At 36.7% G+C, this 144,179-nt stretch overlaps 1 protein-coding gene, 1 long non-coding RNA gene and 1 pseudogene across 2 annotated transcripts in view; 1 reads left to right on the top strand and 2 right to left on the bottom strand.

Annotated features, from left to right (window-relative positions):
• The window catches only part of LOC121489727, an 11,137-nt gene extending 2,370 nt beyond the window's left edge, over positions 1-8,767 (top strand). The window contains exons 2-3 of the long non-coding RNA XR_005987408.1: positions 3,375-3,520; positions 8,635-8,767. This is a non-coding gene — a long non-coding RNA (uncharacterized LOC121489727). The remainder of the gene's footprint in view (positions 1-3,374; positions 3,521-8,634) is intronic.
• A 15,914-nt stretch (positions 8,768-24,681) lies between these two features.
• On the bottom strand, positions 24,682-108,007 carry MROH9 (maestro heat like repeat family member 9). The gene is made up of 21 exons (XM_041749617.1): positions 107,934-108,007; positions 94,478-94,613; positions 93,810-93,896; positions 91,751-91,855; positions 71,981-72,116; positions 66,622-66,740; positions 63,240-63,389; positions 60,286-60,440; positions 58,012-58,177; positions 56,720-56,862; positions 55,556-55,693; positions 53,934-54,054; positions 46,081-46,222; positions 43,489-43,661; positions 38,726-38,878; positions 38,508-38,624; positions 37,810-37,912; positions 32,526-32,588; positions 30,707-30,973; positions 30,432-30,554; positions 24,682-24,848 (listed from the first exon to the last, which is right to left on the bottom strand). The coding sequence occupies exons 1-21, from the start codon at positions 107,954-107,956 to the stop codon at positions 24,682-24,684; spliced, it is 2,787 nt and encodes a 928-aa protein (XP_041605551.1). The 5' UTR covers positions 107,957-108,007.
• On the bottom strand, positions 40,728-41,932 carry LOC121471912 (annotated as a pseudogene).
• Positions 108,008-144,179: the final 36,172 nt, after the last annotated feature.

Here is a 144,179-nt window from a genome sequence, read left to right as displayed (position 1 = left end):
TTGGGTCAGATTACAGACATTGGTGGTAGTTGGTAGCATTGTGGTGATGGTGGGGGCAGCCACCAGGAATGAAAGTATGAGGAGGCAGGGGAGTCTGCACCTTTAGCAGAATCCAGAAAGTGAGAGTAGGAGATGAAGTCCCAGTAGCATTTGGGGTAAGGAGCTGAGCCTGCTGGGGTTCAGCTCCCTAAACTCTCTCTTTCAGAGTCAGCCTGGCTGCAGGAAGAGCACAATCTTTGCTCCTCCATGCAGAAGAATGGACTAAATGACAAATCTACGATACTTCTATTGCTATAAATGAAACTGATATAATTTCACTGTAAAAAGGAGAGTCCCTAGTCAAGTATATTATAATCTATTATTATTAAATTCTTCATTTGTCTTCCTTTAAATTGAATATGTGTCAACAGACCTAAGTGCTTAGCATATGTGTGGAAGTCTTTCATGAATTTGCCTATTAGCTATCTAATTAGGATAATCTTTGTAATGGGGATATCACTAGAGGTCATCATCTCCTTAGATGACCTTACTACAGATTTTTTATCTGTGGCCCTCTGTTTCTACCTTTGGTATGACTCTTCTGTGGGAAGTAATGAAAATATTAGACAGTTTGTGTTGATTTCTGGGAAACAAGTGCTAGAGAAACTGAAAGCATTAGATAAGTATACAATAAATCTTGGTTGGTTCTATTTTTACTTTCTGATCTTCCTTGGTCCACAGATCCTTGGTCCTAACCCATTTCTGGCTGTATCACATAACTAAAGGCAGAGTGGCTGCAGTACTTAATACACTTCTGTTTCTGCTAGAGCTGCTCTAGAAAGCAGAGGATATCAAAGTAAAACTGCTCTCCAGCTCATAATTGTTGACTGTCTAGATTACAAAAAAAAAAAAAAAAAAATGTGATAGACTTTTTCTAGATATTCTAGTGGTGTTTAGAGTCCAGGACTGTGCCTCTTTATCAGTTAATAGCCTAACAGGCAAAGATAATCACCACAATGAATATAATAATTACAATAAAGTTCAAGTTGGAGGCATATTAATTAATAGATTTAAATATCCCCACTAGTTGTGTACCAGATCATGCACCAGTCCTTTAGATTCTCTAGACATCAGAGTCCTCATTCATTTCAATGTATCTCACGCTGTTGTCATAAAGTGAAATATTACGCATAAGGCCCCTGGACACAGAGGGGCACTAGGGATGGTGCAGTGGTATTAACATGAGGAGTCTGTGCATGGAGTTCTGGGATCTTTCCATGACCAGATGTGGAAGAACCATCTGTGCCATTACTTTTTATAGGAATGTGGCCTTAAACATGGCCTTGAGCATAAATACATATTGTGAAATGAGTAGATGGAAAGAACTTTGCAAATGAAAAAAAGTCAGTAAAAATGTGAACATGTGAGAGATATTGAAGTTGACCTTAGAAAACACTGCCAGATTTTTCATTTTTAGTGATACATAGATCTGCAATAACTCATGGTGAGTATTTAGAAATGAATCCTTATTCTTGGTTGAGAAGATAAATTTTGTACTGTAAAAAATATGAGTGAGTCATAAAATATCGCATGTGTAATCTAAAAACTCCAAGTTTGCAGCTAAGCTTCTTTTGTGATTTTTCCCCTACTTTGAATGTAACAATTGAGTTAAATCATTTCATGTCTACAGCTTGAAGTTGATGGCCCTACAAGAGATTAAAAGTGATTCATATGTGATCACCTCAGAAAACTGAGTACAAGGAGCTATTACATATAAGCATGGAAGATTTTTTTATGAGTTTAAGACAAAGTGAAGAGTTGGGAAAAAACTGAAAAGGAAGGCGAGGCCTGATGGGATATGCCAGGGACACCTGCAATCCTCATTCAAATCTTACACATTGGTACTTGGTTTAATAGGCTTCCACCTTGGAACCAAAAATAGCTTGAAGGCAGTTGCCCACCAGATATCTGCTTCATTTACATACTGGGTACACATACAACCACTGCTCAACAACCTGGGGTAACCTTTAGTTTTTGAGTTTGACCTGTAATTTCATAAGGTCTTATGATATCCTCTCAAGAAAGAAGAAATCTACATATTTTTTCCTTTGTCCCTGATGATTTCATTTTTAAAAAAGTTTATTAAGTTTTAAATTTTAATCCCAGTGTAGCTAACATTACAGTGTTAGTTTCAGATGAACAATATAGTGTAGAAACCTACATATTTTAATAGAGCTTAGTAGGATATAATTTTATATTAAAGTTTCTAAAACAAATAAATAAATGCAAAATTTTGCATTAAAGATGAACACAAATTTTGTTTTATTTTTATGCTTGGCTATAGATTAGAAATAACCATCTTGCTTACACCTTATTTTTCCTACCCTCCTGCCACCTCTGCTATCCCCTCCCTCTGATAGAAACAGAACACATAAATTTTTTGAATCAAATAGAATACAAATCAAATAGATTGGGGGTAAGAAAGGGAATAGAAGCAAATGTTTTGGGTCAGGAGCATGGAGTTGGGCAGTTTCTTGGATGATTGCTTCTATTCTTTCTATGATATAAGGAGCAAAGTCATCTGCTGAGAATGAGTGGGCAAGTGGTATAGGAAGAAACTTTGGGAAAGTGTTAAGAGTAGGAACTAGCCACATAGCTTGCCTGGGGCCCTGGGACTAGTTGGGTTTGAGGAGCATGAATTTCTAACAGAACATACCTTGTTTATGTGCAGTAGCACCTTCTGAGTGCTAGAGTGATTTTTCTCCAGGAGCAATGTCAATTCAGGAGCAGGGAAGGGAGATACAACTGAAACTGTGCCTAACAGTGTTAATGAGGTTAAAATTGTCACCAGCAAGATTCCCACTGGTTCCTGCTTCTTCTTCACAGGAATGTCAATTTTATCTTTTAAAGGTAAACAACAGGGAGAGCTCCAGTGGCCTAGATCAGTTTGAGATTGACCACAGCCTCACACCTGCACAGGTGGATTATGGAGAGCTCAAGGGTTAAATCTATCCTATTATAATGTTAAAATTTCTGCCCAAAGAGGAACACAAATGTCCTTGTTAATGCATAACATACGATGCATGTATAGGCATGTTTCCTAAGTATAGATACATGACTTTATACCTGCCTTAACATGTGATGACAAAACTCCCCTTTATGAATATTTATCCTAACCCTAAATGAAAGAAACCCACTTACCAGCCCTTGGGGAGTCATTGCTTTGGAAGTTATTACCATGATTCCTTATTTGCATCTAATAAAGCTTCCTTTGGTGACAGTTCCACTTGGCATAGCCTGTATCTATATCTCACCAAAGAGTGAATTCACATCAGTTCAGTTACACAACAGATGAGTTGATTCAAGATTTGTGTTTTCTTACATGGATCCAACAGAAGATGGGTGGTGGAATTGTGTCTTTTGTTAGGAGGGCTGCTGAAGTGAAAGACAAGTGTTCTAGGCCATGAGAAGAAAGGAATGAAGTTCTGAGAAGTTGAACTCAAGAGTCTGAATGTCCCAATAAAATGGAAGACCTTGTGAGGTAGGAATGAAAGTTATGGGATGAATTGCGCCCCCCCCACCAATTCCTTTGTTAAAATCCTAACCCCCAGTACATCGGAATGTGACTATATTTAAAGATAGGGTCTTTAAGGAGGTAATTAAAGTTAAATGAGGTCATGGGATGGGCTCTAATCTAATATGACTGGTGTCCTTTTCTTGTCCTTACAAGAAAAGAAGCTATGGCACAGACATACAGAAAGACCATGTGACGACAGAGAAAAAGTTAACTTTAAGTGTCAGCTTGCCTGGAATAAGTGATGCCCAGATAGCTGGTAAAACATGACTTCTGGGTGTTTCTGACAGAGTTTCTGATTAGTTTTCAACCTGTAAAGTGAATAAAGATCCCCCTCACCAAGGAGGGCAGCCATCATCCAATCCACTGAGGGCCTGAATAGAACAAGAATCTGGAGGAAGGGTAAATCTACTCTCTTTCTTTTTCAGCTAGGACATCCAACTCCTCCTGCCTTCGAACATTGGAGCTTTTGGGTCACAGTCCAGGTTCCCCAGCTTGCAGATAGCAAATAATGGGACTCCTTGGCTTCCATAATTACAGGAGCCAATTCATATAATAAATCTCCTGTTATATATTCTCTCTGGAGAACCCTGACTAAGCCAGCAGAGACAGGCCTCAGAAAAAAATCAAACCTGCCTCATCTTTATCTGGGACTCCTCAGCCTGTGAGGAAATAAATAAAGTCACTCTCTGTAGTACTTTGTTATGGCATCCCCAAGAAAGTAATAAAAAAATTCAGGGTTCTGGAAATATAAGAGGTGGAGGTCCCAAAACAGGATTTAACATATGAGTGTTGGAATAATTCCTGGTGATGACAAGAGTCCAGCGTGTAGCTATGAGATTGAGGGGGTTGAAGGGAAGAAGGTCACTAGCTACAAGGAAAGTGAAGCACACAATATAAAGGGAACTAACTTAAGACTAATTTCATGATGTAGTAAGAAACTGAAATTTAATATGTTGAAGGTAATTGGGGGATCAGTATACAAGTGCTTTATAAATGTCCCTTATAAAAAAAACGCTCATGAGATAATAAATGTGAAAGTGGCTTTTTATTTCAAACCATAAAATAAAATCTCTGAAGCTTGGTGTGCATGGATATAGACCTACTAAAAAATAAATGTTCTCTGAAGCATGATCTGATTTATCTGCCCTACAAAATGCTATTGTCCTTTGACTTTTCCTCCTCCATAAACGCAGTTTGATATGGCAATGAAATATGGCAATTATATGGGTGGAGAGTTCCCAGGCAAAGAGCCTGGCATACAACCTGGTGTGTTTGTTGAACTGGTAAGTGACTCTGCAAAGGGAGAGCTGTTCAATTCTTCCTCCTAGTGGTGTGCTTGCCAAATGCCTGGACCTCGTAAGATAAACAACCTTAGCAATAACAGGGTATTCCCCAACCCATGTAGGGGAAGCCTCCCACCTGGAACTTCCATAGTCCCCCATGTCACTGTTTTTCTCAAAGCAAGTAGGCTCAAGTCCTTCATATAAGCAATGCCAAGAAAAGTAACTCTGTTAGCCATGATCTCCAGTGATAGGGAAGAGATTCATTCAGCAGTGAGATGGCCTTTTCTGATTGTGCATCCTGGACATGTGCAGAGTAGGAGAGGCTGCATGGAACAGCTCTCTCTCATCCACATTTCTCTCCCTCTCCTACTTTATGGTTTCCCACCAGAACTTCCCATGATCTATCCTTTGTTTATTTTTTTGTTTATTGTCTATTCCCTCTTACTTTCTGCTGGATATACGCTTCATAAAGGCAAAGATTCTTTTTGATTTTATTTCCTGCTGTGTCTCTAGTACTATTCTAAGCCTGACACACAGCAAGACATTTAGTAGTAATGTGAGCCAAAACCCCAGTAAAATGTATCCTCTTTGCCCTAACTGTGCCCAAGAGTCCAGTTTTGACTCATTCACCAGGAGGTTGATTCAGGAGCTGGTTTTTTAATTTCTCTAGGGCCCAGGGAAGAGTTAAGGCAAGTGGCCTTTTTGAAGTTTTTAGAGGACTAATAGTTACTAGACTGTGCTTGCATTGAGGCCACAAGGCTACTGGAAGCTCTTTTCACTTATGTGGCAATATGTGTCCTACAGTTACCTGTGCACATGTCAGAGAAATAGGGAGAAAGTACACGTGTTGTGGGAGTGGACAGGTCACTTTACCTTGAATCTTGCTTTCCTCCAGGGAAAACTAATGATAATAATACTTACATCACAGCAATGTGCTGCAGATTCAATGAGGTATATGTAACATTGCCTGGTACGCTGCCAGTTGGCCCTAGTGCCACCCTAAACACTACTAAACCACAGCTAGCTTAACATTTAACATGGATCACAAGCTGAGGCAAAATATGCATGATGATCTCTCTGTGTCTCCCTCCTGTAATTTGGAGGTTCTCAGAATAGTAGTTCTTCATCCCCCACTCCCACTGCTACCCTCAGTACAGCATGTACTGTATTGAAGAATTTTTCTTCAGTTTGGGTTTGAAGAATTTTTCTCTGTTGCTTGGTAACTGGTGTCAGGGTTCCAGAAAAATTCTAGAATGTCCTATAGAACAAGCAGAGAATGAATCTTATTTTAGTAGAGACTTAGTATCATTTTGGCAGCTGTTTATTCTTTCTTTATTTATGTTTGTCTTCCTCTACCATATTGTGAGGACCATCAAATCCAGACGATGCCCCAGTTTCTAGAGCAGTGCCTCATGCTAGTAGGTATATACTAAATTGAATAAAAATAAAATGAGTAAATAATGAAGAATGGAGTTTCCAACTGTATATAGTTCCATAGTCCTAAATTTGTGTTCCATATTTGCCTTTAATGCTGGTAAGAGTAGAGATTGTAGCGTCATTTTAATGGGCTCATACACAACATTTTCTTTTGGAAGTGACACAGTGGTTTGTTCTCTCCAGTAATTACAGGAATCAATTGCCCTATGTTCAGTAATGGATTTCTGCCAAATGTTAGAAGAGCATGACAAGCTTAATAGTCAGAGCAGCAAACATATTGCATTTACTATGTGCACTGTTCTCACATGACCTGTTCTGATATTAGTGATCTCATTCAATGCCCAAAATAATGCTTTGAGGGAGGTACTATGATCATTTCTATGGCACAAATGAAGAAATTGAGGCACTAAAAATAGATACCTAGGGTCATGTATCTAGCAATTAGTGGAGCTGGGATTTGACCTCAAGTCATTAGGCTCCAGAGTCCAAGTGCTTAATTACTACTCTACAAAGCCTCTATACATCAGTGAATTCACAGCAAATATGAACAATGATAATAACTATATAGTGGGACAGTATTTTGATATATTAAATAATTTTGTTTTTCTTAGCATTTCCCGAACTTTATGATCCTTTCCCTCTTCAAATCTTAGCAATTTAATGTCCTCAGGGGGAACAGAACTCAGAAAACAAAAGGATTCATTGAAAGCTTTGGGCATAAGCAAAAGATTTGAAAGAATACCATTTTTTCTCAACCCCTGGGCCAGGTGGGCTTGTCTCCTTACTGGGGGAGAAAGAACTGGAAAGGGTGATTCTGGCCACCCTTCCCTTAAATTCTTTTGATGGGAGAGAGGGATGATGCACTCCAGGGATCTGCAGATCCGGGGTAGAGAGGACCTGAGCCTTCTGCCCATCCTTATAGACCTAGGGAAGTGCCAGGAAGCTGATAAGACCCCAGAGCTTTCTTGGTTTGCCATGAAGTGGGGACAATGGAATATAAAAGGCACAGTGCCTTAGGCAGCCTCATCTAATTTTCCACAGTTCGTGTTTAGAAAAAGGAACAGGCTTTCTCATGTGTCAGGGAGGCCTGAGTGGCTGAGACAGCTGAGTGTCATGGGGTCTTGAGGTGGGAGTGAACAGGGCCCATGGATGACCTAATGGTTGAATGACAGAACATCTGACAGACATGAGATAGTGTCAGAAGACGTCATTGTGTGATGTTGAACGAGGACCAGCTGCATCCACTTTCCTGTCCCCTTTCCTCCCCTCCCCTCCCTACTATCAGCCCCTGATAGCATGGTGCTACCCAAGCACTTTAGCCATCCTGCCTGCAGGGTGGAGTAGAGGCAACAACGACTGAGAAGGTTTCTCTTCCTGGGCAGAAAAGGGGCTTGCAACAAAAATTAAGTTATTATAGAAAAAGACAGTTGATCCTAGTTCTAGAAATGTTATACAGAGAAATCACAGGGCAGTACCTGAGGGTCTGTAGGTTGCACACTTTGGTACCAGATAACTTTTTTTTTTTTTCTTTATAAGAAAGACTGAGTACTCCACACTGCACAATAATTCCTCCCAGGGTTTTAACTTTATTTTCAAAACCAGGTCCAATGAGCTTTCTGAACAGCTGGTGTAGCTACAGAGAAACCAGCTTCCTTCAGAGAGCAGTGCTTTTGGTGGGGAGGAGGAAATCCCTTCATACTTGAACATTTACTAATTGCTTATTTATTGTATTCTGGGGTATGGCGTAAGTACAGAGAAGCCATCACCTCAGATGGCAGCTTTTAAAAGATTTTTTTTTTCCTCAACACCATGATTCCATTAATAACATGTTCCCAGTATTCCCAGGTAGGCCAAGGTGTCCTACAGAAAAACCTTGGGTTAGACCTACAGGGGGTCTGGCTGGTGTTAACAGAAGGGAGGGCAGAGGTGGTGCGGCTGGCCATGGAGAAAGCTGACTTGGCTGGTGTGGTACAGAGAAGCCAGCTTGTTTACATGCTTATTCCATGACTGCTTGCCCTAAGCAGAAAGTGCCTTTCAGGATCTATTTTTGGAGGTTTATTAAGTATGTCTGGTTCTCAATTCCAACCGTTTAATGAAGATCTAAATAAAATGTTAGGTTCTAACTTAAAAAAAAAAAAGACAGTTGATAAAGGAAAACTAAATGTCTTGCATATTAGAATTTGTGCTTGTGAATAATCTTCAATACAGTAGGTAACATTTAGTGCTAAATATATGCCAAGAATTCTGCCAAGTACTTCACATCAGTTCCTCAGGCTTTATCTCCTTGGAGTTGAAATAAAATAACAGAAATTTGGGACTAATCTTTATCATCTTGTTCTTCTTATCATTTATATCCAGTGTTCAAGACCTATGGTGTTGCGCCCAAGATTGCGAATCCGAGAAATCACCAAGGAGCCGACACCGATGCAAGCACACGAGAGGGTTATTTGCAAGCTGGAGCTTGGGTCCAAGTATACCCGACACAGCGGAGCAGGGACTTGGACCCTGAAGTGGGTTACAGCTGGGTTTTTTATGGGCTGGTCTAGGGGATTTTCAGAAGGGGTGGAGGAATTTCTCAAGTTCTGTTTACATTCTGATATGGGGCTTTCAAGGGCATTGAGCTTTGTTCTCATTCTAATATGGAATTTTCTACCACGGGGGCGTGGACTCTGTTGCCTTTTTGATATGGGATTCCCTGCCGAGGACATTCTGCAGGTTTTCCTGTAAAGTTCAGCTCTTATTTACAGGGTCCTAAGATGGCTGTACTTGTGCTAATGCTAAACTTGAGGTGGAATGGCCTTAAATTTTCTCAGCCTCCACAATGGCATCTACTTCCAAAATATACATTAACTCCATCCACTTTTTTTTTTTTTTTTTGGCCTGGCACCACCACAGTCAAAGTGACTTTCAGAGCTTCCAGGTATAAAGACCAGAAGGAAACAGGTAGATCACAGAAAGCTGAGAGAGCACTGCCCTATCAAACTTTGATAGTGATCAGAGAAGGACAATCATCATATGGTTTCACTCATATGAGAATATAAGAAATAGTGAAGGGGACCATAAAAGAAAGGAGGGAAACTGAGTGGGGAGAAATCAGAGAGGAAGACAAACCCTGAGACACTCCTAACTCTGGGAAACAAAGGGTTGTGGAAGGGGAGGACGGTGTGTGGTGACTAGGTAATTGGCACTAAGGAAAGCACTTGATGGGATGAGCACTGGGTGTTATACTATATGTTGGCAAATTGAATTTAAATAAAAAATGTTAAAAAACCTTTGATAGTGTCTTAAAAGGGGATACTGGGGAAAGATACACATTCTGGGAACTGGGGTTATCAAAGGGAAGTTTTAAGACAGGAAGAAAACAAGCAAAGTTTTGGTCAGAATTTGTGAACCTGGCAGGAGATGCTGGTCTTGGAATCTGGTCTTGAACAAATATTCAACTGAGTAAATTTAAGATCCAATTGGCTTTATTCAATAGTTCATGAATTGGACATCATCGCTTCTAGTAAATGGAGGGGACACTCAGAGGAGCTGTACAAAATGGAAGGATTTTGTAGGCAGAAATGGAGCGGGACAATGAGATTATTAGCAAACAAAAAGAAAGGATTGTTTCAGGCAAGGTTACCTTCACTTAAGGGAGGGAAGGCAAGAGGGCAGGGAAGGGGGATACCTTACCATGCAGATTACCTAACTAGTGCTGGTCAGAAAAATTCCAGACTGATTGATTTAAAATTCCACTCCGGGGAGAGGCTGAAATTGCTGTTAGGTATCCAATCTCTTGGAACACATGGGTCTGATGAAATGATGGTTTGTGCTGCACATCATGGTTTGGTATGGTCTGTCTTGATACAATTCACTACTGCTTCTTTCTTGGGCTTGTGCAACAACCCAACAGGTCTCCCTGCTTCTACACTTTTCTACCACTAATCCTTTCTTTACAGAGCAGCCAAAATGATCTTTTTTTGAAACCTCAAATTAGATATCATTTTCCTGCTAAAACTCTTTATTGGCTTCCCATGGGACTTGAACTAAACCCCCAAAATCTTGACACAGCCTGCACCCTTGTCAACATATCAGTATCATCCTGTGCAACAATCCCTCAGATTCAACCCCATCCCCCACTTTGTTCCATTGACCCTGGCTGTCTTTAATGACAACTCCTTACTGCCCCTGTGCCTTCACACATGATGTCCCCTCTGCATGAATGACCTCAACCCTTCCACTGCTACATTCCTATATAACCCCACATCTCAGCAGAAAGAAGCCTCCCAGATCTCCACTTTATATTAGGTCTTTTTACAACATGGTCCCAGAGCCTATTATATTTCCTTTCATAGCATATATAACAATTTATAATTGCACACTAATTGATACATTTATATGTTTAATATTGCCTTGACAGTAAACTCCAAGAGCTTGCTACCATATCCCTAGCACTGCTTGGCAGACAGATAGCACTTGATAAGTATTAATGATGAAGGATAATTGATAGAAAGACAGGCAGGAACAAGAGGCCCCCACTCTAAAAAGAAACTACCTTTAAAAGAATTTTACTCCACCCTGGAAGGAGTCCTCTACCCTTTCCCACATGAAAACAAAACAACAACAAAAAAAACCCACAAAAAAACCAACTGATTGGATGACAGCCACATGGAGGGTTAATCAGATTAAAACAGCCAGCCAAAAAACCCATAAAAACCTCTAAACTTAGAAATTCTGGTGGCAGGTCCCCTCCATCTTCACTTTAATTTGTTCAATAAACTTTGCTTTGTGGCCCACCACTGTTCATCTGGTCTACCTCTTCACTCTTTGAAGCAGCATGACCAAGAACCTTGGCACAAAAAGAAACCCTGTAACATTAACTTAATGACAAATGAAAGAATTGCAGGGACTATATTTGGACTTGGCTTTGGAAAAGAAGCTGGGTGTCTTTCCGATGCCTCAGGCTCACACTTCTGCATATATCTAAAGCTAGCTCAGTCTGTGACCAGGTCTTGATTAAAGTAGGTACTAAACCTGATTTCTGAAAATTTTAAATAGAGATATATTTTTCCTACAACAAATAAAGTTGTTGTGAAGGTAATGGATGTATGGAGGTTTGTAATAATCAGGATCTTTTTGTGGTATATTTTTTTTTATTGGAGTTCAATTTGCCAACATATAGTATAACATCAGTGCTCATCCTGTCAAGTGCCCCCCTCAGTGCCCGTCAGCCAGTTACCCCATCCCCCTGCCCACCTCCCCTTCTACTTACTACCCCTTGTTTGTTTACCAGAGTTAGGAGTCTCGTGTTTTGTCACCATCTCTGATTTTTCCCACTCATTTTCTTTTCTTTCCCCTATAATCCCTTTCACTATTTTTTATATTCCCTGTATGAGTGAAACCATATAATGATTGTCCTTCTCTCATTGACTTACCTCACTCAGCATAGTACCCTCCAGTTCCATCCACGTCGAAGCAAATGATGGGTGTTCGTCATTTCTAATGGCTGATCTTTTCATGAATGTAAGCTACTGTAACCAAAACGTGATGCCCTCATGTTATGAGCCTAAAAAGACTAGAAGTAGCAGAACTTAATCAACAGTTGGATAGGTGAGAGTCAGAAAATTTGGATTTGACTCCTTGAACTTCACTTACTAGTTATGTGTCCTTGGGAAAATTACTGTCTCTGTGCCTTGGTTTCTTTATAAGAAAGGAATGAAAAATCCCTCACCTTCAGAGGGTTGTTATATAGATGAAATAATATGACACATACAAAATACTTGGCTCTTAGGAAGTGTTAAAAAATTCAAATTCAACCAGTAAATTTGAAGATCTAGTTGGCTTTCTTAAGCAATTCATGAATTAAGTAGCTTGCCATCCAGCAGGCAGAGATGCTCCAAGGAACCATATAAAATAAGTTTTTTATAGGAAAGAAAGAGGGTGGGACAAGGAAGTTATTAGCAAAGGAAAAGAAAGGATTATTGAATTATTACATCTTTTTGCAGGGAAGGGAAAGTCAGGTTTCTTGTTTTTTTTGTTTTTGTTTTTTTTGTTTTTTTTTAATTGGAGAACGGTTGACACAGAATATTACATTAGTTTCAGGTGTACAACATAGTGTTTCAACAAGCCTATGCAATATATAATGTCTGTTACTCTTGCCACAAGTGTACTACCTGTCACCATACAACCCTATTACAATCACATAGCTATATCCCCTATGCTGTACCTTTCATCCCTGTGATTTATTTATTCCATAACTGGAAGACTGTACCTCCTACTCTCACTCATTTTGCCCATCCTCCACCCACTCCCCTCTGGCAACCACAAGTTCTCTGTATTTATGTGTCTGTTTCTGCTTTGTTTGTTCATTATTTGTTTTTTAGATTCCACATATAAATGAAATCATATGGTATTTGTCTTTTTCTGTCTGACTTGTTTCACTTGGCGTTATATCCTCTAGGCCCATCCATGTTGTAGCAAATGGCAATATATCATTCTTTTTACAACTGAGTAATATTCCATTCTATATATGTATATACTACATCTTATATCAATTCATCTGTCAATGGACACTGGGGTTGCTTCTATAGCTTGGCCACTGTAAATAATGCTGTAAACATAGGGAAGCACATATCTTTTTGAATTAGTGGTGTTTTTTTTTTTGTTGTTTGTTTTCTTCAGATAAATATTCAGAAGTAGAATTACTAGATAAGATGGTATTTCTATCTTTAACTTTCTGAGGAACTTCCTTTTTTTTTTTTAATTTTTATTTATTTATGATAGTCACAGAGAGAGAGAGAGAGAGGCAGAGACACAGGCAGAGGGAGAAGCAGGCTCCATGCACCGGGAGCCCGACGTGGGATTCGATCCCGGGTCTCCAGGATCGCGCCCTGGGCCAAAGGCAGGCGCCAAACCGCTGCGCCACCCAGGGATCCCTTTCTGAGGAACTTCCATACTATTTTCCACAGTATGACTGCAGCAGATTGCATTCCCACCAGCAGTGCATGACAGTTCCTTTTTTTCCCATTAGCAACACTTGCTATTTCTTGTCTTTTTGATGTAAGCCATTCTGACAGGTGTAAGGTAATATATCATTGTGGTTTTGACAGACTTTTTTATCATGCAGATTACTTCACTAGCACTCATCTAGAAATTTCATATAGACTGTAAAAAGATCACATTCCTTTCGTTGCTTGTTTCTTTTGCTGTGCAAAAGCTTTTTGGGTTGATGAAGTTCCAATAGTTCATTATTGCTTTTGTTTCCCTTGCCTTTATAGATGTATCTGGCAAGAAGTTGCTGTGGCTGAGTTAACAAAGGTGATCTTTCAACCATTTTTGAGTTTATCTTTGTTTATGGTGTAAGAGAATGGTTCAGTTTCATTCTTCTGCTTGTAGCTGTCCAATTTTCCCAGCACCATTTATTGAAGAGACTTTTTTCCAGTGGATATTCTTTCCTGCTTTGTCGGAGATGAATTGACCATAGAGCTGAGGGTCCATTTCTGGGCTCTCTATTCTGTTGTATTGATCTATGTATCTGCTTTTGTACCAGTACCACACTATCTTGACGATCACATCTTTGTAATACAACTTGAAGTCAGGTTTTGTGATGCCACCAACTTTGGTTTTCTTTTCCAGCATTCCTCTGGGTATTCAGGGTCTTTTCTGGTTCCATACAAATCTTAGGATTATGTTTTCCAACTCAGTGAAGAAAGTCCATGGTATTTTGATAGGGATTGCTTTGAATTTGTAAATTGCCCTGGGTAGCATAGACATTTTCACAATATTTATTCTTCCAATCCATGAGCATGGAATGTTTCCCATCTCTTTGTGTCTTCGCAAAGTGCTCTATAGTTATTAGAGTACAGATATTTACCTCTTTGGTTAGGTTTATTCCTAGGTGTTTTATGATTTTTGGTCCAAACGTAAATGGGATCAATTCCTTAATTTATCTTTTTTTCAGTTTCATTGTTCTGTGCATTGATTTTGTGTCCTGCCACATTGCTGAATTGTTAACAGACATTTCTCCAAAGAATACCTACACATGGCCAGCAAGCTCATGAAAAAATGCTCCACATCACTTGTCATCAGGGAAATACACATCAAAATCACCATGAGATACCACTTCACACTGGTGATAATGGCTAAAATTAACAAGACAGGAAACAACAAATGTTGGCAACGATGTGGATAAAGAGGAGCCTTCTTGCACTGTTGGTGGGAATGCAAGCTGGCACAGCCACTCTGGGAAACAGTGTGGAGGCTCCTCAAGAAGTTAAAAATAGAGCTACCCTATGACCCAGCAATTGCACTACTAGGTATTTACCCCAAAGATACAGATGTAGTGAAATGATGGGACACCTGCACTCCAGTGTTCATAGTAGCAATGTCCACAATAGCCAAACTGTGGAAGGAGCAGAGATGTCCTTTGACAGATGAATGGATAAAGAAGATCATATATAGATATAGATATAGATATAGATATAGATATAGATATAGATAGATATACATATCAGTAATATATAATATTTCTCAGCCATCAGAGAAGATGAATACCTACCATATACATTGATGTGGATGGAATTGGAGGGTATTATGCCAAGTGAAATAAGTCAATTGGAGAAAGACAATTATCATATGGTTTTGCTCATATATAGAATAAAAGAAACAGTTAAAGGGACTGTAAGTGAAGGAGGGGAAACTGAGTGGGAAACTGAGTGGGAAAAAAATGATAGAGGAAGACAAAGCACAAGAGATTCCTAACTCTGGGAAACAAACAATCAGTTGGAGAAGGAGAAGTGGATGGGGGAATAGGGTAATTGAGTGACAGGCATTAAGAAGGGAATGTGGTGAGATGAGCATTGGGTGTTATACTATATGTTGGCAAATTGAATTTAAATTAAAAAAAAAAAAGATCACATTCCTGAAATGAGTTGAAACTGTGGTTTTTGGTTTGCTGTCCTGGGGGCAACTTACTCCATTTGGGGGCTTGTTGTTCCTTTTTTTTTTACAGAAGAGCCCCATGAAAGTTTACTGTGATCATTTTAGGCACAGAAGCATACTCTGGGGAGGAAGTATGGGAAACAAATGGAAACTGCAGAGCCAAGCAAGTGTCTGTTACTTTGTATTGTGGCTTAACAAATTAAAAAACTACAAGGAACTTTTAGAAGTTGATGTTTTTATTATCAGAAAATAGTGTTTTTTAAAACTATTCTATTTAGTAAGGACTTAAGTGTTTGAGATACCTGTAATATCCTCTGAATGCAAGATTGTGCTTATTTTAAACTTTTCTGAACTTTTTTAGAAAATATTTCATTGCTGGAATTAGTTTATGTTTCTTTTTAGTAAACACATCTGTAAAGTGATGGACATTTTATAAGCAAGGAATGACCTAAAATACTCCCAGATTTCAATACATTATACAATGACTTCTGCAAATAATATTGCATGTATATTAGGCCTCATTGCCATATAGACTCTGTATCTTCTAAAAGAACATTGTGAAGCAGTCTTTCCTAGCTTATTTATTGTGATGTGCATCATGTTTGTTAACCACAGTTGGTCCAGATAACTCCTATTACTAGGGTTTTTCTTCCATTTGTCCACTCTATTTTTTGCTACTCTTGGCTACAATGATAACCCCTTAATGGAACACTTTTCTCTGTAGCTGACAGTTGGTGAAGGAATCTATTCTCGAACATATTCATATCTGTAGGTGGTGAAAGAGAGAATAAAAGGGAGGAAGGCATGAACTGAAATCAAGTTGTAAAGAAATAAGACTCCTGAATATCAGGAATTAAATTCCCTGACATTAAAAAAAAAAAAAAAAAAAAATTCCCTGACATTGTAGGATAGCTGAGTGCTTCTATCCTCAAAAACATATTTCTAAGAGGTAGTCCAATTCCAAACAATATATAATTATAAAATTGTGGTTCCCATGTTCTTTGACAAAGGACCTCTAGAAAGAATATTTCTTACCATTCTCCTCCTATAGCTACAAAAGCTATAGTTTTGTAGTTGTAGATTTATTTTTCTATGTCATGGTGAGGTGGAGGGAGAAGAGGGCCAGAGAGGTTTTCTTAAAAAGGAATCAGCAGAGTCTAGTGAAGCCAAAGGACTAGAAAAAAACTGCTGAATCCTACTGCAGCTCTGCAGCTGAGCATTGGGCAGCTGAAGGAAGCTAGCTGAACTTTTTGAGGGTGTACTTTGTGCATTTTACCCTAGTCTCACTGGGTTGGGAGAATAAAGAGGGATATCGCTTTTTGTAGTAAGTTTAATATTGTATTTTGAAATATTCAAAGTGCAAGGAAAATGTAAAGGTCCACTTCTCTTTCCCAGGTCAGGTTAGATAGAAGCCCACATGACCTCAACTGTGGTACGCTGTGTCAGTGAGGCTCATCTTCCTTACTACAACCACCCGCCTCCCATCTCCTGCATATTGCCACCAAACCAATGTTTTCCCTGATAGTTTGATTAAATCATGCCACTGCTCCATATCACTACTTCATCTTCAACATAACGAGCTTAAATGCCTCTGCATAACATTTTTAAATTCCTAAAATATTTATCTAGTTCCTATTATGGACCAAGCATTGCACAAAGTGCTGGGGATTTGATGACAAAAGGACACAACGCCTATCAAGCTTGTAGACTAATGATAAGAGAGCAGATGATTTCTGTCTCAGTCTGTTCAGGTTGCTATAACAAAGTAGCACAAACTGGGTGGCTTAAAGGCAACAGACATTTATTTCTCACAGTTTCAGATTTTTGAGGTCTGGCGTCAGGATGCCAGGACGGTCATGAGCTACCTCTTCCAGGTAGCAGACTTTGTATTGTGTCTTTACGTGGCTGCAGGGGCTGGGGAATTCTGTGGAGTCTTCTGTAAGGGCTCAACTCTCATGACCTTCAAAGGCTCCACCTCCTAATACCCTCACACTAGAAGTTAGGATTTAATATATGGGGGTTAGGATTTAATTTATGAATTTCACTAACATACATACCATAGCAATTTCTTTATTTCCTTTTTAGTGACACTGATTTATTTTTAAAAAATCATTTATCTGGGGCTCCTGGGTGGCTTAGTTGGTTAAGTGTCTGTCTTTGGTTCAGGTCATGATCCAATATTCCTGGGATCCAGCCCCAAGTAGAACTCCCTGCTCAGCAGGGGAGTCTGCTTGTTCCTCCCCCTCTTCCTCTCTCCTAGCTCATGCTTTCTCTCTCTCTCTTTCAAATAAGTAAATAAAATCTTAAAAAAATTTCATCTGATAAAAATATTTTTGAGTGCCTGTTAACCAATAGGCACAGATTTGGAGCAACAGAGGTGGGTAAAGTTAAATGTTCACCCTCATAGTGCTCTCCTTCTGGCTTATATTACTCATAAAAATAATACATGCTCAGAACTATAGAAAGTAAAATGCAAAAATAAACTTTCTTACCATATACCCTTTATTTCTACTCCCCAGAGATCATCACCATTAGTGCCTTTTTGTATCTTTCCTAAATGTGTTATGTTTATGACAATATGTTTGATTATTTTATTTTTAAGCAAATGGTTTAAACTCTAACTCTACATAATGTGTTTAATTGGGTCATACTTAACATCATTGTGATGGGTATGTGTCTTACAATCAATATCATCTTACAGTTCTGTTTGGTAGAATATTTTCTTCTTTTGTTTTGGCACATAAAATGAGGGCTAGCCTTAGGATTGCACCAATAAATATTGATTATGACTTGATTACTAGACTAGAATACAATCCTGTACCAGTCAGGATTGCATTAGACCAGTCTAATTATAATAGATTGCAAGTAACAGAGATTAAAAACGATAGCTAAAAAAGGAATGCAAATTTTCCTTATCTAATAAGAAGTTCGGGAGTTGAGAATGCAGAGTTAATGCATGGCTTTAATGATCTACCAGGGCTCAGGCTCCTTTTGTCTTTTTGCTTTTCATGGCAGTCACACTTGGTGGCTCTTTTCTTTCCAATAGAGTGACCACATTCCAGGAAGGCAGAAAGGTCATCTGCCTCTAACCATTCAATATACAACAGTGAAGAGGGAACAGGTAAATGTAATAAGAAACTATCAGTCAAAAAAAAGGAAGGATGGGAAACGTGGTGGTCATTTGTACATAGCTATCATTAAATTTGGCCTGGTGGATATGATGAGGACTCCGGGCCCTAGCACAGGTAAGTTCATTGGTTAGACAATCCCTAACAAATGCAAACTCCCAATTCAATTCTGCTTTCTGGGAGAATTGCCCTTGCCCATTGTCCTCTGTGAACCTGGATCTTTCCACTCCAAGGCAAGAATTATGATGGATGTACTTCTAGGAGTTTGTCCAGCTTTGAAGTCCACTTATTTTCATGAGAGTTTGAGTGCACTGAGATCATTGTAGCACTAAAAAGCTTTTACAGGCCAGGCTTGGGCCTCCTTTAACCAATTTCTTCTATCTAAATTTTCAGGCCTACTGTCTGTTTGCTTCTAGTCATTTCCACACATAAGAAAACAATAGCCAAAGATCTTATGAAGACAATGTATCTTACATGTGAAAATTCTGATCTTTTTCCTACAAGTTTCCATTCTATCTTTTTAGATGGCTCCTACTGTGAGGAAATTTTAGAAAAGGGCAAATTCTATCTGCAACAGAAGCTTTCTGCTTATATATAATAGTAGCACTGATTTTATCTCCTAAGCCTCTGTTTGTAATGCCTTCCATTTGAAGTACAGTAGCAGTCAGCTTTCTTAACTCTGCAAGGCTATAAACTGTGAGATGGTAGCAGATAATGTTTTCCCTGAATGATGCAACATTATTCCCAATCCTCCATGCTCTTCTTACAGTCTTACAATCTTACGTACATTTCCCTGAATGATGCAACATTATTCCAATCCTCCATGCTCTTCTTACAATCTAACAAAACGCCCCTCCTACTGAATGATAGGTTCTAAGTTCCTTCCCCAAGCATCTGGGTTGCTTATGGTTACAGCAAAAGTAGCATTTTGTGACTTCCAAGATAAGACATAAAAGAGTGGTATAGCTTCCTCCTATTATCTCAGGAGTCTCATTTCTGGAGCTGTGAAAAACCTCAGGTGACACTGAGAATCCATGGGTAGCTGTCTGGACAACAGATCCAGCTGAGGTTCTAGCAACAGCCTGCATCAACCTCCATTCATATGAATGCTTGGGAGTATTCAATCAAATGAAATAAAAATAAAAATAAAAATGGTCATTTTCAGATAATACTGAAAATAGACATAGAGGTGTGGCATGTCCAGTGATAAACACTAGTCTAGAAGATGATTAAATAAAATTGTTTTAATTATGGATTGATAAACTAAACACATAAATCATTGTGATCTGCGAGAACCGCTGAAGAGCTAACGTTGCAGGACTATTATCTACTCTGAAAAACACTGAAGTGTTTTTTTGTTTGTTTGTTTGTTTTGCCCATAGAAAGAATTTTATTAAAATGACAAGTAACTGCATGCCTGGGTGGCTCAGCGCCTGGGTGGTTGTCTTCGGCTCAGGGCGTGATCCCAGGGTCTGGGATCGAGTCCTGCATCAGGCTCCTTGTGGGTAGACTGCTTCTCCCTCTGCCTATCTTTCTCTCTCTTTCTCCCTCTCTCTCTCTCTGTGTGTCTCTCAAGAATAAGTAAATAAAATCTTTAAAACAATAAGTAATTTTTTAAAAGTTTGAGAATTCTCACTTTGTATACTTGTTGAAAGACAGTGATGATTTATTAAAGGGAATGTAATATTCAAAATGGTAAATGGATATTTTGAAACACATAAGACTTTAAGGAAATACCAAAATGTGTATACTGAGGGTATAACACAAAGATAGGGAAATATGAAAATTGTACATAAAAAAGTTTGTTATGAAGACCCTATGTCTCAAGTAATATATTGCTTGATTTGTAAGAAGTTATTATATGTGAACATTTGCTCATACATCGAAATTACACAGGAGATGCTGAGTTAGTCAACATAATTAGGGTATACTTTGGGAATATACAAACTTGGAAATCCAATGGTTTATTTAAAAGTATATTTTTCACATAATGTGGGTTAGATGCCTTGTCTGGGAAGTTGTCCTCCTAATAGTGACTTAAGGATCCAAGGACCTTTCATATTGCCATTATCTTTATCAAGTGACTTTTGATGTAGAAAAGGAAAAGCAAGCATATGTAATGGTTTAACCACCTAGACACAGAAGTGAGTGACAGTCATCACTGTCGTTAGTATTTGTTTTTTTTTTAATTAATTTTTTATTGGTGTTCAATTTACCAACATACAGAATAACACCCAGTGCTCATCCCATCAAGTGTCCCCCTCAGTGCCCGTCACCCATTCACCCCCACCCCCCGCCCTCCTCCCCCTCCACCACCCCTAGTCATTAGTATTTGACTGGCACTTGATAACCTAACTACAAAGGGGACTGGGAAATCTCCTTTTTACTATGTACCAGAAAGGGTAAAGGAATTGTTACGGATCAAGTCACTGCTACAAATTCTATTATTAAACTGATTATACCAATAAAATCCAAACTTTGGAGATCCCTAGGTGGTTCAGCGGTTTAGTGCCTGCCTTCAGTCCAGGGCTGATTCTGGAGTCCTGGGATCAAGTCCCACGTCGGGCTCCTTGCATGGAGCCTGGTTCTCCCTCTGCCTGTGTCTCTACCTCTCTCTCTCTGTGTCTCTCATGAATAAATAAATAAAATCTTTTTAAAAAATTAAAATAAAATCCAAGATTTTATAGAATTGTCCATTTTCAACACGATACAAAAAAACTGGATCAGATCCACTCTTGTCAGTGCAATGCAAGAATTGTGCCATTGTATATTGGACCAGACTATGGGAATCTGTGCCTAAGGAGCAGCTGTGTTACCCAGAGGTCACAGAATTGGAGCTGGGGGCAATAACTGGATGAGACTTTTGTCTTCCTCATGGAAGGGGTTTGTTCTGGGTGGAATGGAAGACATGTTCTTTATTCTCCTCCAGAAAGGAGCCCTTAAACTCATTTATTTGAAGATACAATTGATGAGTAGTATTTCATTACAATAATCCTTAAGGTACAGCACTGACATTTTAACAGAGACGTTAAAGATTTGAAAGTATAATTTCAGGCTGTGGGAATTGGGTGTTTGGAGTGTGCCTTTGTTAATTAGAGTGAAAACTAAGTCACTGCAATAAAGAGATTTGTAAATGCAAAGACTAAAATAGATAGTTGCTAATTCTGTGTAATGTAAAAGTCCAGGATGGGAAGGTCTACTCTGAATAGCCATCCAGGTACCCAGGCTGGCGGGGACCTCTGCCATACTCCAAAGAACATATAACTGTCTGCAAGGTTGAGGGTGAGTTCCACCACCGCATTCAGCCAGCAGGAAGGGATAGAGTAGATGACTAGGGGACAGGATTTCCTCTTAAGCAAGTGATGCAAAAGCTGTACAGTTTCTTTCTGTTCACCTTCCATTGGTGAGAACTTAGGCCACCTCTGGTCTCAAAGGGACCTGTCTCTGGCTGAGAAACCATGTGCCTAAGTGGGGGCATTCTCCACCATAGAGTGCTTTCCTTTGCTTTGAAATAATTTCCCAAGATCTTCCTCACATACTTCACCACCCTATAACTCTATATTCAGAAGTTATGCTTTGTTTCCTGTCTTTGAAAAAGAAAGAAGGTATCTCAGTTGCCATGATAGGTACAGCTTGAATAGGGAAACAATTCCCTGCAGTGTGTCCACAACCATAGAAAGTAGCTTGTCTGGGCTTTGAGACCTCACTTGCAGACTGACACCATTCACCAAATACATTCACTGGTTGATCTGCAGGCCTCATAAGGACACACTGAGGCCATGATTATAGCTGCTTGCAGCCTAGGCTAAGTTCACCTAAGGTCGCATAGCAGGAGGGAGATTTGGGAGAGATTCCTCCTAGGCCATGCCATCACAGATAGGGTGGGAGTCATGGACATGGTAGCAGAGGCCAAAAGCGTCACTGTGTGCAGATTATAATTCAGAGAGGGTAGTAGTCTTGGTCAGGATATCAGGTCAGTGTTTCCAGTGCTCAGGGAGGGTAGGGCTATTTTCTATCACTCTTTAAAAAAAAATAAACTGAGGTAAAATTCACACAACCTAAAGTTATTTAAAATTGTACAATTCAGTGGCATTTAGGACATTCATAATTTTTCATAATTTTGTGTAACCATCTGTCTAGTTCTAGAAAATGTTCATCACTCCAAAAGGAAAGCCTATGTCCATTAAGCCATTACTCCCTATTTCTCCCCGCTCCCTGCCCCTGGACACCATGAATCTGTATTGTCTCTGTGGATTTATCTGTTCCAATATTTCATATAATTGGAATTGTACAATATGTGGTCTTTGTGTCTGGCTTCTTTCACTTAGTATAATATTTTTAAGATTCATCCATGTTATAACATGTATCAATACTCCATTTTTTAAATGGCTGGATAATATTCCATTGTGTGGATAAACCATATTTTGTTTGTTCATTTACCTGTTGATGGGCATTTGGTTTGTTTCCCCCTTTTTTCTTTTACTTTTATAGACACACTGTTATGAAATTTTTTTCCCCTAAGAATCCCAGTGTTCAATTACCATTGACTTGTTAACTAACATACCGGCTACTTTTGCATTTTAGGCCCAGGAACAATATGTCACATCTGCTAGAGGAGGAGGCCAGAGAGCCTGCAGCCATGTTCTGGGAGAAGCCAGCTCTGTGGAATCCTGCAGAGCTCTGTGTGAATCCTGCACTGGCTGGCACTATTTCTCTGACCCTAGTCAAATCTTAGATACTTTCTTCATCTGCAAGCTTGAGATAATAAAGTTTGCCTTAAATTGTTATTGCAAGGATTGCAGGAGTTAAAATTTATATGAATTAACTTGTCTGTGGACTAGTACACTTTGCATTTGTCAGTTCCACTTCAAATGTGTAAGGCTTTGAATATGTTTTATTTTTTAAAATGTTATTTAAATTCAACTAGTCACCTACAATGTATTATTGGTTTCAGAGGTAAAGGCCAGTGATTCATCGGTCTTATATAATACCCAGTGCTCACTACATCATGTGCCCTCTTTAATACCCATCAGCCTGTCCCCCCACCCCACTCCCCTCTAGCAACCCTCAGTTTGTCTCCTATGATTAAGAGTCTTACGGTTTGTCTCCCTCTCTGATTTTGTCTTGTTTAATTTCTTCCTCTCTTGACTATATTTCAGAGAAGACTGGCTGCCAAGACAGAAGATGAGTTGGGATTAGCTGACATGCCTTCTTGACTCCAGGTGGCAGGTGTAGGCCCTAGGACCTAGCTCAGGGGCATCAGACCAAAGGGAATTGCTGCTGTCAAGTGAGCTAAAGCTTCCTTGTCATTTCAAGATGGCACTGGGTACTCACAAATTCCTATTACTTTGGCAGAACTCTCTCCTCAGGCCTAAGTGTTGTCTCATTGCTTTATTCTACACTCACTCTTTCATTGAGCCAGACACTATACCATGTACACAGAAATGAGTAAAAACAGATTTCTTTTCTCAAGGGACTCTTATCTAGTGGACAAAACATTTGAATGCAGCAGTAAAAATCTGCTGTAATATTGTGCCTCTGTCTAGATGCACAAAAGGACACTTCATCTAGTCTTAGGAAGCCAAGGTAGGAAGAGGTGAAGAATTAGCTGAATCCTCAAATGAAGTGGGAATTAGTGAAATAAAACCATGATTCAGATGAAGCAGGCTGAAATCACTTGATTTTTCTGAGCCTTCATTTTTACATCTGTAAAGTCACGGTAATATGAGAGTTGTAATAATAAGTAAAATATAAAAATACTATGCTTAAAATTCCTGGGGGCAGTACTTGAAATCAGTAGGCTTGTGATAAATGGAAGCTCTTGATGCTGTTATTATAGGAGGAAAGAGGAAGAAGAAGATTATAAGGGCAGGGACAATAATAAAATTAGTAATGTTTATGAATGATTAACTACTAGTGCACCGAAGTGGTCTATACTTATTATCTCAGGGTAAGTTAATGTCCTCAAACTTTAAGAGCTAGGTACAATAATTGTCCCCATTTTATAGAGGAGGAAGCTGAGACACAAAGGTGTCACCCACACAACTAGCAAGTGGTGGAGTCCAGGTTGCCTGATTCTAAAGTCTTCGCTCCTGATCACCGTGTTGGGACAACATGGAAGTGGTTGGAAGTGGTTCCTTATGACAGCAGCATACCTAAGCAGAGGAGGTTGGGACCTAATAAGGTTTGAGAAGTAAGCAGGGCTGGGAGAGGGAAGGTTTGCCAAGTTTAGGAGTTAGAATTTTATGCTGAGAACAACAGGGACTCACTGAAAACTTATTAGGAAAATGAGGTGTGTGGGTTTTCCCTGGCAAATCCTATAAGCAGAACAAGATTTCTAGTGATGAACCCCAAATCAATTAGATGCCAACTGAGGGCTTACAATATGGAGATGACTTCTGCTGTAGTAGGTCATCCAGCTGTTGATTCTCTTAGTGTCCACAGCCTGAAGAGGGGTTGGGGTGGTGGTAGGGGTGGACTGAAGAGAACATCTTTCCCAGATGAGAGACTTCCAGGAATAACCTATAAACTCAGAAATCCAAATTAGGGGTAATAGAGACATGGCCTTTACTGACCAATGATTTATATTTATACACAATATTTTATAAGGTGGCCATATATAATTAAAGCTTCATAATAATCCTGAGTTTGCTTAGAGAATATTAACCTATTTCACAGAAAGAGAATCTGAAATGAATTACTTACAGCATGGAGTTAGTAAGCAGAGAAGACAAGACTCAACCCCATGTCTCCTCAATTCAAGTGTAGGTTCTACTATTTTTCCAAGAGAAAGACATTGTGGTAGTGGTTCTCATTGATTGCTGAAAGGTTTTAGGACCACCATGATACTTCTTTGCCAAAAAATCTGTTCTTTACCAAATGTGCCTTCCTATCTACCCAATGACTATTGCAAGGTGTCACTGTCTCAAGACCTGGGTAGCTCAGTGGTTTAGCACCTGCCTTCCCCCCAGGGCATGATCCTGGAGTCCCCAGATCAAGTCCCACATCAGGCTTCCTGCATGGAACCTGCTTCTCCCTCTGCCTATGTCTCTGCCTCTCTCTGTGTCTTTCATGAATAAATAAATAAAATCTAAAAAAAAAGACTATGGACTTGATTCACAATTTATTAACTTTGCATCAATGTCTATTTGGATATTGCAAAGAAAGAAAAATACATTGGAAAGTAAACAAATTAATGTAAGTATATCAAACTTCTAATGTTTACTTTGTCAGATGTTTAGAATCCTGACTATGATGGTCTAAACAGTAACTATTGAGAATTTAGATGCTTTTTCTTTTTACAGGGAAATAGACTCTCTTCCCCTGCTACTCACCCTATTGTGGAAGGATAGGGCAATGGCAATATCTTATTAGAATCATGTATCTGGAAATGCTTAATTTATATCCTCATTCCCCAGTACAATGCTTGCTTGCACTAGACATTTAATGCTTATTTATAAATGATTGGTTCCTGTCTAACTAGTTTCTACTGTGCAATAAATTATAGATAAATTTTATGAGGTTTTTCTCCACGTGTCAGATACAGTGCTGGATGCTGGGATACAGAAATGTCTACATCCAATCTCCAGGATGAACTGTTACATTGGTTTATAGGACTATCTTCCCTCTAAATCCACCTGGATTCTTAAAAAACACTGGTGTCCAGGCCTCAGGCACAAGAATTCTGATGTAAATGGTCTACATTGAAGTCTTCTTGTTGTTATTTAAAAAAAATAATAAACAAAACAAAACAGTCCAAATGATTCTAGTAAAGAACCAGGGTTTATAATCAGTGGGAAAAATAGACAGAACATGAGAGACTCCTAACTCTGGGAAACGAACAAGGGGGTGGTGGAAAGGGAGGTGGGCAGGGAGTGGGGGTGACTGGGTGACGGACACTTGATGGGATGAGGGGGCACTTGATGGGATGAGCACTGGGTGTTATGCTATATGTTGGCAAATTGAACTCCAATAAGAAAAAACAGATCCATAAAAGGCAAATACAATGGTGTAATGATTAAGAACCCTGGGTCTGGAGTCCCTGAGGTCAAATACACTACCTACCTCTCTCCTAAGGTGGTGATGATTTACATAACATTTCTGAGACTCAGATTCCTTATGGGTAAAATGGAAGCAGTAATAATAGCCAACCATTAAGATATTTGGAAGAATAAATTTGGATTGTGCAAGTAAAGCACTTTGTACAGTGTCTGGCATATAGCAGTCAGTCAATTTTATAATCTATTATTATTACTTTGTTTGAAGAAAGTAGGCAGAGTGTGCTATGGGAACACATTGAGAGTTAGAGAAGAGATCTCAGTAGGAGGATATTTTCTTCCCTGACCAGGCACCACCATTATTTTGTTGTACAAAATAGAGGCCAGTTGCCATTTCTGGAATAGTGACCTCACTGGAGATTTCTTGCATCCTCTCAGCTAACATGGATATCAAAGCTAACAAGAGTGTATGGTAGTGCCTCGTCTGTACAATGGGGCAAAAATATCTCTTTCCCAGGGTTATTGTGAAGAAAAAATAAAATAATCATAACAAAGTGCCCATCACATAGCAGGTGTACAAAAAATGGTAGTCCACTTCTCTATACCAGTATATGGGCTACAACAATGTGCCTGGTCAAGCTCTGACTGACTCTACTCTTTCTTTTTTTTTTCTTTCAGGGCTGACTCTACTCTTAAGCATTATTACCAACATATGTTCCCACCTAGTATCAGAAAACCTGGTTATGTGTTTATTTATTAATTCAATCATTCATTCATCCATGTAATAAATATATATTAAATATTATTATGTGCCAAGCTCCCGTGGATACGGGCTGACCAAGTAGACATGATTCATGGCTTTAGAGAGCTTACATTTTAGCAAAGGGATCAGAGTGTAGGCAGCTAATCATAAAATAAATTACCTTTTCCATTAATTTGTTCCATAATTATCCTGATTATTATCCTAGTTAATTATCCAAGTTATTGTGGTTAGTGCTACAAAAGCATAGGGGGTTCTGTGGAACCCTCAAATTGATTTTGAGCTGGTGCTTGAAAGATGGGAGAGAACTGACTGGGTAATGAAGAAAGCACTGTGTTTCAGGCATAGGAAGAGCATGAGTGAAAGCCCTAATGCAGGGGTCATAAAGTGTTGAGAAGGCCAGTGGTTATGGAGAGCAGGGAGTGAGGGGTGAGTGCTTTAGCAACGTGGCCAATGATGCAAAGCTACATCCTGCATAGCATTAAAGGTCACGTTAACTATTCCCATGGAGAAGCCAAAAGATAGTGGGAATAACATAGACATATGACGACGGGAAACATGCTATTTATAACTACAACTGGTCCGCAAGAAAGTAGGATCTTTTTAAGATATTCCTTTATGTCTTCAGAACACATGGAAGATCAGGGTATCCAGGTTGGAGTTGGAAACTATGGAGAGTCAACTCACAAAACAAAGTGAAAAGAGCTCATAGTTCCTGGGGAATCAGGAGACTCTAGAGGGTAGAAGAGACAGGAGGGAGAAAGTGGAAAGAGAACCAGGAGGCTGCACAGTAGATTGAGAGTGAGGATGGGGGTGACCTGACAGATTTTAAAGAATTTGTCTAGGGATCCCTGGGTGGTGCAGCGGTTTAGCGCCTGCCTTTGGCCCAGGGCGTGGTCCTGGCCGACCTCGGATCGAATCCCACGTCGGGCTCCTGGGGCCTGGAGCCTGCTTCTCCCTCTGCCTGTGTCTCTGCCTCTCTCTCTCTCTCTCTGTATGACTATCATAAATAAATAAAAATTAAAAAAAAATTTGTCTAATATATAAATATCACAGGATAGCATATCTTTTACAGAAATTTCAAACCTCAAATTTCGTATAAATTTCATTATACTCATTGCTATATCTGTTTGTTTTTTGGAGTGGGGAGGGTTATATTTATTTTGTTTTGTTTTTTTTTTGTTTTTTTTTGTTTGTAGAAATCCAGGGATCTTAGTTTTCTATTTCTGCTCTGTCAGATTTAGCACAAACTTAGTGGCTTAAAACAATATCAACGTATTATCTTACAGTTTTGGGACTCACGTGTTCAAAAAGGGTTACATAGGGCCAAAATCAAGGTGTTGGTTGGATTGTGCTCCCTCTGGAGGCTCTAGAAGGAAATCCATTTCCCTTGCCTTTTTCAGCTTCTAGAGTTGCATTCTTTGTTTCCTGTTCCCTACCTCTATCTTCAAAGCGTGTTGAATCTCCAAAAATCTCTTTCCTCTCTGACCTCCTACCTTCCCTTATAAAGTCCTTATATATATATATATTCAGCCTCCTGGGTAATCCAGTATAATCTCTCCATCTCAGCATCCTTTAATTAATCATGTTTTTATAAAGTTCCTTTTGCCACGTCAGGTAACATACTCATAGATTCTGGGGATCAGGAATTGGAAACTTTAGGAAGGTTACTAGTAAGCCTATAACACTTAGGCATCCTGCTAGTTCAGAAGATGAGCAAGGAAATTTGCCCTGATTTTGAAAAGTGAGATCTGGAATATCTGAGTACTTTGAGGTAATATGGATTAAAGGGTAAATTAAAATTATCCATTCTTTCATTATTTTTTAATATTAAATAACACTCATTAATATCTGAACATTTTTATTGAAGCACAAGGATATGTCCTGTTAGCATTTCATTCATTTGGCATGTATTCATTAAGCATCCATTAGGTGTCAGGCACTGAAGTTCCAGAGTACATAACCAATGTTGTGTAAAAAGCAACATTTGCCTTTAAGATCCTTCAGTTACAGTTACGGGCAGCCTGGGTGGCTCAGTGGTTTAGCACCATCTTCAGCCCTGGTTGTGGTCCTAGAGACCTGGAATCGAATCGCACGTCAGGCTCCCTGCATGGAGCCTGCTTCTCCTCTTCCATTCTCTCTCTCTCTCTCTCTTTCTCTCTCTCTGTCTCTCATGAATAAATAAATGAAATTTTAAAAAGTACCTTCAATTTTGTGGAGCAGGAAAAGAAAAAATTAGTAATTTCACTATAGGCTGGTAAATACAATGAAAGCTACACAGAACATTAAGGCAAAAAATAGGAGCAACACTCACCTACTTGATCAAAAGCGTCTGGAAAATGCATCTCAGATACATGAGCCAAGGATCAACTAGAGAGGCAGAATCAGGGATTTGACTGCAAGCAATTGCAGCCTAAGTAGTATCTGCAAGGCTGTTGTCTTCACATTGGTGCTGGAGCTTGAAGTCTGTAGGGCGTGCAGTTGGTAAAGGAAGGGGAATGCAAAGAGGGGATAGGAGAGGCAGGATAGAGCCCACAATCTTGGAACTGTGTTAATCTCCTATGGCCTTTACCATTGATGGTGTTGATGATGTGCGCTTCTCATAGGAGAAGCTGGTATCCTTTGTCAACAGAACTAAAACTACTGGCTCAGAAGTCAGAGAAGCTAAAGGAGGACCCCAGGGCAGATGCAGTGGTTGCTGCCCTACACCAGCGAGGTGGGCCCGCAGAGAAGTGAAAACACACATGCAATACAAGTTGACGCATTTAAAAGGCACAACACTTGGATCATTGGGGGCTTTCATCTAACTACAAGTAATTTCCTGTGACCGGAGGAGTTGATGTTAGAGAGGGAGAGCAGGCTGAGAGGAGGTTATGATGAGAGGAGTGAAAGATGAGCCTAAGCCACAGGTCAAGCAAGATCACTGAGGACTTTCTGATGGGTCAGGGCAGTGTTAGACTAGATCCTGAGGGCAATGGGTCACCACTATGACAAGTTACCCAATTTTTATTTCAAAAAGTTTAAAGTGATTAGCACGGGATCATCTTCCCTTCAGGCCTCAGGACTCCCTGTTTTTGCCTTGCCCACCTGTGTCCATGACAAAGTCTCCAGTTTCCCCTCAACACTTTCCTTGCCTCAGTGACTCCACCTGGAATACATTTCCCTCCTCCTTCCATTCAAGTTCTATTTCTTCCTTTGTGAATACTACTCTAGGCAGTATTTGTCCCAGCAGGAGGGAAATAGCCACACTGTGTGTCACTAGACTGTGGACTGATAACAGGAACCTTGTTTATATTATCCAAATGTCCCCACTGCCTAGCATAGTACCGGTGTTCAATAGATGCTTACTGATTGGATCTAAATCCAAGTGCTTCTCATCAAACACTTTGCTCATATACTTTTCAATTTTATTAGTGGGTTTGATGAAGTAAGTCCTCTGATCACTGTCAAATATAGAAAGGCAATGGATTTCTATATTTGAATAGAGAATTCAGTGACAGGAAAGGCTTTTAGCACCCTTCAGAAAAGCATGTGCATATAGACTCAAGTTATCAAGAGGGAAAGGAAAATCATTTCTCTTCTGAAATATGCTTCAAGTCAGAGAATAACTTCTCATTCTTTACCAAATAAGTCATAATTCACATCTGGAAGGAGTTCCTTGTCATTCTTGGTTTCCTTAATCTTCAGAGGACTGTCTGCCAGGTTGTCAGGCCAGTTATAGTTATAAAGAGGCTTAATTTTTTTAATGTATGTAAGGCCAAATACTCTTTGGAAGATTTGTTTAAAATTTGAGGAGGTCAATTTATGGGATATTTCCTTAAAGACTCTGTAGGTAATTTCTGCTAACTCCCTGATCACAGGGTCTTCATCTCGAAGCACTGGGTCAATAGCTGTAAGAGCAGAAAGGTCTTTAGTTCAAGACATCTCTCTCCTGGTCTAGAAGCTCTAATCCTGTACAGCACTACAACCTTTCAGAGTTTCTCCTTCTCTTCTCTTGACCCCCCAATTTTCATTATTTTGACTAGAAGCATCCAGGAAGTTTTATCCACTATCCCCACCAGACCTCGATAAAAAAAACAAAACAAAACAAAACAAAACAACACAACACAAAACAAAACAGGAATACTCACAAAATATTTAACAAATACCTATCATGTGCTGAGTAAATATATATTATATCATATATATATTCATGAAGAGGTTCAATAGTGCTCATAATAATGAAAAAAAGTTGGAATCAGTCTCAATGTTCAGCAACAGGGAACCATGTAAAAATTAGGCATATCATAAAATGAAATAGCACACATGTTAACATGAACCCATGTGTCTTGGCATGAACATATATGAAGAAGTGAAAGAGTTATACAACACTTATGATAGTTAAAAAATAAACATCTAATAGCTTTTATTCTTTAAATATATCTGAGATAATAGATATACCAAAAGGCTAATATCATTCTATCCAGTTATGGGGCTTGCGGGAGTTATTTTCTTCTTAACAAAAAGAAGTAGAGAGAGGAAATCAGGACACATGTGGTAAAGAGAGAGGAAAAGGAGAAGGAAGTGAAGGAGGAGAGAAAGAAGAAAAAGATTGAGGAACATGGAGGCAGAATTTCCGTGCTTAGCGTTTGCAGGCAGTCAATAAGTATGTATCAAATAAACGTGTGAATGGGTGAGTTAGCAAGTGGAAAAGGAAAGAGGATAATGATGTGTCAGTGTAGGTTCATCAGTTGTAACAAACATGCCATGGTGGGGAGGTGTGTATGTGGGGGCAGAAGGCATCTGGGAAATCTGTGTACCTTCCTCTCAGTTTTGCTCTAAATCTAAACCTGCTCCAAAAAATAAAGTCTATGACACACACACAAAAAGGAAGGAAGGAAGGCTGCTACCATTTACTACCTCACTTGTCTGATCCTGGGGAGGATATAGAGGCTAAGAGAGAGATGCCAAAGATTCAGACATTTTGAGAGCAAACATTTTCCTTCTTTCATTCCCTCTGGTGCAAGTGTGCATTGCTGTCCTCTAAAATTCTCTGAGGGAAGGGACTTTGCTTTATTTGTTGCTATATGCTCCACAGCTGGAATAGTGCTGTCACATAGTAGATGCCAGAAAAATATTTGTTGGATAGGTGAATGAGTGAATAAATCTTCAACTCTGTAGTTTTTAAAGGTTCTAGGATCATAGTTAGGTCTCAAATAATGAGAGGGATAGTTAGATTTAAGTGCACACATATACAGAAAGGAAGGGAAGAAAGGAAAGGGAAAGGAACCAGGGAGGGAAAAGAAGAAAAGGTGCCCTCTAACCTAGTCCTTCCATTGATTCACCCTTACTCTCCTCTTCCCATCCCTCATACCATCACAGAACATATATGTGAACTGAATCACAAATAGTGAATTCACTTAGATTTATATATACAGATTTCACCATAACTTCAACACTTACCATCAAGCATGACTTCAATTTCTTCTCTGAGCAGTAAATGGCTGCCTAATTTTGTCAAGTACCCTGTGCACAAAGTAAAAATAAAGTTACCCCAAAATACATTATGAAAATGCCTCTATCTGGCTCCCTTTATAGCTTTCTCCAAAGCAAAGCATCTCTAGATTATCCTTAATACATCTTTCAGTGCTATCAAATAATTATTATTTAATGAAACTCTTTATTGGGATATATTTATGTGTATAAATGTGCACAAATCATAATTAGTCTAGTCTCTTGCCTGTTTTTATATTGAGTTGTCTTTTATTTATACATCTGTAGGCATTTTTATTCAGGATACTAATCATACTAATCTTTTTTTAATGTTACATGACATAAATATCTCCTTCTACTTTGGGGCTAAACTTTTCCATTTGTATTTTTTCTAATATATTATATATATTATATTAATATATATATATATAACAGAAGCTCTAATTTTAATGCAGTCCATTCACCATCTCTTTATTTAGGATTAGTGAATTTTGGAGTCTGGATAGGAAATCTTTGCTGTTTCAAGGTTATATTGATGTTCTACCTATATTTTCCTCTAGAAGCTTTATTGTTTTACCTTTTACTCATTGGGATTGTAGACTTGTAATTATGCTGCATAAAGTAGGAGTCAATATTTTTTATATACCTGTGTAATTAACCCAGTACCACTAAAAGAAAATCCATCCTTTCCCTACTGCTGTGCAGAGTCACTTATAAGTTGTGTGGGGGTCAGTGTTCTGGCTTCATTCTATCATCTTTGTCAATTTGATGAATGGAAACATTTCATCATTTCAATGTGCATCACTTTTTTGGATGAAGTTATGAAAATTTCACTTTTCTGAGCCAAATAATTTTTATCATGTTCAGCGTCCATATTTCTAACTAGTTGTCTTTTCTTATGATTGTATAGAATCTTTGGACAGGAAGAACCACCCTTCATTTGTGGTGTCATAAGTATTTCATCTCAGTTTGGTTTTTCACTCTGTTTATAGTGGTTTTGCCCTGTAGAAATATTTACTTTTTTCATAGATGGTCAATCTTTTCTTCTGGTTCCTAGATTTGACTTTTACCTTGGAAAGATCTACCCACTACATTATTTTTTAAAAAAGATTTTATTTGTTTATTCATGAGGGACACAGAGAGAGGCGGAGACATAGGCAGAGGGAGAAACAGGCTCTCTGTGAGTAGCCTGATATGGGACTGAATCCCAGGACCCTGGGATCACGATCTAAGCCAAAGGCAGATGCTCAATCACTGGGCCACCGAGGTACCCCTCACTGCATGATTACAATGCAAATTCTCCCATACTATTCTAATTTTGCTTGTCATTATTATGGTTTTATTTTCAACATTTGAGCCTTTGACTATCTTGAATTTATTTAAAGTAAGAAGTAAGATAGGAATAAAATAAATTTTTAAAATTCCAGATGGTTCACCAGGTGTCCCCAAGCTGTTTAAGGAATATTCTATATTTTCATCGTTGAAGCCAATGATTCATTTTAAAGTATTGCATGTTTTTATGGTTATTTCTGGATGGTATTTTGTTCTATTTGTTTTTCTATTCATTCCCTGTGATTTTAAGCACCGTAGCTATATTAATAACTGATACAGCTAGTCCTCTCTGTCTCTGTCTCTTTTTTTTTGTCAGAATTTACCAGATATTCTTGTGTGTTAAATTCTACATTAATTTTAGAATCAATATGTCACTTTTGAGAAAAGAAAGCCCTACTGATATTTATTTATTATTTATTTATTTATTTATTTATTTATTTATTTATTTATGATTTTATTTATTTGAGAGAGAGAGAGGGAGGAAGAGAGAGAGAGCACAGAGGGAGAAGGAGAAGCAGACTCCTTGCTGTGTAGGGATTTCCCCTGGCAGGGCTCAATCCCAGGAACCCTGAGATCAAGACCTGAGCTGAAGGCAGATGCTTAACCAACTGAGCCACCCAGGCACCCGCTATTGATATCTTAATTGGAATTTCATTCTGTGCATAGATTCCATGTACATTTTAAATTTTGATTCTTTCTTTCCCCAAAATATTTACACCTTTCTATTTATTCAATCTTATTCGTGTCTTTCAGTAGTATTTGCAAGTTTTTATTTCATAGAAATATTGTGTATATTTTAGTTTCTTTCTGAATCTCCCTTCCTTCCTTCAGTCTGTCCATATTTCTTCCTTCCTTGCTCATCTCCCTATCTCCCCCTGGGACGCTTTCTTTCTTGCCTTCTTTCCTTTCACCCCTCTTCCATTCCTTTCTTCTTCTTTCCTCTCTCTCCTTTTCTTTCTACTTAGGATTTTGTAGACACAAGTCTACTGTATTTTAGGGTTGAATACTGAAGATTTACTAATGACAGATTTACTATTTTGTGATTTATAGGTGACTTTTTTTGTCTTCCCAAAATGCTCATTCATTCATTATTGTGAAGTTCCATAACTTTATTAGGAAATGTCTTAAAGTTGTATTCTGTATAAAATGTTTCTTGAAAAATTATTTACCACTTCAGTGTATTTAATCAAGTCTTTTTTTATTTCTTAAATTATATTTGAATCCTTTTTCTGTTCTAATAATTTTTCTTCTTCCAGGATATCATTTATGCGTATTTGCATTTCTTTTTGTTTTAAAGATTTATTTATTCATGAGAGACACAGAGAGAGAGATAGAGGCAGGGACCTAGACAGAGGGAGAAGCAGGCTCCATGCAAGAAGCCCGATGTGGGACTCAATCCAGGGACTCCAGGATCATGCCCCGGGCTGAAGGCAGATGCTCAGCTGCTGAGCCACCCAGGCATCCCTATGCATTTCTTTTTAATTTAAATTCAAGTTAGCATATAATGTAGTGTTTCAGGAGTAGAATTTAATGATTCATCACTTATATATAAACACCCTGTGCTCATTACAAGTGCCCTCTTTAATGCCCATCACCCAGTTACTCCTTGCTCCCACCCATCTCCTCTCCAGCAACCCTCAGTTTGTTTCCTATACTTAAGAATCTCTTATGATTTGTCTTCCTCTCTGTTTTTATCTATTTTATTTTTCCTTCCCTTGCCTTATGTTCATCTGATTTGTTTCTTAAATTCCATGAGTGGAATTTCATTTTTATTTATTTTTTATTTTTTTGGAATTTCATTTTTAATACAAAAATCATAATCATATGATATTTGCCTTTATCTGACTTACTTTGCTTAGCATAATACACTCTAGTTCCATCCACATTGTTGTAAATAGCAAGATTTCATTCTTTTTGATCAGTAAGTAATATTCCATTGCATATATAAAAATATTTTATTATATATTTTACATATATATAGTGTATACTTTATTTTATATATTTTATACATACTTTATTTTATATATATTATATATATAATATATATATATACACATATATATAAAATCTTTATCCATTCATCAATTGATGGACATTTGGGCTCTTTCCGTAATTTGACTATTGTTGATAGTGCTGATATAAACATTGGGATTCATGTGCCCTTTGGATCACCATTTTTGTATCCTTTGGATAAATACCCCATAGTGCAATTGCTGTGTCATAGGGTAGTTCAGTTTTTAACTTTTTGAGTAACCTCCATATTGTTTTTCAGAGTAGCTGCATCATTTTGCATTCCCACCAACAGTACAAAAGAATTCCCTTTTTTCCACATCCTGTTGTTTCCTGAGTTGTTAGTTTTAGCCATTCTGACAGGTGTGAGGGGGTATCACATTATGGTTTTTATTTGTATTTCCCTCATGATGACTCATGTCTTTTATTTATCTTCCATATCTTTTACTGTCCCTTAATTTTTCAAACTGTTTTTTGCTGGTTTTCATTCCCTTTGCTAGCATTTCTCAGCTCTGTACCCCTTGTCTTTTACTAGGTTATCAACAATATATATTTTCTCTTTTGCTGGTCATAGTGTACTTTTTAACAATGCTTACATATTTTTTTTTATACTTCCCCTCATACTTGGAAAGCTTATTTTTCCTGAGCTACCATTATCCCATCATATATTTGTGTGTGTTTGTAACTATATCTTAGATCTTTATATAAAAAAATTTTTGGATTCATGGAAATATACATTAGGATTTTTGTCTGATCTGTAGAAACATTTTCTAAACTTTCTTTTTTCTTTTTTCCTCCACTTCCCCCCTGAAAATATCTCTGTAGAAAGAAAATGCTTTTTTTTTTCTTTATGACAAACAGAGAGAGAGAGAGAGAAAGGCAGAGTCACAAGCAGAGGGAGAAGCAGGCTCCATGCAGGGAGCCTGACAAGGGACTCGATCCCAGGTCTCCAGGATCACACCCCTGGCTGAAGGTGGTGCCAAACCACTGGGCCACCAGGATTGCCCAGATAATGCTTTTTTAAATTACTTATTTTTGGGTCTTGCAATATTATAGACAGAGGAGTGTTTGTTGAAAGTTCAGGGTAGGATCCAGGAGATCAGGAACTCTTTCTGGTTTGAAATAAAGCTCTTATGACACAGGGTTTTCTGTATGTTGTGTTCCCTTACTTCTCTAAGATCAACATAGATGAGGAGCTGTAGTGATGATCATAGTTTAGTTTGTCTTCTACCTTGACTGACAGACTCCTCTCCATAATACAACATGACTGTATTTCCTCAGTTCTTGGTGGCCCTGCCACTCCATAATGCCAAGTAGGGTCAAGGAAAGGGTCACTATCAAATTGGGAATCACTTCCTGTAATTCCAAATAAAGGTTTATTAATTTTGATCTTTATGGTGAGAATCTAATGGGAAAAAACGTTCTGGTCAGGTTTGCTCAAGATCAAAAATTTTAGTTGTCTTCTGTTGGAATAATCCTGCATTTCCCTTCCCCACAACATTTTAAAAAACTGTTGGATTTGTTAGCATTTCCTCAAGTGTTGTAGTTTGTGGTTACAGACATCCATATTTTATTAAAGATGGTATTTGTATTTTTCATATTCTTATTTTTGGGGTAGTGATTTTTAAGCAGTGAAGGGAGATAATTAGTAATAGCTTGCCACTATCTTAAAATTTGAGATTCATCCTGTTAGATACACTTTGTATAATAATTTTATCACATAGCAATACTCACTGCATTATAAAATAGAACTTTGTTCTAATCACATGCATTAACTTCTATTCATAGATATCATCATGGTAGGTGCTGTCCATCATAAAGAAAATTTATATTTTTTAAGAAAGACTTTCAGCTGCTACCCCATTCTGTACCTTTTAAGGAAATTAGACAATGAGAATTGAATTTTCCTTACCTATTAAAATAACTGATGCTCTTCTCAGATATATTCGGGAGCTTCTCAGGAATCCCAAGGTATCAGATATCAAATTTGTAATGTAGCTTTCATGAGAAATAAGCTGAGAATAAAATGAGAGAAAATACAAATAAAATGAGGGAAAATGAGGGAATTATTGGAAAACGCACATTTGCTCCCTCTGGAGAAGCTTCCAGAAAAAAGAGCTTGGTTGCTTATACCAAATCAGGACCAATTTAAAACTAGGGGATAGAAATTTCTTTACTTTTTTGTTTGTTGATGTTATTCAGTTGATTATATGATTCCCAAGCCCAACTTTGTGTTTCCAACCTTTATTTAGCATTCCTCCATTCCCACTTGTCTATCACTGCAGTTCATACTAGTTTTCAGAAATGGTGGCAAAGTAATCCCAGTTTTGCTTTTGGTGATCTGAAATGCTGTTCCTATCTTTATAAGCATCCATACATCAAAGCAGGTGAGTTGTAGAAAGAAAATTAGAAATGATCAATGTCAGAGAAGAGGAAGTAGAAAATTTAATTTTTTCTGGTCTTAAGCCCTAACTGTAATTACTCACATGTTATCTTCACAGTCTTTTTCTGGGATCCACTCTTGTCCCTGCCAAACCTTTCATCCCTTGGAATCTCCTTTAGAACTATTTCTGTAACTCTTATGGTAGTAAGCACTATGGGGTTACTTACGAGATTGTTACAGATGTTGAGCACCACCAGCTCAAAATAGCAATGTTTGTCCTTGAGCAAATACAATGTTGACCAATGTAATTCTGAGGCACAGATTTTCAATGTGTATTTACATGCCTGTGAAGTAAAAAAAGATAACTGAGGATCTGTCCATCTGATGTTACATAAAACACTGCAGTTTTCTGCAAAACTAAGACAAACAAGATTTCAGGACTCACTTTAGCTACTCTTATATCTGTGTCCTCCAAAAACAGGATCAGAGGCACCAAGCCTCCAGGAACCATATTATTCAGTATCCATGGGTACTGACTCATATCCTTGAGTAATTCACCAAAGTGGTAAATGGCCATACTCCGAATGCCTCCATTACTCTAGAATATGCACACAGAAAAAGGCTTCATTGGAAGATATCATGAGTTTTTTTCTTTATACAGTGGGAAATCTGTATCTCATTTTTGTGTATATGTTTAAATATATTTACATGTATATATATATATATTCCATGTAGATATATGTACATACATATATATAATTATTATTATCATCTATTTTTATAAAAGATTCACCTTGGTCTAAGCAGTCAGCTCCTTATTAAAAAAATAAAGATGTGCTTACCAAAATTCAGAATGTGTTATAAAAATTCCCTGTGAACAGTGTTTCTTAAATTTAAGAAGGCAGTATTTAATAATGTCCTAAAAATATAAACTGGGATAATCCATATATCTTGGAAGTAATTTCTATAAAGGTACTTAAAGTATGGTAATATGGTGTATTTGAATACTGGAGGTCTTTGCAGACTGCCATTGAATACCAATGGGAGCTCTTTACATACTGGCATAGAACCAGGTTTCTAAGAGCTTGCTTATGTCAGATAGGAAAGTTATGGGATTATAAAGAGCTAGAAGAGAAAAACTGGAAGTTAGAGATTAATTTTTTAAAATATAATACCACTTTTTAGTTTTTAGGAAATGTTCATGGGTTCATTAAATTTTTTCCCTTTTTGTTCTCAGGAATATATCAGACATATTCCCAACAAAATACAAATGGCTAATATACTTTCTTATGTCCCCTGGGAAGGGACATAGGAAAGTATATCAAAGTGGATCAAAGTGAAAACCTAAAGCAGTCATCATCAAATCACGTCCTAGGCACTGGAAAGCTGATGCAAATGAGCAAAGCTGGCATTTAAACAAAGCATGGAAATGAGGGAGGCTAAGACAAAGGAAAGCTCTGACCTCTCTCAGAGAAGGCACCCAGTTCCTGCAGATTGTTGCCAAGTAGGTTTGTGGGCTCCAATATTCTCAAACCTTCTGGACTTTCATTTACAATTCAGATTTCTGTGAGAAATCTTTCAGTTTAAAAATCTTGGACTTATATTATTTGAGAGTCAAACTTATGACACCTGCAAGATGCATTCATCTGTGAGCTGTTTGTATCATTGGGCTACAGTAAGATATGCTAACCATCGAAAGCCTATCTGGACTAGTGGAAAGAGCTTTAAAGTGCCCCACACCTGCTGAAATCCCAGTTTCATCCCTCAAAGATTGAGTTAAGCTTGAGCAAGTTATTATTTTTCTTTTCTTTTTAATTTTTTCTCATTTGCAATTTTATTATTTAAGATTCTATTTATTTATTTATTCATGAGAGACACACACACACACAGAGGCAGAGACATAGTAGAGAGAGAAGCAGGCTCCATGCAGGGAGCCTGATGTGGGACTCCATTCTGGGACTCCAGGATCACAACCTGAGTCTAAGGTAGACGCTCAACCACTGAGCCACCCAGGCATCCCCTCATTTGCAATTTTAATCAAAGTAATGATATGAATCGCAATATTCATAGTATTTTCATTTCTTTCTTATAAGCACCACATTTTAATATCTAAGTCATCTTTTTGGTAAATATTAAGAACTTTCCTCCAGAACAAAACAATGATATTAATTCCTCCAAACAATCAAATTTGAAGTCTACCAAAACAAAAACAAAAAACACTTCCTCATACAAAAAAAAGTATTGAAAAGCACATTCTAGGAGTTCAGTGCAAATATTTAATTAAATAATAATTAAAATAAAAAAATAAATAAACAAATAAATAATTTTAAAAAAAGGAAAATTTGAAGGAATTCACAATCAATTGCCTGACTCATTTTGATGTCATGTACAGCATTTGAAGGTCTGGAAGGCTGTTTGTAGCACACATAATTCAGGAATACTGGTCTTTAAGGTTTAGCTTTCTTCCAAACAGTGTAAAATACCCACAAGTCTAAGTTTGAAGTAACATATAGGAACTCCTTAGAGAATTTCACAGGACAATACAGATGCCTGCTCTGTTCTTCATAGAGTGGCAGGGCATCCCTCAAACTGACAGCCTCTGTAAAATATTTCCCATCTTGTTTCAGTACTTTCACTGAGAGGTCAAGTATCAGTCTGAGAAACTGTGGGATCTTCTTCTGAAGATATGGGGATTGGAACGGTTGTCAAATCATTAATCACATAGTCAAACTCTCTCCCTTCTTTGGTTTATCTCTTGGATACTGGAATACAGTTTTCTATTAGAATCTAAGAGAAATCTCCTTTAAGATTGTGTAAGACATCACCACGTTTTTTTTTTTCCATTTGTTTTTATTGAAGTTCGATTTCCCAACATATGGTATAACAACCAGTGCTTATCCCATCAAGTGCCCACCTCATTGCCCATCACCCAGTTACCCCAAAGCCCTGCCAACCTCTCCTTCCTCAACCCTTTGTTCCTTTCCCAGTTAGGAGTCTCCCATGGTTTGTCTCCCTCTCTAATTTTTCCCACTCATGTACTTCTTACATTGATCCTTCTGAGCAATCTCTACCATAGTGACCATCTTTGGTTTTGGTTTGACTATTTCATCTAATATGCCCCATTTCTGCCCCCCGGGAATCAGTGCCTCTTTGCCACTTTAGTCTTTTCCTACTGCCCAGATGGCCTGGGTATACCCAAATCACTCTCTGCCAGAGTAACATTGCTAAGGATGAGGAGATTTCCAAATTGCTTCAATTGTAGGATTTTAATGTTGTCATAAGGTGATTCTCCATCATACACCACTTCATCTATGCCTTACTCAACCAGGTGACCATCAGCGGTGGGCCAGAATCTCTAGATCGCTGCTCCTCGAACCACTTCACCCGTCCACTACTGTCTTGACTCAATTCTTTCATTCTTTCTTCTGTGTTTTCAAAAGACTTGGTGATAACTCTGAAAGTCTGACAGTATCAATCCATGTAGGTAAATTCTCAAATTAGTAAAGCTGCCATTTTTGTTTATGTAGGTCTCTAAATAACTGTGGTCTTGCCAGGTGTGTACTGACTCCGTCATCCCTCACTCCTGGAAAATGTACTGGCGGCCTTTTGGAATGGTTTCAGCATCAGCTTTAGTGTAGAGCTTGAAGTCCATCGTGTATGCGGTGCTAGTGCTCTAGGGTGGCAAAGTCCTTTGTGGTGCCTGAGGGAGGCCGCTGCCAGAGACTGGAGGCTGCATGTCTACCATTTGTTTTTCTTTTCATATGAAAAAAACACAGTATTATAGTTTCATTAATATCCTAATATTTTTCAAACACTCTACCTCCAAGGAATGACTTAAGGTAAATTGATATTTGGTAATTTTCTCTTCTCTCTGATTTTGTTTCTTTTCATTTGGTGTGGTTTGATTATTTATTGAGTTTAGTTTATGTTTTTTCCCCCTAAATGATTTCCTTTTGAAAATAATTTTTTACATGGATATTCTAACTACTTCTTAGCTGTATGAACTTGGCCAAATATTCACTTCTCTTTGCTTCATTTTCTTTGTATGTAAACTGGATGATAGTAATAGACTTGTTTAGAGAATTATGTGAGATAGTGCATGTAAGTCCCTTAGAATAGTGACTAGTCCTTAGTCAATGCTCAATAAATCCAGCCACCATTATTATTACTATTATCATTACATCCTTTTGAAAATAATTCTTACCATTAAATTCTTTCTTTCTATAGCTTAATAATATTGTGCCCCTCTTCAATGAATTCTGAATAATTAAGTACCTACAACTTTGGGGAAAATAATTTGGCATAAAATAATTCTCTGATTCACAAACAATTCACTATAGAATTCTTTACAAATAAATATTCCTGGGCAGCCCCAGTGGCTTAGCAGTTTAGTGCCACCTTTAGCCCAGGGTGTGATCCTGGAGTCTCAGCATCAAGTCCCTCGTCAGGCTCCCTGCATGCAGCCTGCTTCTCCCTCTGCCTGTGTCTCTGCCTCTCTCTCTCTCTCTCTCTGTCTCTCATGAATAAATGAATAAAATCCTTTAAAAAAATAAATAAATATTCCATATGGCATACCAAAGTGTCTTTGCTTATTAAAATATGTTACTATCAGCCAACATTTCTGGAATACATTCACCATATAAAACATGTTTTCAAAATCCACAACGTTTTGATGAAAGACCTTTTAATTCGAGTTTTATAGGATAATAGCAAACACTTTGGGGGCATTACACAAGTCATCTCTAATGCCCATAATATACCTGCTACTCTCTCTGTTTTATAGGTGGGAAGACTGAAGCAGTAAGAAACTGAATCACTTGCTTTAGATTTTGCAGCTAGGAGGAGCCAGAATAGGGATTTGAACCCAGGCAGTCCAGATCTAGGGTTAGGTAAGATTTAGCCCCTAAGCTACAATTCCTCTTTCATCCAAAGACAGAGGCTACTCTTTGATTCTCCTTTCTCATGGACAAACTTTTCTAGGTTCTCAGAGAATAGTTATGTGTGTGTGTGTGTGTGTGTGCATATGTGTATAACTATGTAGACAGCACTTATTTGACTAATATTGCCTCTGGAGAAGAAATGGTAGCTCTGAACAAAATAACTATCCTCTGTTGATTTATTATGAAATGTAGTTATCATTGCTTCAGCTGGGGCTTCAGATTAACTATAAAACTTAATAATTTTACATATCTAATTGTAGTAACTCACATGATCCATCAGAGGATAGTAGCTGGAAGCAATTCTAGTAGACAAAGAGGAATAGGTAACCTTGTTCAGTTTTCCTAAAAGTTTTCGAAGGGTGAGTAAGGCCCAAATTATAACAGTCTTGTCTTTTGAAAGGAAGGCATCTAAGATGGATATTAATAAGCTGCAGACATTTTCTACCTATATATAAAAGAGGAAAATAGTTGGATTTTGGAATGAGGAAACTTGAGGTAGCAGTTGGCACACACACGTCTGAGTTTGGGCAGCGTGCAGTTTTGTGCTCGGCTTCTCTCTCAGAAATCAATTGTCAAGAATTTTGTAAGCTGATTGTTAGAACAGACTTACTTATAGAGAACAAACCGATGGCTGCCAGAGGGGAGGTGGGTGAAACAGGTGAAGGGGATTAAGAGTTTGCTTATCTTGAGGAGCTTTGAGGAATATATAGAATATATAGAATTGTTGAGTCACTACATAGTATGCCTGAAACTAATATAACACTGTAGGTTAACTACACTGGAGTTAAAATGAAAAAGTCACCATTAAAAATAAGTTTTAGAAGCCTAGAAAGAAATAAAACAAAGTAATAAATATTCGAAACTTGTCAGTTCCCATTTCTCCTGCTCCATTTTACTCTTATATACCCTTGTGGTTATTTACATGTATTATATCTGTATTGCAAGAATATTACATGGTAATACACTACCATGCATCCCCAGTTCTATGTTTAATGATGTCCCTTTGATAGCTTGAAACCAGCCATGATGAGAATACACCAGAGCAATTAGTATTATTTCCAGACAGCTAGGTGTTAAGCATTCACCAGCACACCACAAGCAGTATAATCTCTAAACCAGGTGTTGGTGACTTGTGTGAACTTGAGAGCCAGGTCATGGCAGTCAATTGCAGATCAGAGACAACAGAATATAAAGCAAGGTGAAAAGGAGACACCACAGAAGAGAAAAAAAGAATGGAAAGAAAAGAAGTAAAAGAAATAAACAAATACTGTTTGCCAAAATAATAGCCAGAGGCCTTCTGTCTGGCTGAAAATTTGTTTTTACCAATAGATAGTATGTGACCTCAACCCAGATCACTGTTGCTCTTTTACTCTCCTAAGTAAACTTGACACAGAATCTTCTTTCAGTTGTTAATAACATTGGGAAGAACACTAGACAATGCAATAAATAACTTTTATTACTAAAAGAATGTACACTGACTTCTGTGATTTATTTAAAGCAAGCGGACAATGACTCATTTCATTCTAAATGCAAAATGGGTGCCCAGTGACAGGCTTTGAGCTTTCAGAAACAATGCTTAATAGATAAACAAGGATTTATTATTAAATTTATTATTAATCCAACAATGATTTATAGAATCAGCATAACTCCATTATGTAAATTATGCTGGGACAGGTGAAATAGGTGACGGGGATTAAGGAGGGCACTAGTGATGAGCATGTGTGATGTATGAAAGTGTTGAATCACTAAATTAGTTTCACCTGAAACTAATATTACACTGTATGCTAATTAATTGGACTTTAAATAAAAGCTTTTAAAAAAAGAATTTATAAGAGAATTATAAAACATGCTTAGATTCAGTCTTCTTGGAAGTCAAGAAGTATTCACATGACTCACTAGGCAAGAGAGTAAGAGAGTGGTTCTCAAGTTTGGACTATTAGAATCACCTGGAGGATTTTCAAAAACATAAGTTGGTGGGCCCCATCTCCATGATTTCTGATTCCACAGACCTGGGGTAGGGTCTGACAATTTATATTTCTAGCAAGTTTCTGGGAGATGCTAATACTGCTGGTTCAAGTATCATAGATAGAGAACTATTGATCTAAAGTATTGTATAAAAAAATGCTCATAGTGGGTGTGGCTCTGAGAAAGATGGGATTGCCAAATCAGAATATTCAGCAGAATTTGACTTGAGCTGATAAAGGAGACAAATGTGAATATGTTTGAGCAGAGGAGGAACATGCTGTGAGTGGAAGAAAAAGCTTGAGCAAGTGCTCTGGGATAGGAATTAATGTGTCAGATGTGTATGTTGGAGGGGAAATTAACTTATGTGTGTTGTTTAGACTCTAAACAGAGTTTGTGTAGGGCAATGGTGGTCCGTTCCAGGGGCAATGAATGATTTTCTAGGAAGAATATAAACACACAGTGATTAATCTACTGAATCTACTTACCACACCTTTCATTCAACCAGTTTTCTTTCTCTTTTTTTTTTAAGATTTTATTTATTTATTCATGAGAATACACAGAGAGGAGAGACAGAGAGAGAGAGAGAGAGAGAGAGAGAGAGAGAGAGAGAGGCAGAGACACAGGCAGAGGAAGAAGCAGGCTCCATGAAGGGGGCCTGACATGGGACTCGATCCCAGTCTCCAGGATCACGCCCTGGGCTGAAGGCGGCGCTAAACCGCTGAGCCACCTGGACTGCCCTTCAACCAGTTTTTTTATTGATAAAACATCAGGATTTGTAATTGTTTTAGCCTTAGAGAAAATGAGAAATATCAATGTTTTAACAGTAAGGATCTTGAGCACTATCAAATCTCAGATTGCCTTTGATGGTGATGGCATTCACAAATCACACACTCACGTGCCTTATTGATAACTGGTGCCATACTGGCAATTTTCTGAAGGCTCAGCTTGCTAACTGCAGGATTGGGATCATTGACCCAGTTTCTGAAGAGAACCAAAAATTCTTCTGGGAGTGGGTCTTTGAAGAAGTTACTCAGAAGCTGAAAGAAGAGAGTCAATATGTTTATAAGCAGAGCAAAGGCCAATGCACAATTTCTGCTTCAGTCATAAAAATTATATGTATCATACCCATATTTCCTGTATTCTCTGGAAGGAGAAGTAGCAGTCATAATAGGAAATACATGCATATATATCTGTATATATCTACAGTTGACCCTTGAACAACACAAGGTTTGAACTGCATGGGTCCACTTATATGAGGATATTTTATACCACAATATTGTAAATGTATTACTCTTCCTCTGATTTTTTAAAGTAACATTTTCTTTTCTCTAGCTTACTTTGTTGTAAGAATACAATATATAATACATATAACATACAGAATATGTGTTGTTTATGTTGTTAGTAGTTAGGCTTTTGGGGAGTTGAAAGTTATATGAGGATTTTTGATGGCATGGGAGTCAGTACCCCAACTCCTATTGTTAGCAGTTAAGTATATACTTAAAAATTGTTTTTTTCTCTCCATTGCTGGAAACTTAGTGACTCAATTTAAATTACCTCCTTCTCTCATAGTATAGTTGGGTGGGTGAGTTCCTTGGCAGTGAATGTTTATGTACTAGAAGGCTATCCCTACTATGGGCCAGGCATTATGCTAGTAAATGGGAATATAGTAGTAAGCAAAACAGTCCCAATCCATAATCTTGTGGGGTTTATAGACTAGCAAGAAAGACTGATACTATACAATGATTCTATACTATACTAATGAAAAGAGAGTTGCTAATTGTGATTGGTACTAGGCAGGGCAGATGGGCCATGATGTGGAGGCCAGGTTATGGAGTTTTAGTCTTTCACAGCTAATACTCAAAATGAAGATGTGATTACTATGAGCTTTTTATGAATCTAGTAACTAGCAGCCAAAATATACATATTTTTAAAATGTCTTAGAAACACAAGCGAAAGTTTTATAAAAAAAAAGGTTTCAATAATTTAAAATATCATGAAGACAGAACAAGTACATAGAAAAATAGAGAGCAAGGAAGCAAAAGTGAGAGGGGAGGACAGATCATATATCCTTTTCAACATTCCAAACAACTTTCACAAAAATTAATCAGTAAGTTCCCTAAAGTTATCTTTAGAGAAGATCATAAAAAGATTTTTTGAAATAAAAAAAAGATTTTGATCAAAGATAAAAAATCAATATCTTCCCCAAAGCAAATAATTTAAAAAGCACCTTTAAAAAATCATGGTGTTGGGAAGCCCGAGTAGCTTAGTGGTTTAGCACCGCCTTCAGCCCAGGATGTGATCCTGGAGTTCTGGGATTGAGTCCCGCATTGGGTTCCCTGCATGGAGCCTGCTTCTCCCTCTGCCTCTCTCTCTCTGTGTGTCTCTCATGAATAAATAAATGAAATCTTTAAAAAAAAATCATGGTGTATATAATAAAAGAAGAAATGAAAAAGAAAATTTAAGTGGAAAAAGGAAAGTCTATAAGCCCTAACTTAAGAGAATTCTCCTCTGTTTTGTAGATCAAAATTATAAATCACAGAGGAAATCAAACATACAAAAAAATTACTGCAGAACAATAAAAATAAAATAGATGTTTACACTTTGGTTAGAAGTAAATGCATAACTTGACTTTATTTAAAAGTAAATGTTAAAAATGAATAAATTATTTATTTCCTGAAATTGCAAGAAATAAAACATCATAAGAAATGAGATCATGTTAAAGAAAATTGGTATAAAAAACAATAAAAGTAGAAACAGAGGTTATGGACTTGGGAAACAGAAAAACCATGGAATTTATAAGTCTAATGCCTGTGCTTAGAAAAAGAAAAGCATGCAAATAGACCAATTTTGATCAACATGATACAAAAAAGTAGAAATAAAATGAGCAGTGAGTAAAAGGGTGTGAAAGAGGTTAAAAAGTTTACAAGAATGTTGGATACTTGTCATTTGGATCTTTTGGGGCTGCTTTTCTATATTACACATGCCAGGACTTTGTCCCAGTCATGAAGCAAAGAAAATTAGATAATTGAAATTGATTAGGAACAATGGAAGGCTGATCATCATTGCTTATGTTATTTCCAAATATTATCAAAGTTAGTTTTTTTTGAGTGATCACCACACATCAAAACGTCAAGGCATATTTTCCATTTAGAACTAGTTACTGGGATCCCTGGGTGGCGCAGCGGTTTGGCGCCTGCCTTTGGCCCAGGGCGCGATCCTGGAGACCCGGGATCGAATCCCACATCGGGTTCCCGGTGCATGGAGCCTGCTTCTCCCTCTGCCTGTGTCTCTGCCTCTCTCTATCTCTCTGTGACTATCATAAAAAAAAAAAAAAAAAAAAAAAAAGAACTAGTTACTAATCTGTGGGTGATAATTTAGTACTATGTGAATATCCTTTCCAACAATCTTTTACTCAATGGTTTTAAAATCTGTTGATAATTTTTTTTTATTTAGTTATCACACTGGGACTTGCATGGTAGTGTTCCATGTCTAGCCTTCCCTCTATGTTTACTGGCTGGCATCTGTTTCTTGGTCTCTCTCTCTTCTAGCTCTCCAAATTTGAGTCTCAGCAAAAACTCAAGCATTAAAAATTTTTTTCCAAACTATTACAATTATTTGCAGTTATCCCTTCTTTTGATACTAAAATTTGGCCAATAGGAGCCCCTTCAACTTGGTTCTCGTGTCCTTTTGACATGACCCATCTATCTCTGAACACCTTTTTGCTTGTGGAAAAACTAGATGTCCTAGGCTTATCTTATATTTTTCTTGCCCTTGAAACGAGCCATTTCTTCGAGGGTACAAGGTTCCTTTTAGCAGGTAAAGATATTTGGCAACCATTTAGAAATGAGTATGAGAATGTATTAATTTTTATTGGAATATCATGCCTTCTTGGCTTTTACTTGAACTAAGAGTTATTTTATTTTTTTTAGTCATGAGTTATTTTTGACAATGTTGATATATTCAATTCATATTTAATATATCAGAGTTAAAAAATATATCAGAGTTCATATTTACAGTTTTATGTTTGCCTCATCTTTCTTTTGCTTGGAAAAACTTGGTGCCAATAGTATTAATATATTTGCTTGTCTGCTTTCTGTTATATAAAGCATGCTATAGTCTTAAAATTATGTCATCAATGTACAATATCCATAAAACTCCTCAGTAAAAGAGGGGGATTTTTTGTAGATATTTTTAATCCTTAGACTATATTTCACTAAGGATATATATAGTCAAAGTACTATGTTCATAAGCTACTTGATATGCTTCACAAATGTGTGTGTGTGTGTGTGTGTGTGTGTGTGTGTGTGTTTATATTTGAGGGAGAGACATAGATAGGGAACCATCCAATTCACTGAAAAAAACACTAAGGTCATAAATAAATGGACAAAGGAGAGGTCAGACTATTCACAAAATGGAACTTTAAAGGCCATGGCAAAAATATACAATTCAGGAAAATAATTTGACCAGAGGTAATGATATGTTATCTATTGTTTTTCATACATCAGGATCATATACCTGGAGAACTCAAGAATTAACAAAAATATTATTATAATTATTATTAGAGCATGAAAAAGTTTGTCCCATTTAAGATAATACAGTTTAATTTTCCTGAACATCCAGCAATAATGAGCTTGAAAATGGAATGAAAAAGGCCATATTTGGGGAAACAGTATGGAGATTCCTCAGAAAATTAAAAATAGAAATATCATATGATTCAATAATTCCATTACTGGGCATTTATCTGAAAGAAACAAAAACACTAATTCATTTTTAAAATTTAAATTCAATTAACATATTACTAGTTTCAGAGGTAGAGGTCAGTGATTCATCAGTTTTATATAACACCCAGGGCTCATTACATCATGTGCCCTCCTTAATGTCCTGCCCCCTACCCCCTCCCCTCCAGTGACCCTCAGTTTGTTTCCTATAATTTAGTCTCTTATGGATTTATTCCTTCTCTGATTTCATCTTGTTTTATTTTGTTCTCTCTTCCACTATGATCCTCTGGTTTCTTTCTTAAATTCCACATGTGAGTGAGATCATATGATAATTGTCTTTCTCTGACTGACTTATTTTGTTTGCATAATACTCTGGTTCCATCCACACATAGTAGCAAATGTCAAGATTTCATTTTTTGATAGCTGAGTAATATTCCATGTATACATATATCACACCTTTATCCATTCATCTGTCAATTGACATCTGGGCTTCCCACAGTTTGGTTATAATGGTTATTGCTGTTATAAATATTGGGGTGCAGGTGCCCCTTCAGATCACTGCACTTGTATCTTTGGGGTAAATACCTAGTAGTGCAATTCCTGGATCAAAGGATAGTTCTATTTTCAGCTTTTTGAGGAACCTCCATACTGTTTTCCAAGGTGGCAGCACCAGCTTGCATTCCCACCAATACATGTACCCTTGTTTATAGCAGCATTATTTACAATTGCCAAGATAAGGAAGCAACCCAAGTACTCATCTACAGTTGAAAAGGTGAAGAAATTGTGGTATGCATGTACAGTGGAATATTATTCAGCCATAAAAAGATAAGATCATGTCATTTGCAACAACATGAATGAAACCTAGAGGGTATAATGCTGAGTGAAGTCAGAGAAAGACAAATATATTTTCACTCATAACTGAAATCTAAAAACCAAAACAAATGAATAAACAAACAAAAGGCAAAATCAGATTCATAAATGCAGAGAACAAACCGATGATTGCCAGAAAGAAGAGGGGTAAAGGGATGGGCAAAGTGGGTAAAGGAGAGCGAGAGTTACAAGCTTCCAATTATGGAATGAATAAGTCATGGAAATAAAAGGTACAGCACTGGGAATATAGTCAAGGGTATTGTGTTGTGCACAATAGTGTTGTGCAGTGACAGATGGTAGCTGCACTGGTGGTGAGCACAGCATAATGTATGGAGTTGTTGAATCACTATACTGTATACCTAAAACTACTGTAATATTGTGTGGGAGCTATCCCAACAAAACAAAACAAACATGAAAACCTATACCAATACTGATACATAATAAAGATAAATTTGAGAACCCCCCAAAAAGAATACATTTGCAATAACAGTTTAAAATAATATAAACTAATTAATAATCCCCAAATTAATATGTAACATTTATATGAATATGACAAAATATTAAATTTAAAAAAGTGAAAACATAAAAATACCAAACATTCCTGAGAAGCTTATAGCTTTAACTGCAATCATAGTTTCAGTGAAAAGTTTTTTTCTTTTAAACCTGGCAAAATTATTTTAAAATGCGACTAGGAGGATAAACATGTAGGAAAAACTAAAGGTATTTTGAAGAGAGTTGAGGGAAAGGTGCTTTGCAAGGTATTAACATTTTTTGCAAACTGCCATATTTCAAGTGTGATACTTCCACTGGAATGAAAAAATAAATGGAACCTAACAGTATAATCAAGGGCAGATCCTAGTGTGGGTGTGTGTTTGCATGTTCGTATATGAAACTAATAATAAAGGTAGTGTCACCAGTGGGTAGTGAATTTAAGACTTACTAATTAAATGATGCTGGAGAGGAAGTTAATTATTTAATGAAAACTTTAGTTTCAGTGAAAGACTACGGTATACCTCATGATATACCATGTAAACATCATAGGAAACAACATTACATGTAAGAATTTATTTAAAAATGTATAAATATGAATGCATTATAAATGAATATTTATCAACTCTTCAGCCATAGTTGATTTTTTAATGCTAAATTTTTATGAAAAAAGATCACATTCCATAAAAAAATTAAAAGGCAAACAAAAGACTGGGTACTGATTCTCAACAGGCATTATAAACAAAGATATAATGTACTTAATATCCTTCACAAATTTCTGTATGTGTGTGTGAGAGAGAAAAACACTATAATAAGCAAATGGGCAAAGAAAAGATCAAATTGCTTAGATTATGGAAATCTAATTTATGAATAATTATATTTTTAAAATGTTCAACCTCTCTGAAAATGTAAAAAATTAAGGACAGATCAAATCACCCACAAGACATCACATCTACCTCTCAAACTGAAAGCTCATCAATAGTGGCAAGAGTGCAGTGGGGTGAGTGCTCTTGTGAACTGCATAGGGAGTGCTGGTTGGCTCTACCTTACAGAAATCAGTCTGGCAATAAAAATCCTTAGCCTTGAGAATATTTATGCTCTTTAGTTATTATTTCAGATTCTTGGAATCTATTAGAGCATTAGACTGTATTAATCTAAGTGTGGATAGTGTGATATTTCCCTATTAGAGGGAAATAATCTAAAATACTAAAAGAAAGAAAATTTAGGCACAAAGATGTAAACTCTACTGTTACTTATATCAGTAGAAAACTAGAAAAAACACATCTAAATACATGGCATAAGCATTGATAGTACTATGTTGACTATTGCTGGCTAACAAGACTAAACTAAGGTAAAATACATAGGTTGTGTGCTTAGAACATCTAAAGACCAAGTGAGGGGATCCCTGGGTGGCTCAGCGGTTTGGTGCCTGCCTTTCGCCAGGGAGCGATCCTGGAGTCCCAGGATCGAGTCCCGTGTCGGGCTCCAGGCATGGAGCCTACTTCTCCCTCTGCCTGTGTCTCTGCCTCTCTCTCTCTCTCTCTCTCTGTCTATCATGAATAAATAAGTAAAATCCTTAAAAAATATATTAAAAAATAAAGGCTAAGTGACCTTATGGAGAACTGAGCCATTGAGGATTGCCCAGATGCTCCACTTAGAGAAAGTGGAACAAGGTGGTCATCGCTCAGTTCTTAGAAGGACAGGTATGCCACTCTTCAAGAGCAGGAAGCACTACATTCATGTTAAGAGAGGCAATTAGGGTTCATTAAACATCATCTGTCACAGTAATAATGCCTATGTAAATCTTATGTCCTTTGTAAATTCTTTTGAATGTATCATTTTATGGGAGCAATTATGTATGTCATATTAAGACCTGTTTAATGTTTGTATATAGTTAAAGGACAATATAATGAAAAAATAGTGCATAACATAATAAAAATAATGAGAGATTCAAATGGATTAGGCAGGTTTGGAAACATTAGTGATTTGCTAGTGCAGATATTGGTTAAACTAAGTTATGTATCTTTCTGAAAACTCTAGAAGTAAGTAGTGTAGTGAATGGGTCAGTCTTTTATAGTTTATTAGCTGTTTCACTGACTATGATGTTTCAAATTATGCCAAATTTTTTAGAATATTTGGCATGGCACTTTAGATTGATACTTTATGATATATTACCTCTATGGAAAGATTCATATTTGACTCAGAGAATTTCAACTTATAAAACTTTCTACATTCCTTATGTAAGGAAAAGGACTTCCTCAATTTGCTTGGCTGTAGTATAGCATTCTAATATATGGTGTAATATTCATATAAACATTACTGTAGTTCTATATCTTAATTTTACTCCATTATTTGGACCATTCCTTTTTCTTCCCCTAGTATGATATATCATTCAGATCCCAGATGTTACCTATTATCTTTAAGTAAACTTTAGGTACACTTGGAGTATTCCTTGATTTATTTTAACAAGCATGCAGATATATATGAACTGGTATTAAATAATTAGTGTTTGTGCAAATCCACATCCAGGACATGACAAAAGTTATTTTTCATTTTCTCAACTCTTGATAAGAGTTAATATTAAGAGAGGGAGATAAAAGATTGGAGGGTGGACTTAAGTTTGGATAAGGAATGAGAACCTGGTTGTTTGCAGTCTTCCAATAAAACTCACTTCAGTGAAGAATATTACTATGATGACACTGTCTTCTGACCGTCTAGGACCTTCCACTGAGAGCTTGTAGAGATAACGCAAGGTCTCTGGAAACTGTGGGAAGTTATAGTCACTGAGAGTTCTGTAAAGGAGAATAAGGCACTGAATTAGCAAAGAAGATAAAAGATCTTCCTGCATTAGCAGCTGCTAATGGTCGTAAAGAGAGAATCATTATCCTCATATTTTGTACCACCCAGATAAATAGATATTTTCTAATATTCCCTAATTCAAGGTAGACTGTTGCCCCATTCTGATTCTATTCAGACTCCAGACTCTATTATATAGACTTGGATCACTGATTGTATCTCTTTCCTTAATATCACTCCTCTCTCCTATCTTTCCTTTCCTGTGCTCCACAACAGAATGCCTTGTAATACCATAAGCTCTTGCCTGAGCAAGGAGAGAAAATAAATAGTGCAAAATAAATATCTTGGCAATCCAAGATGGCTGCATAGATCACCATCATGGTTTTAGACCAAGTCTTTCCTTTGAATGATATAATGGAAAAGAGAGTTTGGGACTATCCTATGTTACTCAGGAGAATTAATGAGTTCTGATTCACTAAGCCACTCTGGGCAATGGCCAGTCTCACAGTTGTCCTGACACACTGGCCTGGATCAGATGGCTAGTAGGACTGGAAAAGCTGATGTGACAGATTTCATTGTAAGACTCTAGGTTGGTATTTTAAACCAATGCTTCTCAGATTTTAATGTGTGTACAGATTACCCAGGGATCTTCCTAAAGTGCTGATTCTGATTCAGTGGGACTGGAGTGGGCCATGAGATTCTATTTGCCTTCTATTTTTAACTTCTAGATGATGTTGTTACTGCTGGTCTGAGGACCACATTTTAAGTAAGAAGATCCAAAGGTACTAAGGATATTGTGACTCTTAACTAGTGGCCATTTGTGGGGTGCAGATGTACCATAATTTTATAAAATAAGATGTTCCTGAAATCTGTGTGCAAGTTAGTTGCCACTTGAAATGCATGAGGGGCCCAGAGACCATATAGACTGTACTTTCTGCATTGGTCACAACTTCAAATGGCCTATTATGTTGTCAAGTCTGTGTATCTCGATTCTTCATCAGAAAATCTAATCCCTATAATCAGAAACTTGCCATTTGGTAAGGAGTTAACTAGAAAAACAAACAAGAAAAATAAAAGTTCTCTTTCAATATACTTTTCAAATTTATTTGTCTCATTGCAAACAGATTTTTATTGAACCTCTTTAAAGCGGGAACACATCTATAACTGTCTGATACCTACAAAGCAGGAATAAGCTAACAGCAGAGGAAAGAAAAAGCAGATTTACCTCTAGTTCTCTATATTTGAAAGAGAAACCTGTTCTTTGGAGGGAGGAAAATTGGGCATCTGTATCAAGTAGGAGGACAAAGAAAGAGAAAACTATCCCAGTAAGTAATAAATCCCTAAAATAAGGGAAGAACTAGAAATCAAATGGCAATTCAGATCATTAGAAGAGAGAGGGAAGTTGGAGTGGATATTGACTGTGTTCACACATGGCTCAAGAAAATTGGAGAAGGTGAGACAGAGACAGTGAACCCCATGCAGAGCCCCTCTTCTTACTTGGCAACAAGATAAACCCCATGATGATGAAACAGCACTTGGGAAGACTGGTTCCAGCAGTTCTTTTTCTTTAGAGCCATATCCACCTTTTGCAGTCCAGAACAGTTCAGCAGAACTCTCAGGGCATCCTGGGCATAGCTAAGGCCCCAAAGAAGAGCAGAGTCACACTTGACTGGCCTTTATGTCACTAAGTACGTAAGACCTGCCTTTTCATTTCATCTTGGGCAGGATGCTGGTTTTGGGGAAGGGAATGTTTCAAAGGAAAACAACTTCCAATGCTCTTCATCTTCCCTGGTCAACAATACATAGGATTTAGGGTTCAACTGAAATGGTACTGTGTAAAACCTAAGATTAATCATTGATCAGCTTATTAGTTTATGAGCATAAAGCTTATTAAAAGATGTTAAATGATGTGATAATTTGCTAAAAGTGCCTGCTGCTTTTCTTTTTTGGATGCTTTAGATAAATAGATATATTCTCATCTGTGTGGGATGATTTGATGTGTGTCTACTTGAAAGACAGAGAATGGATTAAATATCTTAATGGTATGGATTGTGCTTTGGAGTTCTGCTCGGCTTAGAAGTCCACCCCTGATGAAGGCAAATAGCAGGCAGTGGGTCCAGATTTCTCCGGAGGACAGCAAAGCTAACTATACTGTTTTGGGTGAAAGGAGAGAGCTGAATCTTGCCTTATGTGGACAGAATGACTGTGTGCCATCTTAAGCCCACAGATTACATCATCAACCACAAAACAACTTTGAAGTTCCCAGAGGACATTTGTAAACATTATTTTAATCTCTCACATACAATTACCCAGAGAAATCACTGTCAGACAGTAGGTGGCAGAGCTAGCATGTGTCTGGCTTTGGATCTAATGCTCCGGCCAGCTCTCTCTCCCCTTGGTAGCCTCCCTCTGGCAAGAATAAACCATGTTCTGTGGGAGTGGTTCTTTGTACACTCTGCACACACTCAGGGAAGGTCCTAGCTAACTTATTGCTACTTAGGAGTTCTAAAGGCCTTCCACCCTTCAGAGGAAAGAAAACTGTAATAAACGAATGCATTGCATATAATTATAAAGGGTTCCACATGAAGCCAAGGGACTAGAAATAGTTGACAGCTAGAAGCTTATTTCTTATTGAAATTAAAATAACTGATATGATCTCACAACAGCCTGTCCTTAATCATCAGTCTCAGGTCACTGCTGTAGAAGAGTTGAAGTATGAGAGCCACCAAGAGCTGGGGGAAAAACTGGGCCACCGCTCTCTTGTAAGAACTAATAGGCAGCAATGTGCACAGAGCCTGGGATGCCTATAAGAGAAGGAAAAAGAAGTCAATAAAGGAGCCACCTGTCTCTAAACCCTGTCAGCCTTAGTGAAATGGGGAAGGAGGAATTGCAACCCCTTTGCAATTCCTCCTAGAAGGAAGCCTCTAGTGTGAATGTGTATTCATTCATTCTGTAACCGCGACTAAGTCCATTTTGAACCAGGAACAGTGCCCAGTATTCTATGGCAATAAGCTCCCAAAGCACTATCAACAACTCTTGGCTGCCAAACCAGTGGGAAGCCAGCTGGTTCTAAAGGACAGTATACATCCCAATGTCCCCTTCATATGTGGCCATGAAGAATAGTCCTAGCAATAACCCAGGTCCTCCCTATGCTTGAACAATTCAGGCCAGTGAGATATTTAAGAGGAGGCAGGCTAGATCACTAACAATCATTTGGTCCACTGACCACTTCAATACCCACCCACCACATCAGAGAAACACATCCGACCACCCCACATTAGTGGAACACTACCCATTTTCTTCCTATTATATCTCTGTAAGACTAGAATTTACTTCCAGAAGCAGTGATTTTAGTCCTCAGGAAATATGAAATGGTGGGCACAAATGACATTAGGCCTTCACATGCCTATAAAAGTCTATAAGGTCCATCTGGTGGCTACTCTCTGACACCATCTCTGAACTTCCATCCTTGTTCCATTCTCTTCTTTTGGTTTCCTTGTAGTCGCTGATGTAGCAGGCAAGTTCCCATCATTGCAGAGCTTTTGTCCTTCTCTCTGTCTGGAACTCTCTTGCCCAGATATTTGCAAGGACCACTCCTTTATTCTCTGACTGGATGTTGCCTCAGCAGAGAGGCCTTCCTTGACCAACTTTCCTAAATCCTCCCTGCCACTTCCTTTTCTCCACATCACTTTATGTCACTTCTCAGCTTTATATCATCTGACACATGACACATTTTTTTGTTTGTTTGTTTACTGTGTCTTTTACCAGAATGTAAGCTTTCTGATCAGGGTATGGCATATAGTAGGCACTCTAAGTATGAATGAATGAAAGCAATAAGAATGAATGGATGAAAGCAGAACAGTGTCAAGAAGTATGACTGATTCTGTGGGTAGATAGGGGTTTTCATGATCAGAAAAACACCAGGACAGAGAAACACTCATGGTATTACTTACCGCTACAGGCATCATATTAGTAGTATCTAGGGAGAAATGTCTTCTTTCCATTAGGCTGTCCTGCATTTCTCCAGGCTTTCCTTTCAGTATCAACAAGATTGTCTTCAGCACATGAGGGGCCATCCTTGACTCAGAGCCTGCTGCCTGCCACATCAGTAGCAAAGTGCTGCAAACACAGCCCCCGCACCACCCCCATCCCACATAGTGAGAATCAGGTTATTAATTTCCTACTTCTACTGTGTTGTGAATTGGGAAAAGTCTTGATTTTACATGTTTATGTAGCACAGAAATTGCAGACAAGTCTAAACCAAACTGATATGCTCATTTCCAAATAATCCCATTAATCTCTTGTCCTTGAAAACAGAGGAAGAATTTAGAGGAGATCTTACAGAAAATATAGTCTGCAAGTCTGCAAGTTCATTTCTTAGCACATTTAAATATCTGTCCAGGTCACTGTCAAGAATGGGTAAGTTTTCTCCATTCCAAGATCTGATCTTCCCACCTTGTGACCTTGTTCACCAAGGAATAATAAAATATTTAAAAACTGGTATAGAAATACAGATTAATATATAAATACATATATCAACTTAAAAAAACCAAATAGAAATACTAAGCAAAAAATTAACTATATAAATTTAAAAATTAGAAAATTAATTTAAATTGAACTCAGATGAGTGGTCCCTTTTGTGAACTGTCACACATTTAATTAGTGACACTGATGTTATTAGAATCCTGGCTTCTCAACCTCCAGTCCCCTAGCTCCTTTCTATATATCTGGCCACTCTTTGGGACTTTTTTTTTTTTTTAATTTGTGCTTATCTTAAAAACTGCTAGACACCTTTGTGTGGGTAAATTCCCGATACCTTATTAATCTGTGCTGGGTTCTGAACCCTATTTTATAGTGTGTCTGCATTTAGGTTCCTAAGGGAGGCCTGGTCCTCTGGGACACAGACACACCAGGTCTTTAGAACCCATTACCCCACTGCTCCTGCCTTTTTGGCTCAACTTTAGAACTATGCTTAGAACCACATGGACATCAAGTCTCATATACCCTGTCTCATTCCTTTACCTCTTGATCATACTTGTTAGCTGATCAGACAAGTCTCTCTGTTTCTCTGATTTAGCTCAACTGCAAATCCTCGTCTTTTCTACCTCAAACCTCACCTACTATTGCAGAGGATCTGCTGATGACTATTTTAATTAAGTTCACCTAACTCTAATTGTGCTTGCTGTCTATACCTCCTCATTTCATATTGTTTGTATTGAATTCACTGGCAACTTTAATCCATGGGCCATTCTCTCTCAAAAATATGCTTGAAGGTTGGTAATATTTTACATACAATGGGTGCTTAATTCCTGAATGAGAAAACACTGAGTCTTATAAAGATTTTTAATTTCGGAATTTTCTGAGTAGTAAAATGCTTTGTATTTGTGAGCCTCCCAAATTAATATAAGCTTTCAGTTGGAAAAAAAGGTCAGTCATATAATTGGTTTAACATTTTATGGGTTTTGATATGCCTTTACAGATATTAACTTATATAATTGCTTTATAGATAAAGAATTTTTCCCATCTCACAAACTGAGGAAATTTGTTTAGAAATTTGTGTGGCTGAGAAAGAATTCAGATCCATTTGTTTTCAAAGCCTGAATCTTTTTCTTAATGTAATTTCCTGCCTTTTATACTGTTAATAGTAGAGAAGTATTACCTTCCTTCTCAAGGTACAAATGATAGAAATGAAGTGCTGTCATTTACTACCCTCTTCTAATGCGAGTTAGGCTCATACTGTCCCTTAAGCTCACATTGGTATTCTTTTCTCCTTAATATTTTCTGTGATCCTGGATCATGAATTTCAGATAAATAGCTAAGGAACAGCTACTTCTAATGTTTCATTATTTTGTTGGTGGATAGAAATACCTTACATCTGTTTTTTATAAATGAGAAAAAAGCACTATAAATTTTATCACTTATGGCAAAAAATCCATCATTACTTTGAGGAGAGGCTTGTTCCTATGGAATATGCAGTAGAACACAATTTAAAGTATCACATAAATAATAGTGACCATGATCATTTATCAGTTATGTTTACTCTGTGTAGGTGTTGTATGAGAATATAAATAAAATGCATGATGTTATTTAAACTTTATGATCATCCTATGTTGTACAAAAATAGACATCATTTTTCAGAAAAAAAGAAGTGACCCTAACGTGACCCTAACTCTGTCCAGCTCTGTCATATTCTGGAGACCCTTGTGGAAGGTGTAAGGGTGTCTTACTTGTCTGCTGGGATTGGGTAATCCATAAGCTGAAAGATAACCTTCTTCGGTGAAGTACGTATCAACAAGGTGATGGCCCGCAACAAAGTATGCCTCATGACATGAGAAGAATGATCACACAATTGCTTATAAATAGCATCCACAATCTTAGACACCTGGAAAAATAATTTCAGAGTCTTTTGTTCCATGGCCACCTCTAAACCAAGGATTTCTTGGATCTAAGAATTCAGCCCTCCTCAGAATGGCCAAGGCAGCAATTAACACACAAATAAGCACTAGAGGAAAGCATATTTATATGTATGACTACACAATGTAAAATATTTGTTTTGATGAGAAGTAAGCCTATGCATTTATGGATATTGGGAAAATACCCAGTTTTTTTAAAAAAATTTTTTTGGGGAAGGTAGACTTCATTATATAAGACATAAAAGCTCGGTATAGAGAACATGTATAATTCAAATCCTTTAAGAAGGAAGTCAAAATTATGGAGCAGAATAACAATGGAATTTCAAAAAACCTTTCTGAAAGTTAAAGAAGACTTGAATCTACATATGGAATGGTTAAACTATGTGTTGGAAGAATGGTCCAGAATGGTAAACACTGGGTCACATACTCTTGCAAATTCTACTCATAGGCCCTATGTCAGTTTTATTTTTTCCCCTTTATATTCATTCGTGAACAAGGAGATTACTAGCCAGACCTGAAATTTGCCTCAAATTAGTGGCTATATATTGAACATCAAATTCATCTAACCAGATAACTTCACTATTTTTAAAATATTCCTCAAAGATCATAAGCTGAAATGTTGGTTGATATAATTTACATTCAATTGCAATTGTCTCATATACAGTTAGTTATCTAGACCAACCCCCAACTCCAAGCAAAAAAAATAAAATAAAATAACTGAAGTGTTAAGAGTGCAGGACATTCCTTGTGCTGCATATGCTCCAAGGTGAACACAAAATTGTGGACATTTAACATTGTTCTTCTCCATTGACTTTTTAACTATGGGTTTAGAGCTCTTTCTTCTTATCCTCTTTTCTTTTCCAGGCAGCATGTCTCAAAACAAGCCAACTATGTTACTGTACACTCAAGTACAGCAATTATGATCTGCTTTAATTCCTAAAAGAAGACTTGCTGTGTTAGATTTATTTTGAGATTATAAGCCCATATACTATATATGCAATTTAGGTTTTTTTTCAGGGATAATTTTAACCATGAACAATTTTCTATTATAACTGATTTTATTTTATTAAAAAATATCTTATTTATTTAGTTTTAGAGAGAGAGAGAGTGATGTGAGCAGGAGGAGCAACAGTGGGGGAAGGAAGGAGGGGCAAGAATCTCAAACAGACTCCACACTGAGTGAGAAGCTCTGTGTGGCTGGATATCACAGATTCCAGATCACGACCTGAGCCAAAACCAAGAGTGGACCCTTATCCAATTGAGCCACTCAGGCACCCCCTTTTATACCTGATTTTAGAATCCAATCCAGTTTAAGACAAGAATCCACCGTATTCAGTACTTCAGTTGTTTGTGGGAGCTGAGGTGGAGTAAAAGTTGCTGAATTTCCATCTTCATTCAGTTGCTTTCTATGTATTCAATAATTTTACTGTGCAGAGGCTAGTTTTACACATCTAGCTTTCTGTCAGGCTTCTCTTCCTCTCTACAGCCTTCATCCAGCCTCTCTTTCTCAATAGATGAGAGAACTTGAATTGGTCAAGAAATAGACTGTTGCCTTCCAGCTTCTCCCTGGGTCGTGCTTGCCTTTGGGAATCCTCCCATCTGTAGCCTCATTGGGAGGTCTATAGAAAGCTTTACTTCCTCTTTCCTGCTCTGTGAATTTGAGTATGAGCTCTTATTTTATTTTCAATTACATAACACTGTCAGGACTGGGATCTGGGAGTTCAGCCCAACCACATCAGGGTTGGTTTCATGAGCATGTGATCTCTACATTTGCACAGGGTTCTGCACTCAGAAGGTTCAAAGCTTTGCTGTCACCATCTTCAAATTTTTAATATTTTTATCTTTGAGCTTGTGTTTGGTAAGTGAAGCCAATGGGACAATGGAGCATGTATATGAGCAGGCATCAGCTGTAATTCCTGTGTGTAGCCCCAGTCACATGCAGCACTCATTAAGTGCACAGAATTCCAGTGAACCCATGAGCATAGGAGTCAGAGGGACATCAAAGTGAATATAAGATAAGCATTTATTGAACCCTCAACCATCTAAGTGGAAAATGATGACTCATCGATAAACTGAGGATAGAAGGTGTTAATAGAATGTGTGAATGACAAGAAGTAAAATAAAAACAATTGAGTTAGTTTTGTGTAGTGTTTCTGTTCTTTTGGTAAGAAGAAAAACATATTCCTGTGTGAGCTATGAAATGTAAATTGCGTTATTTTGTTGAATTAAATGCTCATATTTATAACTTAGAAAGACATTAAATAGAAAACAAAAATGCTGTGACAAATTGAAAGAGACTGTAGAGGAAAAGGAAATATCTTTCATATGTTTGTATATTTAATGGCACTTTTTCCCTATGTTTTGAACAGGAAGCCCTATATTCATTTGCACTTGGCCCCACAAATTATGTAGCCAGCACTACAGCGAGCTGAGGGTCCTTGAAAACTTCCCTTAGTCATTACACAAAAGATTTCAATTATAACTATACTAGTTTACTGTCATTAATGTATTCTTTAAAAAAAAAACAGTTGCAAATGTGTCAAGGTACTATGATTTGGTATGATTGGTAGGTCGTAGTTCATGACATAATTTTCTAAACTTTTCTGCATGCTTGAAATATTTCACAAAAAAGCACCTCATTTGATTAAAGTAACATAATGAACAATAGCAAGAAATAAAAAGGAAAAGAAATAGGCCTATAACAAAGGCAACAGGAACACTTTAGAGAATAAAATCTGTGTTCCCTTGCTCATTGTCAAGTATCTTACCATGGTGACCTTATGGGCATGATATTCCAGAGTCATTTTCAGCATGGTTGACGCCTCGAATGCAGTTACACAATTGGGTGAAGAGAGTCTCATCAGGAGACTCCACACAAAGTCAGTCAGCAAGGATGGCATTAGGGTTTGTCCTACATACTGAAACCAAAAGGGGAGAGCCATGACTTCAGGCCTTACCTACAACAACATGAGAAAGACAACTAAATTCAACCATCCTGGAGGAAGCTCCAGGGTCAGGTAGAACCAAAAGATTTTTATGGGCCTTAGGCATATTTGCTGTTGTGGCCCTCTTCCTCCATTCAAAAATGTTAAATATCACATTTTACAACTCTATTGTTACTGAGATGGCTATAATTCAAGTAGAATTACATCTACTTTTTTCTTCTGATTTTTAAGGCAGTTAGAACATTTTTATCTGAATAAGTCAGCTTTGTGGCCAGGCTAGGAAACAAATGAAGAATCATGGTATTACAATTAAAAGAACCTTGTTAAAAAAATATAAATAAAATAAATAAATAAATAAATAAACACATAAATAAATAAATAAAAGGAACCTTGTAATATTGATTTTACACCAATTCAGCTGTTTGAATAAAATAAAAAAAAATAAAAGAGGAATACCCATAGACCATAAAATATGAACAAAATTGCATGATTATGGATCTCTCAGTTAATAGAGATGAATGAGTAATATTCTTCCCTTTAATATACATGATTATATATATATATATACATTACATTTATATTATAAACACATACAGACTCATACACATAAGTCATTTCCCCAAGTATAGAAGGTACTCAATCTTGCCAATGAAAGCTTATCTACATCTTTATTAAAAGGATAGAGCATAGCTCCTTTGGGTCAATAGTGCAGGTCTGAGTGAGAATGGGTGGCCACCAGGCTCTTTCCTATTGGGCAGGGGGGTAAAAGGTGGTATTCTTGGAATGCTATGGAAGAAAGCTAAAGGAAAGTCACTAGGGGCTTGGTGAGGTGGATTGAGTATCACAAATAGCTTGCCTTTCTTTAAGGAAGACAGATTTAATTATATGATATGTTGAATTTAAAAAAACATTGAAATGGGGGAATATTCTATTTAACTGTTTATTTAATAAAATTACTTTAGTGTCTATTTAAAAGTTGTAGAAGAAGCAATTTCTAGTGAAAATTAGAACTACTGTTAGAAGTTTCTGTCATGTGAAGGTACAGGTATGACAATAGACTACATCAAATGACAGGGATTGCCTATAAAATGTGATCTATGGGTAACTCTTTGGAAATATACCAATCCCATAGGACCAGCTAGCTTCTTTAGAAAGCACCCATACTTCCCCTTGTTTCTTGCTATTTTTTTCATTATTACATATTCTTGATGCTACTCATTGTAGTGGCTGCATGATATAGTATTAACTTGATATTCCACAATTAATCATCTATTTTTCTGTGTTTGACACACAGTTTTTTAAAAAATAAATCATACATCTGGGAAGAGTCTCTTCTCATAAAAATGTATATTATTTTGAGTTTTTTCCTTTCTATAAATTTCCATGAGTGAGATTAGTAGTTTATTTGGTATAAACACTTTTTTTTTGGTTTAGTCTGTGATACTTTTTTTTTTCAGTTCTGTTTATTTATTCATGAGAGACACACAGAAACAGAGACATAGGCAGAGGGAGAAGCAGACTTGCTGCGGGGAGTCTGATGTAGGACTGGATCCCAGGATCTGGGGATCACAACCTGAGACAAAGGTGGATGTTCAACCACCGAGCCACCCAGGCATCCCTAGTCTGTGATACTTTTATGACCTTCTGTGGCTTCTTTAGGAGACAATGTCCTTTCTTATAACTGGTCACTATATAAAAGAACAGTCTCTTAATCTATAAATTGCTTTTTTAAAAAAAATTCCATCTTTTCATTTCATGGTGTTTTGTTTCTAGCCCTCTTGGCTAAAAACCTTGATGCTTATCCTCCTATTTGTATCCTTTAGACTTTGTCTTTGGCTATGGTCTTCTTGGTTCTTACAAGATTCTTACTACAATCTTGTATCCTCAACCCACCTGTTCCAATTTACCTCTGAAAATCCCAATTTCAGGGTTTTCCAGCTATTTCTCTTGCAAACAGGGCGTAGACTGGCCTGCTTTGGTCTCACAAGTGGCAACTAAATAGCAGGTCATGATTGCAAGGACCCAGGGCCCCCTCCTCAAGTCCCAGGATTTCCAAATCCAAAGGACATTAAACTCAGAAAAGGCAGAACACCAACTTGAAATTGGTTCATAGACTCATGAACCATTTGGAAGGGGCTCTAAGGAGGCATCCAGTCCTCCACTCACTAGCTCAATCATGGCGCTCAGGATTCCAATTCCAGGCACTGGAGTGGAGGACGGAAGGATGTAGAAAAATTTTCTAGTATACCTAGATGGATGCTTGTTTTTCCTATGTAAATGGACAATTTCATAGTCAACCAGGCTCGTGATTTTTGAGGGGAGATGGGTAAGAAAAAATGATTGATTTTGGAAAAATGCACTATCATGTAGACGTGTATTTAAGACACCTGCAGTATTTTTGGCCATATAATGTCAGATGTATCACTTCTACATCTTCTCAGCCTCCCATAATTCTATCTCAGCCATGGGAGGAGAAGACACTGCTTTATGTTTGTAATTTTAGGAGGGACCATAAGACTCTCCCACGCTAGCCTGAAGGGCTTCCCCAGCAGCTCTGCTGAGCTATTGGCTCAATACGTGTGGCTAGAAGGCCATTTGTTGGGACAGCCCAACCTAGGCTGCAGAGCTGGGTGATCTTTCAAGCATATGGATACTTTGAAGAAAGTGAGAGAGTATACAGAACCTCATGGTATTCCCCAGGGTTGGATCAATGTAAAAACTATTTACTTGCTACTGAGATTTATCATTTTAACTTAAATTCTTTTTAATTTAATGGGCTTTTAAAAACAAAATCTAAAGCAGATTATTTTGATGTTTGCTGAGTAACTTATAATACTATTGAAAAGCCTGTTAATTGGTGACTATTAAGTTTGCTACATAACCAGAAATTTCCCTTCTTTAGTGGATATTTATTAATCAAACAAAAAGAAGTATAAAACTAGGAAACACTTCTATCATTTGAATTCTGTAAGGATTCCATAAAATAATATAAATTGCAATATTCAGGAATAACAGGCATTATTCTTATTCATAGAGATGAAAATCAAAAAGCCAAATACTCTACATATTACTTACTCTGTGCTTCACTGAACTTTACAAACATGGGAAAAATTTATTAAAAATATAGACTGATGAAATAAATTGCCACTAAAAGTAATAATACACATGAAATAAAAGCCATAGGATAAAGTAGGGGGCAAGTTACCTGGGTAATTTTAGTTTTGTCTTGTTGCAAGTCCTTTAGTAGGAATTCTGTATCAGAGGGAACAGGTAGGAGGCCATGATTTCCAGAATTACACATTGTAGATTTAATTTCTTCAATATCTGCTTATTAAGAAAAAGAGTTTAAGGTTCTTATTTGATCATTAGTTCCTTCTATGACATTGCTATTTCCAATTTCTCCTTCCTACCCAATTCTGGAGATCTAAAGTGTTCTGAACATTTAACTCTCTGTTAATAGTTTAATCACATCGAATAAAGTGTTTAAATGAGGCCTCTGGGAAATACAAATGAAAGACATAGATAATTTTAACATGTTGAGCATGTATTGAATACATTTAGTCCATCAAATGCATCACTGAGTGCACTGGGAAAGCTGTCATTACATTGGAGTGTTTATTGGTAGAAGAATAGACTTGGAGGTATTTTGCAAAGAGTTGAAGAAGTTATATATCAGGAAAGCCAGAGGCTCTCAATGAAAACTTCAGGGGCATATGTCTTTAATTCCGGAGAAGGTGAATTTCAATAATTTCGTTTGTTTGTTAACAGCTCTGTAGAGATTTGACAGTTTATTTAAAATGTACAATTTGGTAAGTTTATATATATATATATATATATACCAATGAAAACATTACTGCAATAAAAAAATAAATAAAAAATAAGAAAGCCCAATCATATTCATTCCCTTCTTCACACCTGCTCCCTTGTACCCACCCCTGATCCAAAGGCAACCACAGATCTGCTTTCTGTTATCAGCTTTGTCAAGTTTGTATTTCCTATTTTATTTTTTTTAATTTCCTATTTTCTAATTTTATATAATGGATTCATATAGCATGTACTCCTCTGTTGTTTGGCATTTTTCCCTCAGCAGAATTATTTTGTGATTCACCCAAGTTGTATGTATCAACAATTCATTCCTGTTTTACTAATGAATACTATTCCATTGCATGTATATACCATCATCTGCTAATCCATCTGCCTACTGATAGACATTTGGGTTGTTTCCAGTTTTCGGCTTTTCCAAATAAAAGTACTGTCAACATGTGTGTACAAGTCTTGGTGCGAATATCTGCTTTCATTTCTCTTAGGTAAATCCTAAGTTATGGAATGACTGGATCATTTGATAGATGTGTGTTTATCTTTTTAGGATACTGCCAAATTATTCTCCAAAGCTGTGTCATTTCACATTCCCTTTAGCAATGTGTGAGAGTTCTGGTTGCTTCACATCCTTAATAATATATGGTATGGTTGGCGTTCCAATTTTAGACATTTTAATGGGTATATAGTGGGGTCTCATTGCAGTTTTTAAGTTAAATGCCTTTTATGACCAAATATTGAACATCTTTTGGTGTGCATCCTTGCCATTTGTGCTTCTTTGGTGAAATTATTCAAATATTTCAAATTTAATATTTTTTAAAATTTGTTGTCTTTTTTCTTACTTAGTATTCACTTTTAAATTCTGGATACAGGCCTTTTATCAGATAAGTAACTTGCAAAAGTCTTCTACCAGTGTGTGGCTTATCTATTCTCTTAACAGTGTCTTTCAAAGAGCAGAAATACTTAATTTTTCATTTTTAAAATTTATAGGTCAGGCTTTTGGTGGTGTGTAAGAAATCTTTGGGGCACCTGAGTGGCTCAGTCAATTAAGCATCTCACTCTTGATTTGGGCTCAGATCATGACCTCAAGCCCTGAGATAGGCTCCCTACTCAGCATGGATTCTCTCCCTCTCCTTCTGCCTCTCTCCCTTGCTGCCCTCTCCCCTGGGGAAAAAAAAAAAGAATGAACAAAAGAAAGAAAGGAAGAAAAGAAGAAAGGAAGAAAGGAAGAAATAAAGGAAAAAGAAAAAAAAAACTTTGGCTAACTCAAGGTACAAGGACTTCTAGTTTCATAGTTTTAGATTTATGTTTAGTCTTATGGGTCCATTTTGAATTAGCTTTTGCATTATATATCAGATACAGGTCAAATTCTTTTCCTGCATATATATATAACCAATTTTTCCAGGACCATTTACTGATATTTACTCTTTCTTCACTGAACTTCCTTTGAACTTTTATCGAAAACCATTTGACCATATATATGTGGATCTATTTTTTTTTTAAGATTTTATTTATTTATTCATGATAGTCACACAGATAGAGAGAGAGAGAGAGAAAGAGGCAGAGACACAGGCAGAGGGAGAAGCAGGCTCCATATAGGGAGCCTGACGTGGGATTCGATCCTGGGTCTCCAGGATCACGCCCTGAGCCAAAGGCAGGCGCCAAACCGCTGCACCACCCAGGGATCCCCTATGTGGATCTATTTATAAATTTTTGTACCTGTGTTCTTAAGGAACATTGGCCTGTAGTTTTTTTGTTTTTTGTGTTTCTTATAATGTCTTTATGTGCTTTTGGTATCAGAATGTTGCTAGCCTCACTGAATGGGCAAGTATTCCCTCATTCTTTAATTTCTGGAAGAATTTGTATAGGGTTGGTATAGTTTCTTTAAGTGTTTGCTAGATCATTTCAGTCTGGAGTTTTCTTTATGGGTATTATATTTTCATTTTTGCTCAAAATGCTTTCAATTTCCATTTTTATGTCTTTTTTTTTTTTTTGACTCATGGGCTTTTTAGAAGTGGATTACCTAGTTTCCAAATATTTTGAATTTTCCAGATATCTTTCTGGGTTTTATTTCTAATTTAATTCCATTTTGGGCAGAGAATATATTTTGTATGATTGAAGGAATTTGCTTTCTTAAGGCTTGATTTATGGCTTAAATATGCTCCATGTTGGTAAATTTTGTTTTCTCTTGAGAATGTTCATTTTTCCATTATTAGTGGAGTATTCTATAAATGTTAGATCAAGTTGGTTCAAGTCTATATCTTTAATAATTTTCTGTGTTATAAATTATTGAGAGAGGGTTACAGAATTCTCTGACTGTAATTCCAGATCTTCTTCAGTTCTATCCATTTTTGTTTAATGTATTTTGATTTTTAATTTGTACACATTTCTGTTTTTATGGACATATGGGTTTAGAAATGTTATGTCTTATTAATTAACTGATCCTTTTATCATTATGAAATGACCCTCTTTTTCATTTATATTATGTTATTTTCTTGCCTTAAACAGGTGATTATCATTTTAAAAGATTTAAATAATGATAAAAGACTTATAGTTTATACCTACATAGTTGTACTCCATTACTCTTCATTCTTTTATGTAGATCTAGATTTTCACCTGGGAATTTTTTTCTTGAAGTATTTATTTTAATATTTCTCATAGTGCAGATCTGCTGGTGAATTCTAGCAGCTCTTGTATATCTAAACATGTCTTTATTTCACTTTTGTTTTTAAAAGAATTTTTGCTGGCTAAAGAATTCCAGACTGATTTTTTTTTTCTTTCAGTACATTGGGAGGCTGCTCCATTGCTTATGGCTTTTATTGTTTCTGATGAGAAATTTGCTTTGTTCCTCTGGATGAAATGTGTCTTTTTTTTTCCTCTGGCTCTCTTAAAATTATACAGTTGATGTCTGCTGGAGTGTTCTTCATTTCAGATATTGTAGTTTTCATCTCCAGAGGTTCAATGAAGTCTTTTAGAAAATTTTCCTTTTTTTTTTTTTTAAGATTTTATGTATTTATTCATGAGAGACAGAGAGAAAGAGAGAGAGAGAGAGAGAGAGAGAGAGAGGCAGAGACAGAAGCAGGCTCCATGCAGGGAGCCTGATGTGAGACTTGATCCCAGGTCTCCAGGATCATGTCCTGAGCCGAAGACAGTGCTAAACCGCTGAGCCACCCAGGGATCCCATAGAAAATTTTTTATATCTTTACTTAACATGCTCATCTTTTTCTCTGAATCCTTAAATAATTGGAATATATTACAATAATTGTTTTATTGTCCCTGTCTACTAATTCTATCATCTGGATTATTTCTGTGTCAGTTTTGATTCATGTTTCTCCTCATTATGGCTTGTAATCTGCTTCTTTTGCATACCTAGTAATTTTTACTGGAAGTCTGACACTGTGAATTTTAACTTGTTGAGTGCAGGAATTTTTGTATTCCTGGGAGTACTCAGTAGTGAGCTTTAGTCTGATGAGCATTTAAAGTATTTGGAGGGATCCCTGGGTGGCGCAGTGGTTTGGCGCCTGCCTTTGGTCCCGGTCGCAATCCTGGAGACCTGGGATCGAATCCCACGTCAGGCTTCCAGTGCATGAAGCCTGCTTCTGCCTCTGCGCCTCTCTCTCTCTCTCTCTCTATGACTACCATTAAAAAAAAAAAAAAGTATTTGGAGATTGCTTGATCTTTTTAGATCTTGTTTTTAAGCTTCATTAAGTGGTACTAAAACAATTTCGTCTAGAGATAATTTTTTCCTTCCAATGAAACAAAAACCCTTTGAGTACTCTACCTCATTACTTATCAATTATGAAGTTTTAAATTCTGACTAATAGTCATAGGTACTATTCCCAACCTTAATGAGTTTTTTGGATTTTTCTCTCTAATCAGTCCTCCCCAGCCTCAGATAGTTTCCTCACAAGCATGCTCTGATCACTTCACACCTGAATGGTTAAGAGGAACCCTCTGCAGATCTCTGCAGTTCTCTGTGCACTCATCTCTGGTATTCAGACCTGTAAACCCTAGCTATCTTGACCTCTCTGAATTCCTAATTATGTATATTCAACTTGGTGAGACCACTAGGTAAGAGCCTAAAAACTTTAGGTGGTAAGCTCAGGCAATTGTAATCCCCATCTCATTTATTCATTTGTTCCCATCTCTCAGGAATCATTGTCCTTTGTTATCTGATGTTCAATGCCTTGAGAACAAATATATGTATTTATATTTATATATTGAATAGTTAGGTATTATGAGAGGATAGATATTTTCTCTGTTTAACTTTTATGGAAATAGTTTGGTACCTTCAGGACTAGCTTTTATGCCTTGTTAGACTGGCCAGAGCAGTATTTATTTTAGTGTTGGGCTAATTTTTCCCAACCATGGAAGCAGGAATCTGAGTATTCTATTTGATGTCCCATTAGAGGGGAAAAACATGCCTCTTTTTTGAAAGTCATTTCTTCTTAGTAGCCTTTCTTCTTTTTTTTCTTCACTTCATCCCCACAGCATTCTTGTCCCTACCATTAACATCCAACACTAATCTAAGTCACATGCTTTATAGATCTTTAAGAACCACTTCTACCACTACTGGCATATTTTGATAATTCTAAAAATATTACAAAATACATTTTAAAAAGTGGAACTATAGATCTTGGGGAAGGATTTAGAAATCTACAGACATAGAGCCTTCTTGAGACCCACAAATAGAATAATTAGGGACAGATTCTAAGTATCCATTAGAGGAGATGGTAAATCATTCTTACCATTCTGACACTTTGCAATCCAGAGTAGGTAACACATTCCCAAGGATGCTTGATGTGTGATTAAGGGATCATTATGGAAACACAGAAGAGACAATTCTGCTGCCAGGACACCCAAACATGGAGCATCAATATTTGCCTAGTGGAAAAACAATGAGAAAAATGCATTTGTTGTGCATAGTCAACATTAAATGTCTGCATCCGATCCTCTAGTATATATCAGGTTAGGATTAGAGGATGAGTTTCAGAATTTACAAAATCTATATTCAAATTTGTTACTGAGCCTTAGTTTCCTCATCTATGAAATGTGGATAACAAATGCTACTTTATAATAGTTATTGTGGGGACTATTTATGACAAAAAAAAAAAAGTTCTTAGCAAAGTGCTTGGAAATAATAGCAAATCAAGAAATGCTAGTTTCTACTCCATTAATCAAGTAGTGATTTTCAGGTAGCAAATTCCAAGGATATTGGGGCAGGGGATGGATACCCAAAAACTTCCATGCTTTTTTCTTTATATATGATACTCTTCAGATGACTTTGTAAACCACTGGAGAAATCTTAACTTTTCCTCCTGGAATTGTTCTGATTCTTCCCAGAGAAATTCATTTTTTAAAACTCAGAGCATTTACTTCTGATGTCAAAGCTACTATTACAACATTTGTGTATTTCCTCCTACAATTTCCTTGACACACAGGCTGCTCAGATATTTAGATTTTCATCTTGATTCAGTTGTCAGGAAGAAAAGAGAATGGAAGAGACATTCTGCTTTTGTGAAGGTTTGAGTACCATTACCATTTTTTTTAAACAAAAAGAACTCTGTTTAAATGTATTTGTTAAACTAGTAGGCCTTCTTGTTTCTAAGACAGGTGATTACTTTTCCTAAATAGATGCTTTGAGGATTAGAGCAAATGTTGGTGGTAAAAGAGTTCAAGTCAGCCCACTGGGAGGATTGATTCTAAGACCTCCTTCTCCTTCTCTTTTCCTGTCTCATATGTCTTTTTGTTTCTATTTCTCACATTGTTTGACCAACCTCTCTCTCAATCTTACACACATACACACATACATACACACACGTGCCCACAGAGTTATTCCTAAAGAAGAATGTGAAATGACCTGGGTCATGGGTCAAGGGCATAAGTAAACAGGATATTGAGAATGATGGTCTCAATAGAAGGACAGATAAACTTTTTCTTCTGTGGATATTCTCTGACCTTTCTGTTATTTATTTATTTATTTATTTATTTATTTATTTATTTATTTATTTATTTTTTATAAGGCTGGCCATGGTGTCTATTCTAGGAGTCTATGACTTAGGAGAATCTAGAAGCAGGATAGGTTGCCTCTACTCTAGGCTCTAGGGAAACATGTTTTCTTTCCTTGGGTATTATTCACTTTGGAGTTGCATTCCAACCTTCTTTTTCCATTGAATGGCAAGATTTTAAGAATCACCATTGCATTGTAGGTCTAAGGAAAAAGAGCAAAAGGTTGTGTTTCTGTATTGGCTATGATGGAGGAATAGTTCTGTCAGCTCAGTTCATAGACGTTGGGGACAATTTATAGGAGATTGCCCCTAAAGTCTTATTGTATTATAATTTTCCCTCAAATTGCCTTTCTGATTATCCATTCTCAAGAACTTGTGTTTGTGCAATTCTTACCAGGTGTTTTTGTAAAATGAAGCTATCAGTGGTCTGTCTACTCTGTTTGCTAGATCACGTCTGTATAGGTGTGGTCTCTATTGTAGATGTGGCCATGTCTAGATTGTATGGCATGTTTGAGGAGGATGGGGAACATGACCTTGGGTAGGACAAGATAGGAAGAAGGCTATATGAACTGTGGAGCAGACTGATAATGCACTACACAGCCCTCTCAGAAGTATGCACTCATAGCTACACCCTCTCCAACATAAGACTTTGGAAACTTCCAATACAATATGACTCTGTTTTTATAGAAAATATATCCAAGTGCTGAAAGAAAAAAAAAGAGTCAATTCTGGAGAAAAGTAGCTTCTCAGTATTCATTCCAAGCCTAAATATTTCTGCTTGGTTTTCTGACCCTTTCTTACTGGATTCCTTCCTTGTAGATCTGGTCCCTCCAGTTCCTCATCTTAACGATAATAATAGCTTTAGGTGCTAAATTCCAGTGGCAATCACTCCTAAGTTTTTTAACTGATTCTTTGGGAAGTCACCTCTTTACCTCTCATAACAGACTTCCATTTCTATTCTAATATCAGTTTAGGATATTGCTTATCTCTTCCTTGCTGTGATAAATTAGGGTTTAGTTCAATTACATCCTTCCACTTGGCCACAGTCCTCTCAATATTGCATTTTACTAGTTATTTGTATTATATTTTTAGTCATTTCTTTTTTCGTTTGTTTTTGTAATATAGTAATACTTTTATGTCTTCATAACTTGCAGATCTTGTTGATCCTCCACTTTATAAAGTAGGTGTTTTGAAGCACTCTTATTTCCCTTCAACTTTCTTCTGTCACTTTTTCTACTTCCCTACTTCTTTTGCTTGTACTTTACTTTGCATTTTTTGTGGCAAAAAATAGACACAACTTACAATTTACCATCTTAATAATTTCAAAGTACATAACTCAGTGACATTAGGTTCATTCACAATGTTGAGCAACCATCACCTTTCTCTAGCTCTAAATCTTTTTCTTTTTTTCTGAGATAGATAGATAGAGAGAGAGAGAGAGAGAGAGAGAGAGAGCATGAGCAGGGGGAGGAGACACAGAGGGAGAGGGAAAGAAAGAATCTTAAGCAGGCTTAGTGCTGAGCTCAGAGCCCAGTGTGGGACTCAACTTCATGACCAAGAGTCTGATGCTTAACTGACTGAGTCAACCAAGCACCCCTCTAGCTTTAAATCTTTTCATCATGTCAATGAAAACCATATACCATTAACCAGTCATTCTTTATCCTCTGTCCTCCTAGTTCCTGGCAACCTCAGAGCTGCTTTCAGTGTCTGTGGATTTGCTTATTCTGCTCTTTCATGAAATGAAATCATACAACATGTAGCTTTTTGTGGCTAGTTTTTTTTTTCTTTAAAGATTTTTTTAAGATTTATTTATTCACAAGATATATATATATATATATATATATATATTTATATATATATATAGAGAGAGAGAGAGGGAGAGAGACGCAGAGACACAAGCAGAGGGAGAAGCAGGCTCCATGCAGAGAGTTTGTTGTGGGACTCCATCCCGGGACTCTAGGATCACACCCTGAACCGAAGGCAGACACTCAACTGTTGAGACACCCAGGCATCCCTTGTGCCTAGTTTCTTTCACTAGGTGTAATGTTTTCAAGTTTTATTAATCTTGCAGTATAGATCTGAATTCATGTATCTTTCTGGCTGAGTGATATTCCATTGTATGAATATACTACATTTTATTTGTCCATTCACTTTGCTGATGGACATTTAGGTTGTTTGCACTTCTTGAATATTGTGAATTGTGCTACGATGAATATTTGTATATAAGCTTTTGTTTGAACAACTGTTTTAAATTTTGTTGGCTATTTACCTAGGATTGCTGGGTCATATGTAATTCTATATTTAACTTGTTGAAGAACCACAAAACTATTCACTGCATTTTTGTTTTTGTTTTTTTAAGTTTATAGCATTTGCATTGTATTTAGCAACTTATTTGAGATTTTTTTGTGTGTGATTGATCTATAGATTGACTCTAAAAGTTGAAAATCAATAATGTGGTCTTGTTATTGTGACTAAGTAAAATTGTCCAATGCATAGACCATGATCACTCTAGTTATATTTTCTTTTGCTACATCAATATGTCTTCTCTACTCTTTTTGAGACTAAAGTCTCACCTGTGCCCTGAATTACCTCTTTATTTTTGATAATCATGTTTTTATCTTTATTTATCTTGGGCTGACTCTTATATTGGGAAGGTTTAATCAGATGTCTGGCAAATCTTGGTTATCTAGTCATACTTAAAAATGTAATCCTTCTTGGTAGGGTTATGTATGTGAGGAAGGCTTGTCAACAAGTGGGCTTTGCATTAGAGTGGTTATGTGGGGAAGCTTGGAGTCATGCTGAAATACATCTAAACAATAGAATCAAAGATTTTGTTGGGGATTTTCTAAACATTTTGAGAAAAACTCAAATTTTGCCTGCTAATGGACCATGTCCCTATAGAATATAGTGTGTATGTTAAGGTGGATAGAAGGCAATAAAGATTCTTCTATATAAGTTTTCAATGAATCCTTTCAGTTAATGCATATATTTTTAGCCTTCCATTGTCTCTCACCCTTCATCATTACTGGGCTTCCATAGATCCAACTTCTCCAGGGCTGCACAAGGCAAACTGCTTCCTGAAAAGCTATACCCCATCCTAATGTTCAAGCACATCTGCCTTTTAGCTTCCTATACTAGGCTTTGTCAGTTACCATTTTCTGTATTTTCTATCATCCAGAAGTTTATTGACATCACTAGTCCATTGAAGATATTCACTAATCTCACAAATGTAAGTACTATCATTTTGTGAGAACTTTAGAGGCAGAGGAGAAAAAGGCATGTGGACAATCTGTTAGCTTTGAGTAGAAACACTCCACCCATCTTTTATTTACTTTTAAAATTTCAATTCCAGTTAGTAAACATACAGTATTATATTATTTTCAGGAGTACAATACAGTGATTCAACAATTCCATACACCATCCAGTGCTCATCAGGACAACTGCACTCCTTAGTCCCCATTAGTATTTAACCCATATCCCCACATGCCTCCCATCTGGTAACCATCAGTTTATTCTCTATAGTTAAGAGTCTGTTTCTTGGTTTGTGTCTCCCTCTCTCTCTTTCCCCCTTTGTTCATTTGTTTTGTTTCTTAAATTCCACATATGAGTGAAATCATATGGCATTTGTCCTTCTTTGACTGACTTATTCTGCTTAGTGTTATACTTTCTAACTCCATTCTTGTAGTTGCAAATGGCAAGATTCATTCTTTTATATGGCTGAGTAATATTCCATGGGATATATTATACTATATCTTCTTTATCTGTTTATCAGTTGATGGACATTTGGGCTGTTTCCATATCTTGGCTACTGTAAATAATACTGCTTGATAAACATAAGGCTGCATGCATCCCTTTGAATTAGTATTTTTGTATTCTTTGGGTAACTATCCAGTAGTCCAGTTCCTAGATCATTGGATATTTCTATATTTAACTTCTTAAGGAAGCTTCATACTGTTTTTCAGAGTGGCTGCACCGGTATACATTCCCACCAACAGTGCCAGAAGGATCCTTTTTCTCCACATCCTTGCCAAAACCTATTGTTTCTTGTGGTTTTAATTTTAGCCATTCTGACAGATAGCTCTTTGTAGTTTTGATTTACATTTCCTTGATAAGGGATAAGGAGCATCGTTCATGTGTCTGTTGGCCATATGAGTGTTTTCTTCAGAGAAATGTCTATTCATATTTTCTTCCCATATTTTAATTGGATTATATGCCTTTTGAGTGTTGAGTTTTACAAGTTCTTTGTATGTTTTGGATACTAACACCTTATCAGATATGACATTTGCAAATATCTTCTCCCATTCAGTAGATTGTCTTTTAGTTTTGATTGTTTCCTTTGCTGTGCAAAAGATTCTTATTTTGATGTAGACCCAGTAGTTTATTTTTGCTTTTGTTTCCCTTGCTTCAAAGGAATCTATCCAGAAAAAAGTTGCTATGGCCAATGTCAAAGAAGTTACTGTCTGTGTAGAAGACATTCTAGAAGAGATTCTAGGATTTTCGTGGTTTCGGATCTCACATTGAGATCCTTAATCCATTTTGAATTTATTATTGTGTATGGTATAATCAAGTGGTCAGTTTCATTCTTTTGCATGATGCTGTCCAGTTTTCCCAACACCATTGTTGAAGACATTGTCTTTACCCATTGCATATTTTTGCCTCTTTTGTAAATTAACTGACCATATAATTGTAGGTTTATTTCTGGGTTTTCTATTATGTTCTATTGATCATGTGTGTGTGCTTTTGTGCCAGTACCACACTGTTTTGATTACTAACAGCTTTGTAATATAAGTTAAGTCCAGAATTGCAATGTCTCCAGCTTTGTTTTTCTTTTTCAAGATTGCTTTGGCTTTTGGAGTTTTTTTGTGCTTCCATACAGATTTTAGGATTAGTTCTATGAAAAATGGTGGTGGTATTTTCATAGAGATTGCATGAAATCTGTGGATTGCTTTGGGTAGTACAGAGCTTTTAACAATATTTGTCTTCTAATCCATGAACATGCTTTGGGTAGTATAGACCTTTCAACAATACTTGTTCTTTGGGTAGATAGACCTTCTAACAATATTTGTTTTTCCAATCCATCTTTCCATTTCTTTGTGTCATCTTCAACTTCTTTCACAATGTTTTATAGTTTTCAGAGTACAGGTCTTTAACCTCTTTGGTAAGTTTATTTCTAGGTATCTTACTTTTGATGAAATTATAAATGGGATTGTTTTCTTAACTTCTTTTTTTTGCTGCTTAATTATTGGCATATAGAAATGCAACAGATATTCTGTGAGTTTACTGAATTTATCAGTTCTAGCAGTTTTTTGGTGTTTTTTTGGGGGGGAGGGGCGGTGTTCTATACTTAGTATCATGTCATCTACAAATAGTGAAAATCTCACTTTTTCCTCACCAGTTTGGATGCCTTTTATTTCTTTTTGTTTTCTGATTGCTGTAGTTAGGACTTCAGGTACTATGTTGAATAAAAGTGGTGAGAATGGACATCCTTGTCTTATTACTGATCTTAAAAGAAAAGCTCTCTGTTTTTCCTCAGTAAGGATGATTTTAGCTGTGGGCTTTTCATAGATGGCTTTTATTATGTTGAGGTATGTTCCTTCTAGACCTACTTTGTTGAGAGTTTTTTTTTTTTTAAATCATGAATACATATTGTACTTTGTCAAATGCTTTTCCTGCATCTATTGAAATGATCATTTGGTTCTTATCCTTTCTTTTATTGATGTGATGTATCACATTGATTTGTGAATATTGAATCACCCTTGCAACCCTTGCATGGTATAAATTCCACTTGATTGTGGTGAACGATTTTAAAAAATGTATTGGTGAATTCCTTTTGCTAATATTTTGTTGAGGATTTTGGATCTATGATCATCAGAGATGATCTGTAGTTCTCTTATCTTGTGGTGTCTTTATCTGGTTTTCATATCACGGTAACGCTGGCCTCATAGGATGAATTTGGAAGTTTTCTTTCCTCTTTTGCTTTTTTGAAATAGTTTGAGAAGACTAGGCTTTAACTCTTCTTTAAATGTTTTGTAGAATTACCTATCTTGTTCTGGACTTTTGTTTGTTGTGAGTATTTTTATTACCAATTCAATTTCATTGCTGATAATCAGCCTGTTCAAATTTTCTATTTATTCCTGTTTCAGTTTTGGTAGTTGATATGTTTATAGGAATTTATCCACTTCTTCTATGTTGTCCAATTTGTTGGCATATCATTTTTAATAATAGTCTTTATTTTTCTGTGGTTATGGTTCTCTCATTTGTGATTTTATGTATTTGAGTCTTTTTTCTCTTTTTTTTCCCACAGAGTCTGGCTAGAGGTTGATCAATTTTATTGATTTCTTCAGAGAACCAGCTCCTGGTTTTATTGATTTTTTTTGGGGGGGGGGTTCCTTTCTTTAAATTCTATATTACTTATTCCTGCTCTAACATTTATTATTTCCTTTCTTCTGCTAGTTTTAGGTTTTGTTTGTTGTTCTTTTTCTAGCTCCTTTAGGTAAAAGGTTAGGTTTTTTATTTGAGATTTCTCTTACTTCTTGAGGTAGGCCTATATTGCTATAAACTCCCCTCTTAGAACTGCATTTGCTGCATCCCAAAGGTTTTGAACCATGTGTTTTCATTTTCATTTGTTTCCATGTAATTTTAAAATTTCTTCTTTTAGTTCCTGCTTAATCAATTCTTTGTTTAGTTGAATGTTATTTGACTTCCATTTATTTGTGGTCTTTCCAGATTTTTTTCTTGTGGTCAATTTCTAGTTTCATAATGTTGTGGTCAGAAAAGATACATGGTATAACTTTGGTCTTTTTTAATTTATTGAGGTTTTTTTCATGCTCTAGTATGTGATCTATTTGAGAGAACGTTCTGTGCACTAAAAGTAAGTATATTCTGCTGTTTTAGAATGAGTGCTCTTAATATCTTTTATATTCTTCTGATCTTGTGTGTCACTCAAAACCACTGTTTCCATGTTGATTTTCTGTTTGGATGATCTGTTCATTAATGTAAATGGGGTGGTGAAGTCCCTTACTATTATTATACTATTATCAGTTAATTCTTTTATGCTTGCCATTAATTGTTTTATGTATTTGAGTGCTCCCATGTTGGGTGCATAGATATTTACAATTGTTGTATCTTGTTTGATTGTCTGTTGTATTATTATATAGTGCCCTTCTTTGTCTCTTCTTACAGTCTGTTTTAAAGTCTAGTTTGTCCAATATACGTTTTGCTACTCTTTCTTTTTTTTAAAATAAATTTATTTTTTATTGGTGTTCAATTTACCAACATACAGAATAACACCCAGTGCTCATCGCGTCAAGTGCCCCCCTCAGTGCCCGTCATCCATTCATCCCCACCCCTCACCCTCCTCCCCTTCCACCACCCCTAGTTCGTTTCCCAGAGTTAGGAGTCTTTATGTTATGTCTCCCTTTCTGATATTTCCCACACATTTCTTCTCCCTTCACTTATATTCCCTTTCACTATTGTTTATATTCCCCAAATCAATGAGAACATATAATGTTTGTCCTTCTCCGATTGACTTACTTCACTCAGCATAATACCCTCCAGTTCCATCCACACTGAAGCAAATGGTGGGTATTTGTTGTTTCTAATGGCTGAGTAATATTCCATTGTATACATAAACCACATCTTCTTTATCCATTCATCTTTCGATGGACACCGAGGCTCCTTCCAGAGTTTGGCTATTGTGGACATTGCTGCTAGAAACATCAGGGTGCAGGTGTCCCGGCATTTCATTGCATCTGTATCTTTAGGGTAAATCCCCAACAATGCAATTGTTGAGTCGCAGGGCAGGTCTATTTTTAACTCTTTGAGGAACCTACACACAATTTTCCAGAGTGGCTGCACCACTTCACATTCCCACCAACAGTGGTTCCCTTTTCTCCGCATCCTCTCCAACATTTGTGGTTTCCTGTCTTGTTAATTTTCCCATTTCTCACTGGGGTGAGGTGGTATCTCATTGTGGTTTTGATTTGTATTTCCCTGATGGCAAGTGATGCAGAGCTTTTTCTCATGTGCATGTTGGCCATGTCTATGTCTTCCTCTGTGAGATTTCTCTTCATGTCTTTTCCCATTTCATGATTGGATTGTTTGTTTCTTTGCTGTTGAGTTTAATAAGTTCTTTATGGATCTTGGAAACTAGCCCTTTATCTGATATGTCATTTGCAAGTATCTCTCCCATTCTGTAGGTTGTCTTTTAGTTTTGTTGACTGTATCTTTTGCTGTGCAAAAGCTTCTTATCTTGATGAAGTCCCAATAGTTCATTTTTTCTTTTGTTTCTTTTGCCTTCGTGGATGTATCTTGCAAGAAGTTACTGTGGCTGAGTTCAAAAAGGGTGTTGCCTGTGTTCTCCTCTAGGATTTTGATGGAATCTTGTCTCACATTTAGATCTTTCATCCATTTTGAGTTTATCTTTGTGTATGGCGAAAGAGAGTGGTCTAGTTTCATTCTTCTGCATGTGGATGTCCAATTTTCCCAGCACCATTTATTGAAGAGACTGTCTTTCTTCCAATGGAGAGTCTTTCCTCCCTTATTGAATATTAGTTGACCATAAAGTTCAGGGTCCACTTCTGGGTTCTCTATTCTGTTCCATTGATCTATGTGTCTGTTTTTGTGCCAGTACCACACTGTCTTGATGACCACAGCTTTGTATTACAACCTGAAATCTGGCATTGTGATGCCCCCAGATACGGTTTTCTTTATTAAAATTCCCCTGGCTATTCGGGGTCTTTTCTGATTCCACACAAATCTTAAAATAATTTGTTCTAACTCTCTGAAGAAAGTCCATGGCATTTTGATAGGGATTGCATTAAACATGTAAATTGCCCTGGGTAACATTGACATTTTCACAATATTAATTATGCCAATCCATGAGCATGGAATATTTTTCCATCTCTTTGTGTCTTCCTCAATTTCTTTCAGAACTGTTCTATGGTTTTTAGGGTATAGATCCTTTACCTCTTTGGTTAGGTTTATTCCTAGGTATCTTATGCTTTTGGGTGCAATTGTAAATGGGATTGACTCCTTAATTTCTCTTTCTTCAGTCTCATTGTTAGTGTATAGAAATGCCACTGATTTCTGGGCATTGATTTTGTATCCTGCCATGCTACCAAATTGCTGTATGAGTTCTAGCAATCTTGGGGTGGAGGCTTTCGGGTTTTCTATGTAGACTATCATGTCATCGGCGAAGAGGGAGAGTTTGACTTCTTCTTTGCCAATTCGAATGCCTTTAATGTCTTTTTGTTGTCTGATTGCTGAGGCGAGGACTTCCAGTACTATGTTGAATAGCAGTGGTGAGAGTGGACATCCCTGTCTTGTTCCTGATCTTAGGGGAAAGGCTCCCAGTGCTTCCCCATTGAGAATGATATTTGCTGTGGGCTTTTCGTAGATGGCTTTTAAGATGTTGAGGAATGTTCCCTCTATCCCTACACTCTGAAGAGTTTTGATCAGGAATGGATGCTGTATATTGTCAAATGCTTTCTCTGCATCTAATGAGAGGATCATATGGTTCTTGGTTTTTCTCTTGCTGATATGATGAATCACATTGATTGTTTTACAAGTGTTGAACCAGCCTTGTGTCCTGGGGTTAAATCCTACTTTATCATGGTGAATAATTTTCTTAATGTATTGTTGGATCCTATTGGCTAGTATCTTATTGAGAATTTTTGCATCCATGTTCAACAGGGATATTGGTCTGTAATTCTCCTTTTTGGTGGGGTCTTTGTCTGGTTTTGGAATTAAGGTGATGCTGGCCTCATAGAACGAATTGGAAGTACTCCATCTCTTTCTATCTTTCCAAACAGCTTTAGTAGAATAGGTATCGTTTCTTCTTTAAACGTCTGATAGAATTCCCCTGGGAAGCCATCTGGCCCTGGACTTTTGTGTCTTGGGAGGTTTTTGATGACTGCTTCAATTTCCTCCCTGGTTATTGGCCTGTTCAGGTTTTCTATTTCTTCCTGCTCCAGTTTTGGTAGTTTGTGGCTTTCCAGGAATGCATCCATTTCTTTTAGATTGCCTAATTTATTGGCGTATAGCTGTTCATAATATGTTTTTAAAATCTTTTGTATTTCCTTGGTCTTGGTAGTGATCTCTCCTTTCTCATTCATGATTTTATTAATTTGAGTCTTCTCTCTCTTCTTTTTAATAAAGCTGGCTAATGGTTTATCTATCTTATTAATTCTTTCAAAGAACCACCTCCTGGTTCTGTTGATCTGTTCCACAGCTCTTCTGGTCTCGATTTCGTTGAGTTCTGCTCGAATCTTTATTAACTCTCTTCTTCTGCTAGGTGTAGGATCTATTTGCTGTTTTTTCTCTAGCTCCTTTATGTGTAAGGTTAGCTTTTGTATTTGAGTTCTTTCCAGTTTTTGAATGGATGCTTGTATTGCGATGTATTTCCCCCTTAGGACTGCTTTTTCTGCATCCCAAAGATTTTGAACGGCTGTATCTTCATTCTCACTAGTTTCCATGAATCTTTTTAATTCTTCCTTAATTTCCTGGTTGACCCTTTCATCTTTTAGCAGGATGGTCCTTAACCTCCACATGTTTGAGGTCCTTCGAAACTCCTTCTTGTGATTTAGTTCTAATTTCAAGGCATTATGGTCTGAGAATATGCAGGGGATGATCCCAATCTTTTGGTATCAGTTCAGACCCGATTTGTGACCCAGTATGTGGTCTATTCTGGAGAAAGTTCCATGTGCACTTGAGAAGAATGTGTATTCAGTTGAGTTTGGATGTAAAGTTCTGTAGATATCTGTGAAATCTATCTGGTCCAGTGTATCATTTAAAGCTCTCGTTTCTTTGGAGATGTTGTGCTTAGAAGACCTATCGAGGGTAGAAAGAGCTAGATTGAAGTCACCAAGTATAAGTGTATTATTATCTAAGTATTTCTCCACTTTGGTTATTAATTGATTGATATATTTGGCAGCTCCCACATTCAGGGCATATATATTAAGGATTGTTAAGTCTTCTTGTTGGATAGATCCTTTAAGTATGATATAGTGTCCCTCTTCATCTCTCACTACAGTCTTCTGGGTAAATTTTAGTTTATCTGATATAAGGATGGCTACCCCTGCTTTCTTTTGAGGACCATTTGAATGGTAAATGGTTCTCCAACCTTTTATTTTCAGGCTGTAGGTGTCCTTCTGTCTAAAATGAGGCTCTTGTAGACAGCAAATAGATGGGTCCTGCTTTTTTATCCAGTCTGAAACCCTGTGCCTTTTTATGGGGTCATTAAGCCTGTTCACGTTCAGAGTTACTATTGAAAGATATGAGTTTAGTGTCATCATGATATCTATTCAGTCCTTGTTTTTGTGGATTGTTCCACTGGACTTCTTCTTAAAGGGGAATTTTAAGAGTCCCCCTTAAAATATCTTGCAGAGCTGGTTTGGAGGTCACATATTCTTTCAGTTCCTGCCTGTCTTGGAAGCTCTTTATCTCTCCTTCTATTTTGAATGAGAGCCTTGCTGGATAAAGTATTCTTGGTTGCATGTTCTTCTCATTTAGGACCCTGAATATATCCTGCCAGCTCTTTCTGGCCTGCCAGGTCTCTGTGGAGAGGTCTGCTGTTACCCTAATACTCCTCCCCGTAAAAGTCAGGGATTTCTTGTCTCTTGCTGCTTTAAGGATCTTCTCTTTATCTTTAGAATTTGCAAGCTTAACTATTAAATGTTGAGGTGTTGAACGGTTTTTATTGATTTTAGGGGGGGATCTCTCTATTTCATGGATCTGAATGCCTGTTTCCCTTCCCAGATTAGGAAAGTTTTCAGCTATGATTTGTTCAAATTACATATTCTGGCCCTCTGTGCCTTTAGGCGCCCTTGGGAACCCCAATTAAAGGTAGGTTTTTCTTCCTCAGGCTGTCGTTTATTTCCCTTAATCTGTCTTCATGGTCTTTTAATTGTTTGTCTCTTTTTTCCTCAGTTTCCCTCTTTTCCATCAACTTGTCTTCTATGTAACTCTCTCGTTCTTCCACCTCGTTAACCCTCATCGTTAGGACTTCTAGTTTGGATTGCATCTCATTCAATTGACTTTTAATTTCTGCCTCATTGGATCTAAATTCTGCCATCATGCAGTCTCTTGAGTTCTTTATGCTTTTTTCTAGAGCCACCAGTAGCTGTATAATAATGCTTCTGACTTGGCTTTCTGACATTGAATTGTAATCCAGATTTTGTAACTCTGTGGGAGAGAGGACTGTTTCTGATTCTTTCTTTTGAGGTGAGGTTTTCCTTCTAGTCATTTTGCTCAGTGCAGAGTGGCCAAAAACATGTTGTATTGGGAAAAGGAGAAAAAGAGAGGAGAGAAAGAAGGAAAGAAAAGAGAAAAGAAAAAAGGAAGAAAAAAAGAGAAGAAAAAGAAAAAGAAAGAAAGGAATAAAAAGGGGTGGGGGAAGCAAACAAACAAAACAAAACAAAACAAAAAAACCCAAAAAAACAAAAAAAACACGGGAGTATCTTCTGATTTTGTGTACTTTAAGTCCCTTGACTTCCCCTGGAACTTTTCGGTCTAGCTGTTCTTCTGGGGGAGGGGCTGTGGTGCTGGTTTTCAGCTGTTAGCCCTTGGGGGAGCTGCTCTGCCCCTGTCTGGTGCAGGGCTCAGTAGGGGGTATTTACCCCGTGAGGCCCCAGGAGGAAAAACCGCAGTGGCGGTGGCCAGCTCTGGAGCCCTGGAGTCAGCTCCTGCAGTAACTACGGAGCTCTCCTCTGCAGGGCCTGGAGGCTCCGGGTCGGGCCGCTGATCTGCTCAGCTTGGGGCAGTAGCGTCCTTGTGGTCCTGGGCCCTCCTGGCCTCTGCCTGTCCCAGGGGGAGGCCGGATCCTGGGCTGTGTCCCCGGCGCCCAGTGCTCCCGGCCTGCGCTGTTGGAGGCGCTGCCGGTGGCGCAGCCCCCTCCGCGGAGCCGCCCCCGAGCCCCTCCCAGCTGCTTCGGGGTCCAGCCGTGCACGCTGCAGCCCTTCAGGGAGCTTGGCGCACTCTCCCCGGGGCGCAGTTCCTCTGTTACTGTCCCAGGGAGCCTGAGGGTATCCCCGCCCTCCTGGGGTCCTGCTCCAACTCCCTGTGAGCCCCTTTCCGCCCGGGAAGATTGGTGCAGCTCCTGCTTCTTCGGGATGGAGCTCTCCTGTCCTGGGGACACTCGCCCTGGCCTTAGCCCGGCTCCTCGGCTCCTCGTGGGGCCCTTCCACCTTGGATGCCTTTTGTCCCCCCCCGCCCCCCCCCCCGTCTTCCTACCTTGATAGAAGCGCGAACTCTTCTCACTGTAGCATTCCAGCTGTTCTCTCTTTAAATCTCAGGCCGAATTGGTAGATTTTCAGGTAGAAATTTGTAGATTTTTCCTCCTCCTCTTTCTTTTGATGTCTATTAGCATGATAAATGTTTTTCTATTCCCTTGCTTTCAATATGCAGGTGTTTTCAGGTCTGAAATTAGTATCTTGTAGGAAGCATATAAATGGAACTTCTTTTGTTTTGTTTTATGCATTCTGCTAGCCTATGTCTTTTGATTGGAGCATTTTATCTATTTACATTCAAAGTAATTATGATATATATGTATTTATTACAATTTTGTTATCTGTATTGTGGTTGATTATGAAAATTTTCTCTGATCCTTTCTTGTCTTCTATTATAGTTTGCTGGTTTTCTTTAGTGATATATTTGGATTTTTTTCTTTATTTTTGCACGTTTATTTGTAGTTTTTGACATATGGTTACCCTTAGGTTTGTATAATAACCTCTTCCATATATAGCAGTCTACATTAGGTTGATGGTTGCTTAAATTTGAACCCATTGTTTTCTCCTCTTCTCCCCACGTTTTAGGTATATGTTATCATATTTTACATTTTTGGTTGATTTTTTTTTTACAGAAATACTAATTTTTATTGCTTTTGTGTTTCCCGTCTTTTTATTGGCCTTTGCTTTTTACTCACAGATTACCCTTTAGTATTTCTTCCAGGGCTGATTTAGTGGTCATGAACTCCTTTAGTTTTTATTTTTCAGGAAAGTCTCTATCTCTCCTTCTATTTTGAATGACAGCCTTGCTGGATAGAATATTCTTGGCTGCAGATATTTCCCATTCATCACTTTGAATATATCATGCCACTCCCTTCTGGCCTGTCACGTTTATGTTGAAAAATCTGCTGCCAGCCTCATGGGCTTTCCCTTGTAACTGCCTAATGTCTTTTGTCCTGCTGCTTCAATTTTTTTTTTCTTAATCACTGTATTTTGCCATTTTAATTACAACATATCTTGGTGTGAATCTGCTTTTGTTGATTTTGTTGGGGGATCTGGATATCTGTTTCCTTCCTGAGGACTTTTCAGATATTATTTTTTCAAATAAAATTTCTTCCTGCTTTTTTCTTTTTTTCTTCTTCTGGGACTCCTACAATATGAATGTTATGTTTGATGGATTCTCATTTTGCACAATTCTTTTCTCTCTCTTTTTTTCAGCTTGATTATTTTCCATTACTCTGTCTCCTAGATCATTGATCTGCTTCTTCCAACCTGCTGTCATTTCCTCAGTCATATTTCTGATTTCATCTACTGAGCCCTTTATCTATGTAATATAATTCTTTGTCTCTGTGTTAATGGTCTCATTGGTGCTTTCCACTCTCTTCTCTAGTAAGTGTCTTTATGATCATTACTTTAAATTCTCTATCAGGTATGTCATTTATATGTTTTTTACTTACATCTGGCTGTGGGCTGGTCCTGTTCTTTTATTTGGGATTAATTCCTCAATCTTTTCATTTTGTCTAAGTCTCTGTATCTGTTTCTGTGCATTAGAACAGTCAGCTATGCCTCCTGTTCTTGAGGGTAATGGCCTTATGAAGAACAGGTCCTATGGTGCTCTGCAGTGTAGTGTCCCCTCTTCCCCAGGGCTTTTTGATTCAGGGAGTATCTCCAATGTATGTGTGTGCACTTTGCTGTTGTGTTCTGGCCACTTTATCCTTCAGATCAGGTTTTTGCAGAGGCCCTCTTTGCCTATTGTGGGGAATGTTTGGTTCCTGGCATGAATATGACAAGTTTTAACTAGGTGTGCTCTGGTCTGCTTATAAGAAGAGACTTGTTGCCATGACTACCAGAACCAAGGCACTGCAAAACTCCCATGTCAAGAGATTCAGTGTGTCCAGGGGTTTGGGCCATTTTTCTGGGAAAGGAGACCTGCTGGGCTGGGACTGAGGCAAGTGTGATTGGGAAGGGTGGTTCTACTGAAACATGGAGAGAGGGAGGGGGTCAGGGCTTGGTATAAGCAAGGTAGCTTATAGGTAGTTTAGGTAGCTAGTATTGGTGCTGTGCTGGTTTCTGCATATGGTACTGTGTTAATGCTGAGAGGAGGGAGAGCTTCTTTGTTCTTGGAGAAATGAATGCTGCCTCTCTGGAACATATTCAGAGAAGAACAAATAACCTCCCCACTGTGTCTCAAGTGCTCTTAATATCACTGTTTTCACACTCTGTCCACAGGTTGTTTTTCCTGCCTTCTCTCTAACAGCAGTACTCTCTCAACTAAGCTCTCTAAGCTTGCTGACTTTTACAACTCCTTTAAGCCCCAGTGGTTGCAAAAACTTAGGAAATTTGGCCCCTCTTGCTTTCCAAGCCAATTGCTCTGGGGAATCATCTCTGTGTGCTTCCCTTTGTGCTAGTCTATCTCTTGACCTTCTCCCAACCACAGCATTAATGATTTCTTTCTCAAACCATGTGTCCACATTTCCTACCATCTTTGATTTGGATTCTTCTCTACCTTTAGTTGTGGAGTTTGTTCTGCCAGTCTTCAGGTTTATTTATGGGATATTTAGGATGATTTGATAATTACCTACTTGTATTCATGCAACAAGGCAAGCCTAGGGTCCTCCAACTCCACTGTCATCTTCCTCCTTAACTCTCACCCATATTTTAAATGCTGATGTGTCAAAGGAACAAACCCAGGGAAAATCTTTCAGTTAATAAAATGACATGGTTAGCTCACATTTCTTTGCCTGTCTGAAAATTTATAGTTTAAATATATATAAAGGAACAAATATTCTTTGAGCATAGAAGTTTTTTTTTTTAATCTGATAGCACATAGGTCATATAAGGGGAATTACTACACTAAAAAGTATTTTTGATAGAATACAATTGGTAGTCAAGATTGTTCAATAGGACAAGGGTCCCTGAGACTCTAGAAAACATAGGCTAGTGTAATTTGTAAAAAAAATTAAAAAATTAAAAAAGGTGTTTCTGGTGAATGGACAGCACCTGAAAACAGAATAGGTAGTTACATATAATTAGAGAAGAGCAAAACAAATCTTCACTGATTATCTACACTATGTCAGATGTAGAGGTACATAGACGAAGCTTGTGGGAAGCTTAGGTGTTTTTTTTTTTTTAAGATTTTGTTTATTTATTCATGAGACCCACAGAGAGAGAGGCAGAGACATGGGCAGAGGGAGGAGAAGCAGGCTCCATGCAGGGACCCCAATGCGGAACTCGATTCCAGGACCCTAGGACCATGCCCTGAGCTGAAGGTAGATGCTCAACCACTGAGCCATTCAGGCGTCCTAATGGAAGCTTAGTTTTTAATTTAATCATACACTCAACTGTTTTATTTCATTTATTTGACCTCTCTCCTCCATTAATTTCATGGACTTAACCATCTTTCAAGGACATTATCATAAAGAGACAGTTAACTTAAGTTTTATGCTTTCTTGACTTTGATGAACTGGTGGAAGCTTAGCTTCCATGTTCTGGAAAATGCTGGTTGTGCTTCCACCTGGTGGCACTAAATGAACATTGCGGAACAAAGTAATAGGTTATCCTACTTGGCTTCCTTAAACAAATGTGTTGTAGACAGGAACCTTCAATTTATGAGAGCCTTCTGTTGCAGATGTGGATTTATACATTTATTTTTTGTATAAGTAGTAGAAAATGAGTACATGAAGATGTTATGAATGTATGTTTCTGATCCCCTTTATTCTGAACTTCTCAAATGATTCAAACTATCAAATAAGCAATTAGAAGTGTATGTTTAAAAGTCACAGTTAGGGTTGAGCTACAAATGGGCAGCCCTGGTGGCACAGCGGTTTTAGTGCCGTCTGCAGCCCAGGCGTGATCCTGCAAATCCCAGATCGAGTTCCCTGTCAGACTCTCTGTATGATGCCTGCTTCTCCCTCTGCCTGTGTCTCTGTCTCTATAAATAAATAAAATATTTTTTTTTAATAAAGGGGTGAGTTGCAAAATAGGCTGGGTACACAGTATCCATGTAAGAGAGAAATGTTCACAGATAGTAAGATTTTTTAGAAGGGAGGCAATGATGTTATTAAAACTATAGAAAACCTCAGCAAATATTGGCAATTATGAGATGCCTATTTGTTCTCCGTCTGAAGGTAACAATTAGAAAGTTCAATAACTTCCCAGTGTTGGTAAGGTGAAGGGAAATGATCACTCTAATATCCACAGGGATAAAAACTGGAGATAATTTTGTAGTGCTAAAACTATCATCTATTCATAGTCTTTGATCTATTATCTTTCTAAGGATTTCTAAGTACATATGTACTTGAACAAAGATGATCTTTTGTACATTGTTTGAAGTAGAAAAATCCGAAATATATTTGAATGTCCATCAAAGGAGGTTACAATACATTAAAACTATGGGTTTATGCTTTGGCTAAAAGAATGAGATAAATCTACATATATTGCTATGAAAGTATCTGAGGAACATACTGTTCAGTGAAAAAAATCAAATTGAAGAAACAGGTGTAAATATAAAGTGATTTTTAATAAAGAAACACTAAGTAAAAAGCTGTTTATTTCAGTATATGCATGTATGTGGATGTGTACATAGATGGCTGTCTGGCAGGACCCATATCACAGTAGCATGCTAGGGAGGAGATTAGGGTAGAAAGTAGGGTAGGAGAAAACTTCTTCTTTATCTCTAGCAAGTTTTACAATGAGAGGACCCAGGAATTATTTGCATACATATTTCAAATAAATATATAATGGTTCAAAAATATTTTAGAAAAAGGAGAAATAAGAAGGAAGGTGGGATGGGACACCTGGGTGGCTCAGCAGTTGAGCATCTGCTTTGGCTCAGGGCGTGATCCTGGGTTCCAGAATCGAGTTCCACATTGGGATCCCTATGAGGACCATTCTTCTCCCTCTGTCTATGTCTCTGCCTCTCTCTGTGACCTCAAGAATAAATAAATAAAATCTTTTAAAAAAAAAAAGAAAGAAAGTAGGGATAGAAAGATTTATAAGATTGTGAATAACATTGATTGTGATCCACAGAGAATCTAGAAGGCCAGCAAAAATTTTGACACATTCTATTTGTGGAAAGCAAAAAAGAGTCTTAATCAATTGGTTGAGAGACTCTACTCTGATTGACATAAAATCATGTAGTATATAGGCTCTTCTCTTAATATCCCAACCTGCCAGCATGCTCATACCAAGCAAGCACTTAGAGTTCTCAAGACCCAACACTTGGAAAGTAGCACTATAGAAATGCAGTCTTCAGAAGCAGGTGGCATGACTGCACTCTGTGACTTACATATCTCTTGACTTTCTCGGATGCAAATCTTAGCACACTGCTGATGATCATCATAACTCTTTCCTGCAGGTACGAAGTATCTTCATTCATCCATATAATCATGTCCTGTGGAAAACATAAGAATCATCCTAGAGCATGTTATTTCCATCTCTACAAGTCCCCTCCGTTTAGTCCCCAACTCCACCAACTGAAAGGTCCTTGTGGGCTCCTGATTATTTCACATCTAACCTACATTTATCTCAAAAAGATGACAATAAGCAAGTTGTATACTACAAGCTATCTAGTATATTACTTCATCTACTGTAGTAACTACATCTGTGTTGTATGTCATTTAATTCTATACAACAAATATTTACTAATGATATGCATTATAAGTCATTCTGTCAGTCAACATGGACAGTTTAATAGGAGGCTATGATGGGATTGTAAGCTGCTTCTCCTTTTTTTTTTCTTTGAAAGTACATATCCTCTATCTCTAATTACAGGATTTTATTTTCAGTTTTAAAAAAGAATTGAAATGTCATCTGATCTTGAAATGTTATCTTACTCCAGAATTTCCTCTGCAGATTCAACACTCAGATATTTTCTGGCTCATGGTTGCAGAGAATATTCCTGGAGGCAGCTCAGTTAGAAAGTTCTTGCTAATTTTGATTCAACTCCATCTTGCTGTAACTTCTATTTGTTCTAAATCTTCAGATGCAGGGACATATTTACAAGCTTTGGAAGGGAAAAAGACTGCATATGCCTCATATGCCAACAACCACTAACAAATTTCTTAAGGCACTCTGTTGGAGTCCATGGTATTTGTGCTACATATTCTCTCTTCTACTTGCTCCCATTGTATAAAACTGCTCTGAAGTCCATTTCCTGGGGCAGAAGAGTCTAAATCCCAGGGGGTTCAGCCTGTACCTTTTCTGGGACTGGTATTTTAGCTCTTTTCAAGAATTGGGTGAGTTTCTAGTCATGGAAAGTATAAGAACAACATAGTTAAGTAACAGGTTACTAAGTTAGAGTAGCTCTCCTATTCACTAGCTTTGTATGTATTATTGTTCCTCTTTCCAGTTCTATTTTCTTACAGTAAAATGGGGGAAAATAATAGTAACTTCCTCAAAGGGTTATTTTAAGGATTAAATGAGACAACCAATATATGAAGTATTCAGTTTAGTGTCTGATGTAGAGTAAGTGCTCAAAACCAATGGTTTATTGGTTGAAAGACCATGCATGGGGATATGGTTGCAATAATGAGATAATAACTACTTTAAAGTGTTGTGAGGTTAAGTTTTGTAAATGCACAGAAAATACTTGACTCAAATTAGGCACAAATTAACTCGGTATATTTTATTTTCCCTCACATTCCTTCTTGTCTTCATAGATACCAATTCTGCTTCTTTACTTGAATATATTTTATGATTTGCACAAACTCATAATGCTCCTGGTAGAGTAAATCAATCTGGTTTCCCAGTATTTCCAGACAAGTGCCCTTGATGCCATCATGTTAGAAACAGTTGAAGATCATAAGAAATCCTGAGCAGTCTCCTGTCTCTGCCTGGGATGTTGAAAACACAGTGAGATCTGGATATAAATGGGGGTTTGGACAGTTGTTAGGCTTTCCTCTGATACCATGGTATCCATGAAGATAGGATGCTCATGGGATTATTTAGGTCCAGAGTTTTTGGGGAAGAAGCAAGCATATAGACACTATCAAAGTATAGTTTGTTTTTACACAGATCTGTAGGTAGTTCAAGCCAGTCACCCTCTCTTCTCTCCTAACCCATATTGTAGTCACTCTTACATTGCCACATAATATTTTGGCTTTTTAATTATTCTGTTGATGCCATCTTCCCAAAATTGAATTCTTTAAAGTATGTCTCTGTAATTCAAATAAAGGGAAGTGATTTCATTTTGGGAATAATTATACAACTTGGGAGGAAAAGAAAAAAAATTCAGCCACTAGATACTTGAAGAAGATATAAGTTTGGGAAAGGGGAAATAATAAGTGAAATATAGTGAGCTCTTTAGATTTAAGATAAGAAAACAAAACTGCTTATTTTCCCTTTACCTTTAAGATTTGAAGTTTGTAGAAGTCTTTAGACACTAAGATCAGAAGAGTTTCCTCAAACATGTTTAAAATACTTTGATATAAATTCTGAAAAAAACAAAAAAATTATATGACCAGCAGCCAGATAAAATTAGATATAATTTTACTCAAAGTCTGTAGTTTTGTGTCCTGGAGTCCTGTCTTTGCCCTGCAAACTGAAGGTAAGAAAGGAGAGAGGTAGCTATAGATATGGGACTTCTCTCAGTACCATGTGCTGTGAATTGCAATTCCAACTTATGGAACAGATACATTGTGTAGCTGTGCTCTGGAAATAGAGACCAGAGATGTTGTTGACCTTACTGTAGGGCTATTCCTCTCTCCATCTTTCTCTACTCCCATTTCCTTTTTTGCAGCATTTGCCCATACACTCTTGTCCTTGCTAAAACAACCAAAAATCTCTTCACTCATTTGTTCCTATATCTCCTTTACAATCCATTAAATCCCATGAGTTGTAAAATTCACAAGGAGTCCAGGGGTATAGATTAATGCTGGAATATATTATTAATTTATTGCATCTAAAAGGGGTGAAGGAGATAACAACAAAAATTATGACCTGTGGTGGGGCATTCTTCCAGATTGCTGTGGTGCACAACAATGTCTCATAATAATTTAAGGAAGCAAAGACTCACTTCCAAGTCCTCTTTGTCATCTTCACTGGTTCCCATTTCTCTCACTCTCTCAAGACTTGGTATAGCAAATACCATTTTAAAGGATGACTCTATTATATTCAGTTGGGCTTCAAATTGCAGTAAGGGATCTACAAAGCTGGTAAGAAAAAGGTATAGTTATTAAATAGAGGAGAGAGCAAATATAACCTGAGTTTAGTGGCTTTTTCTTGTGTAAGAGAGAATGTACTAGAAAATGAGGCCTATTGCTAAACTTCATATAACATGTGAGTTTTAAATATTCTCATAAAAATGACAATTGTGCTTTAAATATAAAGGAATGAATTTCTTCTTAAAAATCATCTGTAATCAGTTATTTAGAAACCAGAATATACTTCTCCAAAGACATAATAGTAAAGAGTGGTTACATTTCCAAGCAAGCCCACATAGCCATGCTGAACTTTAGTTGAAATATATTACTGCCACATTTTCTCTAAACCGTGATACTGTGTTTCTCACATTTTAATATTTCTGATATTATTGGGATGCATCCTCCAGTTCTTGGCAAAAGAAACCTGTCCATCAGCAGTTGGAAAGATAAGTTATGACACAGTTATTTCTTAGAGATGTGTGATCTGGATAACAGTCCTTCCCAATTTTTTTTTTTTTTTTGAGGTGAAAATATTTTTTTTTTTTTAAAAGACAGTGATATAAATGGTAAGGTAGAAAATTTTGTGCTGGACTCAGAATATCTTTTCTCTACTGGACAGAAAAATCAAAGAGTCTAATATCCACTGTTTGAAATGGAATGTCTTAGAATATATTAGATAATTTTCATATCTTGGGAAGACTAATTTGACATATTCATGGCTTTAATGAATTATCAGATTCTGAACAACTATATGTCAGGGATTCCAGTAGAATTTTCAGGGGAAGATACTTATTTAACTTTTAGAGATAAATAGCTTGGTTTAGGAAAATGCAAAATTAAGATTTTTGATGAAATAGAAAAATAGTGTCTCTCAAATTATTCTGAAATCATACTGATAGTCCTAAAAAATGCTAAAACACTCCAGGTCATGAATAAAGATTAAGAAAATAGCATGATTCTCTAACTGCTGATGGGCAGCAGATCTTTAAATTTTAAATGTGAGGAAGGTTGAGTGTCAGACACTGGTGATACTAAAGAAATATACATGCAAATCTATGGGTCAACAATTGCCAGCAAGGATACATTATTTTTTTTGGAACCACATATAATTTTTTTAAAAGAGTAGTTATTAAATTACTAATGTGTTTTATAATAAGTGACATCTTAGAATTAAGAATTTCAGTGTAAATTTTTTTATATATATATTCCAGGATGCACAACCAGTGATAAAAAAAGATCTTGAAAAGAAAGAATAAGCACTCCTCACTAAATTACTATACCATCATCTGCAAAGAGCAATACATGTTTTTACAAGTATAATTTGAAGAATCACAATTGAACAGAACAAAGTAGATGTCTCCTAATAAAAGCATGGGGAAATTATATTAAACATGATCACAAATAAATCAAGAGGGACATTTTAATATGACAAAATGTTTAATTCAAATGAAAGAATGTTAAGAGATATATACAATGATTTAAAATAATAAAAGAAATAGTTAACTGTTTAAAAAGTTTAATTATTTAAAAATAATTATTAAAAGTTACAGTCTGTCAAAACATTAAAAATACAAGGAGAAATAGACATTATTAAAGAAAATTACTAAAGATAAGGGAGAAACAAACACAGTTATAGGAGATGAAGCATTCAATTATTAGCATTTGTCAGGTAAAAATTAAAAATTCTGCAAAAGAAGAGGTCTTTACTAAAATTGATAAAGAGGTATAAATAAATTATATTAAATGAGAGAATTTAATTATATTTTTCAATAACCATGGAGTACTAACAAATACTTATCATATTTGTAAAAGATTTTTTACAAGCTGTAAAAAATTTCAAAATATAAAAGGATATATGTTTTATTCTCCATCACAAGAGAAATCTATTTTAAAAATAAGAAAATTCGAGGTTGTTGAAAATACTTGAATACTATCAGAATTTTTCTCATTTAAAATAAGGGGCAATTAAGTGGCTCAGTTAAGCATCCAACTCTTGGTTTTGGCTCAGGTCATGATGCAGTTGAGGGATTAAGTCCCTCAACTTGTTTGTCTAGGTGCTCAGTGCAGAGTCTGCTTCAGATTCTCTTTCCTCTCTCTCACTCACTCTCCCTTTCTCTCAAACAAATAAATAAAATCTTAAAAAATAAATACAATGATAGGAAAATGACAAACTGATCATGTAACAAGATTTCAAAGCTACTAAAAAAGTAATCAAAGAAATAAAGGGTATAAACAAGATGAATAATTATAAAATGAGGAAAGGGAAAATAATAAGTATAATGATCCTTGCTGGCAAATTTAAATAAAGATTTTAAAAAAGATAAGAAAAGAGGAAGAAGAAAATAAATATGAAGAAAGACTGCAGTAGTCGAAAAAAGAAGTCAGCTATTATATGGATTTAATAAAAACAAATAAAACTGATTTATATTATTATATTACACAGACATATATGAGGATATAACTTGTGTGAAGCTATATATACCACATAATATTTGGCCAAAGTACAAAAAGCAAAATCTATAATTTTTTTTTTAATTAAAGGAAAACTATTATCTGGGTTTTTTTTTTTTAAATACATTTAGGTTTATCAAAAAGAAAGCTAAAAATATGAAACAGGTGATTCTAATCCAGGGTCTGCCTTTTCATGAACCCTATAAAATAATATGCCAAATTTTGTTTCTGTGTCTGTGTGTATTTTGGAAGGAAGGAGTCCAAAAGTTTCATCAGATTCCTAAAGAAGAATTAAACCAGGTTAAGAAGCACTGATACTGAGGACTTTAGCACCAGGCACTACGTATTTTATTTGCTCTGCATGCATTATTTCAATACATCTTCATGGCGATACTAAGAGGTAAATACTTTCATTATCCTCAATTTGCAGACAAGGAATCTGACGCATTGAGAAGTTAAGTAACTTCAAAGTCACAAAATCTGGAATGTTAGAGCTGATCAGCAGAAGCTTGGTCTGTTTGACATAGTAGTTTTCCTTTAATTTCATACAATTTCTTATAGATTTTTTTCATACTTCAGTATTATCTGGTAAATAAAGTATTATTTTATTACATAAAGTCTTCATGAGTACCTACTGTCTGTCTTTGTATAATACTATTTTGTAAATTCTAGTTAATTCAACTAGGCAAGATACACACACACACACATACCTCAAAACAAAATAATAAATGAGCTTATATATTCAGAAGAACCAATGAATGGTAATCAGGGATCTGGTTATACCTGGTTATTCAAACTGAGTTATAATAAAAGACAATTTCAAAAATATTGACTAATTCCAGAGAGGCTAGGGAAGATGATAGAATAGGAGGACCGTAAGATCACGTTGTTCCACCGACACAAATAGATAATATCTACATCAGCGTAAATAATCCAGAAAAAGACTGGCTGAACAAACTCAACACTAGAGGTAAAGGGGCCACATCTAAGAGGATAGGAAAGGTGGAGATGTGACAGGGAGCTAAATAGACCACAGACCATCTGGTGGAAGGACAGAACCTGTAGACATAGAGGAGAGAAACAGACCCTAACACTGGGGAGTCCCCACAGGGAATATATTTGGCTTTGAAAACTTGAGGCATGGAATTTCATGATTTCTTATAACCAGTGGGACTTAAAGCCTGGAATTTTGAAAATCAGCAGTTTTGGTTCTGGGAGAGCCTGGAGGGTAATGGGAAGCAGAGTCACTGCCCTTAAAGGGATAGCAGATTAATTGCCCATGGAGCTGCAGTATAAAAGCAGCAGTTTGAAAAATGCCTGGGGCAGATGGGAGGGAGTGTTATTTACTAATCTCAGAACATGTCCTGGAGGACATAAATCACTGGGGGACTTTTCAGGGACAAAGGAACTGGCAGGATCCCTAAGGGACTTCTTCAGAAACAAAGGAGCTAGCAGGTCCAATTTCCCTCCTCAGCCCTGCAGCATAAACACACAGACACTTGCAGGAACCAGCACTGTGCAGGCATCACTACCTAATTTGCTTACACTAAGAAACTCCCCCCACCCCCCACCCCCAGCTTCAGTGGATCTTCCTTTTCCAGTCATGCTTTCCTCAGTCCTGGTGCTGTTTGTCCCCTCCCCTAGAAGACAAGCACAAACCTTGCCAACACTGCATCTTCTGACCCATGCACTTTGTGAGGCCTCAGTCCCCCTGGTGGCAGAAGCCCCATGAAAGACTAATGCACCCCTTGCTAAAACTGTGAGCCTCACCCCAGTCATTCCATCCCACTAATGGTGGCACAGCCACTTCAAAATGCTCTTGGCCTATTCAAACAGGGGCCAACAAGCCTGGCAGTGTACCAACAGTGCCAGAAATGGCTAGCATCACTCTAAAGTGACTCCTGTCCTGGGGTGAGGGGAAGATAACCACATATACCAGTCATAGGGCAGCCCCAGCAGGAGGTGAGGGCAGACCATTGGTCTACCCATCAGCAAAAATTGCTCAGGGGGCAACACAGGGAAAGTGTTCTGCAGTTTGGTGCTACTGCATCTCTGACAAATGCCTGGTTTGATTCAGTTCAAAGCCAAGGTGATCCCAGAGTGGTCTACTAACACCACAGGAACAAGCCATTGTCCAAAACAGGGAAAGAGCCACTAGAAATGACCGAACTAAAGGGAGAAGGGGCCAAGACACAACAGCAGAACACATGCAACACACTCAGGAGACACAGGTTCTGGTGAACCAGAGACACTGCACTTCAGGGCACCATAGGCCCTCTTCTTCATAAGGCCATTACTTACAAGAACAGAAGACATAGCTGACTTTCCTACCACAGAGAAACAGTGAGAGTTAGACAAAATGAGGAGACAGAGGAATATGTCCTGAATTAAATAACAGGACAAAGCCACAACAAGAGACACAAGGAAAATAGATATAAGTAGTATGTTGGAGAGAGGATGTAAAGTAATGACCATAAAGATACTCACTGAACCTGAGAAAAGAGTGGAGAACATGAGTGAACTCTTAACATAGAACCTATCAAAGATAAAGAACACAATAATTGAAATTAAAAATATACTAGATGGAATAAATGACAGGTTAGAGAAAGCAGGGGAATGAATTAACGACTTGGAGGATAGAGTAATGGAAAGTAATCAAGTTGAGCAGGTGAGAGAAAAAAATATGCAGAATGAGAATAGACTTAGGGAACTCAGCAACTCCATTGAGCATAATAACATTCTCATAGGGATCCCAGAAGAGGAGAGAGAAAAGGGGACACAAAATTTATTTGAAGAAATAGTAGCTGAAAAGTTCTCTAATCCAGAGAAGAAAACATGTAGACCCAAGGAGGCACAGAGATTCCCCAACAAAATCAACCCAAGGAGGTCCATGCCAAGACACATAATAATTAAAATGGCAAGAACTAGTGATAAAGAGAGAATTTTAAAAGCAAGAGAAAAGAAGACAGTTATATAAGTGAAACTCCATAAGGCTATCAACAGATTTTCCAGCAGAAACCTTGAAGGCCAGAAAGGAGTAACATGATCTATTCAAAGTGGTGAAAGGAAAAAATCTGCACCCAAGAATATTTTATCCAGCAAGGCTATAATTCAGAAGAGGAGGAGAGATAAAATGTTTCCCAGACAAACAAAAACTAAAGGAGTTCATGACCACTAAACCAGGCTTACAGGAAATTTAAAGAAGACTGTATGAGTGTAAAGGAAAGACCATGAGTAAGAGTAAGAAAAGTAGGAAGGACAGAAGCAGTAAAAATAAGTATACCCATAAAAATCAGCCAAGGGACTCATAAAATAAAAGGATGTAAATTATATACCATGTATGAAATGGGTGCTAGGGAAAAGAGTAAAGGGTGGGCTCAAACTTAAGTGAACATGCAGAAAATATTATATACAAACCTAATGGTAGCCACAAATTAAAAACCAATAATATATCTGCAAAAAATAAAGAACCAAGGAATCTAAGTATATCACTAAAGAAAGCCACAAACTGAGAGGGGAGAGCAAGAGAAGAAAGGGTCAAAGAAGAGTTACAAAAACAACCAAGAAACAAGTAACAAAATGGCAATAAATATATATTATTACTTGGAATGTAAATGGACTAAATGCACCAAATAAAAGATATAGATTGATGGAATGAATTTAAAAACAAGATCCATCTATATGTTGTCTACAAAAGACTCATTTTACACCTAAAGCCACCTACAGATTGAAAGCAAAGGGATACAGAAACATTTATCATGCAGATGGATGTCACAAGAAAGCCAGGGTAGCCATAGTTAAGGCTTTTCTCTTTGGAAAAAATAGAATTAATGACAAAAGTATAATGAAAGATAAAGAAAGGCACTATATAATAATAAAATGGACAAACAAGAGTATCTAACATTTGTAAATACTTGTGCATCCAACATGAGAGCACCCAAATATATAAAACTGTTAATAACAAGCATAAAGGAACTAATAGATAGTAATACAACAATAGTAGAGGACTTTAACACCCACCCCTCCACTTACATCAATGCACAGATCATCCAAACAGAAAATCAACAAGGAAACAGTGGTTTTGAATAGCACACTGGACCAGATAAAATTAACAGATATATTCAGAGCACTGCATCCTAAAACAGCAGAATACACATTATTTTTAAATTTTTTAGAGAGAGAGAGAGAGAGGAGAGAGATAGAGTATGTACAAGTAGGGGTAGCTAGGGGCAGAAAGAGAGGGCGAGAGATAATCCCAAGGAGGTTCCCTGCTCAGCACAGAGTCTGACATGGGGCTCAATCCCACTTCCCTGAGATCATGACCTGAGCTGATGCATATGGAACATTCTTCATAATGGATCAAATATTAGGCCGTGAAACAAGTCTTAACAAATTCAAAAAGATTGAAGTCATACCATGCATTTTTTTCTCACCATCATACATGAAACTAGAAATCAACCACATGAAAATATCTGGAAAGAGCATCAAAACATGGATGTTAAATAACATGTTACTAAATAAGCAATGAATGGGTCAACCAGGAAATCAAAGAGATAAAAAATTACATGGAGAGAAATGAAAATGAAAACACAATGGTCCAAATCACTGGGTTCAGCAAATCATTGGATGCAGCAAAAGGCAAGTACATAGCAGTATAGATCTACCTCAAGATGCAAGAAAAATCACAAACAGTCTAATCTACACCTAAAGGAACTAAGAAAAAAAAAACAACTAACAAAATATAAAACCAGTAGAAGGAAAGAATAGAGCAGAAATAAGTGAAATAGAAACTAAAACCACGATAGAACAGATTAATGAAAAAAAAGAACAGATTAATGAAATCAGGGTTCTTGGAAAAAATTGATAAAATTGATAAACCTCTAGCTAGACTTATCAAAAAAAAAAAGAGAATAGACTCAAATAGTAGAATCAAAAATCAGAGAGGCGAAATAACAACCAACACCAAGAAATATAAATAAATATAAGAGAATATTATAAAAAATTATATTCCAACAAATTGGACAACTTGAAAGAAATGTATAAATCCCTAGAAACATATAAACTACCAAAACTGAAACAGAAAGAAATAGAACACTTGATCAGTTGATAGCAAGCAATGAAATTGAATCAGCAGTAAAAAAAACTCCCAACAAACAAAAGTCCAGGACCAGATAGCTTCACAGGTGAATTCTACTGGACATTTAAAAAAGTTAATGCCTCTTCTCAGACTTTTCCAAAAGACAGAAGAGGAAGGAAAACTTCCAAATTCATTCTATGAGGCTAACATTAACCTGATACAAAACCAGATAAAGATACCACAAAAAAGAGAACTACAGGCCAATAACTCTGATAAGCGTGGATGAAAAAATCTTAAATAAAATACTAGCAAATGGAATCCAATATTAGAAATATCACTCACCACAATCAACAGGGATCCATTCACAGGATGCAAGGGTCGGTTCAATATTCACAAATCAATCAATGTGATACATCAATAAGACAAAGGATAAGAGACACACAATCATTTCAATAGATGCCCAAAAATAATTTGACAAAGTACAATATCCGCTCATGCTACAAACCCTCAACAAAGTAAGCCTAGAGGGAACATACCTCAACATGTTAAAGGCCATCTATGAAAAACCCATAGCAGCGTAATCCTTACCGGGGAGAAACAGAGCTTTTCCCCTAAGATTAGGAAGAAGACAAGGATGCTCATTTTCACCACTTTTATTCAACATAGTACTGGAAGTCCTAGCCACAGCAATCAGACAGCAAAAAAAATAAAAGACATCCAAATTGATGAGGAAGTAAAACTTTCACTATTTGCAGATGACATGATACTATATATAGAAAAATCCAAAAAACCCTACCAAAAGACTGCTAGAACTAATAAACAAATCAGTAAAGTCACAGGGTACAAAACTGATTTACAGAAATCTGTTGCATTTCTATATGTCAATAATTAAGCAGCAGAAAAAGAAATTAAGAAAATCACCCCATTTACAATTGCACAAAAAATATGATACTTAGAAATAAACCTAATAAAAAAAGTGAAAGACCTCTGCTCTGAAAACTATAAAACATTGTTAAAATAAATTAAAAAAGAAAAACAAAACTTGAGACATCACAATTCTGGACTTAATTTATATTTCAAAGCTGTAGTAATCAAAACAATATGGTACTGGCACAAAAACACACATAGATCAATGGAACAGAATAGGAAACCCAGAAATAAACCACAATTATATAGCCAATTAACCTTTAACAAAGGGGGGCAAAAATATGCAATGGGAAAAAGACAATTTCTTCATCAAACACGTTGAGAAAACTGGATAGCTGCATACAAAGTAATAAAACTGACCACTTTCTTATACCATACACAACAATAAACTCCAAATGGATTAAGGATCTAAATGTGAGACCTGAAACCACAAGCATCCTAGAAGGGAACACAGGCAGTAATTTCTGGCTTTGGCCATAACAACATCTTTCTAGATATGCTTGATGAGGCAAGGAAGACAAAAGCAAAAATAAACTATTGGGACTTCATTAAAGTAAAAAAAGCTTCTGCACAACAAAGGAGAAAACCAACAAAACGAAATGACAACCTATGGAATGGGAGAAGATATTTGCAAATGACATGTCTGATAAAGGGTTAGCGTCCAAAATATAAAGAATTTATGAAAGTCAACACCCAAAAAAACAAAGATATGGGCTGACGACACAAACAGACATTTCTTCAAAGAAGTCTTCCAGATGGTCAACAAATGAAACGATGCTCAACATCACTCATCATCAGGGACGTGCAAATCAATACCACAATGAGATATCGCCTCCCACCTGTCAGAATGGCTAAAATCAACAAGAAACAACAGGCTTTGGCAAGGATATGTGGAAAAAGGAACACTTTTGCACTGTTGGTGGTAATGCAAACTGGTATAGCCACAGTGGAAGGTGGTATAGAGGTCCTTCAGAAACTTAGCAATAGAACTACCCTACCTTACAATCCAGTAATCATGCTACTGAGTACTTACCCAAAGAATATGAAAACACTAATTCAAAGGGGCATATGTACCCCTATGTTTATAGCAACAGTATTTACAATGGACCAATTGTGGAAGCCGCCTAAGTGTCCATTTTGGAATGGATAAAGAAGAAATGGTGTATATATACAATGGAATATTATTCAGCCATAAAAAGAATGAAATCTTCTCATTTGCAACAACACAAATTGATCTAAGGAGTATAATGCTAAGCAAAATAAGCCAGTCAGAAAAAGACAAGTGTCATATGATTTCATTTATATGTGGAACTTAAGAAACAAAACAAATGTACAAAGGGGGGAAAAAGACAAACCAAAAAAACATACTCTTAACTACACAGAGTCTGGTTAAAGATAGTTATTAGAGAGGAGGTGGGTGAGGAGATGAGTGAAATAGATGGCAGGGATTAAGAGTACGCTTATCTTGATGAACTTCAAGTAATATATGAAACTGCTGAATCACTCACTAGATTGTACACCTGAAACTAACATAACATTGTATGTTACCTATGTTACTATGTTACTGGAATTGCAATAATAAAAATTAATTTCATTTATGAGTATCAAGTTTAAATTTTCATAATATTTTTTAAAACCACCAATTATGATTTATCATCAGAATGTAAGGATGGCCCAATATCCTAAAAACTATTAATTAGCACTTACCTATAATAGATTAAATTAAAACTCATGTCTTAACCTATCTTGAAAAAGTATGTAATAAATATCAACATCATTTTTTAAGGAAAAATGAATAGTTTGAATAGTTTTTTGAAAGGTTTTACTTAAACCAACATTTCGCTAATTGAGAAGTAGTGTAAGAGTTTTTATTAAAAACAGGAACAACATAAGGGTTCAATTTCCTATTTTGAAATATTGTGTTAGAGTTTGTTGTTTTTCAAATAAGACATGGTCTAATAAAAATAGTTCAGTGAGCTCAAACACTGGATAAATATACCCCCAAAAGATCCCATATGATTCCTAGTATATCAGAAATTGCTGTCCAAACAATAACATGAGGATGGAGGAACCAAAATACAATATAACTAAGAAATTAGTCTAGTAATGTGTAGAATGTATACCAAAAAATCTTCATACTTTTAGAGAATAGAAAACAGAACTTGAGTAATTAGAAAGACAGGTTTATAAATGGAAAGATTACTTATAAATGTCAATTATTCTCAAATTATTTTACAAACTCTGACAGTAAAATTAAAATTTCAGGATATTTTCATCAGCAGTTGGAAAATACATTTACCTTCCACTTAGAAAAATAAATTGGAGGGATTATCCCAGGTTACTGTGCTGAAAATTATCAAGAAAATAAGGAAGATCCAGTTCAATCAGATAATAAAACCTATTACAAAACAGCACTAAATCCAAACAGTTTAGTGGTGGCACCACAACAAAATTCTAAACAATGGAAGAGAATATACATTCTAGAGAATACCTAATATGGGAATAGAAAATACCTGGATAAATACTCTACCTCCCCTACCTGGGAGGGCACTAATGTGGCACTAATTTATTATGACACTATTTCATGATGGGTCAGAATACAAGCATTCTTAGAGCTCTCTTTTTAATTAAAATTTTATTGAGCTATTTGTAAATTTACATGCTGTTGTAAGAAATAATACAAAGAAACATCCGATATGCTTCCCAGTTTTCCCCAGTGGTAACATTCTACAAAGACCACCAGGATATTGATATTGATTCAATACACCCATCTTGTTTAGGTTTCCTGTTTTATTTGTGCTTGTGTGTGTGTGTGTGTGTGTGTGTGTGTGTATTTAGTGGATCCACCACTGCCATCAAGATACTCAAGAACAGCTTGGAACCCTTAAATTCATAACCATTCCACTATACAGACAAATATTTTTAAAAAACATTCAGAGTTTAAGCAAGTCTTTGGAAATGAAGCATTTTAAATAATCATTATCTGTATTGAGATTAGCAAACATTTTCTGTGATGGTCCAGATAACAAGTATACTAGGCTTTGCTAACCAAATGGTCTCTGTCTGCTCAGGTCTGCCATCATAATGCAAAAGCAGTCATAGACAATGCATGAATAAATACATAAATATGTCTGTTTCAACAAAAATTTGTTTACTGACCCTGGAATTTGAATTTCATATAGCATTTGCATGTTGTGAAATATCTTTCTTCTTTTAATCTCCCTCAACTATTTAAAAATGTAAAAAACAAGGGTGCCTGGGTGGGGTGGCTCAGTCAGCTAAGCATCCTAACTCTTGATTTCAGTTCAGGTCATGATTTTAGGGTTGTGAGATAGATCCCCCTGTGGGGCTCTGTTCTGAGCATGAAGCCCACTTAGGATTCTAGGATTCTCTCTCTTTCTCTCTGCCTCATCCCTCCCCACTCACACTCTCTTTCTCTCTCAAAAAAAAAAAAAAAAAAGAAAAAAAAAAAGGAAAAAACATTCTGATTTCTCCGAATGTACAAACCAGGATGCTGCAAAAATAGCAGGACGTAGCTATGGCTAAATGGGCCAAGTTTGTAGACTTCTGGTTTGTATAATGGAATTGTGAAGATAATTTAAATTAGTTTATAACATAAAAAAAATCTGTTATAGCCTAAACAGTAACAAAAATCAAGTAACAAAACCAGGAGAAAGTCATAATAGTAAAGTGTGATGTAGAATTAATTTTATATCAGATGTCATACAAAAAGGTGAAAGAAAAAATATACAGCAATGACACTAAAGCCAATTCTGACAAGATAAAAAAAGAATTAAAAATTTTAAAACCATAAAAATGCCATGAGAAGCTTACTAAGTATATGTCACCACTAAAATCCTAATGAAGTAGCAAAGACCACAAGAAAATTCCCACATGAGAAAATTAATAAATATATAAATATACAGAAAATATTGAATTTTGCTTTTTTTTGAAAGAAATACAAGTTAAAAATACAATGAGGTACAATTCTGAACCTATTAAATCAGTGAAATAGAAAATGTATGTATATATTTATATTTTCTGGTAATTGGGCTTTGAAGAAGTATTTATTGTTAGTGAGGTTTTTCTGGACAGCAAACTGACTCCTTATTAAAAGCTCTAAGAATATTTTCATTCCATCTGCATTAGTTTGAGTGCATGGGTAACAGATGCCAAGACAGGATTAGAGGTGCATAAGATTTCTAAGAGAAGGAAAGAAGGAAGGAAGGAGGGTTAGGGAAGAAAGTATCTTAGACTACAGCAAGTTCCAAGAAGGGTTTAGCCAAGTTGATGGGTTTCCTAGATTCAAAGTCACTTGCTGAAATGGACTGTCCCACTATGCTGCCTGGGTGGTCGTGCTGGTGGATCTACACAGGCAGTGGCTGGGACTGTTGACCAGTTAGCATTTCCAGCAGCAGGGCATTTTTGTAGTTGCCTATTATCTAAATCAGTAACCTCACCCACAGAATGCTATTTCAAAAACATATTTCAGAGAAGATATGACCATTTATGTGTAAAGATGATTATCATAATATTGGTAAAATAAAATATAATTTAGAACATTTCAAAATTGGGTAATATTATATTGCCATTCAAATGAAAATATGAGTAGGTAGAAAGATAAAAACTTAAGACATAATGCCAAAAGGAAAAATATTACAGTAAATCTGCTTATTATTGTGCAATAATTAGATTATCTGTTTATCTATAAAATATTTAAGAATTGAAGAATATGAGAAAGAAAAATAGTAGCTGCTGAATTAGGATAGTGGGATTTGGAGTAATTTTCTGTTTTTCACAATTGTTGATTTTTCTCTGTTGCATTTTAAAGATATTTAGTCAGTGAAATGGGAGAGTGTTCGAGCTTATTGTACCTGGAGTTCAGGGAGAGGACCATGGCTTGGTCACTTAACAGTCTTGAGTATGCATCCCATAGGCTCGGAGCGCTGTTCACCTGGAAGGATCAGAAAAAGAAAAGAATCAATGTTGTCACTCTTATGAGACTAAAGAGACCAAACTGGACTGGAATATAAGTCCAAAATTTTGTAATGTTGAGAAAAACCCTAACTGAAATCCACGATAGCATCTTGGCTTAATGGTAGCCTTTTACAGCCAACTGCTGTGCTTCTATAATTAGCATTTCCAGACAAAATTTTGTTAGCTATGTTCTTCTGTGGAGTCTCTTGATAAAAAAAATACCAGCAAGATGATTTAAGTCAGGCCTTAATGAAGAATGTCTCATGCTATAAAATGAGAACCATGTACAGGTCACGGTACAGCTATTTAAACTTATCACTGATAGTCAATGAGATTCCATTAAGACTTTAGAATTCTTTATTGAAGAAACTAGGGGAAGCCTAGTGGAAGAGCATCTCTTTTCTTGTGTGCATCCTAGCTTTGTTTATGCAAGCCTCTGTTGCAATGTCACCTTTTTGCAACAGACCCAATAGTGCTGTTTGTGGAAATTCTTAGTCTGTACTTCTGAAATAAGTCAAAGTTCTTTTTTATACTGCTGTAGAATAATGCTATTTCTAGGGGCATTTATTCCCTCTAATGAATATGCAAATACCTGTCACTGATCACTTATCACCCTAACACAAGCCCTTTCCCATCTGTTCAGTGCTGCTCCTCTGACTCCAGCATTGAGTGCCCTGTGGGATCTATGTCTTACCTTTGTGGGATGCAAGAGCTATTCCAAAGGATAGGACTACCTGCTTATTAAGCACGCATTTTGGAGTGCATGTTGTATCCCCTCCAAGCCATATGTTGAAACCCTGATCCCCAATGTGTTGGTATTTGGAGATGGACCTTTGGGAGCTAATAAGGTTTAGATGAGGTCATGAGAGTAGAACCCCAAGATGGGGCTCATGCCCTTATGAGATGAAAGAGAGCTTGCTTTCTCTCTTTCTGCCACGTGAGGATGCAAGGAGAAGGTGGTCATCTGAAAACCAAGAGTTGGACTGTCAACTATCTGAGCCACCCGGGGAACCTCTTTCTCTAAAATATTCATATTCATATCTAAAATTGTGATAATTCTTTGCTATGTTGCTTATTACTATATTGCATGTTATCGTTACTTAGAGAATATAAAACTTGTATGGTGGACAACTCTCACTGTGACATGGAACAATAAATGGTGATTTGTCTAGTTTGAAATTTGACATTTTTGTCCTTGTCACTATTTTCTTTCAATTTGGCCAGAAATACACTAGTACTCATTTCTCTGGGCAGTGACAAACTGAACATCCTGTCTCTATCTAAGCAATGATTTTTTGGGACTATTGCCTCAATGGTAACTTTTCCCCACAGACAAAGTTGTAACTGGGCTTTAGTCCTTGGAAATCAATTTGAGATACATCAAATCTAATCGCTGGGTCCCAACCCTGGCTGTACGCAGAGGGGCTGAAAAACATTGATTTTGATTCCTTAGCAACATCTCCAGAGAATTAATAGGTCTGGATTCAAGACCAGACATTAAAAAAAACAAACAAAACAAAACAAAACCAAGGCCTCCAGGTGATTGTGATGAACAGTCAGGATTGAGAAGCACTTTTTAAGTGAACTATTTTCTCTCAATCCTGGAGCTTGCTTCACAGTAATAAATTGTCAGTTACTAGATCTATAGTAACACGGACCTCTGCTTCCCATCTGTTAGCTAGCTTCTTTTTTTTCATAGAGCCAAAAATGTTATCACAACTCCTTCATCAGGTTATTGTTCTGCTTGTATTACTTTGGCATCCCATTTTTTGTTGATTAACTAATTTACAGCACATCCCTTCTTTGTTGTGGACATGGTTTGCCTGTACCATAGGTACCACTAATGTTAATGTAACGCCAAAAACCAGTGCATACATCAGCAAGTGATAAGGATTGTCTAACATCTATAAACTGGTTTTGTAGTAGTGTCAGTCTAGAAAGTTATAGGAATTGGCCAGGAATTTCACCTGCTTTCCCCACATAGGTTTTTTGTTATTGTTCAGAGTACATAACATGCTCACCAGGGTTCTCAGAAATTTTTCAGTACCTCCTCTGGGGAATAATGATTATTACGCTGGCTTTAACTTCTATTATATGGATAGGTTCTCCTCCATCTCATTTTCAATTACTCTTTAATCACAATGGCTCTTCATTGGAAACCCATAGTAAATGATAAAATGGTCAAAACCTGGAAATATGTACTTCATAATATGTTTCATAATACTAGGTTCTAGGACCAGCCTGGTGGGCCTTAAGCTTCCATATATATTATTTTGGCTTTCTTCTTTAAGCTGACCATCTGCTTTTTATATATATCTTATATCATTGACATTTTTGTTCAATATCTGTTGTCATTCTTGGCCAGAAAAATTGGAGTCATGCCTATTTGACTAGGTTCCTTAAACCTCAGATGTTTCAAATCACATACATTATGTGTTTCTGATGCCACCTTAGCCTGGGGGAAAATGGTATTATCATAATAATCATTATTCTGAGGGAATTTGAACTCCCTTCTAGTAATTCCCACAATCCTGTGAATGCTCAAACAGAACCATGGACAGGGTCCTATAGACTATTATGTTAGTCTGCAACTTTTCCTTCATTTCTAGCTCACTAGAATCCTCCTCTCTTTGACAATAGTAAAACACCAAAGTGCAGAGAGATGAGGAATCTGAATTGAGGGTATGAATATTCAATGCTCTTACCCTTTCAGCCTCCTGTTTGTGTTGGTGTTTTACCAAAGGTAGTGACATTTTTGCTGGTGTTCTCACATTCTTCCAATCATGCCAAGGCCAAATATTAAGAGAGCTGAAGGCTACACCCAGAGCTAATTCATCCCTGACTCCCAAAGCCAGTTGAATTATTTTCCACTACTGCAGAAGCCATCAGAACTAGTGGAACCACACTGTGCTTTCTCAGGATTCTGGTTCTTTTAGTTTTTACTTGCTTATGATTTACACTCCTAGGAAGATTAGTGAGAGAAATCCTTGAAAAAGTTTAATGGGCTCTATATCGAATTGCCCCAATCTTTCTTCATGGATCATTCTCTTTAAGCTAGTTTTGTGCCTCAACTTTCTTTCCTTAGAAAGCTTCCAGGAAGATGTGGGGCCCTCATTTTCAGACACTCCTGAAAGGCCTACAACACCAATTCTCCAGATGTATTAGGATCTTATGATAACCATGGTCTAGGCTCAAGATGTTACCCCAAATATACACTTTCTCATCAAAAAGTCCTTGCCATCCTTATAAATCTTCCTTCTCAGCCAAGAATCTTATTATGGAAAGATTGGGGACTAAATAGTTATTTAATATCTAACCAAGGCTTATTTCCCAGGACACAGACATTTTCAATTAACCATCAGATTTTTTTATTTTTAAATTTTTTTTTTAAGTTTTTATTACATGTTAGGCAGTGGAGCTAGAACAGGGAAAAAACAGATAATTTTTGCCTTTAATCTTATGGGAAAGCAAACTTAAATAACAGAAATTGTGATGTCTAAAAGGCAAATCATAGGGATTATTAAGGGAAGCTAACTAGCAAAGGATATCCAGGAAATTTTACTTTAAAAACAACTTTTAATTTCAACCTAGAGATTATGGGGGTGGGGGGAGTGGAGGAAGAGTTTTTCAAACAGGGGGACAGTATGTGCTAAGAACTTGAGTTGAGAAAAGGTGCATTAGAGAAGTGGTTCTCAACCCTGGCTGAGCCTTAAAATTAGGATATCTTCTAAAATCTAAAAATACAGATGCCTAGAACTCACGCCACACCAGGGAATCAAAATCTCTAGAGGTATGGCCCTAAGAGTAGTTTTTGTTTTGTTTTGTCTTTAAAGCTCCACATGTAATTCTAATATGAAGCCAGAATTGAGAACTGCATTAGGAGGACATGAAAGAAGGCTAGAGCAAAGAGAGTAAGGACAGTGGTTAAGTTGTGGAGCCAGAGAGGCCAATCAGGACAAGCCCTTTTGTGAGCCCTAAAGATTTACCACTCATCTCATTTAACCAAAGGAGGGACAAGATCACAGGGCTGCTTTGTAGACTTGATTGAACAAGATAAAGTGGTTGTGACAAGAACAATTAAGGCTAATGTTACCCAGTAGAAAAGAGACTGCAACAGAATAGGATTGGTTAACCTATTGGAAGGGGAAATAGAAGAGATTTAAGAGACACATAGTGACTGGTAACAGTGTCAAATGCTGCTTAAAGGCCATGCAAGAAAAAGACAGAAAAATATCTTTTGGACTTGGAGCCATGAAAGCCATTGATGACTTAGGTGGGAAAAGTTCAGTACAAGGTTGCTGCCCAGATAGGCAGGTTCACTATGCTGATGCATGGAGTTTGGGTCTCACATTTGGATCTGGGGTCCTCAGATACCTTCAGGCACAAATGAATCTATACACAAATGGACAAAAAAAAAAAAAAAAAGGTATTCGTAGCCAAGGTTTACTTTTCCTTTCTACAAGACCAAAGTCAACACATGAGACTCTGAAAAAAGCAAGGTTGCATTGTGGCAAAACACTTAATTTTCATTCACAACGATGTGTACTTGGTGCAGTACCTGACTTTTGGCTGATTCTGGTGTAAAATATTAATACTCACTGAAAAGACCTTGACATTCTATGCCTAGAGACCTCATAGCTTTCTTTTAAACATTCTTCTCAGGTGGACTTCTGCTCCCTGTGCTTTCTTTGATTCCTCTACCCTAAACAGATCAGTGAGCATTTCTGGTGAATTGCCTTGTTGATGGAGAGTATACTCTCTTGAGATAACTCAAAAGTTAGAGCATAACTGTAAAAGTAGAGGACCTCTACAAACACAGAGACTCAAATTTCCCTGACTTCCTAAATGGAGAGGAATTCCACTTTCTTTGATTGGAATTCCACTTTCTTTCTTTGATTTCCACTTTCTTTGATTTCTTTCAAAGAGAGGAGTTTTATTTTTAAGCTCAAGTATACATGGACATCATAACCAGTTAGTGTGTCCAATAGCACAATAGTAATATCTATTTGGTACTGGTTAGTAAAAATACTGTTTCAAGTCCAAGTCTCAATGTTGCTTCATTCATGCATTCCAAAACTTGCTGGTGACAGCCTATTGTGAAGCCCTATGTTCACACATATCTGTCTCAATATCTGATAGAATTCTGCTGATACAATTTACTGTTTTCTCTCCCTCTCATCTCTTTAACATAATCTTTAAGCCCTCAGAACTTGTAATAGGTAGTATTCTTAGTAATATAAAAAAAGAAACTGAGTGAAACCAGTTGAAAACCATCATGTTCACATCAACTCCAACAGTTCAAGAGGATGAATATCACTGATTATTCTCATTTTTTGAAGGCTCCTTATGACTCCTTTCTGTAACATATCCCTAGTTTAAACTTGGTTTAGACTCTTGGGTTGGTCATTAATGATTATTATAATAATATAAAAATTATTTACAAGTTTCCTGTGATATCCATTGGAACAGAATACTTTAACTCCAAGTAATTGATAAAATTTAGTCATCTGGTAATTGCAGACACTTTGTTTATGCCCACATTTTAGAAAGGGCTATGGAACTGGCACTTATTTTGGAACAATTTCAAGTTGACTTTCCCTAGTCCATCTATGACTTTAATTTGCCATCTCTTATGCCTTTTGTTTTCCACTTTGATTATACTAATGGTATCTATGAACACAAATACTTCTAGACAGATCATATTACCAAACTGCTTTTCTATTCAATATGGAAAGTTTCCTCTTTAAACTAATAAATCTTCAATGATCAGAAAAAGTGTTATTATCCTCATCACTCCATGTTATCTGGTCAAGTTGGAAGTGGTAATAGCAAATCTAACCCCTGGAGAACCACAAATATTCCAACAAGTAGTCCAGTGACACCTGAAAAACTAGTGTGTGTTGGTTCAGTGATTAAATTAATATGCAAACATTTAAAAAACTTCCAGATTTCTTTTTACTCTTACTAGGGACAATTGAAGATAGCAGTTAGAATGAACCACAGAACTACATTTGAATTATATGACTACCCAAGGCATTAATCTCTTCTCAAACAGTCCTAGAGCATTATTGAAATTGTCTTGTCAGTTAGCATTCTGAAGTGCCAATTCACTAATACACACACCTCAATCCTTTCATATGGAGAAACACTTTGGTTCTGTCCTAAATTGATTCTTCGGTATGTTTTCATGTGTAACTGATAGTGGAGAGTCCAAAAATTTAAAGCCATGAGATCTTGGGATGTCTTAAAATGTTACTATTAGTATGTCACTAATAGAAGTTCCAGAAAGAAAGAATGCAGGACACATAAGAAAGACTATTGCTCAATCAGTAATGCAAAATAACTTCTTGGAGTCTTTAGATTGAAACATAACTATCTAGTATATTTGAATACAAAATACAAGTTGTTATGAAATTTCAATTTACCCAAGATAAAGATAATCTTCAAGGCTTCCAGTGAGAAAACAGATGACAAAAACTAGAGAATCAGATCATGATCAGGTTTTTCATTGGTAATACTGGATAACAGAAAAAAAAAACCCTGTAAATTATACCTTCAAAATATTTTTTAGAGAAAATTACTTGTATTCTACAGAAATGGCTGGAGTCATAATTGGTGATGGCTATTTTGAAGATGGTAATTTTTTTACCCATCTATTTTGCATGTATTTTAAAAATGAGAGTATTCTACTTTCATAAAACCATAAGAAATTCTAAAACTTATCATATATCCACTTCACAAAGGAAACTTAAGATCTCAGAGATAGAAATTGTGCAGGTCACATTGTTTTGCAGCAATGCTATGTATGAGACTATATATTAAAAATAAGAGTGGGACAATGGATATTCATATTTAAAAACACAAATCTATATTATCTCATGCCTACACAACAATAAATCAAGATGGATGATAGATCTAAATGTAAGTGCCAAAACTATAAAAACTTCAGAAGAAAAGATAGGATAAAATTGTTGTCATTTTTAATTTAGGCAGTTTTCTTAGATATGGCTGCAGAGCACAGTCAACAGAAGAAAAATAATTATACGTTAGACTTGATTAATACTAAAACCTTTTGCTCTTCAAAAGATACAGTTAAGGAAAAGATAAGTGTGCTGAGAGAAAATTTATAAATCATATATATATTCTACACTCAGTAACCATAAAATCTATAAAATACCCCTATATAAATGATCAAGAAATGTATAAGGTCTACATGAAGATTCCAGCAAGTGGAAAGAAAAAAAATACATGTGCCAGATGATGACAATAATGTAAGAAGTAAATTCTCTATAAACTAATCTGTAAATTTAGTGCAATCCTAATTAAAATGCCAGAGAAATTCTGGGAGAAATTCCACAAGGATACTCCAAAGTTGATCTGGGAATATAATTGAGTAAAATTTGCTGATAAATTTTTGAAAAAGAAACAGTTGGATAGGTTTATCCAATTAGATATAGAAAGATTTCTTTTCTATATTTGAGCTGTCTATAGTAGTTTAAAAGTGTGATAACTCCCTTTTGCTGCTGTGCTGTGATGACATTGCCCATCCCTGTGGAAGCCACAAGATTGTGCTGAGCTGGTTGCTGCCATCTGTCAAAGGCATTGGTGCTGCTTTTAGTAAGTGCTGATAGCGTCCCATGGCTGCTGATAGCCATTATCAAGAAAGGTGGGATCCACAAAAGGTGCTCTGGCTTTACAGCAAGAGCCACAGGCAACCTTATTTACTCTTACTCTTTCCAGCTGCTTGTTGCCTTTCTCTTTCACAGCAGCCCCATCATCCTAGGACTCAGCAACTGCCTCAGTGAGAGCCTCTCCTCCCCTCTTCCGCCAGCCCCTGTTCTTGAGCCACTACTTTGAAAATCTTCTTTTGAGATGTGCTCTTTTCTTGCAGGCTTTTTCATTCTGTTCTGCCTCAATGGGAGTGGTAGTCCAGGCATGCTTGAATCCTAGCGGGAACTCAACTTAGGCTCACACCCTGACATCTACATCAAGCAAGTTTGTTTCGTATCCCAAGAGCCATCTAACCTTTCTTTCTTCTTTCTTCCTTCCTTCCTTCTTCTTTCTTTCTTTCTTTCTTTCTTTCTTCTTTCTTTCTTCTTCTTTCTTCTTCTTCTTCTTCTTCTTCTTCTTCTTCTTCTTCTTCTTCCTTCTTCTTCTTCTTTCTTCTTTCTTTCTTTCTTTCATTCTTTCTTTCTATCTTTCTTTTTCTTTCTTCTTTCTCTTTTTCTTCTTTTTTCTATATTTGACTATTTCCAACCCAAGTCTGTCATTCTCTTGAATATAATTTGGTTTCTGAACTTTGATCATTTCCAGAGCTAAGAGAAATATAGACCCTGCTTCTGAAAAACAAATTAAAACCCAAAATTGTAGTGTGATTTTAACCTTCATAGAATCATGTTCTTATTCTGCAGGTTCTGCAGCTGCTTCGTTAATTCTTACAATGACTCCAGAGACAAATTGGTGGATCTAATAAACTAATTGGAATACCACAAGTTAACTCTTTAGACTTTCTAAATTTTCTATATACTTCGTATATTCAATAAAACTCCTCATCATCCTGTTGGCAAGAATCCCCTTTGGACTATTCTATTTCTTCAATAGTGTATATATCTCAGTACATCAAAATTTGTCATGGTCATCTCTGACTGATAGAAGATCTCCACTTTGTAATCTCTACTAGCAAAAGAGAAAAAAAAGCTTCAAATTTACATAGGAAAATATCTTGCTCTCCAGTAATTTATTTATTTATTCTTTTAATATTTTATTTATTTATTCAAGAGAGACACACACAGAGAGAGAGGTAGAGACAAAGGCAGACGGAGAAGCAGGATCCATGCAGGGAGCCTGACTCAATCCGGGGACTCTAAGATCATGCCCTGGGCCAAAGGCAGGCACTAAACTGCTGAGCCACCCAGGGATCACCTCCACTAATTTCTTAATTAAGATTCCAGCTCTGCACAAGGAAATAAAGGGGCTTAGATATAAAGAAAAAATATCCAATGATATAAAAATAAATAAAACCTAAGAGAAAACGAAGGTAAAAATTAAGATAAAATTGGGAGTTTGGGAGTGAGGAGCATTTACAGACATGTATAGTAAAGAGCCCCTGTATGAGAGCAAGAGATGGATTTCACATTTAGGGACAAATACATTGTTTGACCCACTGACAAAACTTAGATTACCTATGCAAGTATCTTTTTGAATAAAATTTTAAAGCATGATATCCTATTTATTTAAAGATTTTTAAAAGTAATATATGCAAATATATAGTACAAATGGGTAAACAGTGGGAAGAGTCTCCAAGTTTTGCCTCACCTTCCATATCGTAGTTCCCAGCCCCTGAGTCTACAATTGTTGGTTTCCTGGACATCACTCCAGTGATGGAATATGCAGACACTTTATCTCTGTGATATTTCCCTCCAAACCCATATTTCCAGTGTAATCATGTGAAAAATACCAAATAAATTCAAATCAATGGACTTCTTATAAAATACCTGACCAGTACCCTTCAAAACTGTCAGATCATGAACAAGGAAAGATGGTGAAACAGTTACAGATCAGGGGAAACTAGGAGACCTAATAGCCAAATGCAGTGTGGGATCCCGGATTGGATCCCGGAAAAGGTAAAATGGGCACAATCCAAATGAAATCTATGGTTTAGTTAATACAATTGTACTATTAATTTCTTAGTTTTGATAAATGTGCCATGGTTCTATTTTTCCTGTAACTGATGCCACTGTGCTCTATCCCTCTCTTCTCTGCCAATCCTTTACCCTAGATTCCCTCGTAGAAAGCGGTCTCACTTATTGGCATCTAAGTCTGATTCTCTGAGTTTTCTATCTCTTTTGGTTATTTGAACAACTTTACCAAATTATTAATACTGAATATATTTATTTAAAATCTTGATAATTTTATTCAAAGGTTCTCCTTGATCCCCAGGGCAGGAAAAATTCTTGGTTGTAGGGGTGATACAGTATAGTTTGATACTTAGGCTGGCCACCCTAGAACCCAATTCCATGAGTCTGTATCCTGGCTTTGCCATTTGGTAGCTATATGACTATGGGCGGATCATTTCCTGCCCTTAGTTTCTTCAATTGCCAAGTGGGATAACAGTAGTACTTACCATGGAGGTTAGTGATTGAATGAGTTATTTATTTAAAGCACTTAGAAAAAAAAAGAAAAAATAGAAAAGATAAATAAAGCACTTAGAGCATGCCTAACATGTTATAAATTCTATGTATTGTTAGTCTCACTATAATTGGAGTGGGGAAGGGGTTCCCTCTCTCACAGCTCCCTTCATTGTCTCGTCTTTATTTCTCTGGGATGTGGCTGTGAATTGGGAAAAACATTTTTCTTTTTCTGTTTCCTCATGGCATTACTTCTGACCTAGTTTGGAGGGAATGGTTTCCACAGTGATGATGGGAGGAAGGATATGAGTCTATTGTAGCAGATCAGTTAAAAGATGGGAAGGTGGAGAGAAGCAGTGGGATGGTTGGTCAAAACCTTCATCCTTTTGAATTCATGTTGAACTCATTTCCAGGAACACATAAGGGTGAGCAAGAATATGATTTTGCGGGGAAGAAAAAACCAAAAGCAGTTTTCAACAAAACTGCCTTTTTTCCTCGTCCCAAACACATGCATTTTATTTTTATTTATTTATTTTTTAAAAAGATTTTATTTATTTATTCATGAGAGACACACACAGAGAGAGAGGCAGAGGGAGAAGCAGGCTCCATGAAGGGAACCTGACGGGGTACTCTATCCTGGGTCTCCAGGGTCACACCTGAGGCTGAAAGCGGCTCTAAACCACTGAGCCACCGGGGCTGCCCAAACATGCATTTTAAACACTAATTATGATATCCCCATAGTAGGGACAATGAACAAATTATTATTTTTTTAACCCAAGAGATTTCAGTTGCAATCATGTCTTACAGAATATCACTTACTATGCGATGCCATTTCACACTGGACTGCAGAGTCTGGAGACCAGTTACTAGTCAGAGAGAAGGAGACTAGTTAGTTAAAAGGGAATCAACTTAATCTCCCATCACCTTATTGTGACAAATCCCCAAATTTAAATTTAGTATGACTTTGATGGCAAAGCAATCAAAGGATAGTATGTGCACACACACGTACACTAAAATTTTAAATAAATTCATAATGAATGTTATAGAACAACACAACAAAAAGATTAGCAAACAGAATATAGAACCACATAAAAAGAATAACAAACTGGTCCCCTGGGGGGCTAAGTGGGTTAAGTGTCTGTCTTTGGCTCAGGTCATGATTCTGTGGTCCTGGGATGGAGTCCCATGCCATGCTCCCTTCTTAGTGGGGAGCCTCCTTCTCCCACTTCCCACTCCCACTGCTCCCCCTTCCTGTGCTCTCTCTCTTTCTCTAGCAAATAAAATCTTTAAAAAAAATAATGAACTATAACCGAGTGGTATTTATTCCAAAAAAATAGGGGTGGTTCAATAAAAGGGAACCTATAACACAACTAATGTTAATTGCTTTTTTAAAAAGAAGAAAATTTACATGATTATTTTTGTGGAGGCAAAAAATATCTGATAAAATTTTAAGTCTAATCTTTTTTTCTTTTTTTTTTAAGAAGGAGAGAAAGAATCTTTTTTTAAAATTTTTATTTATTTATGATAGTCACAGAGAGAGAGAGAGAGAGAGAGAGGGGCAGAGACACAGGCAGAGGGAGAAGCAGGCTCCATGCACCGGGAGCCCGATGTGGGATTCAATCCCGGGTCTCCAGGATCGCGCCCTGGGCCAAAGGCAGGCGCCAAACTGTTGCGCCACCCAGGGACCCCAGAGAGGAAGAATCTTAAGCAGGTTCCATGCTCAGCACAGAGCCCGAAGCCAGGCTCAGTCTCTCAACCCTGAGATCATGATCTGAGCTGAAATCAGAAGTCGGATGCTTAAATGATTAGCCACTGAGGCACCCCAAGTTATACTTGATAACAATTCTTAGTAATGTAACTATGTGGTTAATTTCTTGATGTGACATGTAAATACAAATGCTAGAACCAAATGTAATAAGGAAATAATTAGAAGTATTCTCATTGAAGTCAAGAATGAGACAGATTTCTAATTATTTGCCATTACTGGATATACCACCCAGTATTTTCAGAAAATAGAAATATCTATACTAAAATTATAAAGGAAAAAATTATCTTATTTTTAAATTATTTACTTCATGGGAAAGAATGTGAGTGCTTTTTAAAATCTCTCTATGTTATTAGAGTGATTAGTTAGAGTTATCGAGGATGCCAATTGGGCTTCTGCCTTCAGCTGAGGTCATTATCTCAGGGTTCTGGGATCGAGCCCTCTGTTGGACTCTTCGGTCAGTGGGGAGTCTGCTCTGCTTCTCCCCTCTACCACACCCCCTCCATCCTGCTCATGCTCTTTCTCTCTCTCTGCAAGTGTTTCACCATCTTCCTTGTTCATGACCTTGACAGTTTTGAAGGGTACTTAGGTATTTTGCAGACTTGATTTATGTTTATCTGGTGTTTTCCTCATGATGAGACTGAGAATATAGGTTTTTGGAAAGCATGTCATAGAAGTGAATGTCCTTTTCATCATGAGAAAGTATCAAAATTTGAACTTATTAGTCTCATTATTTCCTTATTAAATCAGAAATTCAGCTTTGCCTTTATGTATGTCTTCTTTCTTACTGCCTTCCTTGGATTCATTTTTTTGTTGTTGTTTATTTTTTTTCTAACTTCCTGTTTTGGATATTTGATTCAAATATTTTCATTCTTTCTGGTAGTCTAAATATTTAACCTTATGGATCTTTTTCTGTGCACTATTTTGGTTGCATGGTCTAGGTCCTGTGATGCTGTATTATCAATACTGTAATTTCTGTATCAATTTCCTCTTTGACCCAAGAATTGTTTAAAATAGAGTAGTTTAGATAAAAAATGGTAGGGTTTTTTTTTGGGGGGGGGTTGTTTCATAAGTTCATTATTACTTTCTAATGTTTTGCTTTGTAACCAGAGCATATTTTTGCTATTTCTACATTTTGGAACTTATACAGAAATTTCTAGCCTAATGCGGTTTTCTTTTGTGAATAGTCCTTTATGTGGGCATTAGAGAGAAAAGATATATTCTCTATTTTTATGGCTAGAGATTGATATATGGATCTTTCTCCACAACATGCAAACACATACACACACTTACCTTTGTCTTTACTATATCTTGAATTCTTTCTTGTTTTCATGCTGACAAAGGTGAATTATAGTCTTCTACTACTAATACTGCAAAAGAGTATTTTGTATTAGTACATAAACCAGTAACTTTCTTATAGTTTAGTTTTGCCTTATTGTTTTGATGCTACACTGTTCCACACTAACTCAAAGTCAGCTACTAGTAGCCTTCATTACATCTGTAAAATTCCTTTTGCCATATTATGGAACATGGGCATATCCTTCCAGCTAGAGATACAGCCCACATCCTCCCTTACCTTTACAGCTACAAAGGGAGGGATTTATTGAAGACACGGATACTGAAATACAGGAATATTGGGAGGACATCTTAAAATTCTTCTTATGTAGATGTTTATAATTATTTATCTTCATTATGAGTTATAAATATTTTTATGTGTTGCTTTAAAAATTTTGTCCTATATTTTATGTTATGCTATCATTTCTATATTTTCAAAATTTATAATATTTACATTCGATTCTGAAATAATAATCTTCACTTTCCTTTATGCCTTAGCCCTGCATGAGCTAGATTCACTGCATACTGTCCTGCCTTGTCCATTCACCTCATCATCAGTTGGGTTAAAGTCTGTTGAAGAAGGGAACCACATTCCTTGAGTTCTCTCACATTAAAAAATATTTTTACATTCATTTATTTGAATTAAAATCTGCCTGGGCATAAATTCTCAGGCCAAAATGTCTTCCTCAATGATTTTAGAGGCATGGCTCCACTGTCACCTAGAAGTGCTATGGAAAGACCAAAGTGAGTTGAATTGTTTCTTCTCTTTAATAGGTGAATTGAATCTGATTGAAAAAGAGGCCTACATTTTTCTTTTTCCCAGATTTCCAATTCTTTATTTATCTTTGAAAATCGGTAATTTTACTAGGATATAACTCACTGTTGATTGTGAGTTAATTTCTCTAGGGTCATAGCCTTCTTTTCAATCATGGAAAGTTTTATTAAAATTTTTATTTAAATAGTTTCTTCTATTATTTTGGTTCTCTTCTTTAGTGATACCAATTATGCTTAGTTTTGATTTCTTTTTAAAAATCTTTCTAGTAGAGCTTAATCTTGTCCTTCATGCTCCTTATCGGGTTTTAAGCAATGTTTATTTGTACTATTTCTGGCATGCCCTTTGTTTTTGTAGAATATTTTTTCCCATCCACTTCTTTTCTGAGTTGCACTATTGTTCCCTAAATTATTATATTCCTATTTTGAGATCATATTTATAGATAAAATTATTTCATTAAATTATAAAGGCTTTTTCATCTGTTCTGTGAAAATATTTTTCTAAAATTACTTGACATTTATTTTTATATTATTTTCCTGCTGTTATCTTGTAAAATATTTGTTTACATCTTCTATTGATTCTTCTTTAATTATTACTCATTATTGAATAAAATGAGCTATCCTCAGATGAAGTGTTTGCTGGACTTTCATGTGGAGGAATCCCCTTTCTGACCCAAAATTGTGTGTGTAAATTTGCTCTTTTAGCCTTATTCTTCCCCAGCTGTTTATTTGACCCTGGTGACTTCACAGCTACTGCAGAATTTATCTCATCCATCCTAACCCATCTGCAGCAATGACTTATCTTTGTGACTCTCTTTTAGTCCAGCCTTTCCATCTTATCCTTGGTTCAAAACAAGAATGAAAGATTATTCATTCCCAGGGAGGTGTCTCTGGATCCAAACATGTGAACAAAAGCCTCATTCCAGAGATGATGTATGTGCTCACTACTTAGCTCTTTTTTTGTTAATGGAGTATTTTCATTGTTATTTTCAAATATTTTGTATTTTCCTAGGTGAATACTTCTGGTCTACCCTACCAAAGACTTAGCTTTAACGAAAATTTGCTCCTTAAAATTCTCACAGGATTAGATACACAACATGAGTAAATTTTAGGACAGGTCTAGAATTTTCTCCTTGTTATAAATTTTGTCTGTGTTTCTATGTGTGTATGGTTTATTTTAATAAATAAACAATGATTAGCATTTTTTTATTGATGCTTTTTGACACGTGATGGATTTGTTTCCTGAATCCTTGATTCAGCTTAACTGAAGAATATGAAATGTTTTATGGAGGAGAGTTCAGTCTTAGGCTTTGAGGGCTTGAGGTGAGACCAAACTTTGGTGAGTGTCAACTGATAGATGACCATTAGGTAACATAGGTGCTCAAATGCCTGCAAAAGAAGATAGATATGGGCAGATGGTGGAAAGGATGATAGACATTAAGTCAGGAGGTCAATTAACAAAGATGAACTCTTCCAATCAGCAAATTTGGTAAGAACTTTAGAAGAGTGCAGATGGTGAGGTAAAGCCTAATGCATGCAGAATTCTTTCTTTTAACAATAAAAACTAAGAAAAATAGTCACATTAGAAAGAAGACAGACTTTTGACTGCCTGGAGGATTAATAGGAGAAATAGTACTTACTTTAGCTTCTCTGTAATAAGTACTTACTTATATAGCTTCTCTGTAATTGTCGATGAGGCACAGTAGTGAAAAGAAACTCAAGTACTTTATCTCTTAGTCAAAGGTAAAACACTCTATCAACTAAAGGAATCTTATGAGATGTTGTCATTTGTCGTGGTAACCATATATTTCAGAGATTCCATTCTGGAATGGATGTGTCTAGAAAGTACTGACATGCCCAAGTGGCCACTCATGCTCACCTGTCACTGCTGAAGAGGAAAGCTTCTGGTTCATACATTACCAACAGTGAAAGGTAGTTTTACAAACCAGTAGGCCAATAGAAGATGGACAAAGAACATGAATAAAAATTCACAGAAGGGGGCAGCCCGGGTGGCTCAGCGGTTTAGCGCCGCCTCCAGCCCAGGGTGTGATCCTGGGGACCTGGGATCAAGTCCCGTGTCAGGCTTCCTGCATGGAGCCTGTTTCTCCCTCTGCCTGTGTCTCTGCCTCTGTGTGTGTGTGTGTGTGTGTGTGTGTGTGTGTGTCTCATGATTAAATAAATAAAATGTTTTAAAAAATTCACAGAAGGGGAAAACTGATCAATTAACATTAAGAGATGCTTAAGCTACCTTAAAGTCATCAAAATGCAAACCAGTATCATTTCACAACAAATAATAAAAATAAAGTTTAAGATAAAATTCATATTCCATAAAATTCATTTTTAAAAAGTTTGCAATTCATTAGTTTTAAATATATTTACAGAGTCAAGCAACCCTCCACACTATCTAATTTTAGAATATTTTTATCAATCCCAAGAGAATAGCAGTTACTATCTTCTTCCCCCAGTACCTGCTTGTCACTAATCTATTTTTTTGTCTTCATTGATTTGCCTATTCTGGACATTTCATGTAAATGGAATCACACAACACATAGCCTTTTGTGACTGGCTTCATTCACTTAGCATAATGTTTTCAAAATGTATCCGTGTTAGAAGGACAAACATTGTATGTTCTCATTCATTTGGGGAATACAAATAATAGTGAAAGGGAATATAAGGGAAGGGAGAAGAAATGTGTGGGAAATAACAGAAGGGAGACAGAACATAAAGACTCCTAACTCTGGGAAACGAACTAGGGGTGGTGGAAGGGGAGGAGGGTGGGGGGGTGGGGGTGAATGGGTGACGGGAACTGAGGGGGGCACTTGACAGGATGAGCACTGGGTGTTATTCTGTATGTTGGTAAATTGAACACCAATCAAAAATAAATTTATTATAAAAAAACAAAAACAAAACAAAACAAAACAAAAAAACAAAATGTGTCCGTGTTATAGCATGTTTCACTACTTCATTCCTTTGTATGGCTGACTAATATTCCATCATATGGATATGCCACATTCTGTTTATCCATTTACCAATTAATGTAGATTTGAGTTCTGTTGTACTTTTTGGTTTTTATAAATAATGCTGTTATGAACATTTATGTAGAAGGTTTTGTGTGAACATATGCCTTTATTTATTTTGGGTATATACCCGAGAAGGAGAGTTGCTAGTTCATATGGTAACTTTATTTTTAATGTTTTGAGCTACCAAATTGTTTTCCAAGGTGGCTTCACCATTTCAGAATCTCATCAGCAATGTCTGAGGGTTCCAATTTCCCCAAGTGCTTGACAACACTTGGTTTTTTGCATTAACTGATTTTTAGATGGCAAATCAACATTGCATTTTTAAAATAAACTCCACTTGATCATGATATATAATCCTTTTTATATGTTGCTAGTTTCAGTTTGCTACTATTTTGTTTAGGGTTTTTTACATCTATGTGCTTAAGAGTTATCGATCTGTAGCTTTCTTTTCCTGAGATGTCTTTGGTTTTGGTATCAAAGTAATGTTGGGCTCATAGAATGAGTTGAACAATGTTCAATCTTCTTCTTCTTTTTTTTTTTTTTTGAAGAGTTTATAAAGAACTGATGTTGATTTGCTTTAAATGCTTGGTGGAGGGACACCTGGGTGGCTCAGCAGTTGAGCGTCTGCCTTTGGCTCAGGGTGTGATCCCACGGTCCACGGATCGAGTCTTGCATCGGGCTCCCTGCATTGACCCTGCTTCTCCCTTTGCCTGTGTCTCTGCCTGCCTCTCTCTCTCTCTTTCTCTCATGAATAAATAAATAAAATATATTAAAAAAATAAATGGTTGGTGGAGTTTGCCATCTGGTTCTGAGATTTTCTTTGTGGGAAGTTTTTTGATTATTAATTTAACCTCTTGTTATAGTTCTATTCAATTTTTTCTTCTCCTTGAGAAATTTTTTAAAAGATTTTATTCATTTATTGGAGAGAGAGCATGAGTAGGGGGAGAGGCAGATGAAGAGGGGAATGCAGACCCCCCCGCTGAGCAGGAGGCTGATGTGGAGCTCTATCCCAGGACCCTGGGATTATAACCTGAGCTGATGGCAGATGCTTAACCAACTGAGCCGCTCAAGTGCCCCATATTTCTTGAATAGTTTTGATAGTTTGTGTCTCTGTAGAAATCTGTCCATTTTATGTTATTTAATTTGTTGTCATACAACTATTTAGAATATTCCCTTATAGTCATTCCAATTTCTAGAAGGTTGATAGCCACAGCCTTTCACCACTTACTTATCTGGCTTTCTCCTTTGGGCGATATACCTAAAGGTTTGTCAGTTTGCTGTCTTTCCAAATGACAAAGCTTTGGTTTCAATAATTACTTTCTTCCTCTAAACTCTATTTCATTTATGTTCACCTTAATCTTTATTGTTTCTTTCTTTCTGCTAGTTTTGGATTAGTCTGCTTGTTTTTAGTCTAGTTTTTAAAGTAGAAAGTTAAGTTATTGATTTGAGATCCGTTTGCTTTTTTGCTGCTATAAATATAGCTGCTTGTACTGAAGGAGCTTGAGTCGGGTAAGAGACAAGCCCTGTGAAATATATAGTACTTTTCAGGGGGATTGCAAACAAGTCAAACAGTGATGGTTCCTTGGAGGATTTGGGGAAAGCTGATTTTCACAGCTACTGTGATTTTGAGGTTGTTCATTTTCAATCTTTTTTTTTTTTTAAATAAACACTCCTTAGATGATTTCAAGCCTTAGACTGGTTCCTCAAATTCAAAAAAAGTTGATTTTGACAATTTTGCCAGTGTTCTTGTTGCTTTTATGGAGGAACAGCATTTTAGAAGTCCATACTCCACTATTACAAAAGTGCTTGAACAACACTATTTTCAATAGGAAAAAAGTTGGAAACAAATTTCTTACAGTAAAGAGAATGGACAAATAAATTGTGATCTCTTCATACAATGGAATTCAGCAATTAAAACAATGGACTAAGATTATATATTCATACGTGGATAGCTATAAAAAACAAAATGAAGAATGATATCTACAGTACAATAACATTTATATAATTAAAACAAGCCTGAATAACATTTTTGATGGGTGCATACACAGAGAACAAATGGTTTCTACAAAACATTGGTTGGGAGGATAAATACCATATGCATGACAGCGATGGGAAATGGGATTGGAATGAAGGAAAAAAATTAGGCCAATTTTCCCCATAATATTTTCTTTATTTTATTTTAAAAAATGGGGACACATGAGTGTATGTTATAGTATTTTGTGCTTTTTTTCCTATGTAAAAGTTAGGAAGAAAGAAGTCATAATAGAATGAATTCTGTTCTCTGGGCATTCATTTAACTCTGTCCAATTTCTTTTTAATCTATGGGTTGAGAGAAAACAAAAGACAAGAGTAAGATAACTGTCGAACCACAACTGGGTCTGTTATAAAGTGATTTTGAAATGGCTTTCAAATCTGGAATGACAAATTCTGCTTTCATTTTGCTTTTAACTAATTACAAGTTCAAACCAGACAGAAAAATGAATCATTGGATTTCTTCCTCTCTAAAAATCTCCATAGCATGTTTCTTCTCAACCAGGGAAAGGAAACATTTGGTGTTGCTTCTCTTTCCCCCCATAGTGTTAATTTGTAACACTTTCATAGCTTCCAAAGGTAGGAAAGTGAGCGGCTTTACAGTTACAGCCACTTGAAAGAACATAGTACCTCTCTTCAGGTATTTTTGACATTCTATCCGTGACGTGGCAGCAGGAATATCATTCTATTTTACAAGTAGGAAGTGGGAGAATCTGAATTCCCATGATAGAAAGACATTTTTTTCTCACATTGACTCTTTGAAGAGGTTAAAGGTGAAAAAAATCAACCCCAAGCATAGCCTCTCTTGGCTTATGAATTCAGCCTGAGAAAGGATCAAAGCCAAAGTGTTCTCATTACAAAGTGGAACCACTAGGTGTCACTAAAGATAGAATTTGAAGGCACTAGCGATTGTAACTGGGACAGCAGAATAGGCAAGTGAAATTCACCATGTTAATGGAGAAAACTGAAATTATACTTTTAGGTGAGAAAATGGAAAAAGGCCCCTCTCCAGCTGGATACCCCTAGGGAATGCTTTCAGACCCTCACTTTCATATCTGTGTGTGGACCCACTTGGGTTGGTGTTACCTTTTAACAGAAAAATAACTACATGAGCTCACAACTCAAGTAATATGTTATATGATGACTGTTCATAAAATGAGGTGAAAACTCCAAGCTTCAAGTGCTGGAGTCCCTCCTGGGACTTGTGTCTAAAATTTCAACAGCTGCCCCAAGGTGGTATGAGGCAGATACATCGAGAATTCTCTTTAGACAAGAGATGGGAGCTAAAGATTTTTCTTTTTCAAATCCACTTCTCCTGTTTGCTTTAAATTTTTTCCCCTCCTGAGTCTTCATTCTGAAAACCATAACTGGCAAGTAGTATGAATTCAGTGCATATTTGTGGAAGGAATAGCAGGAATCAAGGGAGGGAAATCAACATTTATTTAGTGACTCTCTAAGCCTTGTTCTCTGCAACTTTCTTATATTCCTTTTTTACATAATCTTCGTGAAAAATTCTGCGAGGTAGTTATTGTAACCACCGCTTTGTACAAGGAATACTCATGGGATACAATAACAAACGATCTTTGCTTTTATTTCTCATCATTCTTTTAAGCTTTTTTTTTCAGAAGAAAAGCTCTTTCTCTGCTCCTGGAAAAAGTCCCCGGGCGCATCTATGATATTTTTGATCTTGCACAATCACTTTACTTTCACAGCTTAGCAATTAAAACTCTCCGTTTTCATGTAATAACTTATTTCAATCAAAATCACAACTTTCTCCTCCTCCCAACTAGGGCTGGTATTGGTCTGGCTGACTCCAAGAGGGGGTAAAATATGCTGCTTCTCTTTCTCATTGAGCTTCTCCATGACCCCCTAATGTGGATTGGGCAGGGCAGGGGAAACAAGGAGAGATGAGGAGGACAGTCAAGTTTCTTTGAATAGGGCTTTGAAGCTATTCAGAGACTCCTACTACAAGCAATTGATTGCACTTCCCAAAAGCTAAGCATTTTTTTCTGGCAGGCCATTCTCCCTCAGTTTTTCATATACTTTATTTTCTTTAACATATTTTAAAAATTTCATTTATATACTTTCTTTCCTTTAATGTATTAAATGCTATGGCATTTTCTCCTACAATAATAGAATTCCCAAATTTTAGATAAGCATATTGCTGCTTGGAATAAAGAGATTACATTTCCCAGCCTCCTTATCATGGTCCATGTAAAAACTCTTGGAGCCATTTGTAAATTAAGAGGCTTTCTTTGTTTGTCTTTTTCCCCCCTCTTTCCTACTGTGTGCATGATAATTGCAGACTGGACAATGAGGTGGAGGCCCTGTGCTGAGGGCTTTGATCATAGAGCTTACTTGGCAGCCTTGCCCAGTGTACCTCTGGACTGTACTCATAAACAAATATATTCTAATCTTCTGTTCTAAGGTTTTGTCACATGCAGACAGAATCATAACAGAGAAATACACAACTAAGTGAGATGTAATTTTAGGAAGGGTTTTGCTAATAAATACAGCCACCAATTGAACAACAAAAGTGTTTTTCCTAATTTGCAGATAAAAGGTGGAGAAAATTTCCCTCGTTTTAAAATTATTCTTTCATAAATCTCACTGAAATCTTTGGCGTCATTGTTGGTTATCTGTTTGACAAAATAAGTGAATAAATAACAAGCATTATTACTGGAAGAAGTTTTAAACAACCAATCATACTTAGACTTACAGCTTATTTTTCCAAAGTAACACTTTCATGGTTGTAATTTTATATTACACATTTATGATAACATGGATTTGTCAGAAAATTGTTCATAGAATAAAACAGCTTTTGACACTATTTCATGGTGAGTCTCAAGAGCACAGCCTAGGGACTAGAGAACCACTACTTTTTAGGTTGAATGGTGGACATTTGAAGGAGCAGGAAGGGAGGGATCGGAGAGGGAGGAGAGGCATTTTTTTTTATTAATGAAAACTATAAAAAGTCCACCTTTCTCACATTTATACACTATCTCAAAGAAACTTCTTTGTTTTCTCCCTCCTAGTTCTCCCTTTTTTCTCTTTATTTTCCATTTTATATTTTATTATTTTGGTCATGTTTCAAAATAGAAGGGACATGGTTAAGATGAACAGGAACTAGTATGATTCTTTTATTCCCTAGCATTTAATTATAGGAATGATAAATATATGAAGCTAAAAATAATGCCTGGGGGAAAACTATACCTAATGGAAAAACCAACTAGTAAGCAGCATGTTGGCACTATCTATGGCGTGTACATTATAGTTTAGTTCCATTGTATTTGTTGTTTCATTTAGTTATTTTAGACTTTGCTTTAATTAATGAAAAAATTTCCTTAAGACTGTAACAGAGAGTTATGAAAGTTTTCGTAAATCAAAACAAAACAAAACAAAACAAAACAAAACAAAACAAACAAGCAAACAGAAACCTCCTACCTTCACTCTGAAGAGAATTCCCCAAACAATAGGCTTTAATTTAGAAGGAGGGTGAGGGGGCTAGTTATATAGCATTTTTATTTAGACATGGTAATCCTTAGGACGGACTATGGAATTTAGAATGAAATTCTTATATTGGGAAATGGGGAAAAAAAAGAGGAAAGTCCTAAACAATTATAACACACAATTTTGCCCATTACATAGTAAAATTTGAGAAGTATTGTGAAGGGGCTCAGGATTCTCCAATGAAAGTTTTTAAATCTGTGATATTCTTGGGACCAAATGTTTATTTTTAAAAGGCTCTTTGTAAAATATAGGGCACAGGACACTGCATAATAATTTTCCTGGTCTTTTATACTACCAAATTTCAAAAGTAAATAGAAAATATAGAAACTCTTCTATATTCAGTAAAAACAAACAAAAAATGACTCTCAAAAATATGATCTGCTTAGACACCTATAATTGTTGTTTTTGTTGTTTTTCCTGACCATTAATAGAATGAATACATTCAAGAACACTTTGATAAGATTATAAGCATAAATACATAGAGACTGAAGATTCATCAGGAATCCGTTGGGAGCTTTGGGTAAAGTAAGGACATGATTCGACATATCATTCTGATGCTACTTGGAGAAGAGTCTGAAGTTAGCTTAACACAGAAACACATAGGTGTTCTTAATAATTTAGGGAAGAGGTGATAGTGCTGGACCAGAGTGGAAGCATTGTAGATAGGAGCAGCAGTTGGATTCTGACTGTTTTCAGCACAGGGCTATTGTATTCGCTGATGGATTAGATGTGGAGGTGTGAGAGAAGAGAAGTTATAAGCAAATAGAAGGATGTATGTACCGTTCTATAAAACAGGGAAGCCTGGAATGGAGGGGAGAAAGGATGGTGTAGAAGAATACGAGATCAGTGTTTCTACATTAATTATGCAGATGTCCTAGTAGAGATGCTGAGTAGACAACAGGATGTGATAAATCAATTTTATGATATAGAATGCATCACAAGCCTCTAGAGATGGTATAGATTAGACCACAAAGAGTATAGGCAAAACTGGTTATTCAGGGAAGAATCAAATTAGAACTTAAACTCACACAGGACAGTGAAAGAAATTTAAGTTGGATTAAAGAGATAAATGTCTAAAAAAATAAAAGCAGAAAATATGAGCAAACTTCTGACCTCTGAATAGAAAAAGATCTGAGTGTAAAAATAAAGGGTAAAAAAATCAAAAGGGATAATATCGATAGATTTTGCACCTACACATTTGAAATATCAAAAACAAAATGTGAATAACAAACTAGAAGGAAATGTATCATAGATACGACAAGCATGGATCAATAGTCTTATCTAAAGAGGTTTGACAAATCAGTGCTTTAAGGAGTAAAATCCAGTATGAAAAAGTCAAAGGTCACAAAGATACAATTTATTGAAAAAAAAAAAAAAAGGCCAACAAAGATATTCTATGTGCTCAAACTGACCAATAATCAAAATGATGAAAATTACTACAGAGCTTTCCTCCTCCTTCTTTTTTGCTTGTCAAAACATTTATTTCCGGCAGCACTGCAGAGGAGCAGGGGATGGGGCTGCTCTCAGATGATCTCACTCAGTACTGTGGTAACACATTCAGGCGTTCTTGTCGCTAAATTAGGAAACATAAATCCAGACCCTTGGAAGAGTTCCTACTTTGTGACACAACAATCACACTTCAAAAGATCTAAAAGAGATAGAGACTTATTCAAAATCTCATTTACATAGGCCTTCACCACAATATGATTTATACAGTAAAACATAGGATTAATGTAAGTATCAATAGAAGAAAGATGGTTACCTTGATTGTGAGGCATACCTAAAATCAAAGAATACTATGCAGCTAGTAAAATCTTGTTTTGGATAATTTTTGAAGATAGGGAAACTCTAAAAATGTGATGTTTTTAGTAAATAAAATCATAATGCCAAACAATGTACATCATGACTCTAATTATATAAACATTAAAGAAAAATACATAAGACAAAAATAGTTCTCCACATTAAAAAAATAATGGGTACTTAATATACATAATTTGGCAATATAAAAATGTAAGATCAGACAATAGAAATTTTCCACAATCCAGAAATGTAAGTGAGGCCATCCTAGACCCTCAAGCCCCAGCCAAGACAACTCAGACCTGGAGAACCTCACAGGCAGCCCATAGGATTGACAAATAATCAGTATTGAGAAATCTCAAATCTTGCTCTTTTAAGCTACTACATTTGGTGTGATTTGTTACATCACAAAAACTAATTGATACACTTAATTACTGAAGCTCAGAGTTCTATTATTACAGTATCTGGGAAAGGAAGGCTCTCATGCTTAGTAAGAATGGTGCAAGTAAGCCAGTAGATCAAGGGCACATCTCGTGCCCTATTACCTCAAGAAAAGCAAGCTTTATCAGTGATGGAAACTTCTCCTTAACTTTGGGTGGTAACAGGATTTTGTACTGCCCTTTGAGAAGCTGGTGAGCAAAGGCTCATCAGAATTTCAGTACTTCCCAAGAGCCGCCTGCCTTCCATTGCTTTATCAGCTGGTCTTATAAGACTTGAGGTGCCCCCTTAGTTTATGTAATGGGAAGAAGGACTGGATCCTGGTTAATTGAATTAATAAAGTCATACTTCAGGGTAGAATAAAGCAACTGACAACAAAACATTTTTTGTCAGGTACCTGAAAAGGAAAGGCAGAGAATTCAAATGGCATTTGTGTTGGAAAAATAGGTTGCCATTTCTTGGCAACACATTCCAATGCTTTCTTAAGGACCTAGGTGGAAATTTTTCCCTCCTTCATTTTTCAGCCCATTTATATTTCCAGGGAAATCTTATCTTTATATTACTGATTCATTTACACTTAACTGATCACAGTGTTTTCCAAGGCTATTTCCAGTGGGCCTTTAAAACACGATTCCAAAAAAAAAAAAAAAACAAAACAAAACACGATTCCATTTATTCCTACGAAAATTATTGGAATGTAGCTTCATGGGGTAAATAGGTCTCAGCTGGATAATTTGCTTTGTTGGTCCCCATACTCAATAGGACTCAACAGGAAATCAGAATGTCCTGGTAGCTCTAAGCAACTAGGAATTAGTTTGGTGAAGACAGACAGCCAGAACCATGCTGGAGATGATGACGAGCTCCAGGCCTAGGAGGATGCACACATCACCTCATCTGACTGAGTAGACTGTCAGTAACAACTAAAATGGTCATGAGGGCATAGGGAGTGCAAGAGTACTTGGCTCCTGGGGTCCTAAACAGACCAGGTTTGGCTGCTCACCACTAACAAAATCCAAAGGCAAAGAGATGAGTGGTGGTGAAATGAGGTAGGAATTTATTTCAGGGAGGTCAACAGTGTGAAGACAGCAGACTAGTGCCTCAAAGACTCTCCAACATGCTGAAAATACTTGCAGGTTGATATAAGGAAAATGTGAGGCAAAGGTGAGTACATGCAGACAGGCAATCAAAGTCAAATCTCTCACTGTCTTAGAGTCAATCAAGGGCACAATCTTGCTGGTTCAGGGGTAGTTTTGGTTCCCATCCCATCTGGGGATGCTTTGCCCTCAGGGCCTTCCACCTGAGCCAAGACTCAAGCTGGAAAGAAGAAGAAAGAAACAAGGTCAAAATAGAGGCAGCTGAAGTCCTCTTTCACAATAATTTACTGGTAGTAGCCCTTGTAATCAAGAATTTAATTATGGTCTCCTGGACTGAATTAAGTAATGTATTGAATGACAGTGAATAAACTTGATCTGATGAACACTTATAGAGAAAGGCACTCGACTATCTCAGAGAAGTGTTGTCCTACCTCCTTTCCTAAATCAATTCAACTACCTGGACCCTATCCCAATGTCCACTTTAGAGAAGTTGAATCATCGAGCATCTTCTCTCTTTTGTATTCTTTCTCAATGATTGCCTTCCAGGCAGGGTATAAACATGCACAACTCTCCATTCAAAGACCCTTCCTTAACCCTCTGTCTCTCTACTTATTTTACCTTCTCCCCTGCAACTAAGATTCTAGGAAAATTAACTCATACTCATACTAGCCATACTTTGATTCTCAAATGTTTCTCAACCTGTGTTTTACCTCACTCACTTATAATTTTTCTTGATAAGCTTGGCCAAAGATCTTCATAATTGGCATATCTAAAGGAATGGACAAGTTGTGTAGCTGAATCAACATGAGTTTGCTCCCTGGTGGGTCAGAAACCACACCAGGTTGGGTTGTCACGCAAAGAAAACTTGTATTTGCAGCAAATAAGGAGATCACAGGGAACAGCTTCCAAAGCTGTGACTCCCTGAGAGAGGATAAATGGGTTCCTTCTGTTCAGGGTTAGGATGAGTATTTACGTAGGAAAGCCTTGTCATCCGATGTAGAAGTGGGCATAAGGTCACCATGTGCCTTAAGAAGACATGCCTATAAATGCATTGCATGTTATGTAAAAGAGGCTTGAGGCCCCTCCTTGGGTGGGGACTTAGCATTATCATGAGGTAAAGGTAATTGTAGGTCATGCCAGAGGTCAGTCCATGGTCCATCTGCACAGGCACAGTCATGAGTCATGTTTAGCTCAATTGGTCCTAGTGGTCTGTGTCTGCAGGAGGTCTTATCAGTGCAGTTGCACTGCACCTGGGGCGGGGGGGGGTGTTCAGATTTTATTTCACTGGGTTAAGAAAAAAGCCAGAAAGAAGAGCTTAGGGGACAATATAAGACAAGGGTTAGTGAGGACAAGCAGGTGGGCAGTAAAGGCCATATCTTTGGGGTCTAGCTGGTGACAATTGCACCACACATCACTCTTGATGTCTCTGTTGCACTGAACACTACAGAAGAATCTCCCTACATTGATGTGTATCAACAAGGAAACTCAACTGAGCTTCTATGCTCAGAGTTTTATTGGGGTTTCATTACATAGACTGACTAACTGAATCATTGAGCATGTTATTGAACTACATCTCTAACCACTCTTCCCTTCCTTCCACCCTCTAGTAACATAGTTGGTCTTCCTGGCAAGGCCAGAAACTATCTAGGGGCCCACCATGAGCGGTGGTGGAGTCATGTTGTTATCATAAACTCAGAGTAGTTCCCAGGAATTCATCATGAATAACAGACACTCCTATCACTAAGGAAATTCCAAATGTTTGGAGGATCACTCCCGGGGACCAGGGACAAACACCAGCCAAATTCGTTTTTACACAATACTCAACTAAAACCTTTGCAGCCATAGTAGAATTCTATGGGGAAGAGGTGGTTTACAAAAAAGGTGCTATGGGGTTTCAACACAGAGTAAGTACACATGTTTTAAAAAAGAATCTGATGTATGGAAGTCAGATTAATAAGAACAAATTGAATACAACAATAATGGAAAGGTATAGAATAATCATATGACAGTTTAATATGTAGGCATTAAAATTATGCTCAAGGAATTTTTAAAGACATAAGAAAAATACTTAGATATAATATTAACCTTTCATATGGAGAAAAAGCAAGCAAGAAGGACAAAAATACAGTGAAAGAACATTAGCAATGACTGCAGTTGGGAAGGAGTGGCAAAGGATGAAGAGGGTGTGACCATCCAGTAGACTCAAGGCCCAATGCTGGACCCTGGGGGCAGGAGTCTCTGAAGTCTCTGAAGTCCACACCAGCTGTGAGATTAAAATGCAAAGCTTTGTGTCCTCTCCTATATATCAGCATGAGATAGGAAATAAAGCTGGAACTAGCCAGCAATAATGAGGAAAGAATATAAAACCTGTTTATGCTTGTATTTCTACTGAGTTCAGACTAACTGGTTTAACAAGAGGGAGGGAAAAAGAAAGGGAAGTTTACAGTGGTTACCACTTTTGTAATGATTCTTATTTCCATATGTCAACTTTTATTAGTAAATTTCACATGATTCTTTTTACAGGGAATGTGTATTTTTCTCTAAAAAAAGCCCCGTAAGTTACAAAATGGACATGACATTAAGGATGATTTATTTATGTGTTTTCCCCCTTTTTCTTTCCTTTTATTTTTTTGTCCTAAAAAAATGTAAAACACTTTTTACATGTTCTACGAGGAAAAAGCTTTAGTTTTACACTTAGAAAAGACAACCAATAAACAGTTTCAAAAAAATAGGAAGTAATTACCTGCCCAACAAAGTTTTATCTGAGAACTCTTCAAAACCAAGTTTTCTTGATGAATATTTACTGCATCAATGTGCAAAAATGTACTTTCCAGGTGACCTACATACCTATGGTATCAAACTAGTTGCATTTGCACCTAAGTTGACTTCAACCATTATATCACTTTCGGGAAAATTTCAGTTATGAGCTTAGTAATAAAGATCCTATCCAAGTTGCTATCCAAAATCTAAGAGGCACAGATTTTACATTTCTTTGAAATGTTAAAGTGCAACTCTAAAAAGAGAGAGAGAGAAATAATCATTCTTGTATAAGGTAAGAGAACTTAGAGTCTTTCCTAAATTTGTCTAGTGAAATATTGTCAAATAAAAATTAGTCCTATGGTAGAAAGGAAGTAATATTAGGGATATTCCAAATTTATTTTTCACATTTCAGATGTAAAATGCTTTTATTGTATTTTTTTTTAATTTTTATTTATTTGTGATAGGCACACAGTGAGAGAGAGAGAGGCAGAGACACAGGCAGAGGGAGAAGCAGGCTCCATGCACCGGGAGCCCGACGTGGGATTCCATCCCAGGTCTCCAGGATGGCGCCCTGGGCCAAAGGCAGGCGCTAAACCACTGCGCCACCCAGGGATCCCCGCTTTTATTGTATTTAATGTAATTTCTTATTTTGTATTAGATTTTTATTCATTTCATTTCTTCATTTACCACTGAACTATAGGATCAGGTTTGAATCCTGCCCTTATGTGATACTCTCCTCTATCTTCCATTAAAGATTACTTTTGACCCAACCCAAATAGGAATTAAGCTCTTTTTTTTAGAGCCTTTTCCTTCTTGCCTCTTCTGTAGTCTTCCTTTATTACATTTTTATTTCAGATTATAGTCTGTCAGAATTAATATCCATAGGGCAGCAGTTTTCAAGATGTCATCAATAGGTGATTTGTAAAACTCTGGGACCCTATTAGGGGCTTACAAAAGATCAAAGCTATTTTCATAATAATGCACTTAATGTGCAAATGCATTGGTGGATAAAACTGCTAGTCCTTTGGCATAATCAATACAGTGACACTACACTGTTCCAGCAGTCACTATATTCACCACTGTATACACCACCACTGCACACATTCACAGTAAACAACAAACAAGTACAGCCAGTACATGTCCTGTTAATATTCTGTTTAATGAAATGCAAAGCATAGAAAAGCACTTCTGCTAGATAATGAAATGAGATGAATTCTTATTTTTAAGGAAAAGTACACATGTAATTGAGTTGTAAGCTGAACTCTCCACTTTATTCATGAAACTTTTTGTTGTTGCTTTACTTGAAGGAAGTAATCACACACTATTGTTAAAAAAATTCAGCTGAATAAATTTAAAGATCAAATTGGCTTTATTTAAGAATTCACGAATTAGGCAGCATCCTATCTAGCAAATGGAAAGGAGCTCGAAAGAGCTACAGGAAAAAAAAAATTAAGGGGGGTGGGGTGGGATAAGGAAATAATAAATAAAAAAATGGAAAAAAAAGGATTATTTTGGGTCAGGTCACCTTTTCTGGGAAGACAAAAGGGACTATTAGATGGATTATTTTACTGGTGCTGATCAGGGAATTCCAGACTGACTAGTTAAAATTATATTCCTGGGGGTGAGGTGGGAAGCTGAAATTGCAATTAAATTAGACATTTAGTCTTGGTTTGGTGACATTGGCTTAGCACAAGTGACTCCATTTTGAGTCTGTTTCTTTTTTAACACTGGTTATTCAGACTTGAGTATTTGGCAAACATTTTCTCAAGAAGAAATGAAGTAAGTTTGTCACTTCAGGGAAAACAAGTATCTGTTGCCAATGATAAAATTAAAGGTATAAAAAGAAAATTAGAATCTTGGAAAATTTCGTCTACCACCATGACTTTGACAGCTTCCCAATACATAAAGGCTTTTCTGATGAAATTGGTGGTGATATTAATAAATGTGATTTTGTGTCAACATTTGGAAGATCTGAATAACTCAGTAAATCAGTATGTTTCAAATTACCAACATATGATGTTACAAAATCAGGCATGAGTGAAAGAGCTCCTCACAGTTCAAGAAGACAAATGGATTTTAATGTAATAGAGCATGAAAAGTTTGTTGGTATGGTTTCAGATCCCACATTGCAAGTAACCTTTAAGAAATTACAGCTTATTAAATTTTTGTATAGTAACAAAGAATAGCTACAAATATGTGAAAAGTCACATGGAAAGGCATGATGTCAGGGGGATTATAGGTAAGTTAAATAATTATTATAATAGTGGTACTTTTGCAAGAATATTAGCTACAGAGAAATGTTTTGAAGACACTAAACTACTTTGTTGAAAATATGTTTAGTTTATGAAGTGTTTCCTTGTGTGTAGATGGTATCTAAAAGCAGTAACTGGTTCATAGTTTTCTTTCCCATCAATGATTTACATGGTGAGGAGACATAAAAAGGGTTGATTCACCTTTCTAAAGGCTCATTTTGATTAACAGTACATTTTAAAGACAATATTTTGAATAATGACCTCAATTTTTAAGTTCCTTGTGAACATTTCTTTAATTCAGCCACTGGAATTTCCCAAGAAGAACTGACCTATTAACAGATAAGTTTAAAATGTCTTTGAAATACACTTTAGCTCTCAAGTGCCTCACAGATTAAAGCTTTGTTCTTGGCAATGCAAGAAATATACACCCTTTTTGAAAACTGCTTTTGGGAAAGAATATGCTTACTTTGGATGTTCCCTGTGAACAGTTAGGACACTCTCAAATAAAACAAATGTTTCTTTTATTTCAAGGCAATTGAATGATATTTTCAGATGCCTCCAAACAGACCTCAAAAATGATCCATGCCACTGTCGTTATTGAGTTCTTGGAGTGACCCTTCTGAGGGGGTCTCATTGGCCATGAAGGGAACTAGAGATCTTTTTTTTTTAAATATATATTTTAAAGATCTTATTTATTTATTAATGAGACACACACACACACACACACACACACACACACAGAGGCAGAGACACAGGCAGATGGAGACACTGGGCAGGGAGCCCAATGCAGGACTCGATCCCGGAACCCCGGGATCATGCCCTGAGCCAAAGGCAGACACTCAACCACTGAGCCGCCCAGGTGCCCTGGAAACTAGAGATCTAGATTTTAGGTACTAGTGTGTAGGGTTTGAATTATTAAATCATTTGGAAACTTGGCCTTGCAAAACAAAGAGATGAATGGTAGGGAATGATTCCATTTCTTACTAACCAGGGAATGATACTCTGGTGTCTGCTTTAGCTCTCCTCAGCCCCACCACACTGCTTTCTCTGTTTTTCAATATTTATGGAAACCCCAGAATTAAATAGCTTGTAGCTCTAGTCATAACTGGATTCATGGATGAATGGACTTTTCTTACAGATACAATGCTGGAATATAAGAAACACATAACTTGACTTACTAGGATCTTGAGATCTGAGTTCTAAGGGGTGTTTAAATGCCAGTTGTGTGATTTTTAACACATTACTTGATCTCTCTGGCCCTCATTTTCTCCTCAACAAGATGAAAAAAGTAGATGCCAGTTACACAGCTCTGTAACTTTATGAAAATTGTCCTATCTTTGGTTTGGGGTCAACAGAAAAGAATTGGCAAGAATCTCCATATACACTTTCCCCACCTTTGCAGATCTAAGCCCAATTTTATTTTGCTGTGCTTACATTTGGTCTCAAAATCACACTCATTTCAAGACTTTACAAAGCTACTACCAAATAATTAGAGTGTTTTCCAGCTGAGTTTCCAAATTAATTCCTGTTAGGATGACTTCTCTTTAAATATTTAACATGTATTAGATACTGTGTATCTGTCACAGTTCTAAGTACTTTACATGTATTAATACGTTGAATCTTGGCAATTTTGTTAGGCAAGTACTATTATTGCCTGCATTGAATGGAGCAGGAAACTGAGGAACAAGTGGTTTTTTTTTTTAAATATTCACTGTGTTCACTCAGCTGATAAGTAGCAGAGAGCTGCAGTCTCAACCACAACCCTGTGTTGTATTCAAAATACATTTTTGCTTGTTTTTTTTCCCTCTCATTTTTCACTGTTTATTATGTAAATATTAAAACATATATAAAAGTAGCAAGAACATTATAAATCTCTCTACATGTGTCCTCAACTTTGATAAGTATCAGAAGCGACAAGACATATTTTATTTGTACATCTTTTACCTTCTCCAGCCAGATTATTTTGAAACAAATCCCATGTATCATCTTTCCTCCATAAATACTTCAGTGGATATCTGTAAAAGATTCCCACCAATACCATTTCATACTTAAATTAATTAACGCATAAGTCCTTAATATGATCTAATATTTAGTCAGTGCTCAAACATTTTTGATTGCCTGATAACTGTTTAAAATTTGTTGTTTTATAGTTTGTTCAGATCAGAACCCAAAAGCATTTACATTTGCATTCAATTGATATATCTTTTAAATTTCCTTCAAACCATAGATTTCTCCTTCCTCTGTTCTCCCCCTTGTCATATCCTTGTGGAGGAAACTGGTCTGTTTATTCTGTAGAATTTCCTATGGTCTGGATATGTTCATTGCATTCTGTGTTGTCACTAACATGTTCCTCTGAAGCCTACAGTTCCCGTAAACTAGAAATTTGATCTAGAGGTTTGATAAGATGCAAATTTTATTTTCGGTAAGAATACCTCGCAGATGTATTCTGAATGTTTTATGTATCACACAAGTAGCCATAACATTCCTGGCCATTTTTCTTTTTGTTATATTCAAATGGGTGGGTTCTGGTGTTGTCATCCAGAGTCATTCTGTTAAATGGTTCCCTTTAGTTTTTCGTCTAATGATTTTAATATCCACTGATAACCATTGATTACATCCACTATTTCATTAAGGTTTGCAAGATGGTGATTTCTAATTATGTCATTCATTCTGCATTTGTTAGCTGGAATTCTGATACAAAAAAGAATCTCCCTTTATGAACTATTAGTTCAAGGTAGAGTCTACACATCTTTCTGCCTATCTTTCTGCCTATCTTGACAAATGTGTCTCACCTTTGGTTTCTCAAGCAATGTACAACTTAAATTAGTTACTGTAAGATGCATATGTTGGAATTTTGGAAAAGGCAAACAGTAAAATAAAAAAGAATGTTGAAATGTTAACATTGGTATGCCAGTCTTTTGACAACTCATTAACTGTTATAAGACATGAAAGATGTTTAGCTTAGTTTTCATATTAAATTCTTATCTTAACTTTTTATTACAATTTGGACTGGCTTACTCATTTATATGTTCAAGAAATATGACTTGAGATCTCACTATATATGCAAGGTCACTCTGCCAGTCACTGGCTACACAACACCAAACAAAATAGTCTCCATTCCCTTTGGGGTCCCAGTATAGTGGGAAAGAAAAAAATTAAATAATTATACAAATGTGATATGCTGTATGAATGTTTTATAGGGCTGTGAGAGCATGCAACAGAGAAGTCTCACAGGTGGAATGGCTAATCAAGGAGTCTGTCATAAGTCTTTGTTTCTTTAGAGTCTCCATTTCTAAATCCTGAACCATTGAGGCAGCCAACACTAATGCTTTAGGTGTTTATGGAAATCACAAAATGAACAATTAGATAAACTACAATAACTTCACTGAAACTTACTAGAGAGTGCTATTTCTCTGTATCTTTATGATTATTGTATTTCCCCCAGAGTGGCTAATAGTTAGCAAAATGTTACATGATCTTGATGGAAGTACTGATGGAAGTCCTGAAGTGTGGACAGAGACATGATTCAACCACAGTGACTGGCATGTGTCTTTTCAGCATTCTGTGCAGGGCACCGAGAAGTACCTACCACAGCACTGGTGCTACACACTGAAGTTCCTTGGCTTCCAAGTTAAAGTTCTCAACTTAGGAATGATATTAAAACTTTCTTCTTGACGTTGGAAATTCTATTATGCCAATTTTAGAATTGCCAAATACTTGCTCAGGAGATGTATTTCTGCAACATACTCAGCATATATGTGGCCAGAACCTGTTAGTGTGGGGCCATATAATGTATTATCAGCATTTTCATTGTTGAGGATGAGATTTTAGGATTTTTAAAAGAAGATTAAGCTGACCCTATGGTCAGTTACAAACCTCTTGATTATTCCACATTTGGGGATTTCCTTATTCTTTGGAGAAAGAATCCAATGATTTGTTAAGAACTAAGAAAAACATGACAAATGAAGTAACACATGCAGGAGAGAACTAAGACATGCTTTCCACAGGTATATGGAAACAAAAAAATCATATTAGGAAACTATTTGCCTTAATCTCAGAAGTTGAAGCATTTTTTTCTTCCCTACTTCAAATGAAGCTGTCTGACTTGGCAATGTCACACAGCACTGATTTCAGTGAGAAATCTTTTCAGTGTCCCTGGGTTCAAGGTTGAACATGAATATCCAGAACTATCTGAGAATGTCAATAAATGCTTAGTCCTAATAATCTGTGAGTTGATTCTTTTTTCTAATTTAGTAGACTAAGAGAGGAAGAAAGGAGCATGTGATAAAATGATGCTTCATGCTAATGGACCCTGGGCTTTTCTTGGTACTACATGCATTATCTCACTTAATCTTCATATTTCTTTTATGAGATTGATTCTATATTTTATAGATTAAAAAATGAAGCACTTCTCTAAGTTATTTATGGTCAGTCAGTAAGTGGTTTTGAAACCAAACATTCTAATCCTGGGAACCCTATTTTTATCTACTGGGCTACATTACATTCAGGAGAAATCAACTGACCTATGAATCAGGCTATCTTTATTGATCAAGGGTTGAACACATGGGCTGACAAGATTTGTAAATAATACCCCTGAAATAAAATAATAATTATAACAAACGATTATTAATATTAGGAGTTTTGATTATTTAAAATTCTAATGACTGAATTTCAAGTTAATAAAAAGCTAATGGTTTAATGAACTGAATGTTTAGTAAAAAGCTGACAGGAATCTTACTCTAGATTATACTACTGCAAAGAAAAATTAAATCCATGAAGACAAGCCCTAAGGTGTGGATACCAAGAAAAAGAAAGGAGTGGGAATAAAGTAGTAGAAGGGGAAGAATACAGGTTTTTCCTTGAGATTAAGAGTAGAATTGCTAGATCTGGTTTTGCATGGGGCTCTCCGGGCAGAAGTCTTCAGAGGTAGGAAGTAAATTCCCTGAAGGTGGGGCTATACCCATTTTGATCCCTGTATTTTAGACACACACAGAAATCACTGAAGGAACAAATGAGTGTTACAAGAATGTTTGACTCCTTATCGATGAAGCCCAGTGGCTTCATAGGGAATGAGGACAGAAAAGCCACGAGCTTCCCTGAGACTGAGATCCAGAGGTTAAAAAGGTTATACTATCCAAAAAAAAGGGTCAAGTATATTCGCATGGAGAAAGAAAAAAAAAGTGTACCGATTCACTTTCTAGAGTCAAGGCAACCTTTTACAGAGAACTTAATGCCTTTGGGGT

The sequence above is a fragment of the Vulpes lagopus genome, chromosome 1 (assembly GCF_018345385.1).
Source record: "Vulpes lagopus strain Blue_001 chromosome 1, ASM1834538v1, whole genome shotgun sequence".
Lineage (NCBI taxonomy): Eukaryota > Metazoa > Chordata > Mammalia > Carnivora > Canidae > Vulpes > Vulpes lagopus.
The sequence above is the reverse complement of the archived record's forward strand: the minus strand, read 5'-3'. Positions and strand labels throughout refer to the sequence as shown.

Coding starts and splice junctions, on each gene's coding strand:
- MROH9 (XM_041749617.1), bottom strand. CDS start 107,956: ATGGTCCTCTCCCTGAACTCCAG. Junction 56,863..58,011: donor CTAATATGATGCCTGTAGCG/GTAAGTAATACC, acceptor CTTCTCTTATAG/GCATCCCAGGCTCTGTGCAC. Junction 38,625..38,725: donor CAGATATAAGAGTAGCTAAA/GTGAGTCCTGAA, acceptor TTTACTTCACAG/GCATGTAAATACACATTGAA.